This window comes from Watersipora subatra, chromosome 2 (assembly GCF_963576615.1).
Source record: "Watersipora subatra chromosome 2, tzWatSuba1.1, whole genome shotgun sequence".
Taxonomy (NCBI): Eukaryota; Metazoa; Bryozoa; class Gymnolaemata; order Cheilostomatida; family Watersiporidae; genus Watersipora; species Watersipora subatra.
Window position 1 is genome coordinate 2,233,064 of NC_088709.1, and position 132,441 is coordinate 2,365,504.

The 132,441-nt window shown below is 38.3% G+C and overlaps 5 protein-coding genes and 1 long non-coding RNA gene across 7 annotated transcripts; 3 read left to right on the forward strand and 3 right to left on the reverse strand.

Annotated features, from left to right (window-relative positions):
* Positions 1–2,467: 2,467 nt before the first annotated feature.
* LOC137387522 (uncharacterized) lies at positions 2,468–5,312 on the forward strand. The gene is made up of 3 exons (XR_010977916.1): positions 2,468–3,595; positions 4,269–4,364; positions 4,469–5,312. It is a non-coding gene; the product is annotated as an uncharacterized lncRNA (long non-coding RNA).
* A 7,796-nt stretch (positions 5,313–13,108) lies between these two features.
* Positions 13,109–24,170, reverse strand: LOC137387721 (26S proteasome non-ATPase regulatory subunit 10-like). 2 transcript variants are annotated; one of them, XM_068074219.1, is made up of 5 exons: positions 24,031–24,170; positions 15,864–16,059; positions 14,789–14,909; positions 14,355–14,486; positions 13,109–13,521 (listed from the first exon to the last, which is right to left on the reverse strand). In XM_068074219.1, exons 2-5 carry the CDS (start codon positions 16,050–16,052, stop codon positions 13,274–13,276), a joined length of 690 nt encoding a protein of 229 aa, XP_067930320.1. In that variant the 5' UTR covers positions 16,053–16,059; positions 24,031–24,170; the 3' UTR covers positions 13,109–13,273. The 2 variants fall into 2 exon arrangements, with proteins under 2 accessions (XP_067930320.1, XP_067930321.1); XM_068074220.1 differs by having other exon boundaries at positions 15,864–16,070; positions 24,031–24,135.
* LOC137387228 (uncharacterized) lies at positions 19,323–20,039 on the forward strand. The gene has a single exon (XM_068073571.1). It carries the CDS (start codon positions 19,323–19,325, stop codon positions 20,037–20,039), a length of 717 nt encoding a protein of 238 aa, XP_067929672.1.
* Positions 24,171–33,437: 9,267 nt separating the features above from the next.
* On the forward strand, positions 33,438–69,731 carry LOC137387434 (carbamoyl-phosphate synthase [ammonia], mitochondrial-like). Its single transcript, XM_068073857.1, has 29 exons — positions 33,438–33,540; positions 34,570–34,679; positions 35,144–35,288; positions 38,519–38,660; positions 40,261–40,358; positions 40,574–40,724; positions 41,027–41,128; positions 41,997–42,289; positions 42,628–42,819; positions 43,305–43,494; positions 43,797–43,954; positions 44,335–44,463; positions 44,827–44,971; positions 45,639–45,849; positions 46,107–46,305; positions 48,264–48,440; positions 49,544–49,662; positions 49,990–50,200; positions 51,258–51,392; positions 52,048–52,158; positions 52,733–52,927; positions 53,032–53,220; positions 55,555–55,695; positions 56,858–57,118; positions 57,262–57,336; positions 62,533–62,697; positions 66,219–66,331; positions 68,484–68,613; positions 69,188–69,731. Exons 2-29 carry the CDS (start codon positions 34,642–34,644, stop codon positions 69,275–69,277), a joined length of 4,305 nt encoding a protein of 1,434 aa, XP_067929958.1. The 5' UTR covers positions 33,438–33,540; positions 34,570–34,641; the 3' UTR covers positions 69,278–69,731.
* Positions 69,732–73,326: 3,595 nt separating this feature from the next.
* LOC137387380 (uncharacterized) lies at positions 73,327–98,752 on the reverse strand. The gene is made up of 16 exons (XM_068073790.1): positions 98,622–98,752; positions 98,128–98,313; positions 93,406–93,592; positions 91,943–91,989; positions 90,350–90,398; positions 87,896–87,978; positions 85,561–85,675; positions 85,347–85,400; positions 83,819–83,921; positions 82,784–82,946; positions 82,180–82,317; positions 81,819–81,947; positions 78,403–78,645; positions 77,632–77,706; positions 75,375–75,461; positions 73,327–73,982 (listed from the first exon to the last, which is right to left on the reverse strand). Exons 1-16 carry the CDS (start codon positions 98,712–98,714, stop codon positions 73,920–73,922), a joined length of 1,815 nt encoding a protein of 604 aa, XP_067929891.1. The 5' UTR covers positions 98,715–98,752; the 3' UTR covers positions 73,327–73,919.
* A 12,459-nt stretch (positions 98,753–111,211) lies between these two features.
* On the reverse strand, positions 111,212–112,987 carry LOC137387233 (baculoviral IAP repeat-containing protein 7-like). The gene has a single exon (XM_068073573.1). The coding sequence runs from the start codon at positions 112,985–112,987 to the stop codon at positions 111,212–111,214; it is 1,776 nt and encodes a 591-aa protein (XP_067929674.1).
* Between the last annotated feature and the right edge of the window lie 19,454 nt (positions 112,988–132,441).

Below are 132,441 nucleotides of genomic sequence, written 5' to 3' on the forward strand. Positions count from 1 at the left end.
TATTGAGGCGAGATGGGGATGAACCGAGCCATTTGGTTGAGCATCCCATTGATTCTTCGCAGCTCAGTCTGGTTCTTTGGGGGAGGGAAGTCTTGAATAGCAGCAGTCTTAGCAGGATCCGGGCGGACGCCATTTCCATCTACAATATGTCCCAGAAACTTGACTTGCGATCTTCCTACTTCACACTTTGACTGATTTAGTGTGAGCCCTGCTCCCTGAAGTCTCAGCAGAACTCTCCTCAGAGCTTCGTCATGGGTGGCTCTATCTCTGCCATGAATCAGGATGTCATCCATGTGACAAATAACATTTTCCAAACCGCAAAGGAGCTTGCTCATTGCTCGTGAAAATATCTCCGGGGCACTGGATATGCCAAACGGCAGACGGTTGAATGAATATCTCCCAAAAGGTGTCAGAAAGGTAGTAAGCTTTTTGGAGTCTTGGTCGAGGTCGATCTGCCAAAATCCGCTATTGGCATCAAGTTTAGTAAATATTTTGCTGCCGCCCAAAAGAGCCAAGCTTTCATCTACTGATGGCATGGGGAACACTTCGCGTTTCACAGCTTTGTTTAATCCAGTCAAATCCACGCAGATTCGGATGTCTCCAGAAGGTTTTCGAACGGGCACCATGCCACTACACCACTCGGTAGCTTCAGCCATTGGTGAAATCACTCCCTGGACTACCATCTCCTCAAGTTTCCGTTTTGTCTTTTCTCGTAGAGGTAATGGTACCTTTCTTGGAGTGTAGATGCAGACTGGCTGGTAGTTTTCCTTCAGCGATATGCTGTATGAGTAGTCCTTCAGTTTTCCTAGTCCTTTAAAAAGTTCTGGGAATTCGCTCAGCATGTCCTTTGTAACTTCAGCTTGTTCCTTTACATTATATGTGACGAGTTTGAGCTTTTCGCAAGCCTTTCTGCTTAACAGCGAGGTTGCCTGGTTGCGAATCACAAACACAGTTTCCTTGTGTTTCCATGCTTTGTATTTGAGCTCAGCATCAAAGGATCCTAGGACGTGGAGCTCCTGGTCTCCTGGCCCAAAAAAGTGCGAATTAGTCTTCTCGAGTTGTATGTCTTTCAGCCAGGGCACCTTGTCACTAATCACCGTTCCATCAGCTCCAGTATCTAGTTTGAAACTTGTGTTGTGGCCATTTACTTCTATTTCTGCTTTCCAGGCATCCACTGTTAACTGGCCAATGCAGAACTCACCGTTGAATAATAGGTCTCCTGGGGTCTCTCTGACCTCCTGAATTGTCCTAGAACGACACTGCTTCTGGTAGTGTCCTACTTTTCGACACCTCCTGCACTCGGCGTCTTTAGCTGGGCAATCTCTCCTTGGGTTTGATGGTTCCCTTCCGCATCTTGAACACCTCGATTGTCCACCATATCTTTGGTTATATACGGGTAGGTTTCTCTCTTCATAGATTGGTGGGCTTGGTCCTGGTTTTTGCTCCTGGGTTTTCTTGTGCGTCCTACTGACTGCATCTACCCCTTTGGTCCCTGAACCACTCTTCCCCTCCAACTGCATCACCGAAGAGGTAACCTCGTCACTACGGCAAATTCTCACTGCTTGAGCTAAGGTCAATGTGTTTCTATGTGAAATCAACTTTTTGCGTACAGTGTCGTCTTTGACACCCAAAACTATTCTGTCCCTCAGCATCTCGTTGTAGGGAGAGTCACCCTCAGTGTTTCCAGCAGCTGAACAGTAATTATATGAACATCTGTCACCTAAAGCTCGCAGTTCTGCATAGAAAGTATCAAAAGATTCATCGGGTATCTGGTTTCGCACATTGAACTTGTAACGTTCGTGAACTACATTTCTCTCCCCTATGCAATATTGTTCCAAAATGTTCAGAATGGCAGTCAATGAGTTATCAGTATCATAAATCTCACTCGATTCTACAATTTGTGCAGCATTGTCACCCAAGGTATATAATAATAAGGCACGTTGATATTCTTCCTCTTCTTCAGCTAACCTAGACAACACATAGAAGGATTGCCATCTGCTTCGAAACCTTCTAAAATTGATCTAACGCTCGCCATCTAGAACAAGTTCACCTGGGGGTTCGATTCTCGGTGCATTACGTTGGACAATTACAGCTCTTTGATTGGCAACATCCTTCTCATCACCCATCACGCGAATTTTTCACGCCGCCACCATGTATGATATGGTGATGACATTAATTACTATCAATTTGTGTTCTAACATTAATTGTACGCAGCCATCATGTTTTGTAGCAAGAAACGGAAACCCTCTTTATTCTTCACAATCTAGCGAGCCTAATAACTATACAGTAATGATATATATATATATATATAACACATGTAGCGAGTCCGATAAAGCAATATACAACACATTATACCAATGATATACAGCCCCCATGGGGGGCTGTATATCATTGATTATACATATCCATAATTATTCCTTGTTTTTGTACACGTAGTTATTATGTGTCGCCATTATCTAATCATATGTTGAGGGCGGGGCCTGTTTTTCATTACAAACTCTCATGTACATATCTTGCTATTCTCTTCAACCTGATTGAACTTGCTAAGGCCAGCCCTCTCAAATATAAATACCCTGCCTGTATGGATATGTTCATTCTTGTTTACAATACAAGACATACTGCGATCTTCACTAGATATTTCTACGAACATCAACTAGCTCAACTTCACCTGCATTGCACCAGCGCACACACACACATCGCACCAGCGCACACACACATCGCACCAGCACACATCGCACCAGCACACACATCATACCAGCACACACATCACACCAGCACACATCACACCAGCACACACATCATACCAGCACACACATCACACCAGCACACATCGCACCAGCATACACACACATCGCACCAGCACACACACACATCGCACCAGCGCGCACACACATCGCACCAGCACGCATCACACCAGCACACACATCGCACCAGCACAAATCGCACCAGCATACACACACATCGCACTAGCGCACACACACACCGCACCAGCACACACACACACATCGCACCAGCACACACGCACCGCACGCACATCACGCACACAGTGCACCAACATCTCAGATGACACCAGCATCTCAGATGACACCAGCATCTCAGATGACACCAGCATCTCAGATGACACCAGCATCTCAGATGACACCAGCATTACAGTGTACCGGCAACACATTTGCATCTCTCTGGTCATATCCACCAGTCAGGATCCAGAAGACGTGGTATTTTTCCCTTACCCAAGCAGCAACAAGTTAGGAGTTGCAATCTCCTTAAAAACAGAAGGTCAGGGATCAGACTATTGAACTCAAAACCCCTGGAATGGCCGAGGTCACTCGCGAGTAAGGAAATCCGGCCGACGCCATGTTCAGTTAGCATTTGAGTTAATTTCATTGTGTTCAAAGTGAGAAAGAAATCTAATTTCAGATTTAACAGCTATGGAAGATCACTAATACACCGCTAACTCAAAGGAACATTACTGAGGTTACTACTAATAATTTATGTAAGAGACAGAAGGCTGTAGGTGCACAGTGCTATTGCTATTCCATAAACTGCAAAAACCGCAGGAATGGACTTTCAAAGGAACGGGCATGACAGTTTACAAGTGAGTCACTTCTACTACTAGTTTTATTACAATTGCTAAGGTCTACGGCTACTACTAGTTGTGCTACTACTAGTTAGTACTGCCCCTAGTTAGTTCTACTCAGGCCTACCAACTCAGGAGTGGGACAATGCGTGAGATTTGGTTTTGGGGCAATTGATGTATCAATGATAGTATATATAAAATTGTGAAAATTGGGGCAAAAATCTCACGCATTTCTCATGCTTTTTCATTTTTTCTTTGGGGTGATTGCGTGAGTCTCACGCCCAATGCGTGAGAGTTGGCAGGTATGGTTCTACTACACGAGTCACTGGGTGGGTGAAAGTCGATCAGTGTCAGGCCCCCCTTGGGGGGGGGCTGTATATCATTGGTGTCACTACTGAGTGTAGGAGTTTGACTGTATGTTGGCGGTGATTAGATGAATTTATAAGCTAGTGAGTGAACTTTTTCTTCTTTCAGAACGAAGGCTTTTTATTATTTAAGTCTGGGATTTTTTATTATATTAATATTTAGGAACTATAAACCATTACGTTATTTTACATAGCGATATGGTAGCATTTTGACCTGTTTTATTTTCGCTTATTTCATTAGTTGTATTGTTGTACTATGTTGATGTGAATAAGACATTGATTTTTGTTGATTTTATGTAATTGTTATAATTGATGTTTTTGTTTAGGTGGTTGGAATGATAATCCTACTGTTACTCAGTTTAAGGCTACCTTTCGCAAACCTATCAGCAAATGTGGTGCAAAATCAGATGCTGGTAAGACAGGTAATGTTACTGCTCAAAACGAGATTCTCATCATACAGGCTACTCCAGAAGTTGATCAGTTTGTGGATCTCACAATGATTTCAGATGTCAAATTTCTGTTATAGGTAACAGTATAGTCTATATAGCTGGCTACATTGTGCATAAGCTAACTAAAGTGCTGTCGTGACATTGGCCGTCAGTCGCTGGTTACCACTAAGTCAAGTATCCAGTACCGACATCTCTATACTCTACTCGAGCTACAAAACAATGAAGGATTGGTGCGTCCATCAGACGGTGTCATCAGGATCCTGTTAGTTGCAGATCGATACTTTCATATTAATGCAAAGCTAGATCCACTCCATTGTGTGGTGTATGTTGTCAGTAGTGTAGGATCTAGTGATGTGCTATGCCTTTTCCAAAGGTGTACATTCAAACTGCAAGGTGCATATTTGTGGCATAAAATACTAAAGCAGTACTTTTTAAAGGCCAGTAACAATGTAATCACTGTAATGTTCATCTGTAGCTGTTGTGCTGTTATTCCTAATCTGATTCAGTTCTAAGAAGCTCTGATGCACCTTGGCTCAATATTCAGCAGTATACAAATCTCCTTTTACACAGTTTCTGTAACGTGTATGTTAAGTTTAATCATCTGATTATACTAATTCCTGCATTTCCTTGTTTGCATTATTTTGATTATCCTCTATTACAACTGTTTTTAATTTCCGTTCAGTTGTTGCAGTAGTTTATTCCATCTTTTACAGATACTGTATTATATATGTCATACATTCATGAGCTATTAGCACTTAAATCTTGAAAACCGTTTCTGTTTTGGCAGCATATGTGTTGTTTTTATCGATATACTTCATGTGCTAAGTTTCTCCATTATGGTTTATGCATATGTAACATAATTTTTAATATAATGGAGCAGTCGTTCTTTGCCTGAATATATCATTTGCTGGGTTTATGCATCTGTAATACAACAGTTTATATGACTAATATGGTCCACGAAAATCTATTTTACATCTACTTATCATTTATTATATCCCACTCCATATGTTATAAACATGTTTTCTTCTATCAGGGTACGCTAAACGTTGTGTAGGAGGAGTTTTCATTAACACCCAGCTGGAAAATAATTATTCAACATGTACATTTGTCATTTTTCACTGTTTGTTTACAAACGGAACTAGTATACTCTAGTTCCGTAGTAGCTCTCCAATTTGGCGCATGCATTACGTATCACTATCAATGTAAAAGTCACGTGATTGCCATTCCAGGGGTTTTAAGTTCAATGGATCAGACAACCGCTCTTAGCCTACTTACCTAAATCCACTTTAGCTGTTCTGTTGCACGCAATACAAATGTATGGGACACGACCCCTTTAGCCTTTGTACTAGGTAGTTATATCAATTATGCTACTGAATGAGTGAGATGGATGAAGTGTATTGAGTCGACAGTGTAAGGCTATGTGGTTTATGTGCTAAAAGTATATGCTCAGCTCGCCGCATAATAAACTATTATTTGATGCACTCAGCACCTTTTAACACAGTACATGAAGTACATATTGTTGCAGTGTGTCATAAATATGTGTTAATTGGACTCGCTACAGCTCAGAGCAGGCAAGGGACACAAATCCCAGTATCAATGAGAGTTGACCTTTTGCCATGAAACAACTTAGTTGCCTCACAGACTTTAACAAAGTCAATGTGCTGACACCAGATATATATATATATATATCTGGTTAGTTATATATATATATATATAACTAACTAGAGTGTTGGAATAGGTTAATGTTACTTACCTTTCTTCCAGATTGGTGTTTTTCTCTGGGGTCACGACAGGTCTGTTTTGTGTTTCTGAACTCGTCAGGTGACTTGCGTTAAATGGCTGGTGGAATTGCCTCTCCTGGTGCGGTTGGTGCTATTCGTAGCTCCACCTTTGCCAATGTTGGAACTTAGATGTATATGAAAAAAGGTTTTGCATTTACGATGGAATATGTGCTACTACATACTTTGAGGCTAATATTTTGAGGCTATTTTGATTACTCACGGTTTCTCTTCATTTGCACTAAAAGTGTAAATTGCATTGCGTAAAAGTTTTGCTTACCTAAAAAATTGTTTAGACGCTAATATCGACTAGCTCAGCTGTGCAGAAGAGGAGTTGAGGTCAGAAGACTATAGTTATAGTTTCAAATGAAGACAACAACCAAAAAGCAACTGGTTGAGCAAACGATGCTAATATTTTTGTTTTTAAAATGCTAATTTTCGTTTCTGATGTATTATAAATATGGTTTGTTTATGTCACTCATTCTTGAATATATATATGTAGCCCTTAATAGATTATGTTGTATAATGCTTGTTTTGCCGTTAACTTTTCAGTCTATGGTAAGCTCATGTTATCTCGCAGCTTACGAATGAACGGATAAAAAAGTAACGACGTCCTCGCTAGCTTCATGAAAACAACATAATTTGTCTCCCAGTCTGCAATCACCCATAATACAACAGATTATTATTATATAATTTATAATAAAAATACCCTATGGTGGACAGTAGCAAATGTTAATTGGTACTGTAAAAAATTGTTTGGACTGTTTATAATGTTTGTTAGTGTGCCGACAGCCATATTCATCTGGTGAAAGCTGCACTTCATGGCTATGCCGAAGTTCAATCCACCTACAGAGTTTGATTTCATTCCAAAACACTAGGACGGTGAAGTACCAGGTAGGAGTGCTACTTCTATTTTGCACAATTGAAAGATGAGAGTGAGGACATAGAGATAAACAGCTTTTTGAATTGCATGTGGGCAAATAGCAAGTATACTAAAAGGATTAGGTCTCTCTAATGAGAACCATGCAAAATATGCAAAAGTCAACGAAAAACTTGACAAATACTTTTCACTTAGAAAGTATGTTATATTTGAGAGAGCAAGGTCTTTTAACCCAATTAGCTGTCAGGAGAATCGGTAGAGCAACATGTAAGAACTTTGAACGTAATTCGCCGACAAATGCGACATTGAGGAGCAGAAATCGGAACAAGTGAGAGACAAAATTGTAGTTGGAGTAGTCATACCTCGACATACAAGCTTGATGCATCCTAGAAGTGACATCACAGGTCACTTTACTCGCATCTCAAGGCACTATTTCTTACATAAATTAACTAAGTACACGTTAATTTATTACCATATTATGAAAAATCACCCAAAGAGGATATCACGGCGGAAAGAGTGTTTTTAATTGTTTGAATTTAGTACCTACAATAACAATGTAGCGAACGCCCATTTAGCTGTTATGATCTGCAATGAAATGTAACATCGCTATATACACTATCCACAAATGTTTTTACCTTTGAGACAGATGTTGGGAACAATGGCCATCTGAGAGAGACTTGAGAGCAACAGTACACACAACCTTTTTGACTGTACATAATAGAAGCTTTGAATTTAACTTCGATAAATTTAGCTCACTGAACACACTGGAAGCCTAGTTTTAATCTGTTAGTAAACTTACTTTAATTTTGTCGTCATATTTTCTTTAGTATCTGTTTCTGGTTGTGCGCTTTTCCATCACATTACTATAACTTTTAACCAACCTTTTAAAAACCTTTTTCATATTAATTCGAGGAAAAAGATCGAGTGATTCTTTTTTCGAAGGTGGCCTTTCACATACTTGGCCATATAGTGTAGTGGTCATCAAGACCCGGTTCATGCGCTCGCATCTGAAAGATCACTCTTATTTCAAGGAAGCTTGCTAAAAAGCCTGAGCGTATCTCGAGTTTTTCGCATGTTGAGGCACTCGTATGTCGAGGCGTGACTGTACTTGATAGCGTCGTAGCTAAAGAGATGCAAAAGATGGATATTACAAAATTAGTTGAAGGAACCGCTATAGCGATGACATGACAGGCTTAGCATGATGACATGACAGGCTTAGCACGTTGAAAGAAACTATAGAGAATTGCAAGGCTTGCATGATAGGGGCGGCAGTAGTAGCGTAAGTGATACTAAGTCAGTGGATGCGTTGAAACAGAGACGTCAGCAGAATAGGGCAGAGCCTGCTAAAATCAAGCACTCACAAACCTTGTCTTTGCCATTGCGGTCCCTTAACACATAATCTAGGGAAGTGCCCTGTGCCCACCATAACCTGCCAGAAGTCCCAGAAGAAAGAACATTTTGCTAGGCTCTGTAAATCAAAGCAGTCAGCAATACACGCTGTGGATGAGAGTAATGATACTAATGAAGAGACGTAAAGAATGGAAAGCGTATTTTCTGGTGAGGTACACGAATATGACTGGAAATTCCCCTGTCATACAGCCCACGACCAAAGTGATATTGGAAAAAAGAAAAGGTATTTATGGTTGAGAAATGCAATATTAGCAGTCAAATGGCACTGCAGTGCAATAGGATAACTGCAATGGTAGCTGTAATGTACTGGGTGTGGGTGTTATTATAACAAACAGCAATAATGAAAAGAAAATATTATATGTTTATATCCCTCCCCCTGCAATAGGAAAAATGCAATATTGGCCAATATTAGAAGTAAAATGCACTGATATTATTAGAATAACCAATACTACTAATATAGTAATACAGTAATAATAGAAAACCAATGCACAATTTTGTTTACATTTCAAAACGTCATAGCTAACAATATCAAGAAGTTGTGATATTTATATAGATTTTTAGAAAATCAATTTAAAAAAGTGTTTGGTCATGACAAACAGCAATAATGAAAGGAAAAGATTATATGTTTATATCTCTTCCCCTGCAATAGGAAAAATGCAATATTAGAAGTAAAATGCACTGATATTATTAAAATAACCAATATTATTAATATAGTAATACAGTAATAATAGAAAACCAATGTATAATTTTGTTTACATTTCAAAACGTCATAGCTAACAATATCAAGAAGTTGTTATATTTATATAGATTTTTAGAAAATCTATTTAACAAAACTATTTAGAAAAAAATAATAACAGTAACATATTGCCCATCATCGATGTTGTTAGTGTGACTATAACACTTCAATAGCCATCCAAACTTATAATTAAATACTGTAATAATCTCATAAGAATCATTAGAAAGAAATCTCATCGTCATTTCCTCTACTTACACTGCTTTGGACATCAGTTAGAATACCAAAGTACTCAAAAGTTTCCAAAAAGTCAGTTACTTTGAAATCAGCAAAAAAGAAATGATTTCAGTACGTCTACGTTAATTACAGAAACCTTCGGCAATTCGCCAATGCTATAGACTGGTGAAATGTGCACGTTATTTTTTCGTGAAATGCGCACGACTTAATGGTTCTCTGTCGCTCGACGGTTCGTTTGCTGGTCTTAATTTTGATAAAAGCAATGCTTGGCATGTTTTAATACCGATTTTCAGCCAAATTAATCTGTCTATTTGTGTATAATCCGATCAGATGGGTATAAGGTTTAGGATTATGTGGATAATTTTCAAAGACTTGGTAACTTAGTTGAATATGTTTTAATGTGTTTTGTATCATTATTATACTTAAACGACTCTACACAAAAATAGTTAAATTTGTTGATGAGATTTCGGTACAAGGGTTTGCGACATTGTTGATGAATAATTTTCGTGAGTTGTGTGCACATGCATTTATCATAAAACTCTCAAACATTCGCTCCGCTCGTTTGGTCGTGGGACAAGGAGGGTAGGAGGGACTATGTATTCCTAGGTTAGGTAAGTGAATCCAGTGACAATGCTATATGAACTAAGACAGTCAAGGTACTTACTTAAGGTTACTTACTTATTTGCTTCAAAAATGACAATGGTGCAGATGTTTCAATCTTCATAAACTTTGCCGGAATGTTCCTTTATAACCACTCGATAAATGCCTTATGGGCCCTAGTAATGCTTATATTAATGTTCTAGATTATTTAACACCTAAGCTTACTGCAGCAAATGGTTTTGTGAATAATAAATTGTATGTTGTTAATGCTTACAAAGCTCTTGAGTTGAAGTGCTGTAGGGCTCAACCTAGTGTCTTGCAATTGTGACATAGATGTAGTGCAGTCCGATTCTGTAAAATATTTTCTAAAAGAGTTCAAGGTTTTCTGGGTTGGGAAGAATGAGCCAAAAGTCTGAAGTGAAAATTAAAACTTTTGAGATTTTTTTACAGATTGATGCGCTCCCATGGTATAGTTGCTCTCAAGCCAAATGACTGCGGATGAGTATGTATAGATTACACTAAGTTGAACAAAGTTGTGAGGCGTGAATTGTACCTTATGGCTGATATAGATGATAGTCTAGCAAAACTGGGTAAAATGTTCATAAATTAGATGCAAATTCTGTTTTTCATCAAATTCCTTTGTGTAATGAGACTAAATTGCTGACTAAGTTTTTAAACCCATTTGGGTGTTTGCTTTAACCAGCTCCCTTTTGGATAGTCTTCTAGTCCAAAGATTTATTCTAAAGCTATGTCAGAGGTCTTGGAAGGTTTAGATGGTTTGAATGAAATCAAACTCTGTAGGTGGATTGAACTTCGGCATAGCCATGAAGTGCAGCTTTCACCAGATGAATATGGCTGTTGGCACACTAACAAACCTTGTAAACAGTCCAAACAATTTTTTTACAGTACCAATTAACATTTGCTACTGTCCACCATGGGATATTTTTATTACAAATTATATAATAATTAGAAATTCCCCTGTCATACAGCCCATGACCAAAGTGATAATGGTATTATTATTACATGTAGAAATGCAATATTAGAAGCAAAATGGCAAGCTCCTATGTAATATATATACTGTACACATATATATATATACATACGTATATACATACATACATATGTACATACATACGTATATACATACATATAAACATATATACATACATCTATACATATATGTAGCTGGGGGGCTGTATATAGCAACCATAGCATACCAGGTCATAGCAACCAATATTAAGAGGTTGTGATATTTATCTAGATTTCTTGACTATTGACTAGACCTAGTGTTATTGTTCACACGGATGAGGCCTGTATCTATGGTTCCTCAGTTGACGAGGGTCATAGACGCGTTAAAGCAGTCCTGGAGAGATGGTACAGGATTGTGTAACTTTTACCAATTCCAAATGTGAATTTTCAAACTCGCCGATCAAGTTTCTATGTCATGCATTCTCTGCAGGAGATATTGGGCAAGCCCTGAAGCTGTACAAGGTATTAAAGATTTAAGACACTCCAAATGTGTCGGGATGTTCATAGTTTTCTTGGGTTAGCGAACCAACTTGTTAAGTTTACACCTAGACTAGCGGAGTTGATGAAGCCCTTGAGAGAGTTGTTGTGGAAAGGAAATGCTTGGTTTTAGGGTAAGGCTCAAATGGAATCATTTGCAAGCATTAAAGAAGAATTATCAAAGTCAGCCTGTTTCGATGCTTACAACCCTACTTCTGTGACCATTATTCAAACTTATGCTTGTAAAAATGGCCTTGGGGCAGTACTCATTCAAGTACAGTCAGATGAAAGTAACAAGGTTGTGGCTGCTGCCTTCAGGTCTCTCACGTACACCGAATCTCGTTACTCCACCATAGACTACCTTGTCTGTGCTGCCCAAGGTGTTGGCACCCCAGTTGCGAAGCGAAAAAGGATAGAACATAAAGGCAAAGGAGTAAAGAGATCTATGACAATCATTATGCAAGAGATCTGCAGCCTCTGGAAATGAATGAGAGTTTTTGTTAAAGATTCAAATAGCAAGGCTACAGTGACACAGCTTTTAGCTCAAACACCCAGGTCTTATACCGTGAGGATGGTGAGGGGGTACAGAAGTTCGGTGAAACTGTCGAGATCTCAGGCCTTTAGTATCTAGGTTGTCACCCCTTCAAGAAAGCGAGTCCTGCTAGTTGGTTGGTTAACAGTTCTCGTGATTAACTGCCAGTCAGTAGTAGCTCACCCGCTTTAGGTTTTACAGACAGTAGTCACTATGCCCGAAGATCGCAAAATATAGGCGTCATTCATTTCACCCGTGAAAAGGTTAAATCTATCTTCCGAAAATTATAACGAGGTGTTTGAAAAATACAATGACACTCTTTATTTGCATGTTACTTCTAATAAATCGTCACTATAGAGAAAGTGTTAAAAATAGAGCGCCATGGCGTTCAAATAAAAGTTTTATGATATATTTCTATCTCAACCTCCCCGGTATATATCCCATCTCAATCATCCATGTTAGATTCTATTTCTATTGTCTAGTTAGTCATCAAAACTCAGGCAGTTGACTTAAACATACATGTAGCTGTTCTCGTTGCTAGAACAGGCTATAAACTAATATTGGGTTAAATCTTTTGATACACAAATTGTGCTTGCATAAATGGTATGGAAAATTACTTGTGTTTAAGAAGACCCATGCTATTATAGGTTATATTCATCTGGTGTTCAAAAGAGATATAGGTTGTGAAGTTAAAAAATTAAATATATTACACTGATACATTGTTGACATAGTAATACATACTGCAAGGGCGCCATAATTTATTTTTATTATGTTCATAAGTGATGTAAGCTAGTCATTAACATATCCTTCTCCAGTAGCCTGCCCGAGCAAGTCCCTGGAGGAAGACGATGCATAAAGTGGGTAATTGATACTATGAACTAGCAGTATGGTTACTGACACAGAGGCATAAATCAGCCCAAGTGTAGAGTGCCAATCAACAAGCTACGCAGGTTCTAATCTACTTGACCCGTCTTATAAACCATTCTGTGCTGAAATTAGCAAGTATCTGGTTATATGGGAGATGAGAAACTGGTCAAAGGAAACAATCAGACAAACTCAAATGTATTGGACAGAACGTAAATCGGCATGGTCTTGCATATAAAAACACTTTCACTAGTCATAGTGTATCATGCCTATGAGAGATTGCTTCCACTTATTCAGATAGACTTTGAGACACAACAAGCAGGTGTCATGTCATACTTGAAGCTACGTAGGTATGATGCTGCGTTGGTGTATTAGAATCAACTGATCGCGAGTTTTAGACTTAACATAGTCAAGAGGAGTTTTCTCATCTTTGTTCATCTTATTTATGTCCGCTCCGTGTTCAATGAGCAGCTTGGCAACATCCAGAACCTCATCTTGGCAAGCGATGTGGAGAGCTGTGTTGCCTTCGGTGTCACTGAAACTGATTTCGGCATGATGAACGAGAAGTAGCTGAACCATCTTGATGAGACCTGCGACAAAGTGCTAAAAGTACAGACTGATTGCTAATATAGCCTCAGGGCCATGCAGGAAAGGAATGTTTACCTATAGTTATAGTGATGATGTCACTACTTGTAGCCTTGACCGACACCGATTAAATAATAGACTACAGTGATGGATGATACGTGTTTACTATTCTGGCTACACCTACTCAAGGTCAAGCCTGACAACTGGAAAATAATTGTCTTTAATAAGACAAGGTAAGATAAGCTTAAATTCCGCAAACATATCACGAAGAAGATTCTCACTGTAATATAACTAACAGTATTTAAATTGGAATGACAACTGTGTACACATGTAAAGAGTTGTCTACTCCCCTAGTATACAGCCATACTTTACTAACAACTAGATATCAGAGCTGACCAACAGAGCCAAGATTAACATATCGTAACACTAACTCAGTTGGCAGACCAAACTGTCAAGCATTTAGGGTTTGCAAGTTACTGTATTCATAACAGACTGAAATGAATGAGATGTTAACAGAGTTGGCCTGTATAATATTGTATCTGTAACAGAGCAAGTATACTTGCTAAGTATTTAGACCAATTTTTCTTAAATATTGTGAAATACTACAGGCTCAAAGTGTAGCCTTGCATACTGTTCACATAACTGGACAGTGTCTACAGATTTTAGCTGTGTACAAGTATGCCTTTGCTAGCATCACTTCTCTTTAAAGTCAGATAAAAATCCTACAATTTCACTAAAATACTGCGATTGATCTGTTGCACATTTAAATTTAGCAAAAAATATAAAGACAAATAAACAGAAATGATAAAAAAGGCACAGTTCTATGACTGATATGCACCTTTACTGGTAGCTCTATGCAAAGGTGTGCTGTTGATGTGATCACCAACTGTGGGATGAGCGCCATTGTCAAGGAGGTACTCAGCTATCTCATAATGATCCTTAGATGCGGCGTAATGCAAAGCGCACTGTCCTGCAACAAGATGTAAGAAGTTTCCGCAATATAAGGGCGTAATTTCAGCTGCAATTAAAAGATGGTGTGTGAAGGTTGTTATGGTGTTGCGGGTTACCATAGTGTGTGACGGCAGTGAAAATTGCGCCACCTTGCCAGATGCATTACAAACGCTGCAATGCGGAGACACATAGCAAGTCAAGCTAGAAGTGATAAAAAGGAGTTTGTATAGAGCTCAAATGAGCCTAAATATGCGCTTAAAACTGACAAGCGTCTGGCAGGTGTCTTGCTGCAACTTAAAAACACTAGGTTAATATGCTAACCTGTTCTGTTGACTTTGTTCACATCAGCCCCTCTGCGTACCAGCAATTCTACAACATTCTTCTTACCACCACTCGTAGCTATCATCAGTGCTGTCCATTCTAGATCATCTACCGAGTCGACCTAACAACACAACATGGAATGTAGCGAAGGAAGAACAGCGATATTGATCACTAGAATCTTTGCTCATCCGGTTCACCTGCCGGTAAGCAACCTCTGTCTGCTCATCATATTCACAGATCATCTAGTCGCTGCTCTCGAGTCATTCAATAATCCGAGTATCGACATTGCCGGTTTAAGGAAATTGCATCTAAAGTTCTGCTAACGTTTAAAGAAAGATTACATCAACCATACATAGAGAGTAATAAATTTGAAAATAAATAAACTTGCTGACTAAAATTTTAATATCTACATACATGTACATGTCATGAAAGAATGCGGACAGTACATTCATACAGATACTCACTATATTATATATCTACTTACTGCTACACCATAAGTACACTTGGTGTCTCTGTCTTTTTTAGTCACACTTCACATTCTGGTTATTGCTATAATTTTCAGCACACATCTTACCTTTGCCTTAAAATGTTTAACTAAACATGTCTATTTCAAAAAATTATTACTAGAATAAAAGCAGTGTTTGTCAATTCGAAGACACCGTTAAAGAAACACATGATCTGGTTGTTAGTGCCAATTTGTTAAGTTTTCCTTAAAACAACTAAATGGGAAAAGCTTTAAATCAATTTTACTTTTACAATGATTAAAATGTATTCACTTACAACCCTAAACTAAATTGATCAAGTGTTCAGTAGAAGGCTATATTACAGAAATATCCTGGATCAAGATTACTGTAATCCATGATTGTTCTCATAGAAACATACAAAAGTGTGTTAATAAGCAACTATTATAGCTAGAGAACCTGCACTACAGAAGCAATATTCTTATATTTGAAGGAAGTGTAGGAGACAACTACTGATCCAGACTCAGCCTACGACTGGCCAGCAGTATCATGCAACAGATCGAGACACTCTCAACAACACTGATAATCTAGGTGAACACTTATATTCAATGTACCTTGGCATTGTTAGATAGAAGTAGCTTCACCACATCAGTTTTGCCGGAAGAAGAGGCCCAGTGCAAAGCTGATCTACCATCCTGATCCACTTTATAAACAAGCTCGCTGTTAGCGTTTAACTTGGCTTCAATTTCTAGAGTTTTTCCTTCATATGCCAGCTGACAGAACTCCACATTGGAATGACTCATCTCAGCGCTGAATCAAAGCTAACAGGTGAACAGATGTGCTGTTAGATAAAAATATTTAGTGAAAATTTTGAGTAGCAATTAAAAAAGAACTCAATCACTTGAAAAGGCCTCTACAGCCTTACAGTCTACTGGTGCAGGTGATAGACTGGTGCAGGTGATAGACTAGTGCAGGTGATAGACTAGTGCAGGTGATAGACTGGTGCAGATGATAGACTAGTGCAGGTGATAGACTGGTGCAGGTGATAGACTGGTGCAGGTGATAGACTAGTGCAGGTGATAAACTAGTGCAGGTGATAGACTGGTGCAGGTGATAAACTAGTGCAGGTGATAGACTAGTGCAGGTGATATACTAGTGCAGGTGATAAACTCTCTACTGGGGCAGGTGTGACGGAAAGTGGTCTGTTTTAAAACACCAAGCCATGCCGAACCGAGCCAGCTCAGTCCAGCCCTATGCAAGGAGGCAGAGTCTCATAACTATACAAGGGCATGAAATGCAATACGAGAGGCAGAGCTGTTATGCACCTGATTTAATACTGTTGCATGTCATGAACTGTAACCAAATGAGCCAAGCAGAAATATATATGTATACTCGTTGCACTGAGTCTTGTTATCTGTGGAGACCTTTACACTGTCTACTGGTGCAGTTGATAGACTAGTACGGGCACTTCTTGATTGTCAGGTTGCAAATGCCATCAGCATCGATACTGAACCACAACAACAACAACAAAATGTAATAAAACAGAAACATCATCTGAGTGTTTATCGAAAAGGACTTTTAATAAGATAAAATGCTATTTGTTGATACTAAACAGTCATTTTATTGAGGGCTGCATGGTTTGTACAATGGCGTTATTTATATGCGCTTACTATATTTTTACTATAAAAACTAATAGCTCTGCAGTATATACATGTATATATATATACACACTCATGCTACAAACAGTACTGTTTCGGCTAAAAATTGGAAATATATATATCTGATATATATGTTGCGGTGGATGGCGTCCACCTGCACTTAGCCAAACCAAGCCAAAGCCGAGACAAAGCCGAGTCAAGCAAAAGCCGAGTCAAGCCCACGCCAAACCGGGCCCAGCCAAGTAGAACAGATGCGGGGCCTACCAACTGTATAAGCACGAACATTTGCAATAGAGAGCAGAGCTGTTCTGGGCCTGTTCATTGCCTGTTACTTGAGCATTCTTGTACAACTTATGAACTAAGCAGAAAGTATATGTATAAACTTATGCACCGAGTCTTGTACTAGTGGAGGAAAGTGAAGGTCACACAAAACCTTTACACTGAAGGCAGCAGTGGGATCTTTGACGATCTCAAGAACTCCACTACAGGACTCGCATCAGGATCACTGGACTCTGGATGAACTGGGCTGCCTGAAAAATGGCGACATTGCTCCTACTGGAGGAACTTCCTGGCAACAGGAAGAAACCCAGAGAGAGCTGTGGAAAGCTCTGCAGTATCGGACCCAGTAGATGCACTGCTGCAGGAGCAGAAACCTACTGAAGGCTCCGACAGGACTTGCCTGAGGAAGCAGCGTTGCTCCTACTGAAAGAACTTCCTGGCAACAGGAAGAAACCCAAAAAGGAGCTGACGGCCACAGACTCAGTAGAGGCACTGCTCTGGAAAGAGCAAAAACCTACTGGAAGCCAAACATGGTCAATAGGAGAGCACGAAGCACTGATTCGGGACCCGACCGACTAGTCGAAGCACTAGAACTGGCACCGCGCTTCAGGACTCCCCAGTACACTAAAAAGGGAGATGTGGAATACTTCAATGCTTGCTTCATGGAGGTAGCCGACGCCAACCAGTGGACGGAAAGAGCAAACCTGTTGCACCTTCGAGAAGCACTGGGCGAACAGGCTGAGGACTGCGGGCGGGCTGAGGACCAGCAGGCCATTTTCAATGCCTTTCGGGCAAGATTTGGACCATCCGCTAGGCAGGCGCTAAGCCAGCTTAACACCCTTAGGCGAGATGAAGGAACGACGCTTTAGGAGCATGCTATGGAGATCGAGAGGATGGTACGCATTGCATACGGGGACCTGCTGAATCGACACCGGAATAGCATGGCCATGGAGACCTTTTGCAGCTCACTAAGGGACCCTGTCCTCCAGCGACATCTGTTGGCCGTACATACACCCACACTAGCTGACACTGTACGGGCTAAAAATGATTACCTCCAGATCCAGGGAGGCGAGCGCAAACCCACCGGATCTTCGGTTCGGGCCCTGGAGGGAGGATCCTCTGACCAGGTGAACTCGGCCGAAACCGATGTCATTAGATGACTAGCCCGGCTAGTCAAATCTTTCACGGAAAAGGTGGAACGGCTCCAAGAGCAGGTCCACACTCTAACCAAGAAGAGGAGTTAGCCAGCTACCCTTTGCTGGGGTTGTGGCCGACCAGGGCACATACGGAAGAATTGCCCTCGCTACTCAAAACCGGCTTCGGGAAACGAAGAGAGGCCACAGCAGTAGCTCCGACTACTGGCTGTGCCAAGGCCAAACAACCCCGAAAACACAGTAAGACTACATGGGATCCGGTGACAGCCGACAGTTGGTATCAACCAGCAAGGATTAGGCCGAGGAAAATTCGTGCACAGGAAAGGCCTGTGGAGACACGAAACTACTACCAGTGTTTGAGTGAGGCCAGTCTGAACATTCCCCTGTCCCGGATACTGCCAATGCCTCACTGTGCGAACGACAGGGACATAGCCCGAAACGAAGGAGGGTGACACCCAAATCCCCTCCAACCCAGACATTGAGAACTACCCTCACTGGACCGGATGGTCTGAAGCCTGCCTTAAAAACGGCAAGACTGACTCCTTTTTCGCCTTGGGAATGGTAATCACAAGAGCTGCGGATCTATCCTGGATGTGGGATGGCTCGAGGGATCGACCTCGCACCACCGTGGAAAGGAAGTCTCCCAGGCCAAACGGAAGATGTTTTGGAAGACACCACTAGGGCGCAAGCCCTCAGCCGACCTCACTTCGCCAGCTATTTCCTCCCAGGAAGAGTGGAGGGGCGGCCTATCCAGTTTCTTTTAGACACAGGATGCACCACAAAGCTGATCAATAAGCAGGTCTTTGACCGATTGCCATGAGCCGTACGGGACCAACTCAAGGAGAGTGACAGCCACGGGTTATTGGCTGGCGGAACACGGCTCCTCTTTTACGGGATAATTCGTTTGACCATTCGCCTGAGGGATGTAAGGACAGAGGAAGTCTTTGTGGTCAGCCGTCTAAGCGAGGATGCCATACTCGGAATGCCATTTTTCGTGGCCCATCAGTGTTCTCTCGAGTTTGAGCAACCGGTGGTCCGAGTGTATGGCAGGCAGCTAGTCTGCACAGATCGACATGGACGGCTGCTACAGAGCAAGGTACCCGTGATTAAGGGGGTGGTGGTTCCCGCCCGGACAGAGATGGCGATACACTGTCACATCACCACACAGAATTACTGCCCCATGAAACTGATTGAAGGATTTCCCGACGGACCCCCGGTAGCAAGTAGCCTGAATAAGCCGGGACCCAAGGGACGGGTCATCACCCGCTGCATGAATGCTATGGAGCGGTCATTGACCTTCCGGTCCGGAGCCACTATCGGCACTTACACGGGGGTAGAGACCCCACAGGTCGAAGAGGACGACCCCTTACTGTCTGAAGCCGGTCCAACTTCAATCAATGGAGTGCTGGCTCAGCTTGAGTTGTTCCAGGCGGCCCGGCCAAACTGTGAGGGGACAGGCCAGATGGCGAGGTTGGCCTCCTTGTTAAGTCGGTATGCCACCGTGTTCAGCACGGGTGACGACGACGTAGGGAGGACCTCCGGGGTAGAACATATGGAGGGCACTCGGCTGATCCGGCAAACCCCCCACAGACTCGGACGGGAGAAGGAGGCCGAGAGGCAGGTCCAGGATCTACTTAAGAGGAGGCTTATCGAACCAGCTGGAGGAGCTTGGAGCTCCCCCGTGGTGTTAGTCCGATAAATAGATGGGAAGTGGCGCTTCTGCATAGACTACCAGCGTTTGAACGCCGTCACCGAGCAGGACGCCAACTGGGGGGGGGCGGCAACTCACACGGGACTCCCGCCCCAACAGTGGCGGGATTGAACCTGGTGGCCGGAGGTTCCGCCGAGGGGCTACCGGCCACACCAGGAATGACAGGACCGAAGGGCGAGCTGGCAAGGACACAGGCCACCGGAAAAGGACCAGTAGCCATCATGTACTGTGCAATCGCCACAGGAGAAGAGTGCCAGTGGAACACCTGGAAGTCGGAAGCAGAGAGCTGGATATCCTGCATCACATGCGAGGCTCTCTGCGCATACGACAGGATGGCGTGCTGGAAGCACGCGTGGCCCCGCAGGGCCACGCCATATGGTACGCCATCTACCCCCGGCTATGCAGGAGACCACGGTGTGGCAAACGCATGCCCTGGCTCACTCTGGAGTGGGAAAAATGATAATCCGCCTCCAGCTGACTCGGTACTGGCCCAGACTGAAGTCCACAGTCAGACGGCTCATCAAGAGTTGTGAGGTGTGCCAGGCCACAGAGCATGGAGGGACAAAAGGGGCCGGAGGAAAAAGAAGGCTCTACGCCGGACGACCCTGGCAGAAGATGGCCGTAGACTTGGTGGGGCCATTTCCAGTCACGCCTAGGGGGAACAAGTGGGTGCTGGTCCTCATCGACCACTTCACCCGATGGCAGGGCGCACTGGCACTACCTGACGCCACGGCCCCGGTGGTCGCAAACGCACTGGATGAGTGGGTCTTCTGCTACTTGGGGTTACCTGAGCAGATCCACACGAGCCAGGTGGCGCAGTTCGAGAGCCAACTGATGGCCAAACTGGGCCAACTCTAGAGCGTGGGGAAACCCCATACCACTCCTTATCACCCACAGGCCAACGGAATCATTGACCGGAACAACCGGGGACTCAGAGACTCCTTGAAGGCACTACTCCTGGCCCGGAGACAGGACGAGTGGGACCTGCTGCTTCCCCAGCTGATGAGGGCATACCGAGGCACCCTCCACTCCGCAACCAGAGAGACAGCCAACATGGTGATGTTGGGACGGGAGCTGAGGTTGCCGGACCAGCTGGAAAGCCACCCCCACCGACCGAGTTCTTTCCTGCCCATGAGCATGCCCTTGAGGTGCAGCGGAGACTGCAGGCGGTGCACGAGGCGCTATGACAAAGTCAGATAGAGGTGAGACAGGAGGACCGGGAGGAGCCACCGCTGTACGCCCCAGGTGACTGGGTATGGCTCACAAACAAATGACGGAGACGGGGAGAAAATCTCAAGCTGCAGGCAGTTTGTGGGACTATACCAGGTCCTGAAGGAACCACATGTATCTAGTGGAATGGCAGGGCCAGTCTTCCATCCAGAGCGAGGGAAGGCTGAAGCCTTGCCATGCTTGCCCGGAGAGGTTGGGACAAGCCCCGGCCACTCTGGAACCAAGGAGGGGCCCCAACATGAAAAGAGCTCGACCCAGCAATCTAGAGAGAAAACCAGAGGCGGTCAGAATCGACCCCGTACCCATACTGCCGCCCCCAACTAGGAAAAGTTGCTGCTAGAGGCTGCAGAAAAGCAAGGGCAGGAGATAACTCCAGGAGAAAACTTAGCCGGATCGGAGGAGGGAGAATGCCAAAGACCCTCTCCGAGTCCCGAAGAAATAAATTCGGTCCCACGGGAAAAAGTTCCGGGAGAACCGGACTCAAACCCGGCGGAGACCGGAAAGACCGCAACGCCAGAGTCTATCAACCCTGCGATCCCATCAACTCCGGCCCGGCGCAATCCGAGACGAGCCCGGACAACTAGGAGGCCGGAACGGTACGGAGATGGTGTATGTTATTCTATGGAACTGCCGGAAAATGGTCCAGAGGTCGGTGAGGGAAAGTTGCAAAAGGGCTCTCACGGATGCAACCAAAGCTTTCCTTTGAAAGCACTCGTTTTCCATGGATCACATCAGAGCGCTGGAAAAGATGATGGATAGCGAAGGCAACACATCACTACAGGACTTACTGACTTCGGTCACAATTAGCTTGAAAGAAGCTGGAGAAAGGATGGACAGGCCAACGTCGGCAAACATGGTGGCCGACAAGGGGAATGGCACGGAGTTTGACGTGGCACGAGGACCGGACTCTGCCACATTGGAAATTACTGAAGAAGGAACAGAGGCACTGTTGGATGCAACCCTAACAGAAGAGGGAGTGGAGGACCTGCTCAACGAGACCCTGCCGGAGGAAGTTGAGGAGGCGTGCTGGGTGGCTGCTGTGTGCACTAAGAGGAGACGAATCAGCCCCCTCCCACCGGAATTGTCCCCTTCTCCACCGGCTGGTGCCATAAGGGAAAGTATGCCCATGAGGGAGCCGGAGCCAAAGGAGAGCAGACCACGGAAGAAGACATTGGCGAGGACCATCAAGTACCTGTCTTCCTGGACTGTCACACGGGCGAAAGAACAGGTGAAGGAAGGGAGCTGCCGGATCTGCCAGTTTACAACCAGCAACTGGCGGATCCGCTTTCATGTGTTGCAACACAACGCAGCGTTTGTAGCCAAAAACCAGTGTGTCTACACGAAAGAGAACATTCAGGACCCCGCAGCAAAGGTCATCATACTCTTCTGGGTTTATGACATCCTAATCTGTTCACAAAACAAGGAAAATATATCAGAAACTAAAGTACTTTTCAATAAGCAGTTCAACATGGATGACAGAGGAGAACTAAGTTGGTTCCTTGGAATCGATTTCAAAAGACAGTAATCGTTTTACTTTGTCTCAAGAACGCTACACAGAAAACATCCTAAAGAGCTTTGACATGGTAGACTGCAGCAAAACAGCGAAAACATACTTACAATTACCACCAGCATCAGATGAGGAGCACGCTATCTCTAAGGACTACCCATACAGACAAATTGTCGGTAGCCTTATATATCTCATGACTGGAACACGACCTCACATTGCATGGAAAGTTGGAAAGCTATCTCAACACTTGGAGAAACCTGGACCGGTACATGTCGATGCCATTAAGAGGTTGCTATATTACCCGTAAGGATATAAAAGACTAAACTTGTCATTTACGTCAACAGACCAGAGACTTTTTAGTTTTGTCAATACCGATTGGGCTGGAGACACATTCATCAGAAGATCCATGACTGGCTACATGTTCATGCAAAGAGGATGCCTGATAAGCTGGAACAGCAGATGACAACCTACCTGGGCACTGTCATCATGCGAGGCAGAATACATGGCAACGACCGTGGCCACAAAGGAAATGTTGTTTCTACAGACATAATGCAAAACTTTTTGGATGCCACTAAATGACAACAACACCATCTTCACCGATAACCTTAGCGTGGTGGCTCTTACCAAAGGATATTCACACCTGCATCAAAAGACAAAACACATTGACATTAAGCACCATTTTGTGAAGGAGCAAACCCGTGTCATACACAAATATATCAGCAAAAAGGAGAATCCACCAGATATCTTGAAAAAAACCACTTCCGCGATTGCTACATCAAACAGCCCTGGTTTTCATCGCTATGTTGTCACGCTCACACGATTGAGGGGGTATATTGAGACACAATCATGTGATCTTACTACCAATCATTAAACTATGGACCAGTACATGTACGTATCTCTGAAGTTATCCATTCATATTTTATATTTGAGTTCGAAGTGGAATAGCTTATACTCCTGTTCAAAGACGGCTTTCTAAATAATACGTTGACCGTTCAACAGCGCAAAATAATCTGGTTAAATCAATACCTAAACTCTTCATCCACACATAAAATGATTCGGATAACCACTATTTCATATTGAACATCAAAATGAATCACAATTCAACACAAGTTATAAAAATGCGACATTGTGCTTCAGTAGGATAACCTTTCATATTTTTTATTACTGACATATGCCGTTAGTTTTTTCATAACACCCTAAATGACTCGTCTATATAATGGTTGCTATAGCGTCGAGTCCTACCTTATGTTGTAAATACTATGTGATGCTAAGCTGCAGTAATTGACCAAAATCGACAACAAGTTACAATCTCATTACAAATTAAAGTGAAAGCGCAAAATTGAACGATCGCGCTAAGAAGGGGCGTGCGCGTAGACTCAGCGCAGTTTATAGATAGTCGAACGGCACGTGTCGTATTAACTTGGAGTATAGCCTCATAAACATACTAAATAGTAGTTGTCGTTCGCCAATAGCTAAAATACCTAAAAGCGTTAACCATGTATTTCTGTTCTAAGGCTATAAATAAAAAAGGTTGACACGTGCTCGTTCTTCCCAAGTTTACCTGTTCATTTTATGTATCATATGCGGGTAATGTTTTGGATTACTTTTACGTTGTAATTATTGATTTTAACATAAAAATAGTTTAAAATAACATGTGAAAAGCTGAGCTTTAGGTGGAACGACGCCATCGTTGCACGTTTGTCACTCGTTGTCGACAGCCTGTTAGTTATTATCAGGCCTGCCAACCCTGGAATGGGGAAAGGAGTGAGAGTCTATTGGGGGGGGGGGTCAATGAAAACGCGAGGATTTGATAAGTGAGGTAAATTTTCATAGCATATAAAAACACCACAGCGAAAGATGATTATATAACTCCATGTGGCTACTTGAAGATCGGGGCAAAAAAACAGGTTGGTTGGGTAAAAGAGGCAATTGCGTGACACGGGCGTGAGATGCGTGAGACATGGAGCAATTGCGTGTTTCGCAGGCCCAATGCGTGAGAGTTGGCAGGCCTGGTTGTTATGGGTGGATACGGAAGAATTACGTTATGCATAACTAATCCGAATCCACACTCAACATCAGCATTGAATTTGCTTTGTCATCTTATTCTATTTCTACTATGCTTAGTTGTGCACGTTTGCATAGTTAGGGGGGAGTAATTTGGTTAATACTGGTTCAGGTACTAGCGAAAGTGTAAAGCAATTGTAATCAATAATGATGTTTACCAGTAAAATATATACTTATATATATATACAGTCAAACATGGATAACTCGTCTACGGATAGCTCGAACACATGGTTAATTCGAACGGTTTCTTTGGTCCGTTCCCACGTGATGATAAATTGCTATAGATAACTCGAACTCAACACTGTTAATTCGAACTGTTTTTTTGCCTAACGGCTACCGAAACGGTTGTTATCGCTTTAGAAAATCACTTTATTCAAAGCCATAGAGGTAAACCTCATCTTTTCGTAATTCATAAGCATTGTTATTACCACCATCGGCAAAATAATTTTGTCAACGACTTTTCTAAAGGTTTGGTGAAATTTGATTTATACTGCTATACGATTAATAGCACGGGCTTGCCGGGTCACGCGCGCAAGGATTTTCGCCACGCACATACAAAACAAAAACAGCATGTTGTTTTGTATGTGCGTGGCGAAAATCCTTGAGTGCGTGACCCGGCTAGCCCGTGACGAATAGTTTTCCGACGTTGATTCCGTGTTGAATCAACGTCGGAATGTTGAATGTTTAAAACGTCTTAAAAATGGTTTTTATTAAACGTATACGTTGTCTTAGCTAAAAAAACTATTCATCGTTTGACCTAAACACAGAATACGTGTGTACATTCAATAAGTATCCATTCAAAAAGCGTGAGTGATATACAATGTACCGTTAAACCTCGTAAAACTTTTAATTGAACTGCCTCGGAGTGTTGCTCTTAACGAATCCCAGGTAAAGTAAGGGATTTTTCTTTGGTAACTTTTTCTTGAAGTTGCATAAACTTCAAGAAAAATTGGCAAAATTGATCGTGGGTAAAACGCTAAAAAAAAGATGTCTTTTCTTTTGAGCATTTCAACAACGATCAAGTTTTGCCAATGTCAATCTAAAAAAACGTCCTGGCAATAACATTACCTCAAACAACAAACCAATCTCAAGTGGTAGAAAAATCTCTATACTTTTTGATAAAAACGTTTTAAACTTTACATTAGAAGCATTTAATTTGAAACAAGCCATTTGTGCTTTTGATTTATATTATAGTTTGCATATGTACATGTATCTACTAATAAATAAGTAAATACATGGACTTGTGACAGTGCTCTGATAACTTGAACGCTCTGATAATTCGAACACTTTTGCTCGGTCCCGTGAAGTTCGAGTTATCCATGTTTGACTGTATATATGAGCGATCTTTATTGTGGTAATCAATAGTCATATTTTACAACGTGTTTTCCACAAGATACCGCAGCAAGTAAACAAACTAAAGAGCAGTGTACAAAAAAGACAAGAAATAACAACACAAAAAATACTTCTTTATTATATAAGTCCAACCAGTATAATACATAACTAACAAAATTCTAAGCAATAATATTAATGACAAGAAGTTGAAATACCCAATAAAATTAATACCCTTACTCGGACAGTCATCCCTGTTCGTCGCTCAGTCCCATACAGTTGCGAGTCTCAAAATTCAATCGAGAGTCATGCCAGTCCATAAACATAAGGGCTCATCGGTTGAGATAGTGAAGGAGAAAGGACTCTGCTGATGATGAAGGAAGAGGCTCCAAAAGAAGGGGAAGAGAGCTCAGTCGGTAGTGGAAAAAAGGCTCCACCAGCAGGGAAGAGCGAGAGAAGCTCTACAGGCAGAACAAAGAGCCTCAGCAGACAAGGGGGAAAGACTCCACAGGCAGGAGAAGGAGAGTTTTCACAGACAGAGGGGAGAGCCTCAGCAGGCAGAGGAGAAAGAGAAGCTGAGTCATTGGAGCTGTTCTATTTTTATAGATGTCTCTGTTACCTTGTGACAAGGTTTTAAGGTGCTCAGGTTCTGTTTTATGTGTTGCAGAGAGTTAGAAATTGACCGAGCTTGTCTTAAGTATGTCGTGGGAGTTTACTGATTAGAAAAGATGAATAACTCCAACTGTTTTGGTCGTGTCTGGTAGAGGTCTAATTGTTTTAATGGTTTTTTGGCACATCAATTGATGTCTTTTTGTTTGTTGTAATGTTGTGTGTATCTCCGGTTGTGTAGACATTTCTCTTCATTATGCTCTCTACTTTTACTAATACTTTCATACAACATAGTTACACAACAGTCTCCATCACAACATTTGTGGGACGACTCATGTGTTGTGTAAGTGTTTGGGGTTTAATCTGCTCGACATAATAGCGTAGGCATTTTAAAATGCTAAATAATTCACTAAAACAATTGTCAAAAGGTGTATGTCAAGCTTGCAAAATTGTAATAGCCGGTGGATCATAGCACGTTGACGATATAAGATAGGGTACCATTAGCATGGCAAAGAAAATTTTTATCAAAGATCTGCATTGCACAAAGAAAAACGTAAATAATTCCCATTCAAATCAACCAGAGCTAGATGGCACAAGACGCAAGCAGCAATAGGTAGCAATGAACGTTTATCATCACCGCTGTTATGATGTTCACTCTGGCATCGATTTTAAAATGCATTTTTCCAACAGCTAAAGGGACTCATTTGTGCGTTTGTATAATTACATGGTTAGGAGTAGCTATTCGATTTACATTTCTATTATCACTTCATTATGTTGGGGCCAAAATCAAAAACCAAATGTATCAAGTCGGCATTTATACCATTACGAGTCACTGCAGAATAAGAATATATATATGTGCATATATTCAAAGGTTGACTTGCAACAAAATTCACATTACAGTTATTTGATATGAAAAGATTCACCATGTCTTACTCTGTTTTGTAGGTGCAAAATATGTGGAAAGGTGATTACAAGCTCTTAAAAGCTCAAAAACGAACAGAAAATCGCAGCCACACGAGACCGCCGTAGTTTGGATTCTTTTTTCAAAACGGCTCAAATGTGACGTAGGGTTGAGAGATTGTTTCTGTTTACACTTTCATGCAACCTTATTCGTCAAAATATTTTCACAAATACACTTCACGCATTCAATAAAACCATGTCTATTGTTTTTATGGTCTGTTTTATCGTCATTGTAATGCTGTCACTATTAGCAGTGATATCTTATAACTTACCGTAACAATGCGTTTAATTCTTTAGCCTTAGTTTGAAGGAGTACATATCATTGTCTGATAATCATGACGAGTCTGTTGGTCACTTATGATAATAGAAAAGTGCTGCAAAAATTATTTGCGAAGTATGTATCACATGATCAGATTACGACTTGCCAATTAGACCAAACCGAAACAAAACTGTGAAGTAACGAGCATCTATATTTGATACGGGGTCTTCGGTAAAACCCAAAGTGTTTGTCATAAACTAGTGCTATGATAAGTTTTATATTGAGCTTTTTATTGGCCTTTCAATTCACGTGAGAACATCACGTGACAAGATGATAACCAAATTTCATGACTACGTCAGAGAAATAAAGAGATTCCAATCTTCGGCAGCTTTTCGTTTTTGAGCTTTTAAGAGCTTGTAATCACATTTCCACATATTTGGCACCTACAACACAACAGAGTAAGACATGGTGAATCTTTTAATACCAAATAACTATAATGTGAATTTTATCGCAAGTCAACCTTTAAGATTGTTGTCATGCAGAGGCATAGCAGAACTTGGGAGACTGGAGAGGATTCGGGCAGCGGTTTGTCAGTATCTTGAGTTCCATGAGTGCTTGGGCAGTGTTAACTTATGATTATGTTTGTATTGGAGAGAATAGTTGCAATTTAACACACTCCATGGCGACGGAAATCGCTGAACAATCTGGTGCTGCCATTTTATGACACGAAGTTGACTGTTACCAATGTTAGTCTTCTTATAACATATGCCAGCCGAATAATAGGGCTAGCAGAGCTTGTGTTACTGATAAGCAGCCAAGTGCTAAACTAATGAATTGTTAATGCATGCGAGTGAGTGTGTGTGCGTGTTACTGTTTTATATTGTCGATGTCCTTACTTAATAGTTAAAATTCCTGTTGCCAGCTGGTTAGTTTGTTCAACCAAGTGTTCTGGTAAAAAATCTAATTCTACCGTAAAACTTTGAATGCCATAGCATTCTATTTTTCAACCTTTTGTGTATGATGGCGTTTAATTAACCATCATAAAAAATCTTTAATTGAAAGATCTTTTATGAAGGTCACCATAATTAAATGATAAAGATATAATTTAATTATGGTGACCTTCAAGAAAAGTTTAGCATTCAATTTGTCAACTCGCTGCTCAGGATTTTGAAATTAAACTTCATTTAACGATTGATAGCAAAACATTCAACGAAATTCTCTCACAAAATAATTTAACGAATAACAAATGATAAAATAACAACCAACATATAGTTATAAAACAAGAAATATGATACAAGACAATACAAATACCATGATGATTACTGGTAAGTAATAAAATGTTTACAGTTTAAAATCATTCTGAAAATTGCTCATCAGCATCAAATACCGTACTTTTCGGACTATTAGCCGATACTTTTTTCTGACGATTTAAGCTATGTGGCTTATATAAGGGTGTGGCTGTTCTGTGGCTTTTTCTTTCACCGCTAGGGCGCATTAACCAGAATCTCCGATTAGTGCGCCTCTAGTGGTGAAATTAAATACGAAACAATGCCTAACAGTACTGTTCCGTTAGGCACTAGGTTAAAAAGCGTCAGTTAATACGAAATAGTGCCGTTAGGCACTTTTCCGTTTTAAACAGCCAAGTTGCTGCCGCGTCAAAAAGCACCGTCCTGAGTTCTGCGGCCTATACAAAGGTGTGGCCTATGTATTGTTTTATTATTGTCTTTTGGAAAATAAAGCAGATGCGACTTATATAGGGGTGCGGTTTATAGTCCGAAAAGTACGGCTGTTGAATGTCATTTTATTGGTAATGCCAGCATTGTTCCACACTTGTTAGAGACATTCCAGTCCAGTCCTAATCGGACTGTCTTACCTGAAACGATGAGTCTTGTTATCCTCAAAGCCGTCTAGAGCGTTGGTCAGCTTACATCCCTTGAACGACTTGACATTTAGCGTCTTCGGGTTCGTGCCTGCTCGACATGTCTGCCAAAGTTTATAGGTACGTTCTCATGGTGCTCTGAGAAGGTTTAACACACCACTTATGCGGTAGGAGCATTTTCATTGAATGCCAAGGCTGCAAGATAGTAAGGCAATTTCCAATCACTATGATCCGGGTGTGTTTATTCACGTGTTAGATGCGTGATCAATGCATTTAATATTGTGAAATAGCCCTGGTCTTTCAGAACAATATGCCTAGTTAGGCAACTTTGATTACTAATCAGCTGAATGTCAAAGTGTCGCTCAAATGATGGCGGCCTTCAAATAAAGGGTGGCGTTCAAATAAAGGTTTTACTGTAACATAACCCAAACTTTCATTTTGAAAATAAAGTCTGCTTCATGTTTACTTCTGATCTGCAGTGACTATTACGACAAGGTGCTATCATTTCTTATCCCTTCCTTTTTGAACACTAAACATGAATAAAATGCACATCTATCATGCAAAACTAATTGCTGAAACCATATAGTCAGATAGTGCTAATGAAACTACTGTACACTAAGCTGTGTACAGATGGAAAATCATCAAAGGTTTGAGGACAGTGTCAAAGCTAAAGAAATCAAGTAAAAAGAGTGATGATGAATTGAAAACCTAAACTCTGCATGATCAAACCTCAAATTTTACTGGAATCAACTTCGTTATAATAGAAATAATGGCCTACTGACTCAATTTGTTACAACATAAACCATTGATGTTACATCTATAGCCATTGTATAGACTGTGTAGGCAGTAACTCTAGCTAGTCTGTAATGGCAGATTAATATTATTTGAATATTTTTGAAAGAGTACTGGTGTGGCAGTCGATTCCACAGCAAATCTAGTTTGCTGCTTGAAACATGAATGCATTAGTGATGTAGCATTTGCATACAAGTAATAAATTTTTAGGTTATTACCCAAAAGTAGCGTATCATCATACCACCAATTTGATGAAAGTTGTGAATGCGAATTTGGAAATGCTTAATGTTTAGATGATGGCGCTTGCTCACCATCAATTAGTACATAGAGATGGCTGAAAAATACAACAAATGTCTGCACACTTTGTACATCAAACATGAAATGACTTTGTCCATTCATATTTACATGTTACGTGTCTGCTCCCGTGAGGGTGGAACCAGGTGTACAAACAAATGCTCTAATACTTTACTTTGTTTAGAAAATTTTGCAATACTAAATTAAGTTAGTGCCCATCTCTAAAATGTACTGCCAAATGAAAACTGTCAGCAAGATATTGGCTTATAGGACTGGACTGGACTACCTAGTTACATGGAATGCAAGTATTAAAAATCTAATGGATCATCTGTGTTTATAGTTTCAAGTTTATTTTCTCAGGGTTAAATGGAGCATTTAGCTATAATTTCTTACCAAACAGCTTAAAAATGAATTACCAACCATCCTGCTGGCCAGGAAAAAAGCATACCGAAGAGTATCAAACTGGTGAATGGTGTCTAATACTTTCCATCTGGAATATTTTGAGGTGCCAGGCATTGTCTACTTGAAAACTGGTACGGTAAAGGTTTTCTTAGTTTATTTTCCTTGGACTTCCATTTCGGTTACAAATTATTCTTTTGGCATCTACACAAAAATTTTACTGTGGGCATGATGACTCAGCCTTCAGTAAAAACCGTTTTATTTTTTTCTTTTTCATTTTTATGACTTTATTTCTTATTTCTTTATATTTATATGTTGTAAATACCATCGATTAGCTTATTATTTTGTTGTTCATTATTGTTCTTTTTTGTTTCACTTTAATGATAATCATTTTCTAGTACAGACGGTTTCCTACTTACGAACATTCGAGTTACGAACAACGGTACATACGAACGCATGTACGTTGTTCGTAACTCGATTAACTTTCGAATTATTTGTTTGAACTTTGTTTGAACTTTACATACGTATTGTAAAGAGATTTGCCGGCCTTTACTTGGCAAGATCTCTACTAATAAATAAAGATAAGAGAGTGCCTATGGTTTCATTCAGCTTTTAATTAGCGAAGGAAATTTCACCAGCCGAGGAGCAAACGGCTATTTGCTCTGCTCAACTAAATGCGCGCACTCATTTATATACAATAATATCAACCGTTCCGGCTAACGGCAAACGGTAAGAACACCGGCTAACAAGGTGAATGAATAGGACCGCTAGCGCGTTGGTATGACAACAATCTAAGTGACGATAAGTGATGGTGTTATGACGGTATATCAGATATAACAATAGCATAACGAGTGAAACAACGATATAATAAACGGACAACACATACAAAATTAAGACAACAACGATAAGTGATAGCATAACGATTAAAACAACAATATAATAGAAATGACAATAAATAAGAAATGCAGTGTCATGGCCCGGCGTCCACCAAAGTATTATTTCCATTTTATTAAATATTTTTTTCAGTACAAACCAATACAGGTTAATTATACAAGCCTTAAACATACTTATATAAACTTTCAATATACTTATATAGGCCTTAAACATAAATTATAATACAAAATATAGCACTGAAGCAACTTACGAACAAATTCACCTTACGAACAATCGTTCGGAACGTAACGCGTTCGTAGGTTGGGAACCGTCTGTACTCTGAAATAATGTTGGACATTTAGTAACAAATCTTTGCAACAACAATTATATTTGTTCTAATCAACAGCTTCTTGCAATCAAACTATCTCCACCTAACATGCCACGATGCTTTTAGAAGGTTCTTCTATTAATATTTTGGCAAGTTTTGCAATGTTTTGTAGTGTTTTACAAGATTGAGAAGTGACAAGTCGAACCAAAGATTTAATAGTCAGTTTAGTGCTGGGATTTGTCCTAGAATGCTAACCTATTGTTTAAATTCTGAGCTATAGTAGCAAATATGATGCCTCTGGTCATTTTAATAATGATATGCGTATATGAGGCAAGCCAAATCTTTTTAATAACTTGGAACTTTGAACCAAAAACCCTTAATGCCAGTCTCTAAAATAAAAAATTAAACATTGCTCACACACTGTGACCTTGAATAATCATGAATAAGAAATATATCTTTTGACACTTGAAGGCTAACCCGTAATTATCAGCGCAGCTCATAGATCACTGCTTATAGCAAAAATGCTAAGTTTTGCTACAAATAAACAACGTTGAAAGTATACAAGTGTATGGAACTGGCCATAGTCTGGCGATATACTGAAAATAACATTAAATTTTGTAATATGTCAACATGCACCCACATGGAAATTAACATCACCAAATGTTCTGACCTTTCTCTACACTCTACATGCAAAATATTGTTGGACTTTTCTTCCTAGGAAATCTTGCAGCAGCTGTCTTGGGTAACACATTATTATTGTCATCAAAGTGTCAATGCATAATATGTTTACCCTTTTTCAAATGGTCTGATGCTATGTTGTTGAGTGTTAGTTTTATTTGCATGTGCAGGTAGAAGATGACAATTCTGAGATGCGTGTCTAAGACTAGCCACTACCTGTCAACATGGGGATCTATTGGACGGTTCAGTACGTCTACTTCTACCTGTTCAGCCTATGATGCAAAAAAGGTGCTTATGCTTGTAGACACACAATTCCTGAAACACACTTTGTTTTCCTCTCACATTATTTTGCAGACAGTACATATGATTCGCTCATCTGTGTAGCATGTAAGCTGTAGGCTCGTAATAGGCATAAGAAGGCAACTAACACTAGTGTTTCCTACTGTTCTGATTACATTCTAACACGTGCAGTACTAGCAGTTATAATGGCCGTATGTTATATCTGTTAAAGCAGAGTAGTGATCAGGCCATAGTCATACCACTAGAATGGCAATGTTTATATATGTGCAATACTAGATTGGATTGGCAGGTGCATGGTACTAAGGAATACTTAGAAAAAGGTCCTTGTCACATGAAAACTTGATGTTGCATTCTGTGCAGTGGTTTTACCAATAAGTAAATACTAAGATACCAAGCTGAGCCGTTGCCTATTGCCAATAGAATTCCGAATCACTAGTTTCTTCGGAGTTGTTAATAAATTTAGGTAAGTCAATATGGCGCTGTCTAAGCAGCAGCGTAAACAACTTCTGCTTTTGTTATTAAACCTATCTCACTTTCACGGATTGTATACTACAAGAAGACATAAGAAAAAACGATTATTGTATTAAATATTTACCTTTGTCAAGGTGGTCAACTTGCGCAACGATCGACTCCAAATGTTGGTTTTTAACTCAGATTTTTTGTAATTGCTGTTTGTTATAGTGTACAAGACTGGATGTGCTTTTATTAAATTTATGAGCAGTTCAGTGTTCGTTCTGATGATGTTTCAATCGTAACAAAATACCAAATTATTGCTGCTGTACGTTGGTGAACATCGATAAGAAATAATTACCCGCCATAAAAGTGCCTTCTGGGAAAAACCAACCAATCGAATGGCATCTCGCTACTGATAAAGTTGTGTAAAGAAAGTCTAGCGTTATCGCTCTGCGTGAGCTCGCTGAGTGAGTTCTAGCGCATATTAACGCCACGCAGTGCTCTGTCGCGTTAAATAGCGCCTAGTGTGTTTTCACCTTTACACTCGATTTCTTAATATTCCAGCCTAGGCAGGCATATCTGCACTTAGATGATGGCACCAAGGTGAGAGGCTACTCATTTGGTGCTGAGAAGTCGATGTCAGGAGAGGTGGTCTTCAACACGGGACTTACCGGGTAACTTTCTTATGCTATTGCAAAGCTTCGTCAGGGTGTCGTATAACTTCACACCAGGTTAAAATAAAATCATGGCTTTGTGATGAATGAGCAAGATGACAGACAAATGTCACTAAGTTAAAGAATGCTAGCTAACCATGATTTCGAAAATGGATTCTGAGATGGCTAAATATAAGGTTTTCAAATTTTGCGTTTCTGCAAAGATAATGTGATTATACCTAGATATGAGTATTAACTTTCAAGAATGCCAAGGTCAAGACCATTTTATAGGTTACACCGCTAAAACAATGAGCAGGCTTTAACCAGTCAATCATACTGACCATGTCTTTGTCACTTTTGTCTCAGCATTCTAGTAGTAAGCTGAATGACAGCATCTATAGGCAACTTGTCGGAGTCTTTCTATATTAATGTCTTGCTGCCGACAGATAGTGCAGTGAGTGTTGAGCTGCCAGATGGTTATTTAGGTACCCTGAATCGCTGACTGATCCGAGCTATAGAGGTCAAATCTTGAACCTGACCTACCCTCTTGTTGGCAATTATGGAGTGCCAGATGTGAGAGCCAGAGACAAGTTCGGACTTATACAAAATGCTGAGAGTGAGAAGATACACGTGAGTGATGATCTCATTTTCTATTATATTCTTGAGCTGTTTCATCTACGGTTAGTTGTAGCATTTCATGGTGTCTATCTAACCTTAGTGACTGTTGCTTTCTGTTTAAGTTACATAGCTTCATGAGAGTGTTTGTGATGTAGACGATTTTGGTTGGACATATGACCTCCATAAATAATAAGATCACTGTAGCTTCTTGTGTCTTATGTAGTACTTCAAGGCAACAATAAATCCAAAAGTATAGGAATACTCAACTTCAGTAGGTTTCCTAGCCTAGTTTAATCACTCTGTGTAAACTTGGGTAGGCCTGGTATCTCGGTCTCATTTAAAGGTTAACTCACAGCATTTCAAAATTACATCTATTCATAATAAAATAATCATGTTTCATTTTTATCCTGTTATCCTGATTATTCTGTTATTAGAATAACAATCAGTTTTGTAGACAAAACACTCGCGAGGCAAACTCTTGATTGCAACGCGAGGAGGTCATGACCGCTGCCAATGCTGTCAACTAGTCAAAGCATGATCGAGAGATAAATATGCATATGTCGGCATAACTGGCATTGGACCAGGTTATAAATAGATTATGTAATAAAAATTCACAGTAGAAATAGCATTATCTCTCTTAATGCTTACCGACGGCTGTTGTAAGCTATTAGTCTATGGGTTAGAGTCTGACCATTAGTTTACTACTTATAACATCAATCTTTTGCACATGTGGGCCACAGTTGAATTGCACAAATATTTTAAAATATTCTATTGTATTTACACATCTCATATTGGCTTTTGATTGGTGCTTCTAGAATTATACGCATTGATTTGTCTCATCTTGTGGATTGCATAAAAATATCCTCTTTTACACAAACTGGAATTTGAATATTGTCTGTAAAAATTAGTTCTCCTCAAAAGTCTTGTTTTAAAGACCCAGCAACAAAAGCTCTGTCTTCTTGAATAAGGGTTTTTAAAATTTTTTGAACAGTTTTTAGATAAATCAGCTGAAAACCTGAGAGATTTTGCTAGATAGTGCACCCTCAGGATACGATTTTAATCCATTCCAGGGTTGGCATCGTATGGTGAAAAAATCGCATGGACAGGTGTATAGAAACCATAGTAATTACATAATTCAAACATCCTCTGGTAAAAATTGTCAAAGTTTTATAAAATTCAAACTTTATATTTGTACTGTACATATTAAAACTTAGTAACAAAATAGTATGTTAACCAAGTAGTAACTATAGTTACCTACAGTAACTTTAGTGAATATATTGGTTATGATCTGCATTAAAATGTAATGTCATAATGTGCTATGAGCAGTACGTACCGTAGAGAGTTCTTACCTTCAAAACAGACGTATATATAAAATAAACTTTGAATTCACTTCAAATAAGTTTAGCTCACTAAACCAAAACACACTTAAAGCTAAGTTTTAGTAAGTATTTTTAACAATTTTACTTAATTTCAATTTTTTATCACTGAAATTTTATCACCTATCAGTTTCTGTTTGTTTTTACTATAGCTTTTAGTCACCCCTATTAAAACCTTTTTCAACCTAATTTGCCAAGAAAGCCTAAGCGATGCTGTTCTCGAGATGCTGTGTTGGTTAGCATGTTGAAAGAAGTTGTCTCACCTCTGACCTTCTGTTTGATGGGATCGCAACTCCAACTTGGCTACTGGTTTTAAAAGAAAAATATAAGTTTTTCACACGAAAAACACTGAAATAAATCGTTCATCATGCCTCTTTCAAACATTGTGAATATGTTTTCGGTGAACAGCATTTTGGCGTCGTTGTTATTTCGACATACGTCATAAGCACACTGACTGCCAAATTTCAACTCAGGCAAAAATTTTGGTGAAATCGTAGGGTGAAATAAGATTCATGTAATGATGTGAAAAAAATCATCATGTTCCGCTTCGTAAGGTAAAAAAAATCGTATATCAGGGTAATCGTATCCTGAAGGTGCTCTGTGATTATGCAATTTTGCAGCTTTTTGTGGTCACTATTTTGCCAACATTATGGATCTGCCTGTTCATTTTTCAAATTAGAAATTTTGATAAAACTTGTTATTTGGTCAAAATTGCGCAAGAATATCATCGCAACCCCAATTGGTAATGTTCTCTGCTGCTGATAAAACATAGATTTTGTGAGCTGTCAGTTAAAGGTTGACTTGCAACAAAATTCACATTACATTTATTTGGTATCAAAAGATTCACCATGTCTTATTCTGCTGCGTTGTAGGTGCCAAATATGTGGAAATGTGATTACAAGCTCTTAAAAGCTCAAAAACGAAAAGCCGCCGTAGATTGGAATCTGTTTATTTCTCTGACGTAGTCATTACATTTGGTTATTGTCTTGTCACGCGATGTTCTCACGTGAATTGAAAGGCCAATAAAAAGCGCAATATAAAACTTATCGTAGCACTAGTTTATGACAAACACTTCGGGTTTTACCGAAGACCCCGTATCAAATATAGATGCTCGCTACTTTACAGTTTTGTTTCGGCTTGATCTAATCGTCAAGTCGTAATCTGATCATGTGACCCAATGCTTCGCAAATAATTTTTGCAGCACTTTTCGATTATCACAGGTGACCAACAGGCTCGTCATGATTATCAGAAAATGATATGTACTCCTTCAAGCTAAGGCTAAAAAATTAAACAAATTTTTACGGTAAGTTATAAGATATCACTGCTAAAAGTGACAGCGTTACAATGACGATAAAACAGACGCGTAAGAACAATAGACATGGTTTTATTGAATGCATGAAGTATATTTGTGAAATATTTCGACGAATAAGGTTGCATGAAAGTGTAAACAGAAACCATCTAACACAGCTATGTCCCATTTGAGCCGTTTTGGAAAGAGAATCCAAACTACGGCGGTCTCGTGTGGCTGCGAGTAACTGTTCGTTTTTTAGCTTTTAAGAGCTTGTAAACACATTCCCACATATTTTGCACCTACAACACAACAGAGTAAGACATGGTGAATCTTTTGATACCAAATAGCTGTAATTTGAATTTTGTTGCAAGTCAACCTTAAACACTTATTAGGAGGAAACAGGATGCAAGTGTTCAGCAGGTTTGTCATTTACATTTGTGTTCTGCTGTGATGTACTGCTGTAGAAACATAATATTCAGGCTTATTCAGAGCTCTGGTCTACTATACCTTTCACTTTACTCTCTTACTATGTGCATGACACCTTTCAACACTTGATTTATGTTTGATATACTCAGGTATCAGGTCTGCTGGTACAGGACTATTCGCACCATTACAGCCATTGGGATTCAGTCATGTCATTGTCTGATTGGTTAAAGAGTGAAGGAGTTCCCGCCCTGCATGGCATTGACACGCGAATGATCACCAAGTTAATTAGAGGTACTGGAAACAACGACTGCACCAGAACTAGCCATATGTTTAGCCCTGACCAACACGAGCCCCTAAAATACCTTTAGGTGCCTTGAATTGTAATTTCTGTCTCTGTAGCCAGGAGAGTGCAACTTCTCAATGTTGAACTAACGCTTTCTAGGAGTTTAACCTTTCCACATTTTACTCCATGTCTAGTTTTACTTGCATATACCGTAAAACCTCTATTACCTCCATTTTTTAACCCTTCCTCTATAGTGGCGGTCAATTGGAGGTGGCATTCAAATAGAGGCTGGCGTTGTATTTTTCAAATGACTTGTCAGAATTTCGGGAAGATAAATTTAGCCCTTTTACGAGCATAGCGAATGTCGCCTGTATTTGCCTTCTTTTCTCGGTGGAGCAATATTAAACCTTTTGGATGCAATAAATCTGCTAACTTACCTCCAACTTGTTAAAAATCTTGTAATAAACATGCATCGAGAAACCGATAAATATCTCTACTAGTTGATATCTATTGCTTGCAATTGACATGCGATGTAGCCTGTGTCCTTCTTTTCAATTTGTTGGCATTTTCAAATTTTGTTTCATTCTAAATAATTTGAAGATATTTTTATTTTATATCATTATTTACCAATGTTGATATAAATGTAGATGTTTACCAATTGCACTCATTGATATGTTTGCTACAGTTTGCAGCCAAAACTAGCTTTTTATGTGCAATAGAAGAGGAGTTACGAGCATCGATCAATTGTAAGATCAGATTACCGCAATGCTGCTATCAAATAATATGCTATAAATCTGCAAATTTATAAGTTATGTAATGATAATTTTTCAAACGCTACAAAGATATATTCATGAACAAGTGACATAAACGCACCATACTTATATTACGTGCAGAAACAAAAATTAACATTTTTAAAGCAAAAGTATTTGCATCGTTTGTTTGGATAGCTGTGTTCTGGTTGTTGCTTTCGATCGAATGAACATCTCCTGGTTGTCCAATGCCTTCCACAATGTCTTCTGACCTCAACTCGAACTGCACTGCATAACTAGTCGATATTAGCGTCCAAACAATTTTTTGGCAGAGCAAAACTTACAAGTTGCATTTAGCACAAATGCAACTCGTAAAGGGGTTGCTCCCTAAATGTAATCTTCGTACTATCGTAAATGTAAGCCGTTTTTATATACATTTACTTTGAAGTATTAAGATCGTGTTAAACAAGGAACTACTATTAGTCTAAGACAGTTAGTAATTATTTTTATGGTTTTGCTTTCAAAGTTTTAATGTAAAACAAGCTAATAGCTTTGGAGTGTGACACTGAGCGAATTTATTGTAAATGATTAATTATTAATATGATGTTGTGAAAACTTTTCTACTGATCCCTTGATATTATGGTTTCATAAAGATCAAAGATTGTCAAAGTGGCATTCAAATGGAGGTGGTGTTCTAATAGAGGGTGGTGCTCTATTTTTCAACTCTTCTCTCATAGTGGCAGTCAAATAGAAATGGCAATCAATTAGAGGTATTACGATATATATATTGTGCATGTATCTTGTCAGGCACTATGGTTGTTTTACTTGAAACTATATTCTAGTGTTTATAATGTTCAAGGTCGCTCAGAGGTCATTGGCAAGATAGAGTTTGATGATCAGCCGATTGAGATGGAAAGTCCTAACCTGAGGAATCTTATGGCGGAATGCTCTATCACTGTTTGTTTTATTTTCTCTTATCATATTTATTTGTTGATGTTCGTTTCACTTCTTGCTTTATTATTGATTTAACATTATGCTGTTGTTGATAGTCATGACTTGATATAAATCTTTTACTAGTGTGCTTCATCAACTACATATTAGGTGTAGTCTGAGCTCTTCTATAAGCCTAATAGTCTGGTAAGCTTATGCAAGGAGGAAGCAACTGCTTGCAGGAGCCGATGGTGTTTGGTAAAGGGAACACTCATAAGGTACTCGCTGTAGACTGTGGAACTAAGCACAGCATTCTTAGGAATCTCGTGCAAAGGGATTGTGAGGTGAAGCTTGTGCCTTGGAATTATGACTTTACCAATGAGGAGTTTGATGGTGAGTATTGATTACCTAGTTGGTGGAGCTGATGGTTCTTAGATTGTAAGTGGTATGTGGTTACTAGGTGGCATGTGGTTGACAGGTGACAGTTGTTAATAGGTAGCACACAGTTGCCCGGCACAAACCTCTGCTCATATTAAACATTCATTTCAAATACTTTTAATTAATCCATATATATTGGTATATTTTGAGTATTGTTTTGTTGACTAAGAAAAGATTTTAATTGTCATCTGTCTGTGCATTCTGTCATTAAATTGATTGAGAATTCACTTGTACTAGGTAGTTGTTGTTCTCATTAGGTTTGTTTCTCTCGAACGGACCAGGAGATCCTCAGCTGGCCCCAGAGCTGATCAACAATGTTAGAACAGTCCTTGAGCAAAACAGGAAGGAGCCACTCTTTGGTAATGTAGTACATTTTCTATAGTGATTTTTGTATCAGCTATCAAGGCACCATACTACTTACATGTATTCTACATCTATAGTTCAAGTTAAACACTCAAGGGAAGGCAACTACAGTAGTCATATGAATAAGGTATTAGATATGCTTTACTAGGGTAGAGTTGCAAGGTCTCATCTTTGAGTATTGTTAGCTTATGGTACTCAACTAAACTGGTCAATGTTAGCCTTAGGCTTATTCTGACATGATGAGCGAGTATGAATTAATGTAAATATAGTAACTCTTTATTTGCTTACAACTATGATAGCCAATAGCTCTCGTTGTACGGCACTCAATTATTTTATAAGTATGCATGGTATAATATGTAGTATCAAGGAGACAACACAAGCGAGTACGTACTTTATTATAATACAGTAAGTAGCAGCAGATAGACAACACGAGAATGTACTTACCTCCTTATGATAGGTATCAGCAGGTAGAAAACCCAAGCAGGTACTTACCTTGTTATGATTGATAGCAGCTTAGAGATAACACAAGCTGGTACTGTAGGATTGTGAGGATGTATCATGCGTATGACGGATTAGTATTTAGTTCAGTGTCTCGTAAGATCGAAGCCTATCAACTGACTGTGACAGATTTAAAAACACAAAAGTACAAAAGTGGTGGGTGTGTGCGGATTAATAGAGCAATACAAACTAACATAGAATAAGTGCAACACATGAACTATATGGGAAATACAACATATAAACAGTATAAACAGTATGGAGTATTGTGTGAATAAAGGTTTAAATTGTGGGGTCAAGGTTGACTATGATGAGGACCATATAGGCACTTACCTTTATAGATGTATGACTCATCGGTGTGAATTGCAGGAATTTGTATGGGAAACCAGATCACAGCTTTGGCCATTGGTGCTAGAGCCTACAAGCTTCCACTGGGCAATCGGGGACACAACCAACCAGTCCGTAACCTGCTTAATGGCCAGGCCTTCATAACCTCTCAGAACCATGGCTATGCTATCGATGATAGTGTTCTACCTGAGGGGTATCACCCTCTCTTTACCAACTGCAATGATGGAACAAATGAGGGCTTGTACCATGAGTCCCGTCCTATCCTCCTTGCCCAGTTTCATCCAGAGGCAAATGGTGGACCTACGGACACCATGGTAGGTTTATTACATTGTACTAACATATTTAACACTTTCGTGGTCATAATTAGGTGGCACAAGATTTATTCCTTCTGGCTGCAACTCTAGACTAGCAATAGAATCTTTTCTCTGCCTAAAGCTAGTATAGAGAGCTGTTACAGCACTAAGACACTTCGCAGCTCCTTACTTTACCATTCTTAAGTTTTACTCTGCTGTACTCGTACTCTAGTGAGTCTAGGAGGAATGTGTTATGACTGGGTAGCCTATAATAGGGTCAGACCGTAATCTATACTTTTAAGTCGTAACTAAAATACTCCTCAAAATGTCTGGTTTACTGTATTTTGGTCTCTTTTTAGTTTTTATTTGACACGTTTAAAAAGATGATGAAAAGCCCAGAACTGTCTGTCAAGTCCAGCATGCCTAGCGCCCCCTTAGCCCCGGCAAAAGTTCAGGTCAACAAAGTTCTCATGCTTGGTAGTGGGGGGCTCTCTATAGGACAGGCTGGTGAATTTGACTACTCTGGATCACAGGCTATTAAGGCTCTAAAGGTTAGTCCATATGTGAAGTTCCCTAGACTGAGCTTGCAGTGTTATGCAGGGAATCATCTGTACAGCTAGACACATCGTGTCAGTTTCTCGTAGAGGCTTCAAGGACTACTAGTTATTGTAAAACCTCTAATTGACTGCCACTTCTATTTGAACGCCACCTCTATTTGACCGTCACTGCGAAACAAAGGTTGAAAAATAGAGCCCCACCCTCTATTTGAATGCCACCTTCATTTGACTGCCACTTTGACTATTTTTGATTTTTATGAACTCAAAATATCAAGTGATCAGCAGAAAAGTGTCCACAAAATCGTATTAATAGTGAATCATTTACATTAATAACAGTCAATTCTCTCGTTGGCCAACTCCAAAGCTTGAAGGCTTACACTTGTGTATTCAAAACAACCCAACATTTATCATTTACAAACAATGGAATGGCAAGCTCACGCAATCATCAGCAAAATTAGCTTTTTCCTATTGGCTTACAGGAAGAAGGGCTACAGACGGTGTTAATGAATCCAAACATAGCCTCAGTGCAAACAAATGTGGAGGGGGATAAACAGGCGGACACTGTTTATTTTTTACCAGTCACAGCGCAGTTTGTAGAAGAGGTGATAGCCAAGGAGAGACCAGATGGTATTGTCTTGTCGATGGGTGGCCAAACAGCCCTCAATGTTGGTTAGTATCCTAAGGCTCAATGAATTTCCTCAGCATTCCTGTTTGTCGTTAGCAAACATTCCAACACATGGAGATTGGTCTGACTATAATTGGGTACTATCATAAATAGATTAAATGTATTACTCTGTAGGTAAAAGATAGAATTGCTTACATCTTAGTCTGAGTACCTGCAGTGATTTCTAGCATATTTAACAGTCTCCATTGTTAGCTGCTCATGTCAAACACACTTTAAACTGAGGTTTTATATGAGGGCATCTCAGGTTATTCTAGTGTCAGTTAATACAAGTACATTACATATGCAGGAGTGGAACTGCATCAGAGTGGGGTGCTTGACAAGTACAAAGTCAAGGTGCTCGGTACTCCTGTCGAATCCATCATGGCGACTGAAGACAGAGACATCTTTGCCAAAAAACTTAAGGAGATCAATGAGAAGTTGGCTCCAAGCATAGCCGTAGAGAGTGTAAGTTGGAGGAGCGATTGCTAACCATTTGCATAGCCGTAGAGAGTGTAAGTTGGAGGAGAGATTGCTATCCGTTTGCATAGCCGTAGAGAGTGTAAGCTGGAGGAGAGATTGCTATCCGTTTGCAATAATGGATTCATTTCTAAAACGGTAGCATTAGTAGTAATTTTAGTAATTGTAATGTGGTTTTAGTGTAACTTGGTAACTAGTAGTTTGACCCTTTCTGTTATTGTGTGAATGACTCTGATTTGAGCAGTCTCAATGACATGAACACATTACAGAGCTTGAACAGATCATTTGTACAGTTAGCTTTTTGCTGGTGACATGCTCTAATTACGGCCTAGTTTCCGTCACACATGTAACCTTGACCTCTTCTTTAGGTATCTGAAGCAGTGACAGCCGCGGATAGCATCAATTACCCAGTAATGGTTAGAGCAGCCTACTGTCTCGGTGGGCTCGGCTCAGGCCTCTGTGAGACCAAGGAGCAGCTCGTGGATCTCTGCACTAGGGTCAGTAGCAATATCACTAGGTACTGTGTGCGCTCAGTGAAGGCCTTTCTGGTTGGAATGGCCTTGTGATTTGGGTGTGCGAAAGTTATGGTCAAGTGTTTAAACTAGGTTCCATGTCAAGCGTGTTGGCTGTAAGGTTTCTTTTATGCTTTTATTGCTCCAACACGTTGTTCCATAGTCATCCGCTTTTTTTTGTAGATCTATGCAGAGTCACTCTTGTCCTCTAGCGGATGTATTTAAATTGTTCAAGTCACCCAGTTCTGTCTAACAGACTTGTTTGCTGAAATAGGGCTGTTCATATTCAGTTTAACTAGTTACTAGTGGTAGACATGTATGCTTCTATAATTATTTTTGGTATCACAGGCCTTTCAAATGACGAATCAAGTGTTGGTAGAAAAGTCGCTCAAAGGTTGGAAGGAAGTCGAATATGAGGTGGTGAGAGACTGCGCCGACAATTGTGTTACCGTTTGTAACATGGAAAATTTCGACCCACTCGGTGTTCATACAGGTTTGCATCTTTGTGTTTGCTTACTAGTATATTTGTCTGTTTCATAGAGTTGTCACTATCTAATACTTACTAGTTTATTTATCTTTGTTTCCTAGAGTTGTCACTATCTAATACATACTAGTTCATTTACCTTTGTTTCATAGAGTTGTCACTATCTAATACTCACTAGTTTATTTACCTTTGTTTCATAGAGTTGTCACTATCCAATACTTACTAGTTTATTTATCTTTGTTTCATAGAGTTGTCACTATCTAATACTTACTAGTTTATTTATCTTTGTTTCATAGAGTTGTCACTATATAATACTTACTAGTATATTTATCTTTATTTCATAGAGTTGCCACTATCCAATACATACTAGTATATTTATCTTTGTTTCATAGAGTTGTCACTATCTAATAATTACTAGAATGTTTATCTGTGTTTCATAGAGTTGTCACTATCTAATACTTACTAGTTTATTTATCTTTGTTTCATAGAGTTGTCACTATATAATACTTACTAGTATATTTATCTTTGTTTCATAGAGTTGCCACTATCCAATACTTATTAGTATATCTTTGTTTCATAAGAGTTGTCACTACTCAATAGAATATTTGGATTTAGAATTTAGTATTTTTTGTTCCACTTTGTAAAGCTGTGAGTTTCCTCCCTCTTTGGTGTTTAGGAGACTCCATAGTAGTGGCCCCCAGCCAGACACTCTCTAATCGCGAGTATCATATGCTAAGAGAGACGGCAATTAAAGTTGTAAGGCACTTTGGGATAGTCGGTGAGTGTAACATACAGTACGCTCTGGACCCAGCATCACTCGACTATTGCATCATAGAGATCAATGCAAGATTGAGCAGAAGCTCTGCCCTTGCTTCCAAAGCCACTGGGTAAGACTAGCCTTTGTAATCCTATATGGGGAAACTCATATGATTTCTTGAGACAGAATAGACAGGTGTTGTTTAATGATAGGCCTTTCTTCAAGCAGTGTATGTAATCACGTCCTTTAGCCCTGTGACGGTGAAGAGCCATTGTTAGCATTGCCAGAGGCATAGACGTTAATGTGTGCTAAATGTAAAAGATTGTTTCAGCTTGCCATCCTATGTCTGTACAGGAAATTTGTTTGCTAATCCTTGACATGTCATAGGTATCCACTCGCATTCATTGCTGCCAAACTCGGCTTAAATGTTCAGCTGCCAGAGATAACTAACATGACAACCGGTAAGACCACCGCATGCTTTGAACCGAGCCTCGACTATATCGTGACGAAGATACCAAGGTGGGACCTTGATCGGTTCCTCAACACACCTAAGGAGATCGGCAGCGCTATGAAAAGTGTGGGAGAGGTGAGCTGACTTTTATCCTTTCATCTCGTTACTATGCATTTGTTCAGTGGTCACAGTTTGCTCTGTGTGCCCTCTCCTCTGCTTTTCTCGCATTCTTTGTCATCTATTCCTGTAGTCTCTTCAATTTGCACCTAGTAAACCTTCCTTCTGTTCCATATCTGTGATAGTCTTTGCATACACCTTTCTCATAGCATCTTGTAACATGAGGACTTCCTCCGCGTTACCAAGTGATAAGAGGGCTCATAGAGTGACAATCATGAAAAATTAACAGATACTTTAACATAGAGGAAGAAATAAGCAATTCCTTCTATAGATATGGGTGCAGGTGGAATCACAAATTCACACTCATACTGTGGTTAGACTACATTTAGAGCAAGAGGTAGGTAGTAACTACTACAGATCGTTACACTCATACTGTGGTCAGAATACATTTTGAGCATGAAGTAGGTAGTAACTATTATAGATCGTCACACTCATACTGTGGTTAGACTACACTTAGAGCATGGAGTAGGTAGTAACTACTACAGATCTTTACACTCATACTGTGGTTAGACTACATTTAGAGCAAGAGGTAGGTAGTAACTACTATAGATCGTTACACTCATACTGTAGTTAGACTACATTTAGAGCAAGAGGTAGGTAGTAACTACTACAGATCGTCACACTCATACTGTGGTTAGACTACATTTAGAGCATGAAGTAGGTAGTAACTACTACAGATCGTCACACTCATACTGTGGTTAGACTACATTTAGAGCATGAAGTAGGTAGTAACTACTATAGATCGTTACACTCATACTGTGGTTAGACTACATTTAGAGCATGAAGTAGGTAGTAACTACTACAGATCGTCACACTCATACTGTGGTTAGACTACATTTAGAGCATGAAGTAGGTAGTAACTACTACAGATCGTCACACTCATACTGTGGTTAGACTACATTTAGAGCATGAAGTAGGTAGTAACTACTACAGATCGTCACACTCATACTGTGGTTAGACTACATTTAGAGCATGAAGTAGGTAGTAACTACTATAGATCGTCACACTCATACTGTGGTTAGACTACATTTAGAGCATGAAGTAGGTAGTAACTACTATAGATCGTCACACTCATACTGTGGTTAGACTACATTTAGAGCATGAAGTAGGTAGTAACTACTATAGATCGTCACACTCATACTGTGGTTAGACTACATTTAGAGCAAGAGGTAGGTAGTAACTACTATAGATCGTTACACTCATACTGTAGTTAGACTACATTTAGAGCAAGAGGTAGGTAGTAACTACTACAGATCGTCACACTCATACTGTGGTTAGACTACATTTAGAGCATGAAGTAGGTAGTAACTACTACAGATCTTTACACTCATACTGTGGTTAGACTACATTTAGAGCAAGAGGTAGGTAGTAACTACTATAGATCGTTACACTCATACTGTAGTTAGACTACATTTAGAGCAAGAGGTAGGTAGTAACTACTACAGATCGTCACACTCATACTGTGGTTAGACTACATTTAGAGCATGAAGTAGGTAGTAACTACTACAGATCGTCACACTCATACTGTGGTTAGACTACATTTAGAGCATGAAGTAGGTAGTAACTACTATAGATCGTCACACTCATACTGTGGTTAGACTACATTTAGAGCAAGAGGTAGGTAGTAACTACTACAGATCGTTACACTCATACTGTGGTTAGACTACATTTAGAGCAAGAGGTAGGTAGTAACTACTACAGATCGTTACACTCATACTGTGGTTAGACTACACTTCAAATCTTTTACAGTAGCAGATTATTTGGAGTCAGGGAACTGCAGAGCAACATTTAGTAGGAAAATCTATGAGACTTACCATCACATAAACAGTGACTCACTTATTAACAGACGTCCAATCTTTACGCCTGCTCTATGGATATATTCCTCTCTTCTCTCCACAGCTTCCTTTACTATGTAGGTCATGGCCATAGGCAGGTCTTTTGAGGAGAGTTTACAAAAGGCCCTGCGCATGACTCACCCTTCCATTACTGGCTTCACAGCCTCACTTCCTGCTGGCAAGTCGTACCCCAAGAACTATGATTTGGAGGAATCGCTGCGGATGCCTTCCAATACCCGCATACATGCCATATGTAAGGTAGGATGTTAGTGCACTGTGGATACAGATACAGCCTAAGAGTGAGAATCTTTTGCCATTTGTGATTTGTCATCGTATTACCATACCATGTCCTACATGTAAATCTTCTACTAGTTAGAATTTTTATAATAAAGATATAACATGTTTATTGCTTACATAATATTTGCTGAAGTTTTCTTTAAGTATCTTGTTTATTTTTTGGTATTTTGTTAGAAGAATGATATCATAAGCTGCGATATTTTTATAAAAGTTGAGAATAAAAAATGTTTTTTATAGTTTAGTGTTGAAATGAAAATATTTCCCTTAAAAATGGTGACACTATAGCATATGTCAGAATGTTGAGTACCAGACCTCTATATGATTTATGGAAGTGCATTCCGTACTTTTCGGACTATTAGCCGCTACTTTTTTTTGATGATTTGAGCCATGCGGCTTATATAAGGTTGCGGCTATTCTGTGGTTTTTTTTTGACCGCTAGGGCGTATTAACCAGAATCTCCGGTTAGTGCGCCTGTAGTGGTGAAAGAAAATAAGAAACAATGCCTAACAGTACTGTTCCGCTAGGCACTAGGTTAAAAAGCGTCGGTTAATACGAAACAGTGCCGTTAGACACTGTTCCGTTTTAAACAGCAAGGTTGCTGCCGTGTTAAAAAGCACCGTCCTGAGTTCTGCGGCCTATACAAAGGTGCGGCCTATGTATTGTTTTATTATCGTTTTTTGGAAAATAAAGCAGATGCGGCTTATATAGGGGTGCGGTTAATAGTCCGAAAAGTGCGGTAATCAAAATTAATACATTATTTCTAGTCAAAGATTTAAAACCTGTTGTATTTTATGAGCAATAGCAGATGAGCAACAATAAGTTTCAAGGAAGACAAATATAGCAACAACTAACTATGTGTTGAATAAGACCTCTGAGCTGTTTAAAGGAGGTTTAAGATAGTTGCTACTTAGAAGTGTCAGTAACTTTTGAAACGTTGTGGTAACTGGGAAGTTTCTGATGTATTTACATCCAACCATTCTCTTTTGACTGTTGAACATTCATTAATCACCTCAGATCGGGTTTGCAATATTCGAAGCTTACGTTTGAACTCTGACTTCTCACAGGCCATGAATGAAGGTTATACAGTGGATGATATTCATGAACTGACAGAGATAGACAGGTGGTTTTTACACAAGCTGCAGTACATTGTGCATCACAGCGATGAACTTCAATCCTTTGCTGGGTAAACAGTTACTTTTGTGTCATCATTGACTGCCCTCACTAGGCTTGGTACTCCGTGTTGTTAGTCAGCCAAGGTCATAGATTGATTAGCTTTTTCTTTAGCATAATATTTATCACTAGTGATGTGTTACATCTATTACTAGTCGTGTTTAATATCCATTACTAGTCTGCTCTCACTAGGCTGGGTACTCCATGTTGTTAGTCAACCAAGGTCATAGGTTGATTACCTCTTTCTCATTCATAACATCTATAATATAATAATAATATAATAATAACATATATCGCCATTATTCTGTTCTATGCCACTCCTACATCTGTGTATTATTAGAGTTCAGTCAGTGCCTGAGGGAAGCCTACGCAAGGCCAAGATGCTCGGCTTCTCTGACCAGCAGATAGCGAAGCTGTGTGGAGCAACTGAGGCGACCGCAAGGGATGCAAGACTGAGAAAGGGCATAAGCCCATGGGTGAAGCAAATAGACACTATGGCTGCTGAATACCCGGCCATGACCAACTACCTCTACTGCACATACAATGGTGCTGTTAGTATCTTTTCAGTAACTCTCAAGCAAGAGCTTAAGAACGGTTCCTAATGTTTCGCTTTGCACTAGTTCAACAACAGTATCCTGGCAGACACAGTATCCTCACAGACGCAGTATCCTCACAGTATTGTCTTGACTCACAGTATTGTCTTGGTTCTTATATGCTGTTCTCACTAGGCTTTCTCTATAGCATTAGCTTTGTTGTCTGAGGTTTTGCGGCAGCTGTTCTGATAGAGCATACTCTGGCTATTGAAAATGCTGCTCTATGATGCTTTCCGATTCCCAACACATGGGTAGGGTACAAGGGAATCATTCAGGCTGTGACACATTGCTCTCGTAATGTTACGGCAATTATGGCGGGTTGCCTTGACTGGGTTATTTGATAGTCCAGTAGGGTGGGGTCTCTTGAGAGTAGATGAGCGGATGTGTGAGGCATCATCACAAGCCTGGCCTGAGATCTTTATAAATATCCTCCAATATTTATAGGCTCCGTTAAGTGAAAACTTGTTTTATAACTAGGAGTTCGGTGTGTGCTAGCAATTTATTATCAACTTTATTTGCAGTAAATCGATAGAGAAATTGCTGTTTTTTCTCACATATGACTGAAAGCATCGTGTAGAAGATAACTCCAACGTCATTGATATGCGTGTGACTAACGAATACTCATTGACTGCACCATTCTACAAAACATATTTCATCGATATTTTGTCGCGTGTAGCTCCTTCATGAGGTACACAAAGGGCATCTGTAAGCTTTTCAGAGCAGTAGGGATTTTTCTGAAGCAAAATTCCAAAGTTATACTCTACAAGGCTGAGTGCATGCGGCTCTTTGTGTTTGAGTTGGGTGAATTTGCATGTTTGTCAACATTAACATTCTGTAGGCCTGTAATACGCGTAGAACTCTTCAATGAAGCAATGGGTAAGGAGTGCTAGGCTGATTGGGAAGGTTTCTCCGTTACTAGCAATATTTATGTAATAGCTATAGTTAGGATATGATAAGGGCCGGCACACCGTTGTTAGATCATCTCTTCCTACTGTGGAAATGTTTTTCGTTCTAGGAGCATGACCTGACCTTTGATGACCACGGCACCATGGTTCTTGGTTGTGGGCCATACCATATTGGTAGCAGCGTAGAGTTTGATTGGTGTGCTGTGTCCGCCATCAGATCCCTAAGGAAGATGGGACATAAGACAGTGAGTGGTAACTGTACACTCCTTTCTTACCAGCTAGTAATCCATTTCTTTCTTATCAGCTAGTAATCCATTCCTTTCTTACCGGCTAGTAATCCATTCCTTTCTTACCGGCTAGTAATCCACTCCTTTCTTACCTGCTAGTAATCCACTCCTTTCTTACCAGCTAGTAACCCATTCCTTTCTTACCAGCTAGTAATCCATTCCTTTCTTACCAGCTAGTAATCCACTCCTTTTTTACCAGCTAGTAATCCATCCCTTTCTTACCAGCTTGTAATCCACTCCATTCTTACCAGCTAGTAATCCACTCCTTTCTTACCAGCTAGTAATCCACTCCTTTTTCACCAGCTAGTAATCCACTCCTTTTTCACCAGCTAGTAATCCATTTCGTGTTCTCAACTTTGTTATCGTCAGCAGTCATCTTGCAGATTTTAATGAGTAGAGTTATGGCTGTTGAAATTCTACACTTTGAAGTTTGTACGGTTGTCAACTCATTTGATTTCATTCATAGTTTTTCACTACCAGTGTGGCACGAGGTTTTGTAGTTGTTGTCTCCTGCTCTCATGACACCTATAAAATAGTGGTGTTATCAAAACCATAAAACAAAGGCCTGGGATATTACTATGAGTCCCTCTTTAAATGTTCTGTTTTCTGACAGATTGTGGTCAACCATAATCCAGAGACGGTGAGCACAGACTTTGATGAGTGTGACAGACTCTACTTCGATGAACTCAGTTTTGAGCGAGTCCTTGACATCTATCTTCTGGAGGTGAGGGTTTATGGTCTGTAGACCTGTTATACATTATAACATCACTCCAAATGGGCATATCTCTGTTTCTAAATTGCACTGCAGTTTTGTAATCATATACATTCTGGAATAGATCTTTTATTAGAATGGATATCAGTTTTGTTATTCTAGTTGCACTTCCATTGACACCGTTGCTCAGAAAACCATTAATAAAAACGGCATTTTGAGACATTAAAATTTTTTCTGCAATATGTAAAGACATAGACTGTCGATTCACTGTTATCAATATATTGTTATGTTGTAAAGCAGTCAGCTCGGCCTATGGCAGCACTACTAGAAAAAGATTCTTTGGAAATTGCATTCCAAACAGCGTTATGATGAACTGACCAAACTTCCTGCATATGCTGTTACAACTCTAGTGCTAATATTGCCTGCTTGGCAATAGAGTAAAATGTGGTCGTAGGCTGCAGGTACCAGCAGGAATGTGTTTCTGCACACTCTGGCAGAAACTTGTTGCTTCCAGTTCAGTGCTTGACTCCTGACATGTATCTTTTTAGCAGTTCTACCTACAATCACATGTTGTGTTTCTGTACAGAAAAGCTCTGGTGCCATCATCTCCGTTGGAGGGCAGATTCCTAACAACCTAGCGTTGCCTCTCTATAAAAGTGGCGTGAACATTTTGGGTACATCTCCACTTGACATTGATGCCGCTGAAAGTAGGGCAAGATTCTCAGCTATCCTTGATGAGATCGGTGTTGGGCAGGCACCCTGGAGGTCTCTTTCCTCATTGGTGAGCTCTAAGACTAGTGAGATTGTTATACATGTATGTGCACTGATATCACTGGCACAAGTACACAAGAGTTTACATTGTTCTGTTTCATCATCTGCTTTTAGGATGATGCCTTGGACTTTGCTGCATGTGTTGGCTATCCATGCCTGTTGCGACCTTCATTTGTCCTTAGCGGTTCAGCTATGAATGTGGTGTATAATCCTGAAGAAATGCGAGCTTTCCTCAAGGCAGCCACAGAGCTATCTCCCGAGCATCCAGTTGTCATTACCAAGTTTATTGAAGGGGCAAGAGAGGTTAGTGGTCTCTATAACTTTCAGTGACTAGTGCTATGCAACTTACGCTGTCTAGTGGGTCTATCTAGGGGCCTATCTAGGGGAGCCATCTAGTGGGTCTATCTAGGCCTTTTCTTTTTTGCAAAATATTCATAAGCACATATTTATTTTCATTTCAGTGCGTTTCATCAACTCACTGCCTGAACCATAGAACGAATTCATCAATTGTTGTATATCATCATCTCAGTTAAGCCAAGATGATCCCAAATTTCACCCCAAGTTCAAAATTTTCAAATTTAGAGAAATCGTACCATCTTGCGTTGTATATCACCTTCTATTTTACTTATCAACAAAATTTAAGCTGAGATGAAAAGTATTTCTCATTAACTAAAATACAGTCAAATATGGATAACTCGAAAGTGTTCGAGTTATCAGAGCGTTCAAGTTATCAGAGCACTGTCACAAGTCCATGTATTTACTTATTTATTAGTAGATACATGTACATATACAAACTATAATATAAATCAAAAGCACAAATGGCTTGTTTCAAATTAAATGCTTCTAATGTAAAGTTTAAAACGTTTTTATCAAAAAGTATAAAGATTTTTCTATCACTTGAGATTGGTTTGTTGTTTGAGGTGATGTTATTGCCAGGACGTTTTTTAGATTGACATTGGCAAAACTTGATCGTTGTTGAAATGCTCAAAAGAAAAGACATCTTTTTCTTTTGAGCGTTTTACCCACGATCAATTTTGCCGATTTTTCTTGAAGTTTATGCAAAGATTACCTAATTTTACTTGGGATTCGTTAAAAGCAACACTCCGAGGCAGTTCAATTAGACGTTTTACGAGGTTTTACGGTACATTGTATATCACTCACGCTTTTTGAATGGATACTTATTGAATGTACACACGTATTCTGTGTTTAGGTCAAACGATGAATAGTTTTTTTTAGCTAAGACAACGTATACGTTTAATTACAACAATTTTTAAGACGTTTTAAAAATTCAACATTCCGACGTTGATTCAACACGAAATCAACGTCGGAAAACTATTCATCGTTTGACCTAAACGCAGAATACGTGTGTACATTCAATAAGTATCCATTCAAAAAGCGTGAGTGATATAGTGATATACAATGTACCGTAAAACCCCGTAAATCTTCTAATTGAACTGCCTCGGAGTGTTGCTCTTAACAAATACCACTTTCCTTGCTTCCGAAGGGCGATCGCTAAGCGGATGTTTGGTATAAATCAAATTTCACCAAACCTTTAGAAAAGTCGTTGACAAAAATATTTTGCCGATGGTGGTAATAACGATGCTTATGAATTACGAAAAGTTGAGGTTTACCTCTATGGCTTGGAATAAAGTGATTTTCTAAAGCGATAACAACCGTTTCGGTAGTCGTTGGGCAAAAAACAGTTCGAGTTAACAGCGTTGAGTTCAAGTTATCTATAGCAATTCATCATTACGTGGGAACGGACCAAAGAAACCGTTCGAGTTAACCATGTGTTCGAGCTATCCGTGGGCAAGTTATCCATGTTTGACTGTATTTAGTTATATCATAATGAATAATATAATTTGAGTTAAACTGTGTTGGCATGATCTGTTTGATTAATGATTTCTATATGTGATGATATAGACGTGATATAAATACGGTATAGACGTGATATAAATATGATATAAACGGGATATAAATATGGTATAGACGTGATATAGATATGGTATAGATGTGATATAAATACGGTATTGACGTGATATAGATATGGTATAGATGTGATATAAATATGATATACATGTACATGTGATATAAATATGGCCAACCAAGGTTGTGTAGTTGGCAGGTTGATACCTTACATAGAAGGTTTTAGGCTTTACCTTCTAGATTTTGTTAGAAAGGGAATGCACCCTCAAAACCCTCAATCCTATATTCTTCAAGTCTTCCTTAACAAGGCAACCATACAAGGCAGCTATCAAACTCATGTTTATAAATAAAAGCTAGTCATCATCTACAGACGGTCAAAGATCATTGTATGAACTTAAGCTTGCTTTAGAATTTTATGTCATTATTAACACGTTTCCATCTCTATACAGCACAATGTTAAACGTGGTACAATATTAAATACACATGGTCTTTGTAGTTGGACAGTTGGGAAGTAAATGCTGCTCCTACCCATATATTATATTTTTCCAACTCATTTATGAAGCTCAAATGTTTTATTTTGCTATAATATCTAGAATATATTGCAAGGCCTCTGTACCTGTTCAAGTAGCTGCCATCTTTTAAAAATCGAACAATACAAGTGGTTGATCCTTATTCTCATAAAAGTGACAAGCATTTCCCGACTATTAACAGATCGAAATGGATGCAGTTGCCAGGAATGGGCAGGTGGTTGCCCATGCCTTATCCGAGCATGTTGAAAATGCTGGTGTGCACAGTGGTGATGCAACTCTAATGATGCCGGCTCAAACATTGACGCAGCAGCAAATTGATGAGGTATAATTGTATTCTATAAGCATTAAACCTTTGTGTTTACTCCTGTGTTTTTCCCTCGTGATAGTTCACAGCCACTAACTCTCAACTCCTAGTGAATGCTGTACTTTGGAGAAGTAACAGAACAGACCTGTTATATTGTAGTAACCTCAAAATTATATATTTAGAGGTTCTCATAACATTGATTAACTGTTGCAATGTTAATAGTTAAAGGTTGACTTGCAACAAAATTCACATTACAATTATTTGATATCAAAAGATTCACCATGTCTTACTTTGTTGTGTTGTAGGTGCAAAATATGCGGTAATGTGATTACAAGCTCTTAAAAGCTCAAAAACGAACAGTTTATCGCAGCCACACGAGACCGCCGTAGTTTGGATTCGCTTTTCAAAACGGCTCAAATGGGACATAGCTGTGTTAGATGGTTTCTGTTTACACTTTCATGCAATCTTATTCGTCGAAATATTTCACAAATATACTTCATGCATTCAATAAAACCATGTCTATTGTTCTTACGCGTCTGTTTTATCGTCATTGTAACGCTGTCACTTTTAGCAGTGATATCTTATAACTTACCGTAAAAATTTGTTTAATTTTTTAGCCTTAGCTTGAAGGAGTACATATCATTTTCTGATAATCATGACGAGCCTGTTGGTCATTTGTGATAATCGAAAAGCGCTGCAGAAATTATTTGCAAAGTATTGGGTCACGTGATCAGATTACGACTTGCCAATTAGACCAAACCGAAACAAAACTGTAAAGTAGCGAGCATCTATATTTGATACGGGGTCTTCGGTAAAACCCGAAGTGTTTGTCATAAATTAGTGTTACGATAAGTTTTATATTGAGCTTTTTATTGCCCTTTTAATTCACGGGAGAACATCATGTAACAAGACGATTACCAAATTTCATGACTATGTCAGAGAAATAAAGAGATTCCAATCTACGGCGGCTTTTCGTTTTTGGGCTTTTAAGAGCTTGTAATCATATTCTCACATATGTGGCACCTACAACACAACAGAGTAAGACATGGTGAATCTTTTGATACCAAATAACTGTAATGTAAACTTTCTTGCAAGTCAACCTTTAATGTATTCAATTAGCGTGTTGAATTGAATTATGACTTAACAGCTTTATCTATTTTTCTGTTGTCTACTTTTATAGATTAGTGAGGTCACCAGAAAAATCGCGAAGAGATTTAAGATCTCAGGGCCACTGAACATGCAGTTTCTGGTAACCGCTGGGGAGATAATGGTCATAGAGCTAAACCTGCGAGCTGCCAGATCCTTTCCCTTTGTTTCGAAGACTATCGGCACCGATCTTGTGAAGGTGGCTACTAAGGTTATGATGGGGGAGGAGCTAGATGTGCGTGAACTGCCCACTCTGGAGCATCCTCACAACCCCCGTGACTACATCGGTATAAAGGTGAGGGGTAATTATTGTAAAGTTGAGGAATGGTATTCATGGCAGACTTCCTCGATTGCTAGCTGTTTCACTTGGTCATTTGTTGGATTTGGGCTATAGTTTTAACCATTGATGAATTAAAAGAATATATTGTGTCTTGGCAGGCTCCCATGTTCTCTTGGCCTAGACTCAGAGACGCTGACCCACTACTAAGATGTGAAATGTCCTCCACAGGAGAGGTAAAAATAATTTGGCCTAAAAATATTAGCTTAAATATTTTCTTACAACTAGGTATAGTTTCAACTGGTGGGTGATTATTTATGAGTGCTTGGCAATATCACAATCATTATAGCAGTTTGTCTCTATGGATATGGCTGTTTTCATGTTGATCTGATTCAACATTTCCCGCCCGCTTTATTTTTGCCGTACTTTAATATTTGTTATGGTTCATATCTGTTTTCTTCGTATTCTTATTGAGAATGTCTTCAAATCTTAATCTAGGCCTTTCTTCCCTGCGCTTCCTCTCCTTCAACTTATAGCGCAACAGTCCACGGAGCAGGAGATCACGGTCTATCCTTTCAAGATGTCTGTTCTCTAATTCTTTTGTTTAAGAATGGCTCTGAGTGATGGTATTCCTGATCTTCTCACTACAGTAATAGTATTCTCATTATTCTTATTCCTTTCAAGCTAGATCCTATATGTCTCATCACTACTTCTAGTCTCTAGACTGGCTGCTCTAGACCTCTCATTACTACACAGCACTACCAACACTCTAGACGTATATACGCTTTAGACGTGGCATTTCCTTTTGATCGAAAAATGAAACGCTAAAACATTCCTCCAGAGCCTGGCTCTCAATTTTCCATCCTCTGTAAGATTTCAGTCTAGCTCAGAATTGGCAGCTGCAGTACTTTCGAGATATTTCAAGGTTTCATTGTTTTAGTAACTCTATTGCTCCGGAGACAACTCCAATTAACTTTGGCTGCTGATCAAGATTCTCTGATTTCTTAAGACTGATTTGAAGATTGAATTGTCTTGTAGCAGTGATGAATATGTTACTAAGGTTTTGATGTTACAGGGTTTGTGCGCTAATAGACCACTTTCATCAACAAATCTCTCACTAGCTTGGTAGTGGCATTTGAGTTGAATCTGAATCAAATTACCCAGGTTTGCTTTTTCCTAGTCTATGTGTGGAAGTGTTTTTGTGCAGTTTAAATGAATTAAGAAAAGAAATAAAACAACTGTAGAGATTTTTAAACTTATTCGAGCAACTGTAACTTTTAAATTTCATATCATGAAAGAAGTGTTTTGTTGAAATAAATTAGGAGGAGAAATAAAACTGTAAAGGTGTTTAAATGTAACTGTGAAATCATTAGCGAGTAAGGCTAAATATAGTATGTTTTGCTAAGATTACAATGAAAAATTATTTGGTTTACAATTATGTGATTTTCAGTGTTAGCATCACATGGCGAAAATATCGTATAGACGTACAATGATCCCTCGTTTATCGCGGGATGCATTCTAAAAATAACCCGTGATAAGGGAAATAGTGAAGTAGTCAGTTTTATTGTTTTATTGTTTTACAATGCAATACTGTACTGTAAAATGAAATCAAAACCTGTTTGAAGGCTAAAGATTTGTTTCCAAAACAATAATTTTAATATTGGTTTTTCTGGTATTATTTTCCTCCTTCTTTATACACCGAACCTAAGATTCGTTTATTCCTACAGTCGCATAGCTTTTACCTACCTTTAGCATGTCCAGGAGTGTAACTTTTTCTGCAATAGTTAGCATCTTCTTTGGCGCGTCTGGAGGCCCCTTTGTCGGTGCAGAATGTTTCTTCGAAATGCTGGGTTTTGTCACAGAGAAAATTTACAGACATAAATTTGCAGAATGTACAAAAACATAAACTGTTTACTAGTGGAAAAACAATACAGTGCTGCATCAATATTTTACTTCTAGACAACAGTCAAGCCCCTGAGCCAATCAGGATTCAGAGCACTGTAAAAATCAGCAAAGCCGTGAAAGATGAAGCGCGATATATCGAGAGATCACTGCATAGGGTGGTATAAAAACCCATAGTAATTATCTAATGCAATCACCTCATGGTAAAAATAATCAACATCATCATCATTAAAAAATAGAAACAAAACAATATGTTAACCTTAGTAACTATAGTTACCTACAATAACTTTAGTGCATTTTGTGGTTATGATCTGCAAGAAAATGTAACATTACAATGTACATGTGCAAAGTTGTCACCTTCGAGACAGACACGGGTAATATAAATGTTGAATCTAACTTAAATGAATTTAGCTATATAACTAAACACATATTTAAAGGAAGTTTTAGTATTTATTTTAGTAAACTTCAAACTTTTAATTAAAATTTATCGCTTCTCTGTTAGCAATTCTGTTTTTACCATAACGGAACTGAACTGAGATAACGGCAGAATAGCTTATTGAAATTTTTGTTATTTCGTCGGTTTGTTATTATTATTTTTTGTTATAATACAACAATCGCCAAATTTTAATTTCGAGAGAAATTATTGTTGATATCGTAGGGCAAAAAACAAATTTGCCCTAGTATGGCGAGGACGAAAAAGCATCATGTTTCATAGTCAGGCGAAAAATATTTTATAACAGGGGCATCATAACCTGTGAGTGTATCAATTAATAAGTCATTTAGCATGTGCAATCGAGAAAAGGGTATACAGTATAAGATAAGAGCGATATAATTGTAAGGACTGTGTAGCTTAGTGGTTTAATGCGTGGTTAGAAGCTAGCTGTTGCAATCTCCGTGAGTTCAAATCCAGTACAAAGCGAGTTTTTAATTCCAAGATTTTAATAGCTTGAGCTGGACAGACATTGAGATTTATATGCATACTAGCTGTGCTACCCGGCGTTGCCCGGGTAATAAAAAAGTCTATGGACAGAAAATTGATTTTTATTTGACATATAACAACATTTGTCATTCTAACTTTCAAACTACATATCATGAGAAAAGTGTTTTGTGTAGTTGAAATAAATTGAGAAAGAAAATAAAACAACTGTAAAGGTTTTCAAACTTTGTCAAACAACTGTAACTTTTAAACTTCATATCATGAAGTTTTATATTAAACAACTGTAAATTTCATACATCAAATACATCATTCATATCATGAGGAAAATGTTTTGTGAAGGTCAAATAAATTTTAAAAAATAAAACAACTGTAAAAGGGTTTAAGTGTAAATGTGAAATAATTAGCAGGTGATAGCTAAATTAAGTCTGTTTTGCAATGATTACAATAAAAGATTATTCGGTAATGTTACAATTAATACGAGCTGAGAAAACAAAATAAAAACCCTTAATATATCAAATTAATAATAATAGTTCATGCATAGAAGTGTGTGCGTATAAAAAAGGTTACTGTTCCACCAGAAGCTATCCATCCAAACTTTGATTACAACGATACTGGTACAAATGTAAAAATGATATAGCGGACTGTCTTTGTTTGACTGAACGGTGAGAGAAAGTAGAGGCCATTGCTACTCGAGATAAAACAATTGTCCGCGTGAGAAGTATTGACCTTCACCGCGATTTAGCAATTGAACCTTACGAAAAGCAGGAAATAGAAGTTCATGAAAAGGCAAAAAAGCAACATGTTTCATAGAGTTATTAAAATCCATAAAGTTTCAAATAATGATATGATAATATATGATATGGTATATGATGTCATTGATCAGTATGCCTTGCGTAGCTCTGTGGTAGAGCTCGGGATAAAAAAATTGCGAACGCAATCTCCGTGTGTTCAAATTCGTCATGACGCGGACTTTTAATTCCAAGATTTTAATAGCTATAGCTAGACATACCGAAGGACAGAATACAGAAAACAGACGACGAACTTTCAGAAATATATATATAAATATACTAGCCGAATGCTCGGAGTTGCACGAGTATTAAAACAGCTTATACACAGTGGCATGTAATGTAGTTGTCTGCCACGTGCCATTAGCCTGGCACATTGCCAAAGACTAATTTGAGTAAGCTACTATCAGCTTGCTAAACTTACTAACTAGAGTTGTGAGAGCAAGCTTTAATGATGTTGTGTAACACAGAGTTTTATGCGTATTTTAACCAAGATAACGACTCGTCAATCCACTGCATCTCACTTACCTTAATTGGTTTGGCTATTGCCTGATGAAAGGAAGATTCCAAGTTCAAATCCAGAGCAAAGCGGAGCTTTCATTCCTAGATTTTAATAGCTATAGCTGGACAGACCGAATAATGACAGGCTTCGAGATTTATATGTAGATAGAAGATAGATGGATTATTATTGTGATCATCTGTTAACCTGCCTAAGACTGATTTTGAACAGCATCAAAAATTCTGTACACTTCCTCAGAAAAGTTTTTCCATCATACTCTTTCCTCTTCTGAATCCATGTGGAGGCTCGGGTTGCACTTTGAGATATGTTGTCTGTAGTGGACATGTGAGGGATGTCTCGGTAATCCCCGATTTATTTTTAATCACCTCTTTTTAAAATGAGAGAGGGGAAATCCTTGTATTTTTTGATCTTTTAGTACTATTTGAGCATCCCAACCAGGATGTATCATTTACAAAGAGAGTCGGTCAACTTCCGACCACCATACATCCATACTTCAGGGCCCTTCACATTTGGCATTGAACCAATGACTGACATGAGCATATTCATATCAGGTTGATCATCCAAACACAGGACAGCTTGCCTGTTTGCAATTTGATGTTGAGCCATTTCATTTAGATCTCTCGGTACTTCCAATTGATGACTTTCAGCCACTTTTCGTTACTTATCATCACGAAAGGCACTTTCACTTGACTGAAAGCAGCTAGAGAATCGTTAAAATATTTTGTCCTTTTTTAGATAACTGTTGTCTCATCCTGATCTCGAAGTTGGACAAGTCTTCATGGTTTTATACCAAAATCTCGATCATTTAGTTTAGAATTTTTTCTGTTTGAAGATCCCTAGCTTTTTCTTCTTTCATTATCATATCTTTATTTCTCTTGTGTACCTCTGAAGTTTTGTCTATTTCTATACACTTTGGTTTTTGATCCCGTGTTGCACATCAGAGAAGCTTGTATTCACTGTGTTCCTTTCCTCAGTGAACCGTGACATAGGCCTAACCTATCCTGTCCTAGCCTGTCCTGTTGCTTCCTATCATGCTTTTTAAGCACGTTGCAAGAAGTGAAATGCATGTACACAGCTTCTTTCAACAATTCCTGCTTTTGCTCCAAATCATCTTTCTCTCTATCTGAATAATTTCACTTACCATCCATTTCCTCTTTCAGTTCATGTTTGCGTGTCTAATTTTTACGTGTCCTAAGTCTTGATAGTTGGCATTGCTACTGAGATAGGGCTGGTCAAGTTATATCCATACTTGTCAACTCTCCTGCTACTATAGTGTCTGTTGCTGCAGGTGGCTTGCTTTGCTAGGGATATTCATACAGCCTTCCTCAAGTCTCTCATATCAGCTGGATTCCGTCTGCCAGCCAAGGGAAGTACTGTCATGATCGGAATTCAACAGTCTTTTCAACCAAAGTTCCTTCCAACTGCTAAGAAACTACACGATTTGGGCTTTAAGGTGACAAATTTAATCTTGTCTCTATAGTTTCCCCTTTGCCCATGATCTTGCTTGTAGATAAATATAGATCAGTTAGAGGTTAGCATGCTAGACACACATGATATACTAGAAAAACCACCTTATATTGTTTTACATATTAATTTTCAAAACTATTTTCTGAAAGCTGTCGATGATGTTACCCATGTCTGTACAGTGCACCCTCAGATTACGATTTTGATCCGTTCGAGCGTTGGAATCGTATGGTGAAAAATCGTATGTAGGGGTATAGAAAACCATAGTAATTATTTAATGTAAACATACCCTGGTAAAAATCGTCAAAATTTTATAAGCGCTACATATTGAAAATAGTGACAAAATAGTATATTAACCTTAGTTACTATAGTTACCTATAGGAACTTTATTGTCTTGTGTATTTAGTGGTTATGATATGCAATGAAATGTAACATTAGAATGTCTGTAGGGAGTTCTTACCTTCAAGACAGATATACGTATAACATACACTTTGAATTCACCTCAAATAAGTTTAGCTTCCTAAACACACACTTAAACTTAAGCTTTAGTATGGATTTTCAACTATTTTACTAAATTTCAACTTTTTATTCCCAAAATTTTATCACTTATTAGTTTCGGTCTTCGTTTTCACTATAACTTTTAACGGGCGTGCTTAAAACTTTTTTCAATCTGATTTGTCAAGAAAGTCCGAACGATGCTGTTTTATAACAAAGTGGATTTTTGTTAGTAGTTTAAGAGAAGTTGTCCACCTTTTGTTTGAAGAGATCTCGTCTCCAACTTTGTACTAGTTTTAAAGTATTACTGTTTTACACATGAGAATTGCTGAACTGAGAGAAATTGGTCATTGTGTTTCTTTCAGGCCCTGTGAAAATATTTTCGACAAACAGCATTTTGCATTATACAATAAACAATACAGTACTTTATATATACATGTACAATAAACAATACAGTACTTTATATATACAATAAACAATACAGTACTTTATATATACAATAAACAACACAGTACTTTATATATACAATAAACAATACAGTACTTTATATATACAATAAACAATACAGTACTTTATATGCACAGACACGGATGATAATAAGAACTATTATAAACATAAACAATACTTGATGAACTGAAAATAATCTGACTCTGAATGATTGTGAAGAGAAGTTCTCTCACAAGAGAAGTTAAGTCACTAGCCTAAGAATTTAAAAAGTCAACCAACTTCTTATATGTAATATATATATATATGTAATAAGCACACCGACTGCCAAATTTGAACTCTGGCGAAAATTTTGTTGATTTCTTATGGTGAAAAAAGATTCGTATGATGAGGTGAAAAAAATCATCATGTTCCACTTTGTAAGGTGAAAAATCGTATATCAGAGTAATCGTATCTTGAGAGTGCACTGTACAAGTATACGCATTATATTTTGTAAAGAATTTTCTTCTCTTGTCGGACTCAAGGTATAGGTAATCTATGAACATGTTTAAGTGAATTCGTATCATGTAGACTTTAATAAAACCGGTTATATTTAAATTATTGACTTTCTTGTGGAAAAATTCATGCAAGCAGTTTTATCAAGTGCTAGAACTTCTACAGATGATTTTTGTAAAATCGAATGGTTAATTTACATCAAAAGTCAACCAAGTTGGATCTTCGTCTTGGAACCTGACTCTTGGTTGGTGCTAGAGACAAACAGTAAAGTTTGTACAAATTTTTACACATATTTTTAATCGTGGTAGAAGTTAATGATGATTAATCTGTCATGGATTAGTGAATGAATCTCAAATAAAACAGCTAGAAATGAATAAAATGGAATCTGCATTTTATTTAATGGAAACTGACATTTTCCACAAACCACATGCCTGTTTTCTAGCATTCTGCCAATGAAGATCAACATGTCGATATCATGTATGCTATTGTATGCCAATTGGTCGCTTGTCAGATTCACAAGTGCTGCCTCTCTTCAGTGTATGTGACACCTACTTAAGCACTTGTGACACCTACTCAAGTACATGTGACACACACTCAAGTACATGTGAGGCACTCTCAAGTACATGTGACACACACTCAAGTACATATAACACATAGTCAAGTACATGTGACACCTACTCAAGTACAGTCAAACATGGATAACTCGGCCACGGATAGCTCGAAAACATGGTTAATTCGAACAGTTTCTTTGGTCCGTTCCCACGTAATGATAAATTGCTATAGATAACTCGAACTCAACACTGTTAATTCGAACTGTTTTTTTGCCCAACGGCTACCGAAACGGTTGTTATCGCTTTAGAAAATCACTTTATTCAAAGCCATAGAAGTAAACCTCATATTTTCGTAATTCATAAGCGTTGTTATTACCACCATCGGCAAAATAATTTTGTCAACGACTTTTCTAAAGGTTTGGTCAAATTTGATTTATACTGCTATACGATTAATAGCACGGGCTTGCCGGGTCACGCGCGCAAGGATTTTCGCCACGCACATACAAAACAAAAACAGCATGTTGTTTTGTATGTGCGTGGCGAAAATCTTTGAGTGCGTGACCCGGCTAGCTCGTGACGAATAGTTTTTCGACGTTGATTCCGTGTTGAATCAACGTCGGAATGTTGAATGTTTAAAACGTCTTAAGAATTGTTTTTATTAAACGTATACGTGTCTTAGCTAAAAAAACTATTCATCGTTTGACCTAAACACAGAATACGTGTGTACATTCAATAAGTATCCATTCAAAAAGCGTGAGTGATATACAATGTACCGTTAAACCTCGTAAAACTTTTAATTGAACTGCCTCGGAGTGTTGCTGTTAACGAATCCCAGGTAAAGTAAGGGATTTTTCTTTGGTAACTTTTTCTTGAAGTTGCATAAACTTCAAGAAAAGTCGGCAAAATTGATCGTGGGTAAAACGCTCAAAAGAAAAAGATGTCTTTTCTTTTGAGCATTTCAACAACGATCAAGTTTTGCCAATGTCAATCTAAAAAAACGTCCTGGCAATAACATCACCTCAAACATAAAACCAATCTCAAGTGATAGAAAAATCTCTATACTTTTTGATAAAAACGTTTTAAACTTTACATTAGAAGCATTTAATTTGAAACAAGCCATTTGTGCTTTTGATTTATAGTATAGTTTGCATATGTACATGTATCTACTAATAAATAAGTAAATACATGGACTTGTGACAGTGCTCTGATAACTTGAACGCTCTGATAATTCGAACACTTTTGCTCGGTCCCTTGAAGTTCGAGTTATCCATGTTTGACTGTACATATAACACTTACTCAAGTGCATATAACACCTACTCAAGTACATGTGACACCCACTTAAGTACATGTGGCTGCTACTCGAGTACATTTGGCACACGCTCAAGTACATATAACATGTATTCAAGTACATGTGGCACCTACTGAAGTACCTGTGACACTTACTTGAGTACATATTTGGGTCTGTTTATCGTCTCATGTTACCTCACGAATTATGTAGTTTCACCTTTAGTCACATACTTTACAGTTGTGTGCAACTACAGCGACAGCCAACTACCTTAGAAATCACAACATACCTGCTGAGACAGTCGCTTGGCCCCTCGCACGCACCTCTGGCGAGCATGTAGGCATTGCCACCAAGTGAGTCAGTTTTTCTTATATCGTGTTTGTTTGTCAAGGTTTATTTCACGCTGTTACTGTAGAATTCACTTGGGTTTTCAGCAATTATACAGTATTTCTTACCTCTTTCGTTCACAAACCACGTGACTTGAATACATGTCATCAATTTACGCTTCTCATCGATTTGCTCAGTGTTCTAGAGCACTTGAACAGCAGGTTAATGTTCAACCCCCAGAAAAGTCCATCAGAAGTACAGGAATAGCATACAACCTCAAAAGGTTTACTTGCAACAAAATTCACATTACAGTTATTTGGTATCACAAGGTTCACCATGTCTTGCTCTGTTGTGTCGTAAGTGCAAAATATGTGGAAATGTGATTACAGGCTTTTAAAAGCTCAAAAATGAACAGTTAATCGCAGCCATCACGAAAACGCTGGAATCGATTGGAATCTCTTTATTTCGTCAAATATTTGTACTCAAACATTGTTGTTATTATTTTTGACCACGTGAAATAAAAGGCTCAATTTATTTCTCTAAGTCATTACAGTTTTGTTATTGTCTTGTCACGTGATGGTCTCACGTGAATTGAAAGGCCAATACAAAGCTCAATATAAAACGTCTCGTAGCACTAGTTTATCACAAACACTTTGGGTCTACCGAAAAGCCCGCATCAAATATAGATGCTCGCTACGTTACAGTTTCATTTCGGCTTGGTCTAATCGTCTAGTCGTAATCTGATCATGTGACCCATACTTCCTGCCAAACAGCACGAATAGTTTCTGCAGCGTGTTTCGACTATCACAGGCTATCAACAGGCTTGTCACGTTTATCAGAGGATGATATGCAATCCTTCGAGCTAAGGTTAAAAATTTAAACAAATTTTTCGGTAGGTTTTGAGATATCAGTGCTCAAATGACAGCATTACAATGATGATGAAACAGATGCGTAAAGACAATAGACATGGTTTTATTGAATGCGTGAAGTATATTTGTGAAAATATTTCAACGAGTGAGGTTGCATGAAAGTGTAAACAGAAGCCATCTTGTTCAGCTGCGTCCCATTTAAGCCGTTTTGGAAAGGGATTCCGATCTACGGCGTTTTCGTGATGGCTGCGATTAACTGTTAGTTTTTTAGCTTATAGGAGCTTGTAATCGCATTTCCACATATTTTGCACCTACAACACAACAGAGTAAGACATGGTGAATCTTTTGATACCAAATAACTGTAATGTAAATTTTGTTGCAAGTCAACCTTTAAATTGCTCTCTGCAACTGGTCATGTGTCCAGTCATCAAGGTTACTTTGCCACTGGGCCCAGTCATGTCTAGTCAAGAGCACAGAGCCATTGTTTGTACAACGATGATTGTAAAATATGCACAGTCTTGGCTTGCAAAAAACAATGCAGACATAATACCTGATCTTCATTGGATTGCCCTCATTATAAGCATTTCCTCATCTGCTGAAAGCAGAAAAATTTTCAATGTTGGTAGACCGAGTGGAAATATCATTTTACTGGTAAGTTAGTGATGTAACGACTGGGTGGAGATGGCCCACTGGACTAGGCGCATCTCACATTCTATCTTTTCATACAAGATCATTTATATTTTAGAAATATTGATGTGACAAACATTTAACAATGATAAAATGGCTGGTTCACTAACAGCTTTTTTCCAGTCAACAAAATTTCTCTAGTTGGTTATTGAAGATTTTAAGTCTGTTGTGCCTGTTATGGGTGTTAAAAGCTACAACAGAGTTAACATGATTGCATATATCTGACCAATTTTGTTTTTATTATGTGATTAATGTTGAAACAAGAAAACTAATTTACATGTAAGTTGATTTAGAAATATGAAAACAGCTGAGTTTTTAATTTTTCCTGTTAAAACCTGTCTGATCTATGATATGAGCAGCAGTAAAATGTCAATAGGCAAATAATCTAAGGGTGTTATTGAAATATTTATTTAGTTTAATACAAAAAATAAAAAAGTTGTTTCGTGTTAAAAACTCAATAACTATTTTTATATCTTCCGGGAGCCTACAAACGCACTGCGAGAGCGACAAAAGCCCCAAAGATACCGCACAAATGGCCTTCGGGGATATTGTTAGAACATTCCTTGTGAGAGGTTGTCCTCTCAATAATTCTTCAGATGCTCTTTGAATGCTTTTCATACAGGCTCATTCAAGATAAGGCCATAGACCTGGTGATCAACTTGCCCAACAACAATACAAAGTTTATACAGGACAACTACATGATACGCAGGATGTCTATTGACTCCCAGACTCCTCTCATTACCAATTTTGAAGTATGTCTTCTCATTTTGATTTGTTATAACTTGAATGTAGAATAATAAAGAAAAACACGAGAATAGTAAGAAATCTTAAGAACAATGGTGTCATGTCTGCAAGTTGTCTGCATAAGAAATTTTTAGGATGTCTCATTAACTGAAATATGATTATAATAAAGGTCCTGTTTCATATTTGTTAGCGTGAGAGTATAACTCTTGTGTACTTCCTTATTTTAATTGAATTGTGTTATAATAGTTTCGCTTTAAAATTGAGGGAATTTCCAATATGATCACGCATAGATATACAGAGCGTGTAGACTATAAATATGGTTCGTGGGTAGTCTGCCTTCATTGGCGAGTGTTTTATTTGCAAGGAAAGATGTTGCTCTTGGTTTTTCTGAAAGCAATGGCTTGCTGCTCCTTTTGTTGTTACCTGTTGACATTACCTACAAGCTGTTTCATCAGCAATCTTAGCTGATGTTACCTCAATGACAAGCAAAAGCTAACCAGCTTCTTTTGGTCATATCAGATGTTCGCTGATGCGGTGTTTCTACTCGTCCCTCTAGTTGAGCATATATTTATGTTTATGTAGATAGCCAAGCTGTTGACAGAATCGCTGAGCAAGGCTGATGAGATGAACTCTGACTCTCTATTCCATTACCAAGAGAAGGCTGCAGTCTAGCAGTCCTTCCCACTTCTGACACCAATGTGTGTGATCGCATCATACTGTATAACCCTAAAGTATATACCAGCATGTATGCTTAACCTGCACATAGTTGTCTCGTCATTATACTCAAGAGTTCGGTGAAGGCACAAGAGATGATCTTTAAGCTCCTTTTTTGTTTTGCGCTACTTCAATATTCAGACAGTTCTAATATCCAGCATCCCACATTCCAGCAAAACCTCCTTTTTTGTTTATTGTTATTAGTACAACACTTTTTATCACTTTACAACATTCCAAATTCTGTTGAATCTCATGCTTGGTGAATCTCTTATACACTGTGTTCATCGTAGATCGTTTTGGTCTTCATTTTGATTTCCTGGCCATCTCATTGGCTGGTTTATAATATTTTGAATCTCATAAGTTTAATATTAATTGTTGCACTACTAGTAGCATTAATCAAAATACATGTATCGCGAGCAAGCTTCAAAGTATAATTAATTACCATTTACATATAAGGATGCTGAACATAGAAACTTACAACATGTCTCCCAACAGCGGATACAGTTTTGACTCAAGTGACAAAAATTTCACATTTAAACGAATAGCAGTTTTTCAGTTGGTAGATGTTGGCATAGTAAGTGAATGCAAGGCAGTAAGACTTATGATATGGCTGTTAAAACTTTTTATAATAAATTCTGATGTCTCAACCTTCGATTGCTATGATTCAAGTAGGACTGGAGCCAATGGATCATTACGCTAGGCGAGCTACGCTTGTTGGGTGCTAAAAATATACATGGTTATTTTACTTACTGAACAGCAACTCGCTAACACAGTTTGGTCTAATCAAAGGCTTGTTCATGTACCCTCGTTAACTCATAAGTAGCTTTAGAACTCTAGGAATACTTGAGATAGTAGGTGAATACTTGAGATGTACCATTGCTTGTTAGGTTCTCTAGTGTCATGGTTGAGTTGAAATATCGTAAATGCTTCAATCATGTGTTCTTCACTGCTTACAGCATATTATATACCTTCCATAAAAACTCTTATATGAAATCTTTACATGAGCACAAGCTATGGCATTTCATGCCAATTGATGGTCTTAAAAGGAGCGACCGAAACAAACCTAATCTAACTGCACAAGTGCAATGTACACATGTACATGTGTACATTGCGCATATACATTAAGTATCTGTATTAAGTATTGAAGTAGTCTTAATATCCCAATTATAGACCTTGCTCAAATCTGTATTCTATCTCTTCTTACTTCTCGTTTTACGTCTTCTGACTAAATCAAAAAAAATTTAAATTAGTTTTATCTGATAATTTCTTGCTTGTTACGGGTGAAGTAGATTAATTAGAGTCAAATCTCATAAATAAGGTGGCTCTAAAGAAAACTAAAGTGGTCTTCTTTAGAACCATCATTCTCTATAATCTTCGTTAAAGTCTGATCTCCCTCCTTCACTTGGAAAGAAGAGGGAGATTAGAGCAGTAGGTTCGGAGGGTAACAATGAGGCAAGCATGATGAGATGATAGCAAGAGAGTGAAAAAGAAAAGATGGCGGAGGAGAAAAGGCAGATGGTCTTGAGCAAAAGAGGAAGGGTGCTGATAACGAGTGAGTATACTTCTCTATGGGGTCAGGAGACGACACCTGCGGGTGCCCTTCAGCCAGAACTGAGTGTCCTTGTGCTGGAACTGCTCCAAGAGATGCTGTTGTAGAACCTTCTAGTTTTAAGTTTTGTGATTACTACATCGTCAGACATGATGCTAGCATAAGCAGTGGTGTCGCTTATTCCTTTTCAGACAGGCAAACCTACAGGCACTCTGTAACTAGGCCATTCTGTCATATGAAAAAATAAACAGAAGGTACAAAGGAATCGTTACATATGTACGGAGCTAAGCACGGCCTACATGTAGGTGACCTTACAGAAACGTCTAGAGCAAGACAATATGACTAAAGGAAAAGTGAAAAACAAGAAAAGACATTGTCTGGCAATCAATGTAAAGGAGTTGCTGCTGCTCGAGAAGGAAAGATAATGAACGTAACACGAAAATGGGTAAAGACCACATGCAAAAATAAATAATAAAAAAACTCTTTTCATCCACAAATTTAATTTCTGTAGACCTCTATTAGCATATAGCAGATATTATGTGATTAATGGAATATTCTTCATAAAGAAACTGTTAAGGAGCATCATTTTATTATTGCTTGGCAGAAACAGTTTGAGTTTTTTGAGCAATTATGGACCAAAACCAGGAAATCAAACAGAAGCTGAGAAAGGCTCAGCCTTTGAACAGCCTCTTTATATGGGCCTTACCTTAACCAAATCAGTCAGCCATGATCTGTACACACAGTTAGTCAAAAGCTCAACCAAGTGATTTAGTGCAATATCCTATTAGGTGAAAGCCCTTTAACTGGTAAAAACTCAAACATCGATGACCTAAAATTTCCTTGGTGAATAAATAGTCTGCCTTCTGAACAAAGGATTAGGAGAGAGCACATGTGACATGACAAAAATAGTTGTTTACATAACATTTCTTTGTTACTCTCTGACAAGCAGTTTTTATCATTCTCCTACAAACGAACTCTTCACACGCGTTCAAATCTACTCCAAGCTTTGGCTGAAAGACATTTTAGTCAGATTGCTCCCCTTTACCCCGCTCACCACTTACAAGTTATGACTACCGTAAGTCCTCATGCTCAAACCGCGCGGCTTGTCGTTGGGCATGGCTTTTAGTTTGAGGTCATAGGACACGGCTTAAGGCCATTCTTTTAAAACTTACGTGGCGCTCAGGGCAGCATCTCGATAAATGTGGTCTCTACTCAGCTCCCGCGCTATAACCATAGAATCGCATTCATGATACACTTTTATGTACGGAGGTTTTGGCGACATAATCGTTTATTTTCAAGGTCATGTTTATGGAATACTTTAGACTAAAGAAGAATTGATCGCTCTAATTTGATATGAATTCGTGACACACGAGTGAGAGACATGTGGTTGGGAGCGTGTTAATACCTGCTGACATCAAAGCAGAAACTATGGACCAAACTGAGCGCAAAACAGTTTTTCTTATTCAAGAGGACGGGGTTATAGCGAAACCCATCTCAACACTTTTGCTCCCGAAGGAGTCCAGGATGACAAAACCTCAGTCGTTTAGCCGCGATCGGCGGGCATATGCGGCTTGTTGGTAAGGGCGGCTAGATACTACAGAAGGCTTGTTGGAGGGTTATTTTTTCCTTCGTGAGTTATCTGCTTGTGAGCACAAGCCGTGTGGCATAAGCATGAGGACTTACGGTACCCATAGTGCCCAGTAGGTAAGAAGAGCAGATATAATCAGCCACTGAGAGTTGCGACATGTGAAAAGTTCTGAGGCTCGGAGTTTTTAATAAAAGTATATACATATTACTACTTCCAATTTTTGGTACGGTCGAGCATTAAGACATTTCGATAGTCGTACACATGTAATTTGTAGTTTGATCATATTTTTTTAGTCATTCATTGTTTGTGTTTCTCATTGATTCTGTTTTTGTGTGGCTGCAGTGCTACAATAACTGGGTGAACTCAAACCATTGGAGTTGTTCGCTGTTGTTGGTGTGAGGGCAGTTTCATACAGTTTGAAGTCCTAGGTTAGTTCATTCTTACTAGTAATTTCTACAGCGGTTGGATATGGAGACACATGTAATTTCTACAGCTGTTAGACAGGGAGTTACATGCAATTCCTACACCTGTAGGCGAATATGGACTCGCGGTTCATTCCTCATTCCTGTAAGTGTATCTGGTAATTTTTACAGCTGTATGTAGATATGGAAAAGGTTATTGCAAAAAAACAAGAACAGTTTTACAGTGAACTAGACTCGGGAGTGGCAGCTATAAGCCAAACAAGGTATCTATGTTTTTATATCCCATTTGCTCACAAATACCACAAATATGCACGCACCAGGCAACCTCTAATACTATTAGGTTCATATGTGTCCTCATCAATAACACATCTGTTCATGTATAAAATGTCACATAAGATTATGAAATAAAACAATGGCTTTCTAAATACACAAGATTTTTCTTGATTGTTTGCTAACATGTATTCATTACAAATCAATGCATACTAAAGGTAAATGTAACAAATATGCTGCAAGTAAGCATAAAATGTCAAATGCATTCATTTGATTGTGAGCAAAACCTACAGATATATATATTAAAAGTGCACGTAGCGAAGTCAACATAAGATGGGTTTAAAGCATCAAGAAACTAGCAGAGCAGTTGCCTATTAAGGCAAAGATAGTCGGGCAATCATAACCGCTCTATAGATGTAACAGCTGTATCATCACAAGTCCATTTGATTATCATTGCATAGTGACACCAAGTATAAAAAGGCATGAACTCTTGGAGGCTAGTACAAACGTCGGGTCAATGCTTAACACCGGAGACAACTTGAGAATGATGTACAACAATTGTTTTCTCTCTAGAAAACCTTGTTAACAGGAGCTAGAAAGGAGTAATGCCTTACAGCCGTTAACCATACGCTTAAACAAAATTACTAGTTAAAAAGGCAGATAACAATCGATAGTAAGTAAATGGCAAATAGATCAGATAGATGCTGGGTTGGCACATCATATTGAAGGCACTTCTCAAGTCTTATCCAGACTGCACCGGATGTTCTGTGTTCACTGGCGGACGCAGATGGGACAGTATGGTTGGGCTAGCGATTGCATCCAGTCGTTTATACACTGCAACAGCTTGGTAAAGTCAGCGTAAAATATAGTTGGAGTGCCGCAGTGAACACTCTCTTTTGGCTGTTCCTTAGTAAAACTACGGATAAATCTCAACACATAATAGCTGTATAGTATAGTATACATAAGAGAACAACTTCAAACATAGCAGCAAGCCATTACAAATATGCACAGACACGGCTGCTAATAAGAACTATTATAATCATAAACAATACTTGATGAACTCAAAATGAACTGACTCTGAATGATTGTGAAGAGAAGTTCTCTCACAAGAGAAGTTAAGTCACTAGCCTAAGAATTTAAAAAGTCAACCAACTTCTTAGGTCGATTTCTCATTAGCTGGATGCCAGAGTCACTCACAAAACCTTGAGGAGCTCTAATTTACATCTCATTAATATTAAACATTACTATTATTTTTTTGTTTCCGTAGTATGACTCATACGCTGCCATAAGCACAGTTAGCTATGTACCTCCTTCACCTTTCGTGGCCTCAGTGTACTGCAGATGTTTCAACAGCGGTACAGAGAGAAGGTTAATATAAAACTGACAATGATCCAAACGTTTTAAAGGGTGAACTATCAGCTTACAAGCGCCCCCCCTCCCCGAATTGGCAACAATATTTGTAAAACAAACATTGCTGGACCAACTTATTGTTGATCAAAGGCTAAATAAATTGAAGTTATTTGTACAAATGAAAAATTTCAGACACAGCATCTCCTACGATCACGTTCCTTGCCATTGCAAGGATGAACAAGCAAGCCAGTCTAGACTTGGCTTTCCAGGTAACGCAACACCTTGGAACAAAATAGTGTATCCGTGAGCTACAGTTGTTTTACATAAACTAGGTCGCAATATATAAACATCGTTTATTTTAAATGCAATATTCCATTTATGTAATATTGCATTTCAATATGCAATTATGCATTCAATTATGAAATTATAATGCGATATAATTCAATATACAAAATTGAAATGCATAAATATACATAACAAAAATAAATTTACAAACGTGGAATTTTCTTTTTTACAACGAACCCAGTTAATCACGAGTACGAATATTCAGATCAGATGAAGTCCAAACCAAACTTGTAGTACAGAAGTACATTCTCAGGCTTAAAATACTGGGACTGAAGTTGAAATATAAACTAAAATTCAACCAAGATAACATAAATTTACTTATTATATAGGAAATAAATACAATATGGTTAGAAAGCAGTTTAAATGTTCTGGTGTGATAATTTGGCTCATACATACACTGTAACAAATTAGTTTGTTTTGCGCATTTTCACTTATCGCCACGGACGCCGGTTCCCATTAACAGCAAAAAGCAAGGATCGCTGTAGTCCAATGGGGCGGACTTAAACTGTCGGTATGCATATGAAGTCTCACCTGTCGATGAAACGCATCATGGCCGCATGTCAACAGTGTCTTGTCTCCTACTTGAAGTGGATGCTGACAGATAGCACACGTGGTAACCTACATAGAACATGTATATTGTATCTCCTTGCAAATGCGTTAAAATAGAACAACCACACCTTACTACTATTAATAATATTTAAAAGATGACTTGCAACAAAATTCACATTACAGTTATTTGATATGAAAAGATTCACCATGTCTTACTCTGTTGTGTTGTAAGTGCAAAATATGTGAAAAGGTGATTACAAGCTCTTAAAAGCTCAAAAACTAACAGTTAATCGCAGCCACACGACACCGCCAAAGTTTGGATTCTCTTTCCAAAATGGCTCAAATATGACGTGGTTGTGGGAGATGGTTTCTGTTTACAATTTCATGCAACCTTATTCGTCGAAATATTTTCACAAATATACTTCACGCATTCAATAAAACCATGTCTATTGTTCTTACGCGTCTATTTTATCGTCATTGTAATGCTGTCACTTTTAGCACTGATCTCTTATAACTTATCGTAAAAATTCATTTAATTTGTTAACCTTACCTCGAAGGAGTACATATCATTATCTGATAACCATGACGAGCCTGTTGGTCACTTGTGATAATCGAAAAGTGCTGCAAAAATTATTTTCGAGGTATTGGGTCACATGATCAGATTACGACTTGACGATTAGTTCAAGCCGAAACAAAACTGTAAAGTAGCGAACATCTATATTTGATACAGGGTCTTCGGTAAAACCCAAAGTGTTTGTCATAAACTAGTGCTATGAAAAGTTTTATATTGAGCTTTGTATTGGCCTTTCAATTCACATGAGACCATCACGTGACAAGACAATAACCAAACTGTAATGACTACATCAGAGAAATAAAGAGATTCCAATCTACGGCGGCTTTTCGTTTTTGAGCTTTTAAGAGCTTGTAATCACATTTCCACATATTTTGCACCTACAACACAACAGAGTAAGACATGGTGAATCTTTTGATACCAAATAACTGTAATGTGAATTTTGTTGCAAGTCAACCTTTAATGACTACTACGTACTACCAGTTATAGTACATCCAACTTACTACTATAACTAAGGACTACTACTACTAGTAGTACTAATGATATGCAGGTGCCATGAACTAGTGTTGGGCTGATAAGGAGTTATCCGCTCTTACCGACACCGAGGAATGATCAGTATCCGGAAAACCAATCATTTTCGGTGACAGCAAGTTATCCGCGGCCGGTTTGATATGATCGGTATTTATCCGTAAAAGCCTATCAGTATATGGTTATCCGGATAGATTTTTGTACTTGACAGGTTACAGCATTACCAGCGACGTGATGCGCGGGAGAATCTCCTGCACAATGAGCTGCTTATGAAAGAGCTCATTTGACGTTTCGCGCACAATCGCTATGTAACGGAATGAGAGAGAAATGAGAAAAATCGCGCGTCAATTGATGTAATGGTTAATAGCAAAAACGCATCTTTGATGAACACGCTAATCAAAAAGAGTCTCTCAGCGCGCATTGGCAATCACAACGTTTTTCTCAGACATTCTGAACATACAACACATGCGAATTATATTATAACTCTTTATTCAACGAACATTACCACGCTTGCCTATAGGTATCTAGTATTATATTACGTTTTACATTCCATCAAATATAAAACGTATATTACGTTATATATTTGATGGAAAAAACCATATACCGAACTACAATACTGACAATACCGAACTACAATACCGACAATACCGAACTTTCTTAGTTGGTAAAGGATACCGAAGATGGTAAATACCGAGGACACCGACACCGGGAAAACCGATAAAAAAGTGCAAGGATATCCTATCCGGCACTAAATTATATACTGGTCCAACACTACCATTAACTATGTAAGTATTTTGTTTAGAAACTTCATGTTCTAGCTCCGCTTTAGAGAAATTCTCAACTTGACTCTGCAAGTTACTGTCTCACTAGCCACACCTACATCAACAAGCACCTGCTAACCAACAAGCACCTGCTAACCAACAAGCACCTGCTAACCAACAAGCACCTGCTAACCAACAAGCACCTGCTAACCAACAAGCACCTTCTAACCAACAAGCACCTGCTAACCAACAAGCACCTGCTAACCAACAAACAACTGCTAACCAACAAGCACCTGCTAACCAACAAACACCTGCTAACCAACAAGCACCTGCTAACCAACAAGCAAGCAATATACAATACAAACAATACACTGATTACCTGAGCAGGGAGAGGAGAAGCTTCCCTAAGCGTGGGTCTTGGTTTCAACTCGGCTTTAGAATGCGCATAGACACACTGCAAAAAATTCAAACGCTCAGTCATCTATTTAGCTCATGACTCCATCAACTAACATGAACTTACATAGACATATAATAACCACTACAACTTTTCAGCTTTCCACGTAGAAGCACTAAATAACTAATCATTTGTCTCTTCAACTGCAAAATAAAATATAACAAGTTTTACAGAAAACTGTTTTGTCTCAAGGAATTTGATAGATGATTATTGCTATTGCTAGGTTAACACTATAACGATACTAGTTTGTGCTTATATAGGATGCGCCTCTTGGTCACCACGGTCGTAGGGCTGAGCCTTCAAGACACCGAGGAAGGCCCCGCCCACCGTTAGGGCACTCGGGCTACCGAGAATAAACCATTAAAGAGAAATCGAGCGTAGAACAAAGGAAAAGGAGCGGAGCCTAAAACGAATGTAAAAGTATAAAAAGAAGAATTGATGGTTTTGACAGAGCAGTATGCGCACCCTCTCTGCATGCTTTGAATGTGGTTTATTGACTGTCATACCTGTAAATATATATATTTATTTAGTAAATGTATATATTTTATTGGCACTTAACACTCGATGTTGTTGTTTGACTGCCGTGTGGAGAGTAAAGGGAACCGACAGTTTCTTTTATAACACTAGCAAGCATATTCTGGCTGCTAATAAGCGAAATGTGTCCATATTTTCATTATCTGTTAAGGAAATCATTACCTTACTAGGATCCCTCTGGTGCTTGCAGCAAGAAGACATAGCGCGATCACATAACTCCCACTTTGGCATATCGAGAATCTCCTGGGGGCTGTGAGCGTAAGTGCACCCCCTCATAGCGCGTGTGCACGGTTTTCCTTCAGCCACTTGCGGGCACAGTGACGTCTTTGTCAAAAGATACCTGAGCTTTTTACGACACTCTTGATCATCACACGGCTCCGGGTGATCGTACTGATCACCGTTCGTCTGTAAGACAAGTGACTAGTAACTGAGGATTCATAGTTGCTAACAAGCACTAACTAACTGTGGTTCTGGGCACCAGTAAAGCATAAGTTACCACAGTAAACTCTAACACTTGTTCATCCTACATAGTTTTACTTCCTCTGACAAGGCCTTTAGTCGGCCAGACAAGTAGTTTACAATAATGCGCTGTTCAGCCTGACAATGTGTCTGATTGCCTATTGTTCTGCTCCAGAGAGAACATTGAGGATGCTGTCAGTTAGGATGGCCATGAAATGAAATCAGACTACCGATGTGCTGACCCTGAATAAGGCGGTAATTCAACTTTATATCGTAACTTTCAAGATCATAGTTATTTTTGGCTGGCTATAACCGGAAATCTCATGAATATGACACAACTGAGTGTCCTGCTAGATTTGGCATTCTGAGGTCAAGGATGATGCTCATACCACAATGATAATATTTAGTAGAATTGAAAGATGACTCATACTGACTGAGTGACTAAGCTATCAGGAGATACAGGAAAGCAAATATCATGGCTTGAACAACGATGACATAATATTGCCCTACATTTTATAGCAACAGTTGTACTAGAGGGAATAAGAACGCTCGCTCGTCAATGTGGGTTACTTAGGTCTAGTAGAACAGCAAGAGTGTAGCTTTAATTGATAGAAATATACTTTATATAAACACAAGGCTATGGAGACAAGGTTATGGAGACAAGGCAAAGGAGACAAGGCGATGGAGGCAAGGCGATGGAGGTAAGGGGATGGAGGCAAGGCGATGGAGGCAAGGCGATGGAGGCAAGGCGATGGAGGCAAGGCGATGGAAACAAGGCGATGGAAACAAGGGGATGGAGACAAGGCGATGGAGGCAAGGCGATGGAGGCAAGGCGATGTAGACAAGGGGATGAAGACAAGGCTATGGAGACAAGGCGTTGCAGGCAAGGCGATGGAGGCAAGGCGATAGAGGCAAGATGATGAAGGCAAGGCGATGGAGACAAGGCGATGGAGGCAAGGCGATGGAGGCAAGGCGATGGAGGCAAGACGATGAAGGCAAGGCGATGGAGACAAGGCGATGGAGACAAGGCGAAGGAGACAAGGCGATGGAGGCAAGGCGATGGAGGTAAGGGGATGGAGGCAAGGCGTTGGAGGCAAGGCGATGGAGACAAGGCTATGGAGACAAGGCGTTGAAGGCAAGGCGATGGAGGCAAGGCGGTGGAGGCAAGATGATGAAGGCAAGGAGACAAGGCGATGGAGGCAAGGCGATGGAAGCAAGGCGATGGAGACAAGGCGATGGAGACAAGGGGATGAAGACAAGGCTATGGAGACAAGGCGTTGAAGGCAAAGCGATAGAGGCAAGGCGATGGAGGCAAGGCGATGGAAACAAGGCGATGGAGACAAGGTGATGAAGGCAAGACGATGAAGGCAAGATGACGAAGGCAAGGCGATGGAGGCAAGGCGATGGAAACAAGGCGATGGAAACAAGGGGATGGAGACAAGGCGATGGAGGCAAGGCGATGGAGGCAAGGCGATGTAGACAAGGGGATGGAGACAAGTGGATGGAGACAAGGCTATGGAGACAAGGCTATGGAGACAAGGCGTTGCAGGCAAGGCGATGGAGGCAAGATGATGAAGGCAAGGCGATGGAGACAAGGCGATGGAGGCAAGGCGATGGAGACAAGGCGATGGAGACAAGGCGAAGGAGACAAGGGGATGGAGACAAGGTGATGAAGGCAAGACAATGAAGGCAAGATGACGAAGGCAAGGCGATGGAGGCAAGGCGATGGAAACAAGGCAATGGAAACAAGGGGATGGAGACAAGGCGATGGAGGCAAGGCGATGGAGGCAAGGCGATGTAGACAAGGGGATGGAGACAAGTGGATGGAGACAAGGCTATGGAGACAAGGCTATGGAGACAAGGCGTTGCAGGCAAGGCGATGGAGGCAAGATGATGAAGGCAAGGCGATGGAGACAAGGCGATGGAGGCAAGGCGATGGAGACAAGGCGATGGAGACAAGGCGAAGGAGACAAGGCGATGGAGGCAAGGCGATGGAGGTAAGGGGATGGAGGCAAGGCGATGGAGGCAAGGCGATGGAGACAAGGCGTTGAAGGCAAGGCGATGGAGGCAAGGCGGTGGAGGCAAGATGATGAAGGCAAGGAGACAAGGCGATGGAGGCAAGGCGATGGAAGCAAGGCAATGGAGACAAGGGGATGGAGACAAGGTGATGAAGGCAAGACAATGAAGGCAAGATGACGAAGGCAAGGCGATGGAGGCAAGGCGATGGAAACAAGGCAATGGAGACAAGGGGATGGAGACAAGGGGATGGAGACAAGGCTATGGAGACAAGGCGATGGAGGCAAGGCGATGTAGACAAGGCGATGGAGGCAAGGCGATGTAGACAAGGGGATGGAGAAAAGGCTAGGAAGACAAGGCTATGAAGACAAGACAAGTTGATGGAGGCAAGGTAATGGAGGCAAGATGATGAAGGCAAGGGGATGGAAACAAGGCGATGGAGACAAGGCTATGGAGACAAGGTGATGGAGACAAGGCTATGAACACAAGGGTATGGCGACATACTTCGAAACTAAACAGCAGGTTTTAATTCAAGACCATTTAACGAATATTGAATGCTGACTGTCAAACACTGACATCCAACTAAAAAACCAGGACAATCCATGAGCCTGTCCTAAGCTGTTATAGCGCTGTTTTGTTATGTTGCTAAAAACCTCTCAACAATATTGAACACCAATTTGCTGTACTTCAACTTTGTCACTTGAAAATATTGTCAAATTTATAAATGCCTCCAGACAGGAATTTATAAATGCCTCCAGACAGGAATTTATAAATGCCTCCAGACAGGAATTTATAAATGCCTCCACACAGGAATTTATAAATGCCTCCAGACAGGAATTTATAAATGCCTCCAGACAGGAATTTATAAATGCCTCCAGACAGGAATTTATAAATGCCTCCAGACAGGAATTTATAAATGCCTCCACACAGGAATTTATAAATGCCTCCAGACAGGAATTTATAAATGCCTCCAGACAGGAATTTATAAATGCCTCCAGACAGGAATTTATAAATGCCTCCACACAGGAAGCCTGACAGATAGTTTTTAAATATATAACATGACAAGAGAATCTATTATAACAGAACCTTCCACAGTATCTTACCGTATTCCCTTTAGCTATTTCATCTATAGCATGGGCAAACTTGCAAGAGTCCTTAAATGCACACCATTTGTTTGTAAGATAGAAATGACACATTCTGGTCTTGCTCTGTCCTGTATTACCTTGCTGGTGCTATAGAAGTAAAATAATAACACTATCAGACAAACATAATAATAATAATAACTACTATCAGACATAAAGACAGTAATAATAATAACTACTATCAGACATAAACACAGTAATAATAACTACTATCAGACATAAACACAATAATAATAACTACTATCAGACATAAACACAATAATAATAACTACTATCAGACAAACACAATAATCATAGCTGATATCAGAATTAACAGACATACCTGAACATTAGAGCCATTGTGGTTTACTCGTGGCGAGTTACCGTCATGAGCAAATCGACAGCTTGGACCAAATCCACAGTAACCCCTAGCATAGAACTCACACGGACGTTTTGTATTTTGCGTAGGTGTCAGCTGGCCCTACACAGTGTGTAAGTAGGTAAAACTTGCAAAAATGCCTCGTTAAAATGATACTGCATGAAAAGTGATTTTATGATCAGCAGAAGAGCACATTAATTGCAGAGTCCGTAAAGATAGATGTGGAGTAGGGACATTAGCAAGGAATGGCCAGTAACGCAAGTATAAAACCAAGGTAAAGGTTTAGATAGTTATGTGATGGTTCAAAGTTCTGTGACATGAACAAGCCATTCTGCAATCAGGTTGTGAACTTATACAAATAACTAGTGAAAATTGACCTGAGTGAGATGAGGGTCATAACATCTATGCAAAACTTTCCATCATTATTGAACCAACACCAGCTAATTAATTCTTTATTATGGATAATCTACAATCACTCATAGCAATAGCACTTGCTCGGCTAATGAAGCGGCTCATCACTCTATGTGTAGGTGTGTTGCCATGCCAATACACTGCTACAGTGACTCACAAGGGTGAGCGCCTTGACTGGATTCTCTCGTTTGATTGGCTCCTTTGATTCTGGCTTAAATATCATCGCTACCTTCGCTTCAGCATGCTTGTACACAACATCAAGATCTGTTATGCTGCCGATCTCCTGAGCTGACTTTTCAAGTGTTTCTTGAGCTAGCTTCCTACAGAGTTCAGGAGAGTGTTAAGTTTGTGTATTATGACTCTAAGCATGCGCAGGCAAGAGTACATGTACATGGAATGAACTAGACCTCTAGGAAATGAACTAGATCTCTGGAGAATGAACTAGACCTCTAGAGAATGAACTAGACCTCTAGAGAATGAACTAGATCTCTAGAGAATGTACTAGACCTCTTGAGAATGAACTAGACTTCTAGAGAATGAACTGGACCTCTAGAGAATGAACTGGACTTCTAGAGAATGAACTAGACTTCTAGAGAATGAACTAGACTTCTAGAGAATGAACTAGACTTCTAGAGAATGTACTAGACTTCTAGAGAATGAACTAGACTTCTAGATAATGAACTAGACTTCTAGAGAATCAACTAGACTTCTATAGAATGTAATAGGCCTCTAGACATTGAACTAGACCTCTAGAGAATGAACTAGACCTCTAGAGAATGAACTAGACATCTAGAGAATGAAATAGACATCTAGAAAATGTACTAGACCTCTAGAGAATGTACTAGACCTCTAGAGAATGAACTAGACATCTAGAGAATGAACTAGACATCTAGAGAATGTACTAGACCTCTAGAGAATGAACTAGATGTCTAGAGAATGTACTAGACCTCTAGAGAATGAACTAGACCTCTAGAGAATGAACTAGACGTCTAGAGAATGTACTAGACCTCTAGAGAATGTACTAGACCTCTAGAGAATGAACTAGACCTCTAGAGAATGAACTAGACGTCTATAGGTCTGCTGGTATTGTTCAATATTTTACATGAGGGAAGATGAAGATGCTTAAAATACGTCCACAACCATTAAAATGCTGAACAGGTAAAGAAAATTAATATAATGCGCATCTACTTACAAAGATAACTGCTTATGGTTTGATTTGAGCTGTTTGACGACAGCAAGCAAGTGTCCCTTTGTCCAATCAAGTGGCTCTTTTTGAAGTGCACCCTTTTCGTTTTCTGGATAGTAAGTGGTTAAAGGTTAACTTGCAACAAAATTCGCATTAGTTATTTGTTATTAAAAGATTCACCATGTCTTATTCTGCTGTGTTGTAAGTGCAAAATATGTGGAAATGTGATTACAACCTCTTAAAAGATAAAAAACGAACAATTAATCGCAGCCATCACGAAAACGCCATAGTTTGGAATCCCTTTATTTCGACGGCATATTCAACTCGACGTGGTTATTGTTTTGACACGTGATGTTATCACGTGAAATTAAAGGCCAATAAAAGGCTCAATATAAAATTTTTCACAGCACTAGTTTATGACAAACACTTCAGGTTTTACTGAAGACCCCCGTATCAAATATAGATGCTCGCTACTTTACAGTTATGGTTCAGTTTCGTCTAATCATCTAGTCGTAATCTGATCATGTGACCCATACTTCCTGCCAAATAGCGTGAACAATTTCTGCAGCATTTTTCGACTATCACAGGTGAACAACAGGTTCGTCATGTTTATCAGAGGATGATATGCCCTCCTTCGAGCTAAGGTTAAAAAATTAAACAAATTTTAACGGTAGGTTTTGAGATATCAGTGCTCAAAGTGACAGCATTACAATGATGATGAAAAGACGTGTAAGGACAATAGACATGGTTTTATTGAATGTGTAAATTATATTTGTGAAAATATTTCGACGAATGAGGTTGCATGAAAGTGTAAACAGAAACCATCGTGTTCAACTACATCCCATTTGAGCCGTTTTGGAAACGGATTCCAACCTACAACGTTTTCGTGATGGCTGCGACTAACTACTCGTTTTTGAGCTTTTAAGAGCTTGTAATCACATTTTCACCTATTTTGCACCTACAACACAGCAGAGGAAGACATGGTAATTCTTTTGATACCAAATAACTGTAATGTGAATTTTGTTGCAAGTCAACCTTTAACGTTATAGCATTACTTATTGAGACAGGGGGTAAGCTCCTATTAGCACCTATGATGATTTTACAATTACGTGGATTGTTACAGTTACAGTAGATTATACATTTGTAACAAATGTGAAAACATTTGTTACAAATGTGTTACAACGTTACAAGCACGTGTTACAAATGTTTTCACATTTGCAACATCAGATACATTCCCACTTCACATGCACACTCATAACCACCACAAACAATAATACTACGTACACATATCCATTGCCACTACATAAATACACACTTCATATACACATGAAGTGTGTTAACCATATACACCATATATGGTCAACCATATACAGTACACCCAAATAGTTTACCCACCAGGCATTGTATTCGTAAATTACCACATGCACACACATATTGTGACACACTTGCCCACGCATAGAGGTATACATCTCTATACAAAGACACATTTATTTACGTATGTATCCGCTCGATATACAACAGAACAGTAACAAACCTGATTTATCCTCCTTCTCATTAACGCTGATGTAGTTGATCTGTTCAGGAACCTCTACAATTGAAAGATTACCACGATTGCTTTGGAAACACTGAAAACAAACAGAGATGGTGAGCAATAACCTATCTTGTAAGCTCTCTAGATAAAACAAAAGGACATTAGTCTAGTTAACAAAACTAACTTTCACCATAGAGCCTCTTCTCTTCCAACTTACTCATGCTCTTGGAGACCTCATGCATCAGTTTTTCTGGTGGCTTTGTTTTAATCTCTTCTGACTTTGTTTTAACCTCTGCTGATTTTGAAGATGCTGGTTTCTGGTAACTAGACATCTAAATAACCAAAATTTAGGAATGATCAATATGGAGGAATAGTCGATATGGAGGAATAACCAATATGGAGGAATAGTCAATATGGAAGAATAACCAATATGGAGGAATAATCAATATGGAGGAATAAACAATATGGAGGAACAACCAATATGGAGGAATAACCAATATGGAGGAATAACCAACACGGAGGAATAACCAATATGGAGGAATAATCAATATGGAGGAATAGTCAATATGGAAGAATAACCAACATGGAGGAATAATCAATATGGAGGAATAGTCAATATGGAAGAATAACCAATATGAAGGAATAATCAATACGGAGGAATAACCAATATGGAGGAACAACCAATATGGAGGAATAACCAATATGGAGGAATAACCAATATGGAGGAACAACCGTATGCAGGAATAACCTATATGAAGGAATAACCAATATGGAGGAATAACCAATATAGAGGAATAATCAATATAGAGGAATAACCAATATGGAGGAATAACCAATATGGAGGAATAGTCAATATGGAGGAATAGCCAACACGGAGGAATAATCAATATAGAGGAATAATCAATATAGAGGAATAACAAATGATATACAGCTCCCCAAGGATAGGCGACGGCTATCATATGGGCGGGGTTTAATGATCGTGCTCTGTTAGGATTGTGCTAGCCTGGGTTTCAGAGCTAACACAATTCTCGCGGGGCGGTTGCGTTGCCTTGTTAGGTTTTGGAAAACACAACTCGCTGTTAACATGTCATTAGCTCATTCAGTCAGTAGGCCCCGCGGTTCACAATAGCAAACCTTGAATTTCTACAATGTAGGGGTAACACCTAACTAAAAAATGGATCCATGGAAAATAAAACATTTCAAATTATCTACTTTTATTAATTTTGAAATATGTAGGTGTTGTAGTGTATGCTTAAAGTTAAATATAATTTACCCAAAATCACCCAAACAATGGTCTTTTCTTCCTAGTTTTTGATTAATATTTTGCCACCCCTAATATAAAATGACAAAGTCTTTCATCGTTGTCACATTGTTTCATCTGGCCAACAAGATGGGACAGCAGGCAAAGCTGTGGAGTGTAGTTTTCATACTCAAAATCTAAATATAAAACCGAATTTGGGCTATTTTATGATTGCGGCTATTAATATTGTGAATGGCAACTGACTGATCATGACGGTGACAATATTGGGCAACTATATTTATTTGAAAACAAAATGAAACCAACAGATCAATAAAATAACCACTATTGTTCATAATATTTGTAAATTTACAAGGGGTTTTATTCAGCGTATTTGTTTGTTCGGGTGCTGTGTTCGAGTTCATCCCAACAGAGCTCAATCATGAAGCCCCGTGCACATGATGCCTGTCGCCTATCCTTGTGGGGGCTGTATATCATTGGAATAACCAATATGGAGGAATAACCAATATATAGAGGAATAACCAATATGGAGGAATAACCAATATGGAGGAACAACCAATATGGAGGAACAACCAATATGGAGGAATACTGCTACAACGCAACTGAAAAACAATGTCAGTGAGAGAGAACAAACTCTCTCATAGTAATAAATCACAAACGTCTACCCTTTCTCTTAGTAGTAGTCATAACAAGGATGACTGCAGACAACTACTAGCTTTCCATACAGTGATGGTGTAGTGATAGCTGTGTGTGCCAGTGCCTAAGCGCCACGCTGGACCGACAAGCAGATCATGTTTCCATAGGGTGCTATAGAAGAGCAATTGTGCGACGCCTCATGTCAAGGTCAAACAAGGCTATGTGTACTCGCAAGTGTGATACTATTGGTCGCTGAGGCTATTTCTATGGCACAAAAATGGTGCACTGCATGGTTGTTTCGTTTCCACCCAGCGACACTGAATCACGACAGGGTGATGGCAACACATCTGCTTCCCTGATGGCTTCGCGGCGCCATAAGAGGGTTTGCCAATACATTATCGCTGTATGGAGACTTAGTAATTCTGTTGCTGGAAGGTCTCATTTAGTCCTTTACTAAGGAAAAGAAGTGCCACTAGGGTCTAAAACATTTTAACTAAAATAAAAAGGGAGGAGCCTGATATATTTATATAAAACTTATTTATGCAGCCAACCAAGCTCAGTTTGTGTCGTACATGTTCATTGGAAAATGGTCCTCCTGCATATCACATAATAAAGTCTAAAGCACTGTACAGCGTTGATAAGGATAACTAAAACCAACCGTATCCTCTTTTGCTGACTTCTTATGTTTCTGGCCGGGGTCTGGTGTATGCAGAGCCAGCTTTGGGTCGTATGCATCGCCGTCTGCAATTTAAAGTATAGGATGTCGAACAAATGTAAGACAAGAAGCGCCAACCCAGTTATCGCACGTAAGAAGACTTTACTGATATTCGCTGTTCCTTAAACTCGTACTTGCACATAGAATAAGCCATTTGCCACCATATATAGACTTCTTTACTGAGGTTACAGCAGCATATATAGACTTCTTTACTGAGGTTACAGCAGCATATATAGACTTCTTAACTGAGGTTGCAGAACTCAATAGCAGCTAAGTGAGCTGTTTATATATAGACTTCTTTACTGAGGTTACAGCAGCATATATAGACTTCTTAACTGAGGTTGCAGAACTCAATAGCAACTAAGTGAGCTGTTTATATTAGCTTAAAACGTACGAGCCTAACTTTTTTAGTGTCAATCCGATAGGCGATGAAGAGCGGGAGACTAAAGCAAGGACAAATATTACCTGATGAGAGCAGATCTATCTGCTTGAAAAAGCTAAAAAGCTCTATAAGAAAGGGGAAATAATTTGAAGATAAACTACGGACCAGTTGAGTACAAAACCGAGCGAAACAGGCAAAGGAACGTAACCTGGTACAAGCCAAATAAGTTCTCATGTAAAAAATAACAGGCAAGTCACAAAACCGGTGAAAACTGTCACACGCTGATAAAAATTTTTTACTTACAAAGCACTAAATATTAGCTATTCATGCATAGTTTCTAAACTAGCATAGTGTAGATGCACACAAAAAAAGAGTAATGAATAAAAACAACCAGCCAACTAAAAATTCTAGCAAGTGCTGGAATGAAGAAGAATGCAGACTAGACAGCATTTGTTTAGTGAAAAGTATTGTGTACTAGGCAAATAATCACAACTACGAAAGCAATAACCAACTCCAAAGAAGCATATTTGAGTCTGTGTGAAACATGTGTGAGTCTGGGTGAAACAAGTGTGAGTCTGTGTGAAACACGTGTGAGTCTGTGTAAAACATATGTGAGTCTGTGTGAAACAAATTTACAACCAGATTCGTCAACCGCAAGTAGCAAAAAACTTCAAACAGAACTCGGCAAACGCTTATGAAAAAGAAAAAAACAATAAACGTATGAAAAAATGAACAATGTACATTATATTTTAACTGTTCTAAAGGATACAGCCTATGCGTACACACCAAAAAATCTACCATAACATGTAAATCGGAGTTGTGCTCTCCAAACAAATAAGCGACTTATCATCTCAGGGTAGGCATTTGAGCAGTTACACGTTCAGTCATGATAAATAACAGTGACTGGTTACACATTGGCACAGAATCAAGGCATCGTATAAATGTAGTCTCTTTTAAGAGCCTGACAATCGCACTAACAAAAAACAATCCATTTTGCTAAAACGTGCTTCACTTATTCTACACACAGTTACCCAAACATACATGTATGTATACTATACTCATACATATGATATCAACGTATGTACAATAAACGCACATGTATATTATACATATAGGTATGTACCATATACACATACAAATAATATACATGTAAAGATAATACAGATAATATACACATATGTATAATATAAAACATATGTATAATATACACATATGTATAATATACACATATGTACAATATATACATACAGATAATATACACATCCATATAATATACACATATGTATAATATATACATATGTATAATATGCACGTAACATGTATTGACAAAACTTGATTCTTCCTTGTAATCTCATCGGCTGCATAGACCTACGTACATAGAACTAGTTGTTGTGATGAACTCGGAACTAGTCTTCCTTTACCCCTTTGTATTCTACATCCGGCTGGCACTCTCGCTAGCAGAAAATTGGTTCTTGACGAAACATGTTTACCAGTCACAACATTCACACTGGTTACAAGACAGCAGATTGTATTATCCCATGCGCTCAAACCAGCCTCCTGGTCATGTGACCGAGGGCAGGAATGTCAGAATTGTGAAAAGAGATTGGTAGAGTGAGATGTTGTCAATATATAAAGGTCAAGGCCAGGTTGTGACAGCAGAGCATAGGCCGGTCGAGCACACCAGGAAATAAGTAGCCAGACCTGTGAGTGGGTAACCTGAGGCCACTAGTCCATTGCTAGTGGATTAGCCGAGCTGTTAATATGAATGGCCGACTATACAATCTATTGATACAGGGTAGCAAAGTCATATCAATTTATTGATTTAGCTACACTTCAGCAAGCAGCTACTTGTAGTTGATGAAAGCAAAAGGATTCCTAATTAGCCAGTGCTAGCGGCTATTGTGTTGATCAGGGAATTCCCCGACCTGAAAGGAAAATCTCCCGCGCAACTGTATTGTATCCGCGCAACTATATTGTATCCTTATGTTAAGAGCCTGCATGGGTATGTTACTAACCATGATGTCGAGTGTGAAGTGGTCTATCATTACAGTGGCCATTCACTGCCTGCAAGTATAAACAATGCATTAATAGATTAATATTACTAATCATGACAAACACGAATACCAAATTTCTGGAACAAGGTAGTAGAGAATGGTGACACAGCCTAGGGAAGGTAAAACAGACTTAGCGGGGAAGGCAACATAACCTTAGGTTGAGTCACATAACACAACCTGAGAAGGGGTTCAGGCAACACATTTAGGAGCGTACAGTAACAAAGCCTTAAGAGGGGAGGACATATAATGCAACCACAAGGGAGTTAAGTAATACTTCCTTAGAGAAGAGGAGTCAAGTAACACGGTCTTTCAGTCTAGAAGTATTGCAAAGGATTAGCCATCTAAATTAAAGCGTGCAATGTGTGCCCATGATGTATGCATAAGGTTGCCAATGTTACACTACTCTCTGCACACATTACAGACCTTGTGAAACAGTATATCTCAAAAGTGAACTCTTATGCTGGTCAATAAACTTGAGAACTGACAGCGAAAAGAGTTCAGTCTAATAGATTTATTCTTTATCACTCAATGTAGTTAATTAGCGTGGAACAAGAACTTAATCACTTAGATAAAGAAGTGCATAAATACATACATACTGCATGTTAAAACAAACTAACCGCCTTCTCTTTTAAAAATTAGAAGCTTAACCTTCTTTTTGATTCAACAACAGGCGCTGCTAGGATTTAATCCTATCTTTAGAAAAAAAACGTACTTCTGTAGATACATTTAGTATAACGCAAGTGTCAGCATATGGGTAGCCATATATAAAATGATAGCAACATTAAATGCAGCAGCCTTTAGATAAACATATAGGCTAGTCCTGTAACAAAAGGCATTTTTTGTGAGAGCAAAATTTACAATAAGCTTGCGAAACTCAATAATCAAGTTTTAAACGATGTTCTAAAATATGTATACAGCTTCAAAATGTTAAAATGGGAACTTGTATGTTGCAGATATGCTGGTCTGTGAGCCTTTTGTGCTGCCACACTTTTGCATTTCTCTACGTAATGTAGTTTTTCCTTTATTTATAATATATATACACTTCTTCCTTATGCATCATAGCTTTCCTCTTCCCGTTCTCAGTGTAACCCACTTCTTTCCTGGCCAGAAATATCTGCCTCTGCCTTGTAAGTGTCATCTGCCTTTCCTCTTGTCAGTGTATCTTCCATGCAGTGTACACCATGCCTTGATCTGTATAACCTACCCATGCCTTGATCTGTAAAACCTACCCATGCCTTGATCTGTATAACCTACCCATGCCTTGATCTGTATAACCTACCCACGCCTTGATCTGTATAACCTACCCACGCATTGATCTGTATAACCTACCCATGCATTGATCTGTATAACCTACCCACGCATTGATCTGTATAACCTACCCATGCATTGATCTGTATAACCTACCCATGCATTGATCTGTATAACCTACCTATCACCGTTTCTGTATAACCTACCTATCACCTTGTCTGTGTAACATACCTATGAACTTGTCTGTGTAACCTACCTATCACCTTGTCTGTGTAACCTACCACAGCTTTCCTGAGTTTCACTTACCTCAGAATTTGTCACTTCTCCATGATCTGTATTTTCATCACCCCCTGCTAAATTATAAAAACTGGCACTAGGATATCGCAGTTACTTTGCAGAGAATCAGAAAGTGGTTGCAAATGAAACATGCATCTATGTCACACAGGTAATGAGGGAGAGAGTAGAGAGTTGAAATCTTCTTAGCACAAGATAAGTGTACAATTCCAATTATATTACTGGTAAGGAAATACATGTTTTGAAGGTTTATAATAAAACATGTATGCATCACGGTATACACAAGGTATACACAAGGTATACACAAGGTATATCAAAAAACAAAGAGAACATTTCACTGAAGTAAATCAATTAAACCAATATATTGTCCATCAGACAATTAACAAAATAAAGAGATATGACTAGAGACACAACTGACAGCATCAAGAGATATGATTAAAGAAATACAACTAACAGTATCAAGAGATATGACTAAAGACAGACAACTAACAGTATCAAGAGATGTGACTAAAGACAGACAATTAACAGCATCAAGAGATATGACTAAAGACAGACAACTAACAGTATCAAGAGATGTGATTAAAGACAGACAACTAACAGAATCAAGAGATGTGACTAGAGACAGACAATTAACAGTATCAAGAGATATGACTAGAGACAGACAACTAACAGCATCAAGAGATATGATTAAAGACAGACAACTAACAGTATCAAGAGATATGACTAAAGACAGACAACTAACAGTATCAAGAGATGTGATTAAAGACAGACAACTAACGGAATCAAGAGATATGACTAAAGACAGACAACTAACAGTATCAGAAGATATGACTAAAGACAGACAATTAACAGTATCAAGACATAGGACTAGAGACAGACAACTAACAGTATCAAGAGATGTGACTAGAGACAGACAACTAACAGTATCAAGAGATATGACTAAAGACAGACAACTAACAGTATCAGAAGATATGACTAAAGACAGACAATTAACAGTATCAAGAGATTTGACTAGAGACAGACAACTAACAGCATCAAGAGATGTGACTAGAGACAGACAACTAACAGTATCAAGAGATATGACTAAAGACAGACAACTAACAGCATCAGAAGATATGGCTAAAGACAGACAATTAACAGTATCAAGAAATGTGACTAAAGACAGTCAATTAACAGTAGCAAGAGATATGACTAGAGACAGCCAACTAACAGTATCAAGAGATATGGCTAAAGACAGTCAATTAACAGCATCAAGAGATATGATTAAAGGCTTTCTGAATTCGTACCAAAGCTCTAACATTCCTATCCCTGAACACAGTGTGACCGAGACGTAATATCACCAAAGTGCAAGTGCTGACACAATGTATAAACGAGGAAAACAGAGTGTTGAGTTTGAAGCTTTAAAATGAAAGAGTCCCCAAATTGGACTTCTTTGATTCTAACCTCAGGTGTTTGTTTCACTAAAAACAACTCACCACTTATAAATAGGTTTCGTAAAGCGCTCCATGCATCATCTTTTTTATTGTCTTTCTCCTTCTTTTCACCCAATTTTTGTTGTAAAAGAAGGTGAACTTCATATGTTGTCTTATCAATGGTCAGATGAGGTAGATCATCCAAATGAAGGCCAGTATCTAGAGCTCTTCTGTATAAATCGTAGATTTCCTGCAAAACACTTGTCCATTGTATTTGTTTAGCCACTATGATGTCGTATGTCTACAGAATAGTCATACTGTGTAAAGATTTCTCATTTGTATAAATATAAAGTAACTGTAAATGGAATAGAACACGGATGTCTTGCCTAAGTTATAGCGCTGAGAGAACCACCATGCTTACCAAATGCACAAGGAAACATACAACTAACTTTTCATTCAGAATAAACTAGGACGCTCTACTACTTGTTTAGAGTGATAACACTTAAGCGTCCCTAAGGGGGTAGCCAGTGCTTCGAGTGGGAGTAGACAAATGGTAGCCCTAATGGTGAGACCTGCAACCACAATGGGTCAGCAAGTACCCTCTGTGAGGTAGCTACTAGCTAGTTCACCTAGTGTGATAACCAGTGCACGTAGTTAAGTAACCTGTGCCCTCAGTGGGCCATACAAAGCTCAAAACAAGAGGCACTTCTGGTAAGACCAATGAGGCCTGGTAAATAAGTCCCAAGCTTTGTCGCATTTTTTCTCAATAGTTCTATCTATGTGTCTTGACCAGTTTAGTGTACTATCCATTGTAACGCCTAAAAATTTTATGTTATCCGTCATTTGTATGTTTTGTCCATTCATGGAAATGTTTTTTGTTAATTGAACTTTATTTTGTGGATTTTAAATAACTATGAAATTAGTCTTGTCAACATTCAATTTTTGTTTTGATCACACCAATTTTTTATTACATCTAATTGTTGTTTATTATAGCTATATCTTTATACAAGTTTTTAGCAGTATAAAATAAGTTAGTATCATCAACAAACAAAATGGTTTTAAATTTATCTGTACTCTTTACAAGATCATTTATATATAACAAAAATGGTGTTGGTCCAAGGATGGGTTCTTGTGGGATATTTTTTGAGTCATTATAGCACTTTGAAGACGATTTGATAACTATTTTTGAATTAATTCTAAACCCGAATGAGAAAAATATATTTGCTTAAGCTTATTTATCAAAATAGAGTGATCTATTGTATCAAAAGCCTTTGAGAAGTCAATGAATATACATGTACCTAAAACAGATAGACTATTTTTTCAAGCTGCAAGTAAATTGTTTATAAATTCTTCACGAGTTCCTTCCCTTTCTGAAATCCAAACTGAGTTTCCACAATAATGTTTTCTTTAATAGTGTAGTTATGGATTCGTTGGTTAATAAAATGCTGAAAAACTTTTGAAAGAACCGGCAGAATAGAAATAGGTCTATAGTTATTAGATAACAGCTTAATGCCTTGGTTTTTAAATATGGGCAAAACTTTAGCACATTTTATTTTTTGTGGGGAAACACACTGCTTTATGCTCATGCTGAATATGTAAGCCAAAGGTTTTGATAACTCAAATGAACATGCTCTCACTAATTTTGCGGGAAGTACATCTATGCTTTCTGCTTTGTGTTCATTTAGATTTGCAATAACTTTCTGAATAGTACACTCATGAACTTGTAAAAAATTAAAATCTGGGAATATATCTATCCCTGAAGCTTGTCATCAGACAAGCTTCAGGGATAAATACCGTTCTCATCGAATAGTATTGTCAATTCCATCCACCGGGCTGACTCATGGTTTTTATATCCTCAACAGAGATATCTGCTGTAGCGTTAAACAACTAGCACGCTTTGATGTTTGCTTTGTATGTGAAAACCACCATATGTTGAAGTGAACATTCTTATAAGGATACAATTATGTATTCTGATAAACTCGTTCCATAGCTAAAAAACTTAACGATAAATACTTCTGGTAATATAGTTATAGTAGAAAACATATGCATTACATAAAACTACTAAGGAATAAATTTAAAAATGAATTAAAAAGCTAGATAAAGTATTAATGAATGAAGAGGTTTTTTATGAAAAGAGAGTAGTTCATCATTTATTCCATCTTTACATTACAGACAGGTTAATCGAGGTTTACTCAAGGCAATACAGGAGATGAACAGAGCATAGGCAGACGTAGTTCCATATGTACGTTACAGACAGGTTAATCAAGGTTTACTCAAGGCAATACAGGAGATAAACAGAAGATAGACAGACGTAGTTCCATATGTACACTACAGACAGGTTAATCGAGGTTTACTCAAGGCAATACAGAAGATGAACAGAGCATAGGCAGACGTAGTGATAGAAGTACGGAGCTACTCTAACTTGTATTACATAAACTTTAAATTACCGTATAACATCAACTTATTTGTAGTTTGTGTTTTTATATTAATACTAGTTGAATGCCCGGGTAATAAACAAGCTTTTGGACAGAAAATTTATTTTTATATAACATATGTACAACATTTACCATTCTAACTTTTAAATTTTATATTATGGGAAAAGTATTTTGTGCACTTTAAATAAATTAAGAGGAAAAAAAACAACTGTAATGGTTTTCAAACACTTTCAAACAACTGTAACCTTTAAATTTCATATATCAAGAAAAAAGTGTTTTGTTGAAATAAATTGGGAGAAAAAATAAAACTGTAAAGGTATTTAAAGGTAAATGTGAAATCATTAGCAAGTAGTGGCTAAATGTAGTCTGTTTTGCTACAATTACAATGAAAAATTATTTGGTATACGATTATATGATGTTAGTTCGTTTTAGTGTTGGCATCCTAAGGCGAAAATATTGTATAGACATATAGAGTGGTATAGATATCCATAGTAATTATCTAATGCAATCACTGCCTAGTAAAAATCATCACAATCTTCATCATTAAAAAACAGTAGCAAAACAATTTGTTAAAGGTTGACTTGCAACAAAATTCACATTACAGTTACATGTATTTGGTATCATAAGATTCACCATGTCTTACTCTGTTGTGTTGTAGGTGCCAAATATGTGGAAATGTGATTACAAGCTCTTAAAAGCTCAAAACGAACAGTTAATCGCAGCCACGCGAGACCGCCGTAGTTTGGATTCTCTTTCCAGAACGGCTCAAATGTGACGCATTTGTGAGAGATGGTTTCTGTTTACACTTCATGCAACCTTATTCGTCGAAATATTTTCACAAATATACTTCACGCATTCAATAAAACCATGTCTATTGTTCTTATGCGTCTATTTTATCGTCATTGTAATGCTGTCACTTTTAGCAGTGATATCTTATAACTTACCGTAAAAATTCATTTAACTTTTTAACCTTACCTCGAAGGAGTACATATCATTGTCTGATAATCATGACGAGCCTGTTGGTCACCTGTGATAATCGAAAAGGGCTGCAAAGATTATTTGCGAAGTATTGGGTCACATGATCAGATTACGACTTGCCGATTAGACCAGGCCGAAACAAAACTGTAAAGTAGCGAACATCTATATTTGATATGGGGTCTTCGGTAAAACCCGAAGTGTTTGTCATAAACTAGTACTACGATAAGTTTTATATTGAACTTTGTATTGGCCTTTCAATTCACGTGAGAACGTACGTGACACGACGATAACCAAATTTCGTGGCTACGTCATCGAAATAAGGAGATTCCAATCTACAGCGGCTTTTCGTTTTTGAGCTTTTAAGAGCTTGTAATCACATTTCCACACATTTGGCACCTACAACACAACAGAGTAAGACATGGTGAATCTTTTGATACCAAATAACTGTAATATGAATTTTGTTGCAAGGCAACCTTTAACCTTAATAACTATAGTCACCTACATTACCTTTAGTGCATTTTGTGGTTATGATCTGCAAGAAAATGTAATATTACAATGTACTGCATGCAGAGTTATTACCTTCAAGACAGACATGTAACATAAAGGGTGAATCTAACTTACATGAATTTAGCTTACTACAAAAATACTTGACTTAAGTTTTAGTATGCATTTTAGTAATCTTTTAACTAAAATTTTATCACTTAGCTGTTTGCTAAGTGATAAAATTTTTACCGTAACGGATGATGCTGAACTGAGATACAATTGCCAAATTTTAATTTCGAGGGAAATGTTAATTAATATTGTTTGGCGGAAAACAAATTAGTTTTAGTATGGTATGGATGAAAAAGAATCGTGTTTCATAGTTTCAATTAACACGTCATTTAGCGCATGCAATCGAGAAAAGGGTATACGGTGTGTGATAAGAGCGATAGAATCGTAAGAACAGCGTAGCTTGGCGGCTAATTGCACGATTCAAAACTTGTGGTTTCAACCTTTGTGAGTTCATATCCAGCAGAATGTGAGCATTTAATTCCAAGGCTTTAATAGCTATAGCCGGACATACCGAAAGACATACACACAAACTGAGATTTATATATATAAATTCTTTACATACATGTATTGTCTTCCATTATCCTGGCAAGTCTTTTCATTTTTACTATTAATTATACTTTGTTCTTTGCATCAGTTTTACCTTCTTCCTCAAAAACACTAATAGACAATTGCCGTCAATCAAACCAGAGTATACAGTAAAAGAAATAAAACTTTGGAGAGTATTAGTAGTTAGTACAGTTGGATGTTTGATTCTCCTTGTCCAAACGCTTTAGCATAATGATATTGTAAAAGCATAATCTCAGCTTAGCATTAATCTCACCTCTTTCGCGTTGATATCTTGTTCTATTTCAGCAGTTCTTTCTTTAAATTCTCTTTCGTTTTTTGATAGATCTCCCGTGGCCCCATCATACGCTTTTCGTTTTTTCACAAATGAATCTTCTATAGCTTTCTGGCTGTCTCTTAAATTACCTATGAATGACTCTATTTGAAGCTCTAACAATTTCTTCTGCAAACAAGAGGAATAAGGACATAGCAATTCAGGAGTAACTGAAGCATTTAGAGGTAGTTTAATTTGTCCTGTTGTAACAATATTTTCATGTGTTTCTCTAACCTTTTGTTTGGTGTATGAGGTAAAATACCACGAAAGTTTATTGTAGAATACTGAGTACTATAAGAGTATATTGTGGAATAACCATTAAACAAACAAGGTCCACTCAGTTAACTTTACGCTTTTTGTTAGCTCTGCACTGGCTTCTATCTCTCCAGTGACCCATCTGCCACTCACTAACATCTACAAAGTTCATATAAACCTACCTCTGCCCTCATGGCTCGATCATTGGCAATAACAAGTTCATTTTGAAGGAATTCAACCAATTCTATCGTTTTATCGGACATCGCTTCACCCATCGCCTCTTCGTTACTATACAACTCACTTTTCTTCTACTAGCCATAGAAGGGGGTTAATCGAAGTAGCACGTGCGACTAGAACAGTCAGCTAAGTAAGGCTAATAGCCCGAATTCCAATTATTGAAATTTCCGCAAAGAAGAGAGCGCTCCGAGTTCTCTGTGGCTAGCAAGATCTCAGTTTGTGCGAGTACTTTTATTGGACAACGATAACTTGCCCATCGCCGCACTAGCGCAGTGTAGAAGAAAGCTGCATGACCACAACCGGAAACAAATATAAAAGTTTCCAAACAAAGCCATTTGCTTTTTGAGCTTTCATGGAATGCTTAGATCTTGCCCTTAATGATTTACTTGTTTATAGCCAAAAAGATCAATAATTTAGACACAACAACACCTGTAATAAATGAAAAAAAATTTCAACCATATACCAGACATGTAATGGGTTTTCCAATCAATTTAACGTGCTAAAGCCTTTCTAAATAAGAACAGGCTCCAAAATAATTTCCAGTGCTTGTTGAATCATAGACTTAGTGATTTGGATTGCGATTTGTTTGTAACAATAGATAAGTGCTAAACAGTTATGTGCACAAACTGATCTGAAGCCAGATTCAAGTTTTTTTAAATTTTGTCAAGCCAGCTCCTTGAGATTGGCTCGGGTTCAACATGTCAACGGGTTGAACACAAGCGGCAACTCAAGAGCTCCTGAACGTCTAGGGCCAGGCAATGCAGTTTTACTCTGTGAGCTGGGTTCCTTTTTCATAATAATAATAATTCTGCTTGTCTTCTGCTACATGCAGCAGTGACCACAGCTAGCGAGTTGTTGTTTAAGGTCGGAGGACGAATTTATGAAAAACAATGACTTACCTAATTGTGATTGACTTGGGAGAATAGTTGATTAGACAGAAGAAGTCTTAACCACCACAGTGATCACGCCATGACTCATGTCAACATATGTTTTAAGAAGAAGCAGCAGCCTTAGGTCTACAATAATACTGTGCTACCGCTCACCGGCCTAATAGAGAAATAGAGACTCCTACATAGCCTTAGGTCTACAATAATATGGTGCTACTGCTCACTGGCCTAATAGAGACTCTTGCATTTGATTCGATAACTGGAAATGTTGTGAGAAGCAATGGTTTACACTGATTAAGAGTGGGAAGAGACGATTGAAAACTAGTGTTATTCCTATTGCATTACCTCACAAGAGACCATGCCCCAAGGCAGAGACAGCCAAGAGGAACAAGAGACCATCCTCTAAAGCAGAGACAGCCAAGAGGAACAAGGCCATGGAAGACAAACAGCAGACACACTTGTTTTACCTGCGACTAGCTGTTTTCATTTTTTTAGACTAGTAGAGTTGCGCAGTTTGGTGAGTCTTGGTGCAACTTTAATCATATTTCATGTTTTGTTTTGACCTGTAAGAAAAGATTTCTTCATATTGTCTACAGTTTTATTGCCATGTTCTACATGTTTTTACATGAAGCCAATTAAACAAACTGGTAAGTATTTCAAGTGTGTAACTGCTGAGCATGTGGTAGATAGTGACGTACAGTATGCACGTAGTAGTAGTATTTTATGTGATTAATCTGTGTTTGTAATATATCGCCGTTATCATCACAGTTAACACTAGTACGTGTTGTACCTTAGAAAGGTTGACTTGCAACAAAATTTACATTACAGTTATTTGGTATCAAAAGATTCACCGTGTCTTACTCTGTTGTGTTGTAGGAGCAAAATATGTGGGAATGTGATTACAAGCTCTTAAAGGCTCAAAAACGAACAGTTAATAGCAGCCACACGAGTTCGCCGTAGTTTGGATTCTCTTTCCAAAACGGCTCAAATATGACGTGGTTGTGGGAGATGGTTTCTGTTTACACTTTCATGCAACCCTATTCATCGAAATATTTCACAAATATACTTTACGCATTCAATAAAACCATGTCTATTGATCTTACGCGTCTATTTTATCGTCATTTCAATGCTGTCACTTTTAGCAGTGATATCTTATAACTTACCGTAAAAATTCGTTTAATTTTTTAGCCTTAGCTTGAAGGAGTACATATCATTGTCTGATAATCATGACGAACCTGTTGGTCATTTGTGATAATCGAAAAGTGCTGCAGAACAAAACTGTAAAGTAGCGAGCATCTATATTTGATACGGGGTCTTCGGTAAAACCCGAAGTGTTTGTCATAAACTAGTGCTGCGATAAGTTTCATATTGAGCTTTTTATTGCCCTTTCAATTCACGTGAGAACATCACGTGACAAGACGATAACCAAATTTCATGACTACGTCAGAGAAATAAAGAGATTCCAATCTACGGCGACTTTTCGTTTTTGAGCTTTTAAGAGCTTTTAATCACATTTTTACATATTTTGCACCTACAACACAGCAGAGTAAGACATGATGAATCTTTTGATACCAAATAACTGTAATGTGAATTTCTTTGTAAGTCAACCTTATTTTAATGCAACTTGAAACATGTGATAGGGCTGACGTATTACCAAACAGCTAACACTTCCTTTTCCTGTGACTGATTGAGACAGCAAAATACAAACAGCTGTGACATTTTTTCATTAAACGTTTCAAATTCATCCTTAAACATTGATTACCTTTTTTTCCCACAGCCAGCTGAACGCATGGTCAAGAATGCGGGTCTCTCCATAGTTTTTACAGGGTAAGATTATCTATTTAGACACTGGCTTAGCCTCTAGGGTCCAAGTCTTCATTATATTGATGGGAGGCATGACTGGTGATCAATTCATGTCAGGTAGTCTGTGTGCCTAGCCAACACGAGAGGAGGAGCTGAGGGCTTGAGTGAAAGCGGAGGAATTGAATATTATAGGTTGTTATTTTGAATCTTAATATCTATTTCTTATGTTTATCCTTATCCTGATGTATCTTTCTAGGTCTAGTCTATGAGCCAAGTGGTTCGGAAATTGACCAACTCAAACGCAAGGTTATTGACTTCCAGCAGAGACTAAATCAGGTAATTATATACACTATATATACACACTGCCATTTTTCTTTGATAACGTTCTTGCTCACATTGGTCTAATTGTTAGTGAGTGGCGTTTTTGTCTGTTAAATCTTACATGTACTTCTGTACTGTATATCTTACAGTAATTCGGTTTGCTTGATGCTTGGGTTGCATTCATAGTATGTTTTTTTTTTCGTTTCAGTCGCAGAAAGAGAGAAGGGCTGTTGAAGCTAAGCCTAGACAGCACGGGCAAAAGATGCGCGTTATTTAACAATTACCAGCTATCAGCATTATTTGGACGCTCCACTCGCGGTCTTATTTAGGAGCTGGACACTGTTAAGAAGTCATTGAAGATACACTTTGAATACGGAACAACAGGCTACGCAGGGTTGTTAGCCATGGGCTTTCCTCTCCCTTCCATACAAACTCTACAACAGCGAGTGCAACATATAAACTTCTTTTGGTGTGCTGCACTCACGGCTTGAATGTTTGAGCTCAAATGTATTTGTATTTTATGTTTTCGAGACCTAGAAGTGTTTGCCAAGCAACACTTACTATCATAAATATAGAAACTGAAGCATTTTTTATGACTGAAACACCTAGGAATGCATATGGCTGTAGCTGTCCCTGGCAATAAGTTGCAAAATTTTTATGTTTATTGGGGACATGAAACTGCAGGTGTTAGCTCCTATCTCATGTTGTTTGTTAAAATATACCCAGCCATCAAGGGAGATCACTCTAATAAACCATAAGAGGTTTATATATTTAGGTGTTTTATGCCTCGGGTCTTACTATGAATATTGTGAGACTTTTGGTGCCTTCAAGTTGTGTCTACTGGGGTTGTTGACAAGCTCTGTTGTCTCACCTTTGATGAGATGGAACTGAACCTAACAGCAAGAAAGTTCTGGGCCAGATAATGCTGCCAGGCCATCAGAGGAGGCCACTCAGAGAAGGCCACTCAGAGAAGGCCACTCAAGGGAGGCCACTCATGAATTGGCCTTCAAGCTGGTCAGCAAGAAAATGCCTTTTGATAAATGAAGTACATGTATAATGATTTAGTTCGTAGATGTAATGGAGACAGCAGCTTTATGCATCTATTGGCATTTATATGGCGCCTTAAGTGCCTCGCGTTGCGCGTTCACAACTCGAGTTGCACAACTCGAGTTGTGAACACGCAACGCGACTTTTCAAAAGTAAGGTGCAATATATTGGTATTACGGTAGCATAACCGTAGATCTGGTTATATTAACAATGGTACATCGATAGGCACCCATTAGCTAATAGAAATTAAACTATGTATGTACTGTAAAACTAGAACTAATAGCGAATTATTAAAATTATACTGTGCCGAGTTTGCAACTCGAGTTGTACAACTCGAGTTGCACAACTCAAGTTGTACAACTCAAGTTTGTAAATATAACTCGAGTTGTACAACTCGAGTTGCACAACTCGAGTTCATCAAAACCCAAGCCGAGTTCTTTCAACAGCAACTCAAGTTCAACAACTCGGCTTGAGAACATCTCATCGTTTCATTTTCTCTAGCTATATGGAATTTATTTTGGTGCATCAATAAACGCCGTTGAAATAATTTCTATGTTCATTTTCGGTGTTCATTCAGTTTCTTGTCAGATTCTAGAGAGATGACTCTTTTTTTATTTGAAAAAGAAGTTGCCCGGCTGGCTGCGAATTTCTTTTTCCCAAACAGGTTTACATACGGCAGTAAAATTTTGGCTCATGATTGGCTTTAGTAATTGAGTTTTAGTAACCAAATCTTACATCATCACATTAGAAATCAATAGTTTTAATTAGAAAGGAACACAAAATTCTAAATAACGTAGCAAAACTGATGTTATCATTCAAAAAGTGCTGTTAAAACGTAAGAGGGGCTCACTTAAAACTCATTAATTTAAGCCATTTTGAATACAATGTTGGAATTTTGTGTTCCTCTCTAATTATAACTATTGACTTTCAATGTAATGATGTAGGTTTTGATTCCTAAAACTCAATTACTAAAGCTAATCATGAGCCAAAATTTTACTGCCGTATGTAAACCTGTTTGGGAAAAAATTTCGCTGCTAGGCTCTCATATAGATTGTTTTTTAGTTTGCTTTTTACATTCTACAATTGTTTTTGTCTCTTTATATTTATATAAATGAATATGCGCAAATCTCGCCAATATATATAATTTAAATATGTATACATATTTAAATTATTATTATTAAATTTCTGTAAATGAGACACCCCAATTACTCACTTTGCTTTCTTTACGAACCCGTGTTAGTTTTGCGTAACACAACTCGAGTTCATCAAAAACCCAGGCCGAGTTGTACAACACGGCAACTCGAGTTGTACAACTCGAGTTGTGAACACACAAGGCGAGGCACTGTAAGGCGCCATACATTTAAGTTGTTTGGTTAAGACGTTTTTGTTTTTTTCTATTGTTGGCTTATATACCTATGTACAAGATTTTTATGCCTTTCTCAGAATCCAAGGGCTGTTCATGAACTAGAGAGGGGTGATAGACTACACATATCACTTAGGTTTTATTGAGCGCAAATCCATTTATTCCAAATTTTAATACAGTTCTAATAGGACGAATGCAAAACTTATGGATAATTTTTTCTTTATTGATTTTCATATACATTGTATTTATTATCTGACATGATGTTAATATATTGTGACACAGCTAGAGACTAAGTTGAACCAACTGCTTTGTGAATAAAATAGCCACAGTTGGTATCATCATCACTGCAGACTATGCACTTTAATTCTTTCACGTTTACTTGGATGTGATTTTGCAGTCATAGCCAAAAGATGGAAGCAGGTTGGGTATCACTTCATTGGTCACTCAATGTCAGTGCAAAGCCTGAAATAAGATCTATAATGGTGAATTTCAGGCTTTGCACTGACATTGGGCGACCAATGAAGTGATACCCAACCTGCTTCCATCTTTTGGCTATGACTGCAAAATCACATCCAAGTAAACGTGAAAGAATTAAAGTGCATAGTCTGCAGTGATGATGATACCAACTGTGGCTATTTTATTCACAAAGCAGTTGGTTCAACTTAGTCTCTAGCTGTGTCACAATATATTAAGACTGTACATCTTGCTGATGATTCCAAACTGTCTCTATATACATGAACTCAGGTGACCAGGACTCGTATGTGAGGTGATTGCTATTTAATCCCAGCCCTGGCCCAATTTCTTTTGCCTTAGTAACTCACCATTATAGATATTGTTGCTAAAGAAATTGGGCCAGGGCTGGGATTAAATAGCAATCACCTCACATACGAGTCCTGGTCACCTGAGTTCATGTATATAGAGACAGTTTGGAATCATCAGCAAGATGTACAGTCTAGACCGTCTAGTTACCTCCGCACTGATTGGAGACAGTGCTACCGAGTTCATGGCTGATGTCATCAAAAACCTTGCCAATGTTTTCCTCAACCACAGGACAATAACACTCTCTGCTGCCACAGTCAACAAACATCATCTCCCTACAAATACGGTGGAAATAGGTCACGTCGATGACCTCAATAGATTCCAGGAATCTTAAATGGACACCTAACCTGAAGATTAGCGCTCTGACTAACAGCAACCGCTTTAGAACGATGAATATGTTGGCATGTATTTAGTAATTCAGTTGGTGCAGACCTGCAACATCTCGCCGAGAAGGAGAAACGACCTGTGTCATATCTGACCACTGTGGGGTTTGTCTTAGCTGTTGGCAAGTAGTTTGATTTGATGAGCAGTCGCCATCATCTAATGTGTCTGTCCACAAACAGCCCTGAGATGTATGCTTCTGCGCTGGCTACCCTCAACCATTTTTCCCATTGACTGTCCAACAGAAAACGACACGGAAGCCAGTGCAGGCAGGTGTACAGCTCTCTACAACTGCTGTTTTGAATCTCTGTTAATCACTCAAAGATTCTGGGAAGCTGCCGTCCCTGTTAACGACATAGCTGACACAAAACTACAAAGATAATCTTTTTTCTGCAATTTGCAGTAAAAACTCTGTACCTTCTTCCAATTAACTAATTAGTGTCACTCGCCAACTCCTAACCTAAGGCTTGTGTTAAGGAGCAAAACCGAAACGCAACCTTCTAATCAGAATTTTCTTTTTATAACTGGCTCTATGTTTGTACTTTCTTTTGCGCAATACTGTATTTTTCTTTTTAATATGGTGGCAATATATTATTATATCTATGTGTTGACATGGACCCAATGTTGCAAGTGCATCTTTGACCTATTTAACAGCCTTGACCTATTTAATAGAATTACATATTTGACTCTTGCTCTGTTTTTGATCTTTACTGCTACTTAAATTATAATTTTATCTAATTACAAGCAGACATTCTTAATATTTGTAACTGCTGACCTGAGTTCAGTTTTGCATAATCAATACGCTTAATGGCTGACATTTGTAAGCAGTATCGCTTTTATTATTTCAATTTCAACTCAATGCGTAAGATTGCTTACCATATGTGAAAAAACCTTCTTAAATGTCTATGTTTAGTGGTACGTGAAAAATGCAGTTATGTAAGGGAAGCAGTTTTGTATTTGTATTTCGAACTCTGAGCTGTATGTTTTTGTCCATTGTTTTTTTGTAATTAAATTGTATTGGTATACATGCTCAAAACTTTTTGAGGTAATGATTTTATTGCAATTGCTGCTGTGCTCTTGCTTGAGCTGATAAGTACCTTGCGAGCTTGTGAAACAGACAGCTAAAGAAAAGGCATCCACATACTGTATTGAAACGAATAATGCTGTCAGCCGCTATGTTGTTATATCTGTTGACCGTTTAGCAGCATCTAGGGTTTTTACATAGACATCAAATCATATAATTTCTTTAGGAAACCAAACCAACTACTGGATATAAATACAAACCTATTAAAATTTGAGCTATATGCCAATTTATGTAAGACTCATGCTTTGACTTGAGCTTTAAAAAGGTTATCTTCTCTTAAATAATAAAATTGTCTTGTTGGGAGTTTTGTGCTCTTTCAAATGGTGTATAATACAGCAATCAATTTTAATGCTAGTGCAAATGGGGGCCACTTTTGTTTGTTAAGGTTGGGGGTCTCTCTTTACATATTATATAAAAATAGTGAGTGCGGCCTGCTTGTTTAGAAACTAGCATGCTTTATATACACGTCTATTGGTTTTGTAACTCTCTCCTACACGGCTCTGCGCCATGAAACACAAAGTGTATTAATTGAGGAAGGTTATCATTGTGTGGTTGCTCACTTGTTTGGGGTAGACTCAATTCAGTAATTATTAACCACAGTGTATGTTCCATCAGAGACAATCTTTTTACAATTTGAACAAAAAACGTAATAAAATAAAGTTGGATTTAATGGAAATGATTCTTTCTAAAAACTCTTTGATGACTAATGGAGAGCAAAACTCTTATTGCACTGCATTGCTACTACCCATAGAGTAATCTCCCCCCTAGAGTGATAACTCTATGCTACCACTAGCTTGCTTTTAGCAGTGTTTTACTAACTAAAGACACAGCTAGCTCAAAGGTGACTTACACCTGTCTCTGTAGAGTGAACACCCGAAAAAGAATACTGGGCTATTCAGATATTGCTGGTCTTAGATTAGCAGCCTTGCCTAGTACAGGTTGCTAATGTTGTGTGAAGACAGAATTTCACACAACAGCTGTCTGTGTAAAAGATGACCGCTATTTTCTACCGGATGTCCTCCCTCTCTCCATGAGTCTAGCCCGTTTTTTACTAGTTGGGATAGATTCTGTAGCACAATGAAGCTAATTAATCTAGTAGCATAGATGTGTACAAATTCTGTTTTCATTCACAAAAATATTTGACTAATCCAGCATCAGCAAGCGTACTGGCTTTTGACGGTTTTTTAAAAATTGTGTAGATCTACATATTTTTCATTGATCGCTGTTATTACCATATTTCAGAAAAAAACATTCACACAGCCACTCCCTACACCCTAAAAAAAGTCATTTCTACTAGGCTATTAATCATCCTGTTTTGCTGTGAAAACTGGTATTGCATGACTACATAGTGCATATTCTTTTGAACGTGTTACAAGAGTAAAAAATTGCTAATATTGGTGCTAGACAGCATTGGCTTGCAGGATAATGCAACTCTCTGCCAATAGAACTGAATTATTTTTTCCTGTTCACTTTTATTGCATGGAGTAATTATTGACTCCATGCGAATGCAATGCGTTTTATTAGATCACATTGTTTTCAAATTCAGTTTTGATGAAGTTGTATGCTCACAAGGAGTTGTCTCTCAAAAATTTAACCAGCCTGAAAAATGCATGTTAAAGCATAAAACTTCAAATAGCTGGAAAAAAGAAAATATTGTGGTTAGTTATAACTCCACTATATTTGGAAGTTTCACGCTTTCAGCCGTATTGCAACATTATATTATTATATTACTATATTTGTCAGCCATAATTTGTGACAAGGACAAGTCTAGGCTTTAGCAAGTTTAAATAATAATATTGAAACAAATAATTATGTGTCTAAAGATTACAGAATTTGTGAAAGCCTATTATTAGTAAAAAGGAGGAAAAGGCTGGTATAGATATTTATGTCAGTAGTTTACTCATGTGATTGATTGGTGCCAGCATACCAAAAACACCCATGCAGAGATATTACGGCTGGGGGAGCTGCCAAATTTTGAGAGTAAGAGCAAGTGAGAAAGAAGTGACAGTGAGTGCAAGTGCACTCATTTTAAGTGAGTGAGTAAGGGCAAGATAGAGGGTTTGGACATTACCACTTACCCTGAGAGAATCCTGAGGGCTCATTTGGTATAAAGCAAATAAACAGTTATTATGTATTTTATCGCTGCGACTGCAAGGTGATAAGTTTTTTAACCCGATCACCTTTTGTATTTCGAAGAAGCTGTCTCCATCATCTATAGACTGTGGCCATCGCAAATAAAGCAAACATCTATTACTAAATCAAACCAATGACAGTATACAGGTCTAACCTACATACCTGAAGAAATTGAGAGTTGTGCCATCACAATAAACATGTACAAATGGCAGTGAAAATTGAGAGCTTTGCCATCACAAGGAACATATACAAATGGCTGCTATGCATGCCAATTGACTTGGCAAGCGTGAATATGCAAATCAAAGTGCCTTGACAACATATAACAACATAAAATATTCTGGTCGTACCACTAATTAACTGTTGTACCTGCATGTTTTCATAAAGGGCACTCGTATTTGTCTCCCTTACGTATTGTAGGTGGCCGATTGCGTGAGCTAATCACCCAATAGTTATACATTGATCGATATTATGCTTATGTACTATCTGGTATAATTTATATTTCTATGATTCTGCTTAATTCACCTTACATAGTAATGGTATAGGAAGTATTTGTTAACTTACACTGCTTTTATACTATAAGCATGGTTAGTTATACAGTGCTACTGCGCATGTGGGAATCATCACCCCTTAACAATATAAACTAAGCTTCTTTATCTTGTTCAACTTAATCAGTATTATAACTATATCTTTATTTTTGCTTAATGTTATATTTCTACTAATTGATGAAATAAAACACACACACTGAGGTGACGGTTCATATGCTGCAAGGAAAACTCTAATAGACATTGAATGTACATATGTACATTTGCAGTATTATGTTTGTATGTTAAATCGTGCTGATAGCATATATCATCTTCAAACTATTCATTAGTGTTTTTTAAACACAAACCTTTTTGCAAGAAGACTGTTTACTGTATAACAAAACATGTACATTCTTGCTATACCTCTTTTTTTAGCATTGCGAAGTTGTCTGTACAACTTAGGTCACTGTGAAGAGGCTTCATCTAGATGCGGCAAAAATGATCTTGTCAGTGGGTCGATGTTGTGGGTAAAGAAGCGGTATGTGGAAAGAATGGACCATTTCTTAGCAATGCCAGTTATAGAACTAAACTAAGGATATGCTTTTTATATATATTGTTACAAAAAATAGGCGATCAGCTCGTGGCTTTGTTCAAATAAGTAGTTTTTATCTGACACTAATTAAATTGTGTAATTTAGAATAATTCAAGATGAATGAACTTTCTTTCATCTGATCTATGGCAGCCCTGACTTTTCAAGTCATGATTCACCATTGAGATACACTGTTTCACGATATCCTTGATATACTTAAAGAAAATCATTATACCTTGATGTACCTCTGTCCCGGTTACATGTTGTTTTAGAAACTTCCACCTTCCTTGACATTCCTTCACATTCAACTTGTTGCATGAGCGCGCACAATTGAGCATTGCTTAGAAATTCCAAAATCCTATGGTGATTCTTTTGGAAAATCCAATTGTAATACTGACTCATCATCAGTTGGGCATGACTAATCAATTAGCGCTCAAGTATGCAGCTATCCAAAGTTTACCAAAGCTATCTACGCATACTTAATGACGGAACTAGTGATGTAATGATTGACTACGATTGTTGATAAACAGAAGTGAGTGTCAGAATTCAATAAAGGAAAGAAGCAAGCGCTATACACTGCCATGAAGGGCTGAGACATGCCTGAGCTATTGCACGATCACGCAAACAAATACCTACATTGTATAATCTATGATCTACTGGAGCTTTTAGTTTTCTTTCATATAACTTAAGTTATTTTTAGGTGTCTATTTTTAATAGCGAACCCAGTGATCTCTGTTGAAATTGATGTCAGATATTGATTGATTGATTGATTGATTACAATGCCCAGCTAGTTAGTTCAACAGAAATTAGGCACTCTTATTGAGGTGGTCTGGTTGGAGTCATCAGACTTTCTGTAATAAAAAAACCTCATGTTAAGTCTATTGTACCAAAATGTACTCTTTGTATTTGCTTGTTTTTTTTATCAAGACCACTATATTCACACTTGTGCAACAAATTCTCTTATTTACTGACAAGACTGGAAGTAGTTCCACCAAATGTTACTTATTTTACTGGGTCTAACAGCTTCTAATTAGCAGGTGTAGAACATGAGGAGGTATGCTAGAGAGATGCTTAAGGATATCACTAAAGGTAACACAAACAGCATTTTTATTTGTGTGCCAACTTGCATGGCTTAGAGAAATAGCGCCTGTTGGGTTTTTGAATATTATTGGCTGTTGATTCGGCAGTATTATAATAATTACCTTGTAGCTATTTGTCAGATTGCACTTTGCATAGCTGCCTCGTATTACCACATACATTTAGTTCTTTGCGATGATTAACTCTGGACCTTTTATACTTGCCTTTTAAACATTCACTACCCAAGAAATAAAATGCTTTGTAATGCAAGACGACATAAAATATATTGACACAAATATAAAAGCTCTTAATTTATAATAGTAAAGAATATATAAATAAATATATTGATAAATATAAAGTGAAAGGTAAGAGAGCATTTAAAATAATAACTGGCATTATTGCATGAAGTAGCTTTCACCTTTTACGCACCTTTTAATAAATAAACAAGTAAAGAAAAGCAAACCTATTTTAGAAAAGCAAAGGATATACTAGCTTACACATTGTCAGATTTCAAGCAAAGAATACTTTGATAGTCCCTGCAAGAGGTGAGTTGCAGCCAGAAAACGGGCATTTTAAATGCTGAATTACACTCTTTTTTGACTCATCAGTTTTGCATGAGTCACAGTAAATAAGATGTCCGCATGGAAGTCCAACATTAGTAGCTGGTACAAAGTTAGTAGTCTTTAGTTCACAAAGTCTACAACCGGCTTTATGTTTAGTCTGTCGCTCACTTTGTTGGAGTTGTCCTATCTGTTGATTTGCTGGCTGTTGTGCAGGCGGATTATGTTCTTGAAGAGGATGTGATGCAGCCACAGATGTTGGAGGTATTTCACCCTGCCTTATTGGTTCTTCGCCAGCATCTTCCAATGCATGCACAGCATTCACCATGTCTTTTATACTTTCAAAGTGGTTGTTGTTATTGGCCAGAGCTTTACCGATTGTCTGTCGATCATGCCCCAGTTTTTCACAAATCTCTGGCATCGCCTCTTGTTCAGATATAACAGCTTTTTTCTTCCACTCAACTCGTTTCTGCAACTTTGTTTTCGTTGTACATTTCTTGTTGTCCGGAGTCCTTTGGTGAATCAGATCAACATATGCTGTCCCTTTTTTGTTTAGCATATAAGAACAGTCAGGAAACCAACGAGCATGCTCCTCCCATGGTTTATCGTGAGTTGTCCATCCTTTGATCCCTCCTAAGCAGTAGAAGCACCGAACCTGGTCCCCAAAGCCTGTATAATAAAATCCTGCTTCACAAATTTGCTCTCCAGTGAGGGGGCTGCTGGCTGGCCACCTCTGGAAAGTTCTCAATCTCGCAGAATCGGGAGCATATTTTATAACGGCCGCTCGATTGGTACAAATTCCTAATGGGCCGCTGTCAGTACCACTTTCTTGCCATCGTCTTTCCCCAGTGGGTGTAAGATTACCAAACACTGTTATATTGGTCATGTTTTCACTCTCCATTTTTTTTGATCGATATTCTCGATTCCCACAGTTTAATCCTTTGACAAATCGACAAAAGTTAAAAAGTCGAGCATGCTCAGTCATAGGAACTTCCTGCTGTGACCAGTTATGGAGCCTCCCTCTACAAAATACACACTGAACTTGGTCTCTTTCTCCAAGGTAGTAAAATCCAGCTTCAGCCATTTTGGCTCCTGATAGTGTTCCATCATGTGGCCATCGTGTCTGGAATGTTCTTCTCCTTTCTCCTTCATCAACCATTAATGATTCTCGCTCTTCTGTTGTCAGATCATTTTTAATGTAAGTAAGGTATTCTTTGGGGTTTTTCTGGTCAAGTTCTTTCTGTAGAGTTAGCGGTATAACTGGATTGTGGTTCTCTGGATACTGGGCAACCGGATAGATCCATAAACAAGTTTTCTTTATCCAATTATCATCTTTCAGGCTTCGAATCTTTGCTATATGTTCATCATTAAACATCAAGCATCCTCCAGGTTTTCTACCAAGTGATGGAGGCCGTAGCTGTTTGACCGTAGTCAGTTTGTAGTTATGAAACTCTTTCTTGGCTCTAATTCTTATCAGGAAGACGGCAGCGATGCATAATCCACTCAGCATGATCAGCAATAGAAACAAGAGTAGGTTCTCCTGAAAACTCGAAGGATGACAATTTGGGAAGTTGGAATTCATCGTATATGTTTTCAACTTATTCATTATGGGAAGCATTTCTGCAGAAGTTGTTGGGTGACACATGAAGAGCATAGACACGAAGATAAGTCCATTCATCTTTTTTATGTCCAACCTATGTCTGTGAAAGAGAAGGTCTGAATGCATCGCTTCAAACCTGCAAAGAAAAGTGGTAAACAGTTATTATGCTTGAAGTTTGTCACATCAATCAACTTCTGCTATAGAAATTCTCTAAAATAAAAAGATATTTGAGAGTTTCTCGTTTTGTAAAACGATAGCAATCGAAGGAAGGTGGCTATGAATACAATTAACCAATAAGAGCTAAGCTATAAACTGCTGTATCTAGCAGCTCTTGATATGAGTGCTTCACTTCTGTTTTGGCTAGGTAAACCCATCTTGCCATCAACATTAGTTCTTCCTTATTTCTGTGTAAAGCTGTGCTCAGTATGTTGATTAGTGCACTAGCTAGTTTACTTTCCTTTTACCGCAGTCAGAACAGATACCTGACTGCCTGAGAGTGTATTTAGGACAGTTTCTCCAAGCCTGCTGCTTTATCACAACGCTCCTCACATCTGCATCCATATATCTTTTTAGTTGCTTTTTATATGGAATGTTGAGCAATGCAGAATCAGCATTTGACAAGCCTATGCTTGCCCGGCGGTGAAATACTTTTTTCCAAACAGGTTTACATACGGCAGTAAAATCTTGGCTCCTGATTGGTTTTAGTAATTGAGTTTTAGTAATCAAAACCTATATCATTACATTAAAAATCAATAGTTATAATTAGAAAGGAACACAAAATTCTAAATGACATAGTAAAAATTATGTTATCATTCAAAAAGTGCTGGTAAAACGTAAGAGGCGCTCACTTTAAACTCATTAATTTAAGCCATTTTGAATAAAATTTTGGAATTTTGTGTTCCTTTCTAATTATAACTATTGATTTCTAATGTAATGATGTAGGTTTTGTTTACTAAAACTCAATTACTAAAACCAATCAGGAGCCAAAATTTTACTGCCGCATGTAAACATGTTTGGGAAAAAAAATTTCGCTGCCCGGCGTTGAGTGTTATTGCCTAGTGGGATTTTCCAATGCATCAGTTAAAAGGAACTCCCACTATTCTACTCAAAGCCAATAAACCAGGCTTGATGATTGCTCAGAAAGTCTATATTGATAATAATCTTGCTGACTGGTGTGATTGCAATACTGATGCAATCTCTTACTTGCATGGATAGAGGATAGAGTACTTACTGTAAGTGCTTGACTAGGTCAATTACATACTTTTAATATGGTATTCAGAGAGAGTGATTTAATTGTACACAATGTCAACTAAATATGCTGCTCTCTACCTAATTCTAGTGATGCCATATGATTGGAACATAGATCTCACTACTTATGGACACTTGACTGTGATTTTAGTTCTACTACCAGCTGTAGTACAACCAGTTCAACATAAGATTATCATGACTTCACTTTGTATGCTTTAGTTTCATAATACCTTTATAGACATACTAGTTGTTACTTCTCATAATCACATCGATTAGACTTGCCTAATTAAATCAATATATTTCAAACTGAATACCGCATTTACTGATGGCACCAAGTGTTTCCAGGATATCTCGTATCATCCTACTGACTTATTTGTGAGTAATTAAACCATGACAGTCTGTCATCTTACAACTGTTTATACGTAATTCTGTACATATTCTGACTGTTAATTACCTAATATTATATTTATTACTGATTTAATGAGCCCTGATGAGGTAGAGATCTGGTTTATAGTTTTATTAACCTGTTTAACTTGTCTAGATGTAGAAATCAAATCTAGAGCAGCTTATTGAACTTTATTTTAGTCTTGCTATTTTCCATGACTTCTCATGACTTTAACTTTTTTGTAACATTTAAAAAAGTTAATTGAACTTAGGTACCTAATTGTATAGCAGAGAGTTAATAAAATCACTAACTTGTTATAATAGCTCACCTGGTTTAAGGAAGGTTAAGATAGCACTCATTCTCTTTACTTCTAGATACCATTCATTCTCTCTACTTCAGCAAAAGTATTATTAATCATAAGCTTCTGGTACTTTTATAGGTAATTATTGCATCATTCTAAATATTATGTTTTCCCAAGTAGATTGCTGACTTGCTGTGTAAGAGTTCATCACAATACATGTGAGGCTGGATGGTCTTGTACAGTATTTCCAAGAGTTGCATCACCATGGCTGCATTATAACAACTCTACAATACTACATTTACCGGCTATAGAATAATACAAACTGTCACCTACATGTATATTGTCTTAACTGTTAAAATCATCAATCTTACAGTAGTCTCAAATAGGTATAACTGTCTCCTGCATCGTCTCACTTTAGATATTACTGTCTCTTGCATCATCATTTTTTTGGAGATTTGAAGCAATTCCTTTAAACCTAATCTTCTTAAGAGAGAATATTTCGACGAATGAAGTTGCATGAAAGTGTAAACAGAAGCACATCGTGTTCTACTACGTCACATTTGAGTGGTTTTGAGAGGGATTCCAACATACGGCGTTTTCGCGATGGCTGCGATTAACTGTTCATTTTGGAACTTTAAAGAGCTTGTAATCACATTTCTACATATTTTGAACCTACAACCCAGCAGAGTAAGACATGGTGAACCTTTCGATACCAAATAACTGTAATGTAAATTTTTTTTCAAGTCAACCTTTAAAATTAATCTCCTTAAGAGAGTATACACAGATAGTAAGTTTGCTAATACTAATATGTGCTGCTTTATTAAACTACTCACAAATCTTGTATAACAAGAACCATAAAATTTCTCTTGTAATCAGAATAAATATTGCCATGGAATGAGTCTATGTATGAGTCTCTATAAATCTTCTTCTGTCGCCGTCTTTTTCCTTCATCGACCAATCTTTCAGCTTTATAACCAAATCTATTGTATTAATAATTTCCACATATTAAATACACAATTAAATACACAATTAAATACACAATTAAATACACAATTGAATATACAATTTTAAGGAACACTTTCTGAATGTTTTTCTGTGGAGTAGGAACAAAGTTTGATAAGGAACTGCTGGTAAGGAACACCCCTTGATAAACATCAGCTCTCAGAAGCCTCAGTGCATCCAACCCTTTACGGTGCTGACTGCATATACCTGATGGTGACACTCAGTTTTATATTTTCATGATAACATTTATGAAGCAAAGAACGATAGTATTCAAGAGCAGGTCTGGGCATGTACCATGCCTGATTACTATATTGATAGCGCAATGATGCAATGTAGCATGATTAGTATTCCACGCATAAAGCTTAAGGCAGTCTGCATTCCTGACGATCTTGATGTAAAAGTAGGCACAAATATACCTGAGTCATGTCATACCTTCTGCACTTGATAGGAGTAGTAAACTGATGTCATGTTTTGCATTAGTACACTCGCTGAAACTGTGGTTGTTATGAAAACTTGCATTCAAATATATTACTATAGACTGCTTATTTATAGATATAATATATGGTTTAAGCTTTAACAAACGCATGTTTGGTACCTCAAAATGTTTCTCACAACTGTAGAACATGGCAACAGGTTTCTATGTTTGATTGCCTCCACAAAAGCCAATAGTGGGCAGCGAGTGAGCAGCATAAGATTATGGAGTAATTGAATCCCTGCCAATATTGTTGTGATCCTCGGTGCCTTCTCAGTTCTCATTGTCCTAAGGCTAGGAATCTAAGCCATGTTCATTACATGTATGACAGCTTGTTTATCGGTATGTGCTAAATTCTCTTTTTGATTAGCTATAGCTAACGCTTTACAAATTATTCTATGACAAGTCCGCAAGTGTAAGAAATAACCTCTGGCTGAACCAGCAAACTTCATTCGATCACAGATGTTTTAAGCAAGTGGTTTGTGCTTTTGCTTCAAGGTCACTTTCGAATTCCCATGCTGACCCTAAGACTATGCACAACAATATTTGAAAAAATATCTATTGTGGAATGGGTACATTGTAAGCTTTCATTTAGTCCTGCGTATATTCATAACCAGGAGTTATCTTCTATATGCTGTGTTCAGTAATATTGGATCTACATGGTAGCTACTCTATTGATAACCTGTGATGAAATACAATAGAACATTTTTTAGCCTTTACTGAATGTATTTTTGTAAAGAAAGAATTAAAGGCTATAAGCATTAAAAGATTTCTAAAGATTTCAGCCTGCAGCATTTTCTGATGCAATGCCACGCATAGGCTTATCAACTGTCAATGATCCCTAACCAAATTATGTACAGTGTACCAATGTGTAACTTAGTCAAGGCAAAATCTATGAAATTTCTTTTACAATTGTGAAGGGTATGCAATTTTAATCTAAGTACTTCACATTCAACTCAAGAACTTCACAAGTACCGCAGCACCTCACTTGTAATCTTTACATGTTACAGGCCAAGCACCACATGTGTAACTCTTATGCGTAGCCTGAGAACCTCACTCATAACCCTTACGTGTAAGGGGTCTGAGAGCGACCTCAGTCTTAGCGAACTATTCAATGTGATGTCGACGTAGGGCATGGAAATGACAATGCGCAATAAATGCACAGCACACTATTTTGTTTTCTTCAGGTATACATAGACATCTATATCTACAGTGAGTCACAATAATTTTTTTTATCACCTGTATTTACAGTAAGACACACTAAGTCCTTTGTTTATTACCTGTATTTACAGTAAGTCACATTTCACAGCGCAAATTAGGTCGACAGTCACACACAAAGGATATTTACTTACTTTCAATATTTGCATGCCTAGCCTGTTGTTCCAGAGTGGTGGCTTTCCAACTCGTGACTGATGTTGTTTCATCACTAATGTCTTGGCATATCTTGCTAAAACTTTTCGTTTCCCAGTGTGCAGTCATGATGATGCAATGTTAATTTTGGCTATTACTCTGCTTGGTGGGTCTACTGTACAAACATTTATACTCAGAATATAACTTACGATTCCTTGAACATAGAAATAAAATTGTTGGGCACTTTTACTACCCAAGCAGTAAAATATTGTCACTCCAATTAGTGAGTTTTATTCATTTATCATAGTTCTGGCATGTATTCTGACAACTTCAACATGTGTGCTGACTGCACTAGCATGATCTGCAATTTCTTGCCTCATCAACAAATTCATCAGAAACAATAAATGTCATATTAGACTGCTGGGCATGGCATTACGATGGCTTTTTAAAGTTCATAGCAATTATTTAGCAGTACTCCTGCGCAAGAGCGGCCATAACCGCTGCTACAAGTCAGGTGAACCTTAAAGACAACTAGTTGTGCTAACAAAATTACTGCTAAGCCTCTGTGCGCTTCATCCCCTGATAAATAGCTCCCAATCACTGAAAAATAAAAATTGTCTACTACTTTTTAAAAGGTTCACTTGGCAAACAATGCTAAAAAGCTGATGAGATGAATGTAAATGCCTTTGAAGTTGTCTGCTCAGCTCAAAAGGTAACCAACTTGAAGGATTTCTGGGAAGGCTTTTGATAAGGTTAGAACGCTTAGCCTCTCCATATACAATACTGATAATTATAAACACAAGCCAAGGAGTTGTGATCCCATGATTTTTATTATCAGTTGAATTAGTCTCTGGAACTGTATACACCAATGAGTTTTCCTTTAGTATAGTTTTTTCGTGTTTTTCTTTTAAATAAATCGCGAACTCATTTTGAAAGTTAGGAGCTTTAGAGTATTTCGCTGTTTAAATATATAGTGAAACTCGGATAACTCAAACTTCAAGGGACCGAGCAAAAGTGTTCGAATTATCAGAGCGTTCAAGTTATCAGAGCACTGTCACAAGTCCATGTATTTACTTATTTATTAGTAGATACATGTACATATACAAACTATATAATATAAACCAAAAGCACAAATAGCTTGTTTCAAATTAAATGCTTCTAATGTAAAGTTTAAAACGTTTTTATCAAAAAGTATAGAGATTTTTCTATCACTTGAGATTGGTTCGTTGTTTGAGGTAATGTAATTGCCAGGACATTTTTTAGATTGACATTGGCAAAACTTGATCGTTGTTGAAATGCTCAAAAGAAAAGACATCTTTTTCTTTTGAGCGTTTTACCCACGATCAATTTTGCCGATTTTTCTTTAAGTTTATGCAAAGATTACCTCACTTTACCTTGCTTCCGAAGGGCGACCGCTAAGCGGATGTTTGGTATAAATTAAATTTCACCAAACCTTTAAAAAAGTCGTTGACAAAAATATTTTGCCGATGGTGGTAATAACGACGCTTATGAATTACGAAAAGTTGAGGTTTACCTCTATGGCTTGGAATAAAGTGATTTTCTAAAGCGATAGCAACCGTTTCGGTAGCCGTTGGGCAAAAAACAGTTTGAATTAACAGTGTTGAGTTCGAGTTATATAGAGCCATTTATCATTGCGTGGGAACGGACCAAGCAAATCCATTCGAGTTAGCCATGTGTTCGATATATCCGAGGGTGAGTTATCCATGTTTCACTGTATTTTGTGAGAGATTATGTATGACCATGTTTCTTTCTCATCTTTCTGTGGGACCTCTAAACACCCTTAAAGGTGGTCTTGCAACAAAATTCACATTACAGTTTTTGGTAGCAAAAGGTTCACCAAGTCTTACTCTGTTGTGTTGTAGGTGCAAAATATGTGGAAATGTGATTACAAGCTCTTAAAAGCTCAAAAACGAAAAGCCGCTGTAGATTGGAATCTCTTTATTTCGATAGCGTACTCAAACATTGTGGTTATTGTTTTGACACGTGATGTCATCGCGTGAATTTAAAGACCAATAAATGGCTCAATATAAAATGTCTCATAGCATTAGTTTATGAAAAACACTTCTGGTTCTACCGGAAAGCTCGTATCAAATATAAATGCTCGCTACTTTACAGTTTTGTTTCAGCTTGGTCTAATCATCTAGTCGTAATCTGATCATGTGACCCATATTTCCTACCGAATGATTTCTGCAGCATTTTTCGACTATCACAAATGACAACAGGCCCATCATGTTTATTAGAGAATGATATGCACTCCTTCGAGCTAAGGTTAAAAAATTAAATGAATTTTTACGGTAGGATTTGAGATATCAGTGCTCAAAGTGACAGCATTACAATGACGATAAAATAGACGTGTAAAAACAATAGACATGGTTTTATTGAATGTGTGAAGTGTAATTGTAAAAATATTTCGACGAACGAGGTTGCATCAAAGGGTAAACAGAAGCCATTTTGTTCAACTACGTCTCATTTGAACCGTTTTGGAAAGGGATTCCAATATACGACGTTTTTGTGATGGCTACGATTAACTGTTCATTTTTGAGCTTCTTAGGGTTTGTAATCACATTTTCACATATTTTGCACCTATAACACAGCAGAGTAAGACGTGGTGAATTTTTTGATACCAAATAACTGTAATGTGAATTTTGTTGCAAGTCAACCTTTAAAGCTCAACCCTTTTTTTCCAGCTGATAGGTTTTCAGCCTAAACTTGCCACATGTTTTCCTTGAGAATAACTATAACAATGCCAGTAATTAAACGAAGTCTTTTACCATCACAAATTGCTGAGGTTCCATAATAATAATGATTAATAATAATATATAATATACTGATATAACATATCGCAGCCCTCTTCCTTTTTTTATCCTCCCACTCCTTTTTTTCTCCTCCCCTCCTCTCTTTCCCTTTTATTTTTGTTGCTCCTTCACTTTGTTTTCTCTCTCCTTTTTCCTCTTGTACCTTTTTGTTAAATATTGCATCCTTAAACTAATTTGGTGTACAAATATTGGTGAGTGCTGCGGGTACACCAAACCACAACTTTGCAGTGTGAAGCCATGTATGCTAAGTTGAAGCCGGTATATTAACAGAGTGGCATATTAACAGCATACCCCCCCCCCCCGTGCATGGGATTGATTGTGTGTGATCAAGTGTAGGTGTCTGTGCTAGAAGTTACCTGAAACTGAGTGAAACTTGATTTCAGTTTATTTGTTTAAGAAATAGCATTAAAATTCGTACGTTTACATTTGTCAGAGCTGATTCAAGTGCCACTTGAATAAGTGATAGTGGATGGAAGAGACGGAAGCCTCATGATATAGAGCAACTCTCTCTTAGAATTGGCAAAGGCCATAACCTCGAAGCTATTAGCTTTCCATAAGTTCAGTGACAAGGGCTATTGAGGTATTGATTGATTGTATTGAGCATATGATTTGTGTAACGAAATTTGAACCTCAGATTTCGCTTTCTGCCGCAGTATCAATAATGATGATATAAGATATGACTGCAACCAACAATAATTAGTGTCAAGAACTGAGTTTTACTGTTTGTAGCAAACAAACACAATAGCAAAGGAATTCCATGCTTGTGGACTGTTTCATAGTTTAGCTTAATGACATCACAAGTACGACTATAGCTGTGAGATTAGAATGCCTGAACTATCTTACGATTTAAAAAAAGGACGAATTCAGCACTTCTTTGAGAGTAAAGTACTATAAGGGAGCATGCCACTCGCTATTGGAAAGCGTGAAATGTATGTACAACAACTTTTAGAAAGCTCAAAACATAAAGACTTACATTAAATGCTTAAAGCTTAAAAATTTTCCTCTGCCTAAAATTTTGATAGAAAACTAAACCACGTGATGCAGCTCTTGTATGGTTAGTATTCATTCACTTACAAGCTCTTGTATGGTTAGTATTCATTCACTTACAAGCTCTTGTATGGTTAGTATTCATTCACTTACAAGCTCTTGTATGGTTAGTATTCATTCACTTAAAAGCTCATTGAGGAAATCTATTTTATGGACTTGATTAGACCGAACTAATAAATCTGCTGGAATCACTTAGAGTGTCTGTAGCTAAAGTAACTAGGCATATGGGAGTATGAGGCCAGATAGTCCATTATTTATAAAACACCAGATGAATGCCCATCATTGCACAGGTGATAAAATAGTTTTTGCACAGGAAATTTACTTTTAATTAACATATACAACATCTACCACTCTAATTTTTAAATGAAGGTGTTTGTTTATTTCCGTGTACTTTGTATATTTCTGTTTACTGTGTTGATTTCTGTGTAATTCATATTGTACTGGCTGGAGTGCCTATTACAGATCTATACTGATTACAAGCGACTTGTTGGCCTTGTGAGTTTAAGCATTTCAAGTGTTTTTCTTCTGGTATGGCTTTATACATAATGCTAACTGAAAAGGTTACATGTGAAGTCATGGAAGATGGGCAATGTGTAACAAGTTTGTACACAATTTATTCCATAGCATAGCCAGTTGAACAGTGTAGTGTATTAATTAATACCTGTCTACGTTCAAACCTAGTACTAATTAGATTTTTCATTTCTAAAACTTAATTGTTATAACTGGACACGCGGAGAGACAGAAGACAGACAGAATACAGACAAACACAGATTTATATACATGTATGTAGATGGCTGTAGCGGCATTGTAACGGGTTGTCTATAAGATTGGCCCTCAATAAACTTTATTTAAACTACTTGTTAAGTGAAACTATTGTTTCCTCAGAAATAGCAGGTTTTAAATACATTTGCTGAGTTACAGTTAGAAAAATAATATGCTATTGAGCTTATCAGCAGACTAAATGGTTTTGTCAATGTCTAGTACTCGAGCAATAATAGCTTACAAGATGCTTTCATTTTGTTAAAACTATATAAAGCAGAGTTTCTAAGAATCATAAATGTTTGAGCTGCCTCTCTGTAAGTGAAGTACTCCTAACACAATAGGTGAGGGAGGTAGTTTTTACTTATTTGGTAATAACTGCTAAAATTTGAACCTTATTTACTTATAACAGCAATTGAGTAGTTGTAGGTGATTGCAGCAGATAGGAGTAGTGTGGAGAGAGGTCAATAAATAGCAAAGAGTTCCTTTCCTTTACTTTATAGAAAGAAACAAGAGATAAGATATCTGTGCAAAACTGCCAGAGGAAGAATCATGGCTGTTCATCTGGTTGTTGTAAATTTTTATTTTTAGTTTTGTAAACTTTTAGAAGTGGCAGCTAAATTCATAGATGATAATTTGTAAGTTCACACTAAGTATGTGCAACACTGACTAATAAATTGTTAGTTTCATGAGCATATAACTCCAGCTAAGCTTTGCCAACCTCCACCCATAATATATTATCAGTCAGTCTTCCTCACTGCAAATGCATATGTTACTTCAGATCACAATAACACAGTGTATTATACATTGTAGAAGAGAGCTGGTAAGACTAAAACATGCTACTTTCTGCTGTGTTATTTTGATTGTTTGTGCCGGGCATGATTTGCTTGTTGTTATATAGAGCTTCGGAGATTGACTGAAATCCATAAAAGTAGAAAGCATTACTAATAAAGGTTGTTACCTGTACCCATTCAGAGAGTTCTTTGTGATTTGTAGAGCTCAGTCTTGCTTGAGCTAGATAATCCCAGCTCATTTGACTTCAGTGATCTCGGAGGAGTTGCTAAACCCGTAAGTGCTATTGGATATTTTATCTAGATTCATGTCTAATTGTGTCAACAGAAATTCAGTCCTTAATATTCTCTGTTCTGGCTATTAGTATAACTGTGACGGGATAACTCCCATATTGACTGGAATTGGTTGACAACAGTAGTTTATTTGAAACCTGTACCCTGAAATACGACATTTAAAAATAGAATAATAGTATTGTAAATAATAGTATTGTAATAAAACAATTCAAGCAAAATGAGATATTATAAAATGCTAATACTATAATATAATACATGTGCTTACTAATCTTAATATAAACTGAAATTAGTTCCCTTGAGTACACAGTTTAAAACAAGATAGACAGAAGTAGATAATAGATAAAAGTAGAAAAGGAATTAAAAAACTCACAATTTCTGATCTCTTCCAGTCTTGTAGATACATAGAAAGTAGATGATTATTTAGAATGATATAATACACACAAGAGCATTTAGGCTACATTTCAACCAGCTTCAGCTGGCAGCTAGCTTTTCACTGTCTTCTCCCTTTGAGCTATCATGCTCTATTGAACATTACCTTTGACCTCATCTTTTGAGCTATCATGCTCTATTGAACATGACCTATGACCTCATGATGAGTAGGTTCGATACCAAATATGGTCGCTAGAAAAGCTATCACATCAATGCTATGCATGACATGACACATAATAGTACTGACAGAAAATACTACTGATAGATAATACTGACAATAAGATAATACTGATAGAAAAGCTATCACACCAATGCTCTGTATGTCGTGACACATAATAATACTGACACAATAACAACTTATTTCTTGCTACCCTGATAGTACTTAGGTATGATATGCTATATTAGCAGCTGTAATGCAATAGTTATCCAGTACTAACCTTGTTTACTTAGCCCTGCCATTAGTATAACGACTTAACTTTGACCACTCAGTCTTATTTAAGACTTACATGTAAGTACTCAGACTCTAAAAGGAGTCAGTGCTAAATGTTCATTAAACTAGCACTCAGCAATTGACATGTACATGTACATGTACATATATGTACATGTACATGTACATGTACATGTACATGTACATGTACATGTACATGTACATGTACATGTACATGTACATGTACATATATGTACATGTATGTTAGTTCAGCTCTCTAATCTCTTTAAACTCTAAAACTTAAAAAGATCATTAATTTTTATACCAAAGAATCATCTATTTCTTGTCATCGTTCAATCCTGACAAAACAAACAAAACATTCTTCTCAAAACTAAATCAATCAATATTTTCCTCTGTTACAGCTACGTAATAATCCTAATGAGCTACCCAGCTATCTCGCTGAACCACAAGAAGCGCAAAAAGATGTCAAAGTTCTGAAAGATAACAAGAAGCTCTTTGGAAGATATCAGGGGTCAGAAATGGCAGCAGATGCAGCGTAAGGAAACTACAGTCTTCGCTCTAGAAATTATTTTGACACATCCTGACACCTTCATTATGAACACTTCCTTTACTAGTCTAGTTAAAACTTCACAACCATGAAGACTCGTAATAAGTGGTATCAATTGTTAGCGACTGATCTTAGCACATTTACTGATAGAGTTGAAAGACTCACCAAATTTATTAATATTTTTAATTTTTTCCTTCAGCAAAGCTTTTTAGTTGATAAAAACTGAGGAGTTAGACTTTGGATATTTTAAAGCGCGGACACAAAACATTAATTATATCATGTTGCCTGGTTACACTTATAGCAAGCAAAAAATTTGTAGAGGTTATTTTGGTAGTCAGTAGATATCGTCAATAGTAACGATTTTAGCTAGCAATTTCAAAGTTTGCTACCGTGTGTAATCGAACGTTGGTTCTAACATTTATTGTTGCTTAGTTTTCCATAACATATTCCTACTATCTATAAATGAAAATTTTTTTGAGCTCTTTCCGATGACAACAAAACTGTCTAAACGTTTAAAACACTAACCAGAAAAGTTGCCAATAAGCTTCCAAATTCTCTTCAGAGGCTAAAATTGGATCGTCTTGGAATAATCCTTACAAACAACTCTGATTCTGATTTCTAATCTAGTCTGTATTTAACTCTAAACTACTATTATGTTTATGTTTTGTACTATTATTATCTTTATTGGTGAATTTAATTATAAGACAAACTTACAAACAGTCATGTAGCGATAAAGCTCTATTGTTATTAAACTTTACACCCCTTGCGTGTGTTTGCAGTGAACTATTATGCAATATTTTGCTAGACTTACTTCAGCTCACAATTTTTGACTTCTGAAAGTAAAAATTACATTAATAACTTCATAATAACATGTTTAGCAAATTTTCAATCCATAATTTTACAAAACTAAATGGTCATCAGTATAAAAAGCGTGCAAAAATTGAATTTGTCCAAAAAATATTTGGTGGTCTCCAGTCTTGTGTTTAAACAGAACTAGGCACTAGTTGGTAGCATTTATTGAAATTTTTGATTTGGATGTTTAGACTTGGTCTATGAACATCTTCTCTGCATACCAGATATTTAAATATGTATTTTAAACCTCTTTATCACTATTGTTACTTTATATAAAATATTTTAGGAATAATTATCTATCATATTGTTTGTAGGTTCTATATATATTTCTGTGACTTAACTTCAAGAATGGCTATTATGGTTGTGTTTTAAAGCTTGCTACAATTTGATGAGTGTAAATTTGTAACTCTAGTGAGACCAAGTCGAATTGTATGAATCCTTCAGGGCTCGATTTTTCAGACCAATCGACTAGTTTTTTCAAATGTTAAAATACTTTGTTAGCTGTCAACATGACCGATCAAGTGAAAGACTCAATGAAGCCTGAGAAACTAATTCACATCGCATTACCGCAATCTCGATAAACTACACAGTGGTAGCTCACCATAGATGTATTTATATATTTGGTATACAAGCGTATACAACGAAGCCCATACGGGTAATTATAGAAGGCACGAAAACACTGTGTATGCTTAGTGCTTTACGTTGACTTATATAGGGCTCTTCGTTAGTAGGTTCTGACACTTTATATCTGGTGCTTTGTTGGTATCCTGGCTGAGTTGGGTTGAGTGAAGCCGAGCCGAGCTGTGTCAATAGGGCTTGTGCTTCCCTTGATGTCGTAATGTGGTGGACGCCGGGCTATGACTCCATAATTCGTGTAAATATTTTTATATGTTATATCTTGCATGCTGTGTTGTTCTTTCTATTATATCGTTATTAATTTGTTCATATACTATATCGCTATTATGTCTTTGTTTATCGCTGTATTATAACTATGCCAATGGATTAGCGATTCTGTTTATTACAGTTATGTTATAGGTAGGTTATTAAAATTATATGGCTTTTATTCGATTCAGTTTGCCAGAACGGGTGAGTTTGTATATAAAAGAGCCAGCTCACTCAGGTGGGCAGAGCAGATAGCCATACACTCATCGGCTAGCGGAATTTCCTTCTGTAATAAAAACTAAACGAAACTACGCACATTCTCTTCTCTTTATGTAATAATCTAGATAGTGCCGAGTAAAGGCCGGCAAATTCCTTTACAGTAGCAATTGGTTGTGTGATATGTGTTGCCACCAACACAGAAATACAAAGCAGCAGTAGTCATTAAGCCACCTGGTTCTGTCCTCCAACATAGCCACTAAAAGAGAAGCGTAATTTAGCCGTAAAAGAAAGTCCTGGTCATATTACAAGCACTGTCTGAAATGCTTTACTGCTTTGATTACTGTCAGCAACTCTCTCCACGCAACACAATAGTTCCACTCTGGAGGTATCAGAGTTTTCCTGTAGTGAGCGACTAACCTCTTCTCGTCTTCCTACATCTGGGACAGCATCAAAGGTATATTACCCTTGTAGATTTAGACATCCCAGAATAGAGGCGGTAGTGATGCTGTCTTTGAAGCACCTCAAGGCCACCTGTTTTCTTCTGACCACCTTTAAGGTTCTCTTTTGGCTATGTAGTTGTTGCGCTATTATGTCAAATTTGGTAATGTCCCACCGGTAGAACCCAACAATATCCAGGAACACTTATAGCTCTTTGACTTCCTGAGGCACTAACCACGCCCTCATCAATTCTACACGCGCATTGACCGAGCCAGTGGATATTCTACCTTTACTGGTGATGTGGTCAAGACAGAGGACTTTAGGCTGAAGCAGCTCACACATGGATGGCTTCAGCTTTAGTTCATCTCCTTGTAGTTTCTAAACAACCTCCTCAAAGCAGTGATGAAGTGTTTCATCGTGTGCTGCAATCATGATGTTATTGTTCAGAAGCAGTAAGGGAGTGCGCCAGAGAAGTCCTTGCAGCACAAGCTCCATGAGCCTCTAAAAGATAGCTGGGCATTAGTCAGTTTAAATGGCAAGTCTTTCTATTTTCAGAAAACTGATTGAGAGATGAAAGCGAGCTTTTTCTGAGTGTTGGCATCCAGAAGCACTTGCCAGTATCTGCTGACAAGGTTCAGCATATTACAAAACTCGGCTGCTGGACAGTGCATTCAGGATGTCATCTATTTGAGAGAGGGGTTGTGCGTCCTGCTTGGTAATAAAGTTTGCATCTATATTGTCGCCTCAACTTTTTTTCTGGTCCGAACAGGTGGAAAGATTGGTGAATTGGATAAATACTGTCCTTAAGCTAGATGTTTTATCGCAGATGTTCACCCCTTGTGCTCACGACTCATACTATTAGGTCAACCAATCTCCTGACTGGGACTGGCCCTTGACAATCCGGTTGAGCAACTTCGATCAAGGCTTTCAGGTGTGAGGTTGTTCCTTCTTTTGATGCTGCTCCTTCTGTGGCCCTCTCTTGCCGAAACTGCTTTTCATCTACCTGCTGGCTTTGCTTTCTGCCTATGATAGCACTGAACCTAAAGGTTAGAAGTAGTCCTGCGCAATTGAGGCACCTCGCAACCACCTGAACATTTGGCTCAGAGTGATTTCGGTTGGTCTCCTATGGCAGATCAGTCTAAGAGGGCCCTTCGTCACTCTGAGAGGGCAATATTTACAAATGGAGATTTGGCAGTGAATGGCCATCTCTGTTCAAGCCAGTATCCCACTTCCTGCATCACTTGAATTTTGGTTTGCAGCAGACGATCGGTTTGAAATCGTGGTCGTACAGATCAGTGGCTTTACATTCACTTGCACCACAAGCTGCTCAAATTTCAAGGAGCACCGATGAGCAACTAGCAACATCCGTAAGATGTTACATACGTAAGCCGGCTAACATCCATAAAGTGTTAGCATCTTGGATATGGCTGGTCTGAAGGAGGCTGGCTAGCTCCAACCACAATCCTTGTTGAGTAAGTTCTAATAAAACACTTGAATAATAGGTGAAAAACCTAAAAATATTCAGAAAAAGATTTTTAGTAATGGTAATAGATAAAGTGACAAAGATCCAAAATATTAAACCTTTTTAGCACTTGATCTGTTTGCTTGTTTCCAGGGCGTCTTTGAGTGAATCAATGGGTTCTGACCAAGAAGACACAAATCTTTTCACTATCGCCCCAATGTTCATGGAAAAAGATGATGACCATTTAGCCTATTGTAATGCTAGCTTAAATCAAAAGTCAAAGTTTATTTCCAAAACAAGGATGGTAAGTTCATTCAAGCTAAAAATAACACTTTGTAACGTTATGCTGATAGGGTATCTAAAAGTCAAACACATTCAAAATGTCAATTGACAAAAAAAAACATAAATCCTTGCAATTTTGTTGAAATGCATAATAGAAAAACACAGATTATCTCAATTGTTAAGACACTGAGAGGGATGGCTAACAAGTGGGACTCAAAAGAACTGGTTACTGACAGACTTCTTGAAAGACAACACATCAAAGATGTCAAGTCAGCTTCACAACGACTCCTTGACTATTCTCCCAAACAAAAATTTGCTATTGATTCCAAAGCACAGCAGAATCCCATTTATAGACAGTCCGTTTATGGAGGTATGCGTAGTTAACATTATCAAATTGTTGCTAAAAAACACTCTTCACAAAACCAGATATGTGTATTATGTGGTTTTTGAGCTGTTTTGATGGGTATCATGTCTTACCCAAGTACATTGTCAGATGCTTTTGACTATGTTTAGGTAATTTGTTTTTCTGCATATCATTGATGGCTTATGTATATGACCTGATGGCTTCAAGTCAGGGTGAGGTAATAAACTAGAGTACTTGATGGCCAATATAATGTTTGCTATAATAAGATTAGTATCTGTCCTTCGGAAGCCACAGTTGGAGGTAAAATACTGCTATAAGCAGAATGTAGGCTCTCAACATTCACCATTTGCGTCAATCATCCACATTCTGATGTTTCAGAATGCTTGGGCAAATACTAGTTATTCTCTCTGCTGCATCAGCACTCCTGACGATAACTTACAGCATACTAAACTGACAGATTACTAGTAATAAATACATTTGGTAGTTTTAGTAATAGTTTTAGCAACATTTCAGCAATGATCATTTGCTGCCGCAACTAGTTTTATATTTTTGCTTGTAATAGTTGCTTTAAAACTAATACTTAATTTGAGCATGCACCAAAAAAAGTTTTTTCAAGAAAAATTACAAAGAAAAGTGAAATTGAAGCAAACAACAGCGTCTGAACTTAACTGATCAACCCCTGACAGAAATGGTCAGGACCATGGTACTAACCATTAGTACCAACTAATGGTATCAACCATTGGCATCAACCATTGGTACCGAAGAGCAGCTTTGATACCAATGATACCAGTTTTGGTATCATTGATACCAATGGTTGGTACTACCATGATACCAACCTTCGTATCATGGTACCCCTCATGGTACCAAGTCAGTACCATGCTGGACACCTATACCACCAGGTGGACAAAGAGCTGCCCCTTTTTTGCAAGGGCTGACCAATACAAGGAGTGGGTAAGCAAAACCCAAAAGTTTGAGACGACTCAACAGAATTGTGGAGAGCACAGACAGGCTGAATATTTAGCGGACCTACTGACCAGGTGCAGAACCACCTTCAGCATAGACCACGAAGACGTTGACAAGGTCTCTAAAGTAGAACTCTCTATTCTATTAAAGGAAGAAACAAAGCCCATGCAACATTCCTCCTCAGGAGCTGATACCAGAGGAAGTGGAAGCCGAACGGCAGTTTCAGATTCTCCGAAAAAAGCTGATTGAACTGAGTGCCTGGAGTTCTCAGTGTACTGGTTAAGAAAAATGATGGAAAGACGAGGCTTTGCATAAATTGTCAGCATTTAAGCACAGTGACTAAGCAAGATTCTTACACTCTAACCTGACAATGTCAAGAGCCGTTTATTTAGTACTCTGAACCTGGTCAGCAGTGACCGGCAAGTGCCATTGAATGCCGATGCAAAGGAGTCGTCAACTTTACGAAGTAGAATGAACCCTACCTATTGGGGTGACCTTGGCTTTGGTCACCTTCCAAAGGCTGGTGGAGCGGGTCCTGCACGGACTCCACTGGTGGATGCTGTTGTACCTAAATCACATTATTCTTATGCCGCAGACTTTAACACAGACTTGCACAGGATTAATGAAGTATTCCAATGACTGCAAGAGGCTTGATTAATGCTCAGGCTGGCCATATATGAACTACTGCAAACAATGCGACTTGCTGTTTCCTAGCTGATGAGGTTGCACAAAACATGCCATACTGGCAGCTGCTACTTCTAGACCAGCTGGAGTATCCACCCTTTCCGTAGATTTATGCTTGACATATGGGTATGTAAAGGAAGCACAATCATGACTCAAAAAAGTAGACAGTGCCTTTCGACATGGTCAGATGCAGATGAGACATGAAACCAGAGAGAGTCTTTTCTATATGCACCCGATGACTGGATTTGGTTGATCAAAAAGAGGAAGAAACTAGAAGACAACCCTAAGCTACCAGTAATATTCATGAAACCATACCAAGTGTTAAAGTTTTTGTAAAACACACTTGGTAGAGCGACAGAGATAGTTGTAAGTCTAGAATGACGCTGGCTCAAGCCCCATCAAGCACACCCAGAGGAGCTGGGCAGAGTCACTGTCACCCAAGAGTCAAGTAGATGCCCAGAGATTAAAGGAGCTAGACACCCTGGATTGACAAATAGCTGAGCTCATGGAAATGGCAACAACTGCAATTTATAGGCTATTATTCAATACAGATGTGCAGATTTAAGATAACCACAGGTGAGCTTAACAATTCTCTTGAGTACACGCTAAGCCAACTAGGGCCAAACATGACCATTGATACTGGTAAATTAGAGTATTCAAATGATTCAGATGAGGGAGCTGGTACCTTGCATACCTTGCACGGCAGAGTCAGAGAACTTGGCGGAGGCAAAGAAACATTTAGCTAGCATCTTGAAGAGCAGAGAAAACGCCTGAGATAAGGGATGTTTTAGCCAGGAGAGTTCAAGGGGCATCGACAACATAGCTTTGCAAAAACAAAATATTTCCTCACCAAGTTACAACTGGCTGGCATCCAAACTCCTGACTCTACTCAGACTAAGCTAGCCTGTATTATGCAATGCAGATGGTGAGGGTTTGTGGTTGAGCCAACGATTTGAGCTAGTGCACCTTTTCCTGTATTGTCTCTCCTAAAGCTGTATAAAAATTTGAATTGACTAGAAAAAGAAGATATAGCTGGCAGGGCGGCTGTAGCATCCTTGGTTTTCCAGATTACTTTAGAAACCAACATAGTAACTCCTAGCATACCTAACTCCGATAATCGGCTGAGGCCCACTAAAAGGAGAGGTGCTTCCCTTATTCAAGTTCCTAATACTAAGACCCTGCAGCTGATGCTCTCCAAAATGACTGAACAGCCAGCACAACCAAAAGAACGATTGTTTGTATGGAGCAGTAAGTTTTTCAAAAATCTTGAGACCAAGTAAACGCAATATTTAAAAGGCATTTGAAGGGCAAGTGCAGCATCTGTGGTTACATTACCAGTAACCAGTGAAAGCATCGCCACATCCTCCAACATTTTTTCATCTTCATGTGTCCTGACATATGGGAGCCTGTATCAAGGAATCAGGTCATTCAATCCATGCAAACCAGAGCAAGCATGCATCCGGCAGTCATAAGGAATGGTATACCACATCGACCACCCACCCCCTCTCGGGAAAAGTCTAGAAA

Bases quoted from the DNA above. Each gene is read 5' to 3' on its own strand.
- LOC137387380 (XM_068073790.1), bottom strand. From the start codon at position 98,714: ATGGGTGAAGCGATGTCCGATAAAACGATAGAATTGGTTGAATTCCTT. The intron at 78,646-81,818 runs GTAAGATACTGT...CTTGTCTTACAG, and splicing joins AAATAGCTAAAGGGAATACG to ACGAACGGTGATCAGTACGA. The intron at 73,983-75,374 runs GTGAGACTTCAT...AAGCTGTTGCAG, and splicing joins ATGATGCGTTTCATCGACAG to TGTATAAACGACTGGATGCA.
- LOC137387721 (XM_068074219.1), bottom strand. From the start codon at position 16,052: ATGAGTCATTCCAATGTGGAGTTCTGTCAGCTGGCATATGAAGGAAAA. The intron at 14,910-15,863 runs GTACATTGAATA...TTGTGTTGTTAG, and splicing joins TTCTATCTAACAATGCCAAG to GTCGACTCGGTAGATGATCT. The intron at 13,522-14,354 runs GTGCATATCAGT...ACTTTGTCGCAG, and splicing joins GCATAGAGCTACCAGTAAAG to GTCTCATCAAGATGGTTCAG.
- LOC137387233 (XM_068073573.1), bottom strand. From the start codon at position 112,987: ATGCATTCAGACCTTCTCTTTCACAGACATAGGTTGGACATAAAAAAG.
- LOC137387228 (XM_068073571.1), top strand. From the start codon at position 19,323: ATGCCATTTTTCGTGGCCCATCAGTGTTCTCTCGAGTTTGAGCAACCG.
- LOC137387434 (XM_068073857.1), top strand. From the start codon at position 34,642: ATGTCAGGAGAGGTGGTCTTCAACACGGGACTTACCGG. The intron at 38,661-40,260 runs GTACTGGAAACA...ATAATGTTCAAG, and splicing joins GATCACCAAGTTAATTAGAG to GTCGCTCAGAGGTCATTGGC. The intron at 45,850-46,106 runs GTAAGACTAGCC...GACATGTCATAG, and splicing joins CTTGCTTCCAAAGCCACTGG to GTATCCACTCGCATTCATTG.